The 108,755-nt window shown below is 39.5% G+C and overlaps 1 protein-coding gene across 2 annotated transcripts; it reads right to left on the reverse strand.

Moving 5' to 3' along the window:
* Positions 1-367: 367 nt before the first annotated feature.
* Positions 368-94,923, reverse strand: LOC127440439 (adenylate cyclase type 8-like). 2 transcript variants are annotated; one of them, XM_051697002.1, is made up of 18 exons: positions 93,256-94,923; positions 81,615-81,764; positions 78,750-78,880; positions 77,895-78,006; positions 69,425-69,552; positions 67,551-67,709; positions 63,286-63,556; positions 40,969-41,166; positions 39,262-39,362; positions 34,385-34,586; positions 33,647-33,736; positions 33,279-33,451; positions 32,414-32,495; positions 20,274-20,432; positions 15,316-15,462; positions 15,055-15,147; positions 14,387-14,501; positions 368-994 (listed from the first exon to the last, which is right to left on the reverse strand). In XM_051697002.1, the coding sequence occupies exons 1-18, from the start codon at positions 94,120-94,122 to the stop codon at positions 510-512; spliced, it is 3,663 nt and encodes a 1,220-aa protein (XP_051552962.1). In that variant the 5' UTR covers positions 94,123-94,923; the 3' UTR covers positions 368-509. The 2 variants fall into 2 exon arrangements, with proteins under 2 accessions (XP_051552962.1, XP_051552963.1); XM_051697003.1 differs by lacking the exon at positions 40,969-41,166.
* Between the last annotated feature and the right edge of the window lie 13,832 nt (positions 94,924-108,755).

The raw sequence follows: 108,755 nt of genomic DNA on the forward strand, positions 1-108,755 counted from the left end.
TAGATTGTCTGTCTTGAGCCATAATACTCTGTTTTCATCATCTGTTTTTATCTGAATAAAAAACTATGTCTAGGCGTTGAAGTTTGTTTCAATGTGGAAAGTCATCGCATTGATCGACTGGAGTTGTGTGGATTACTTTTATGCTGCCTAAATGCGACTTTTGGACCGTCAAAGTGCTGGCACCCGTTTACTTGCATTATAAGGTCCTGACAGAGCTCTATCTTTAGATAGACAGACAGATCTGGAATCAGTTGCATTGGATCATGAAAGTGCAACTCTCCAATCAAAACAGGATAGAGCATTCTGGAATAAATTTAGATCATACTATTCCAAGTCTGACTTTATAAAAGGAAGCCTTTATAAAAAAATTAAAACCCCTTTATTGTTTTTCAAATACAAAAGAAATACAAAAAGAAACACAGACAGCAAAAGTGACACTTAGTCAGCGGCAGCAGTCTGAAGTACAGCTCAGTCTTTTGGTTAAGGGTGCAGTCTGTTTTTCGAGTTCTCTAGGCCAGCTCGCTCTTATCTGTGACCTCGGCATGGCTGGTATCAGAACCGCCCGGCGCCAGCAGAGTCCTGCGGTTATAGTGCCCTTTCATGATGCTCGTGTTGTTATTTTCGTTAAGGATTTGTTTTTGTTTCTGGCGGTTGAGGGACTGAACCAGGCCAAGCACCACAGCGGCGAGCGAATACTGGCCGGTGAGTTTCCGCGGCTGCAGAATGAGCGGGTTAGGCTGCACGCGGCCTAGCAGGAAGTGCGTGCGGATCTTTCCTTCCTGTTCACTGATGCCCTTCACGTAGATCTCGCCTCGGTACTCAAAGGCAAAGCCGCGCTCGTTTAGGATGCCGTAGGTTTCCTCTGGTAGCTGGATCTTCCCGCTGACACCAGTACTGTCCATTCTGCTTGCCAGATTTACCGTCTTTCCCCAAATGTCATACTGCGGCTTTTTGGCACCAATGACACCAGCCACCACTGAGCCATGTGCCATACCTAAGAGAAGCAAATAGAGAGAGTGTACAGGATTAGCAAATCTCATTGGTCGAGTACTGGTACATTTCATACCCTTAAAGCTGAAGTGTGCAACTTTTTCAAAATTTAAATTAGTGTGGTCAGTCGATTCAATATTTAATCACAATTCAATGCATAATATTTCATAGTTAATCACGATTAATGTCAGATTTTGAAAGAATTTAAATTTGACTCTATAAATACTTCTTTTCCCGTCAAAATTGATTTATTTCCTTCTTAGAAAAGAAAAATGTATGTAAAAATAATGCAAAAATGCAAACATTTTCCAAGCAAAGCCTTCCAAAGTATAAAGATAGAAATGCACTAAAATAGCACCAATTTATTTAACATAAATAATTTCCCAAAGTCTAAGTGGGAGGTTAACTAATTGAAAGAGCTAGTCCCCATAGGTTGCATATTCATTGCAAGGCGCATTAAATCTCGCAAACTCTCATCCTCTACAACAGGGGTCCCCAAACTTTTTGCTGCCAGGGCAAGGTCACCCTGCTATGTTTTCAAGGGGGGCTGGAGTGAGCCTACGTTATTTTTTGTACGAGATTATTCTTCTGCTTTTATTACATGGATTAATTTTACAATTAAAATCCATTCACAGAACATGATTTTAATATTGTTAACTTTATTGTATGTATCCATTTCTTAGCAGCTTGCTTTAAGTTAGGCCTACTTTGTCATGTATACATGATATCTCTGTTCACTGATGTATGCATGTCAAGACATGAAGAAGAGGGGGGAAAGGTCCAGTCATTTCAACAGAACTTTCATTATGTTTTTCTATTGTAGGTTAACAAGAAAAAAAACATGTGAAATGTTACATTAAGGCCTATTTCATCTTACATCAGTGGATCCATCCACTGGCTTAAAGAACACTGATTAATCTCAGTGACGAGTCTTTTTAATCTGTTCACCAAAAAGGTTCGTTCAGATTAGTTCATTGATTCGTTCATTATACAGTTTTGCAAATTACGCTTTTGCGCCAGTAGATAGCACCAAATGGCCGTCTTTTACTCTTTGAACGAGGAAAAAGCAGAGTTATTCATGAACGGAAAAAGTCTAACGATTATTTATTAAAATTCGCGTCTCAACAATTCTACTAAGAGACTTCAGCACTGCAGAGTGTTTAAGAATCATAAGCGTTTCCCCACAAATTCCAACAAAGCATATCTATCATACTGTGAACTGCTGAGCATGACTTTTATCAAGCTATACATAAATAGACAATACTAGCCTAAAAAATAATTATGAGTTTCAATAAAGTCTGTATGCCATTGTATTAAATTGTTTATCACTCCATTTTATTCATAATTCATCCTGCCCATTTTCTTGTTGAACGAGATTGCCGAATTGAACAAACTCTTAGTTGTTCAGCAGATCCTCATTAATGATTGACTCATTCATGCATTACATTAGCGAACAAGTGTACCAGTATGGCAAGCACTTATAGCTTTTTATTCATTCGCAGGATATGAATTGTTGATATCAACATTTAAGTTTTCACTAGTTAAAATTCTAATTCTTGATATCAAGAATGTCATTTTCACTAGTGGAAATGTCAATCGTTTATATCAGTAATTACATTTCCACTAGTAAAAACATGAATTCTTGATATAAAAAATGACATCACTCACAGAAATCACATTCTTGAAATAAAAAAATTGATTTAATCTAGTAGAAACTGTAATTTTTTATATCTATAATTGAGTTTTCACTAGTAAAGTTTCACACCGATATGTCATTCACTCCTATTCAAAACGCAATTATTGATATAAAAAACTGGTTTCTTACTAATTGAAATTCCAATTTCACATATCAACAATTCTTTTCATACTAGTAAAAATAGAATTTTTCATATCAACAATTGATTCCAACTAATAAGAATCATTTTTGGTATCAGTAATTCGGTTTTCACTAGTGACAATTTTAATTTCTGATATCTGTAAAGTAAATGTTATATTAAGAAAGTCTTTTTAGATATTAATTACCCTCCAAATTATTGATATCCGAAATCCATTTCCAGATATCAGAAATCCCAACTGTAACATGCTGAAATACATTTACTGATCAAGAATTAGAATTTTAACTAGTGAAAATTATGGCAAGCCGAATTTACTTTTATTAATTTGAAGGATATGAATTGTTTATATCAACAATTCAATTTTCACTAGATAAAATGCTAATTCTTGAAGTCAGGAATGTAATTTTTACTAGTGGAAATGCCAATTGTTGATATCAATAATTACATTTCCAATAGTAAAAATGTGACTTCTTGATATCAACAGTGAAGTCATCACTCGTGGAAATACATTCTTGTGTGCCGTTTCCTCTGTCGTTTATAAACCACACTTTTATTTTTCATATCAACACCACAAGTTGTATATTATTTTTTTATTTAATAACATTGTATGATTTTATGTGTATCGAGATATGTCCATCTGCAGAGCTGCAGAGCCACAGCAGTTTCAGGACTGATGCAGTGTTAGTAGATTAGCGCCATCTACCATTTTGAGCATAATTTCTTACATTTGTTTCTTTTTTAGATTTAAAATGTGCTGTTTTTACATCGATTTCGATTTGATTACTATCTAAACATTTTTTTATGGTAGCCTTTTCAACACGTTTCAATAAGGTTCCCTGTGTTAACATTAGTTAATGCAGTAGGTTTCATGAATTAACAAAGAACATTTTTAAACAGCATTTATTAATCTGTTAATGTTAATGGATAAAACATTGTTCTTAAAACAACTTCTAATTTTGAAAATGTATTAGTAAATGTTGGAATTAACATTAACCAAGATTAACAAATGCTGTAAAAGTATTGCTCATTGTTTTTCAAGTCAACAAATGTAGTTGACTAATGTTAACAAATGAAACTTTATTGTAAAGTGTTACCCATTTGACTATATTATAAGTGATCATTTGATTTCCTTCCTGTTCATAAAGTTATAAAGACACAAAGAATGAATGGGCATTTAATGTCATATGCATTTAATCATATCGAATTCAAAATAAACATTCAATTACAAAGCCTAACAAAACGTACATTGCAAAAAAAAAAAAAGAAAAAAAAAAAGAAAAAAAAAGACATAAGAAATATACAAGAAATTTTAATAATAAATTTAACTAAAATGCTTATTTAAACAACAAAATCTTGAGTAACTCAAAACAAAAGCATTTTTTAAAAATACAACCCGAACGCTAATCGAACTGTTTCCAGAATAATATTCATTATGACAACCAATTTAAGCTTCTATAAGAAATACATGTATACAGATCCAGTAGTTATCAAATAAAGTTAGATTAATAAAGTAATTGTATACCAAAAATGCTAGATTTAATAAAACTTTACATAGACAACAACTTACCGTGCTCTCTGACATGATTGTTCTGTCATTAGCTTCACCCGTAACATCGGACTGCGAGCCTGAAACTGCTGTGACTTAAGGACGATTTATACTTCTGCGTCAAACCTACGGCTCTGCGTCTCAGCAGATAGATACTATTGTGTCTAATGTATCTGTGTGCTGTTGATAAATGTATGAAAACATGTTCCATCGCTTTGCATAAAATCGTAGGCTAAATGAATGTTTGGGTATTAGGAACAAGTAGGAGTAGATATAAAAATCTAACAAACATGTTACTATGTAGGTGAACTTGATTGAGCTCACCTGGTGTGTGCCTGTGTGTGTAAAGAAGTTGTGAAAATAATAGTTTTCACATTTTATTCTTACTTAAAATTTGAGAAAATAAATTGGCAAAATTATTATTTATTATTATGTATTATATTAATTATTATTATTATTATTAAATTATTATTTTATGCACTTTAGTTTAAAATGGAATGGACTAATTTAACAGCCAGGAATGTTCTTTTCAATAATAACACGGTGTTATCGGGTTTATCTATCTAGTTGCGGCATCTTGTGGACTTTGGAAACAACGTCAATAAAAAAAATCTGGTGACCTGAAAATTCGAATTTCGATCATATTTAAGATAAATATTAGAATTCAGTCTCTTAACCCCATTGACAGCACTAACAATTACCATGGCTATCTAACTAAAAATGATAGACCTCTCTCTCTCTCTCTCTCTCTCTCTCTCTCTGTCTCTATATACACACACACACACACACATACATACATATACAGCTCTGGAAAAAATTAAGAGACCACTCTAAAATTTTTGTTTTATTCTACAAACTACTGACAACATTTCTCCCAAATTCCAAAAAAAAAAATGACAGAAAATGACAACTGGCCAAAAAAAAAAAAAAAAGATGCAGTGTTTTCAGACCTTGAATAATGCAAAGAAAACAAGATCATATTCATTTATAAACAACACAATACTAATGTTTTGAGTTTAGAAAACAATATTTGGTAGAATAACCATGATTTTCAATCACAGCTTTCATACGTCTTGGCATGCTCTCCACCAGTCTTTCACATTGCTGTTGGGTGACTTTATGCCACTCCTGGTGCAAAAATTCAAGCATGAATTCAACAGACACTAGAATGGAATGGCTGCCATATATATAGAGATGCTGATTTAAGAAACATTTGGAGTGGTCTCTTAATTTTTTCCAGAGCTGTATGTGAGACTAAACTCCCAGTCAGCATATGATGTGGCTTGTGATCTCTTACGCGTCGACCATTAGAGACAACACCTCACAACAGCACCAGCTTTGTGCCCAGCAACAAGATTTTTCTGCATATGGCATGTGTAGTTTACAGTGAGTGGTAGTTCGGACAATATTTAATTAAAATTAAGCCAAATATGCACAGCGGTACCAACTGTTATTCTGGCTAAAAGGATTAAGGCAGTGCAGAAGACGGCACGGGTTGGCCAATCGGATGAAAGGGATGTTACAGTGCTGCCCAAATATGCAAATCTAATATTGTTTTTTTTTAATTTTTTTTTTTATTAAACATAAAAATAAAAACTTAAAAAAGAGCTGTTTTCACCCACATGGAATGTCTCCCTCCATTTTTTAACCTGCTACTACTGCCGCCAAAAGTGAATTAATGGGAAACCAGGTCTCATTAATATTCATAAACTCATTACCATAGCTATTCTTACCTGTTAAAGTTGTAGCTCTAGATATCGATAATAGTATTTTTACTAGTTAAAATCACATTTAAGATATCAGTAATTCAATTTTCACTAGTTGCAAAGGCTATTTTAGAAATTAAGGCAGTATTTGTTACTAGTAGGGCTCCCTTTACTTTACTTACTAGTAAAATGTTTATTGTTGATATCAACAATTGAATTTCAACTAGTGAAAATGGTAATTTTTGATATCAGTAAATGAATTTCAGCATGTTACATTTGGTATTTTTGATATCTGGAAATTAATTTCAGATATCAATAATTTGAAGTGTAATTAATAATATCTAAAAAGACTTTCTTACTAGTAACAATTACATTACAGATATCAGAAATTAAAATTGTTACTATTGAAAACCGAATTACTGATATCAAAATGAGCATTTTTATTAGTTGGAATTCAGTTGTTGATATCAAAAATGGGCATTTACACTAGTAGAATTACATTCTTGATATCAAAAAATATATTTTTACTAGTAAGAAAAGAATTGTTGATATGTTAAATTGGAATTTCAACTAGTAAGAAACCAATTTTTTTGAATAGGAATGTATGACATATCGGTGTGAAACTTTACTAGTGAAAACTCAATTATAGATATAAAAAATTATGGTTTTTACTAGTTGAAATCAAATTTTTTTATATCAAGAATGTGATTTCTGCGAGTAATGTCATTTTTTATATCAAGAATTCACGTTTTTACTAGTGGAAATATAATTACTGATATAAACGATTGCCATTTCCACTAGTAAAAATTACATTCTTGATATCAAGAATTAGCATTCTAACTAGTGAAAACTGAATTGTTGATATCAACAATTCATATCCTGTGAATGAATAAAAGTCAGTTCGGCTTGCAACAGTATCAGAGATCACTGTGAAATTCAACTAGTGAAAATGTAATTACAGATATCAAGAATTATGCTTTTTACTAGTTAAAATTTCAATTTTTGATATCAAGAATGTGATTTCTGCAAGTGATTATGTCATTTTTTATATCAAGAATTCATGTTTTTACTAGTGGAAATTTAATTATTGATATCAAGAATTAGAATTTTAACTAGTGAAAACTGAATTGTTGATATCAACAATTCATATCCTGCAAATGAAATAAAGCTAAAACGGCTTGCCATAGTACCAGTACATTCAGTTCTTTCATGAATGAGACATTGTATCTTCAGACTCAAACAACCGACTGGAACATCAGTAAAGGGGCGTTTTAGTTTAGCAGGTGAAACCAATGATATGCTCCTTCACAGCCTGCACTATGCTCTTGGCTCACGCTATAGTCAGTCTTAGAGGCAGGAAAAGCCCCCAAAGCTGTCTCGCGCTTCCAGTGCGGGTCTGCGGGCCGGTCAAAACGTGTGGCAGACATGGTTCCACGGGCTGGTCAAAACATTTCGGAGGGCCGTATACGGCCCGTGGGCCATAGTTTGGGAACCCCTGCTCTACAATATCAAACGGCCGGCAGACTGTGGCCATCTGCTTAGCTACAGCAATTGCGGAACCGCATTCACGATTTGCGCCAGGGTGTCAGTGACAGCACTGAGCACCGCTTTGAAATCCACATGAAAAAGGCTTGCAGACAACAGGCCCTATTTTAAGAGCGCTAAGTGCAGCACTGTGCAACATGTCATATGCACAAAGTCAGTTGGCATGGCCATTAAGTTTTGGTATTTTCAAAAAAATAATTTTTTTTGTTGGTAATTTTGGTATATGTGAAATTGCACGTGCAAAGCGCTAAGGGGCTGGGTCATGTGCAATTTAATTCTGAGGTTCTTCTCTGGTTATAACATAGTCTGAATCCTATTATAGATTCCATTCCCTGTCAAGCAACGTCGATATAAATGAAGACAGAATATGGATAAGAATTTGGTAGTGTAAATGGGCTGTATGTAATGCATTGGAATAATAGAAATATGGAGCATTTGTGTCATACGTTCTTTGGCGCAATAACTACGTCCTTGCTGTGAACTCTCTCCCGTTTTGTCTGTCATCGTTCCAGTGCTATGGTGTTTAGCCGTGAAATACTACAGAGTAAGTTTGTTTTCTTCTCCTGTCTCCGGACCGAAATGTATGTGTTCTCTATCAGCCTGCCTCACCTGCGGTCTTGATGGTGTTATGGGACGCTTAATGCTTTGCTGCTCTCCCATTGTTCATTGTTTTTAATGTATATTTGTTATATGTTTTTCTGTTGAATGTTTTCTGTTTAATTTATGTACAGCGTCCTTGAGCTTTGGAAAGGCGCTATACAAAATAAACCTATTATTTTTATTTTTATTATTATTATTAGTGGTTTACTGACACAAAAATCATGGTTTTAAAAGTGATTGATAGCTCTTTAATATCACCTGTTGGTGGAATTCTCAAACTGCAAATGCTGGAACTGATCTTAGACTTTGCACCAAGAATAGACGTTCTTCTCAAACGTCTAAACGCAATAACCTATTTCTCAGGAAAATAGCAAATTGGGCTTTGCGGCACTTCATTAACATACAATACACCCACAGACAGCGCAAACACTCCCACCCACGCCCAACTGCACTTTTCGCTGGCATGAAAATTGAGCTTAGAATTAGCGTTCTCACGAAAATTAAATAAGGTGTTTCACACTGTTGTAGCAGTGGTCACGAAAATAAACCCCAAAGTATTATTCTGCGTTTTCGTGATAGTTATGACTTGACATTAATTTTGTGGGAATTAAATTGTGCCTTACAGAGGCTGCAAACTACTTGATTTCTGTCAAAAGTCCCGTCTGGGCCTGTTTTGTACAACCAAAATAATTAAGAGGTATTTTCTCCATCTCTTGATCATTGACATGGAATCGCTGTGGTGTGTATCAGTGTAATGACTCCGGGCAGACACATCACAAAGGTTCCACCCCAATCCAACCAGTGTTTAGAACTCGCACGGAGCTGAATAAAATATCAGAATCTAATGTCAAATCGGTAAATGCGTTAATTGCGATTAAGAAAAATGTACGTGTTAAAGTTTTAAATTAATTGCATTCGTTAATGTGTTAATTTTGTCAGCTCTAGTTTAAATACATTCTCCTATGTCACCTTATTATGCAGAGACAACTATAAGTAAGCTGTTTGTTCCTTGAACGTTTCCTGCTAGTTGTGTGTTCCAAACAGGATAAATAACCCAGGGCATTTTGAAGGGAGAAAAATCATGATAGTCATGCTGTAAGAATGCTTCAAACTGAATTTCTGATAAAAAAATATTTAAGTGAATTCCGAAAGACCCGTATTTTTGAGCCCCAAACCTTTTAGCCTTTCAAAACTCTCACAGTGAACACAGTAAAGTCTTCGAAGTGCATAGGGATGATTACTTCTGAACAGGACACACCCTCGTTCAAAACAACAGTGGGAGGTGCTTCATACATAGTGACTTTAACATGATTACTGAGCTCTGCAAGTCATTTAATTTTACATTTAGTAATTTAGCAGATGCTTTTATCCAGAAGAAAATAGACAAGAAAAGTATTTTAATAATTAAAAAAAACATCCTTACCTTGTCCGCGGGTCGCTCAGACAGCTTCATTGAACGGCTTCATTGATTATAACCAAAGACTATTTAGCAGAGATGGGTCACTGCTATTTAAATGAATGGGAGAAACTAGAATGCCCAACGTTCAACGGATGTTGAAAGCAAGTCCCGCTTTACAGGTAAACGAGCCAATCACCTTTTAGATACAGACATCATCTGTCAATTAACTTGAGAACGCGCATGCACATTAGCTATACAATCTTTTTTTTTTTTTTAATAATCTGAGGAAAAGAAGCACAATTTATGATAACAGTTTTGTCAGATTGTACTGCTGATTTGAAATATGTTCAAATAGTAATCTTGACCAACTGTTTTGGGGATTTTAGTCTTTTCCCATTCAAGTAAGCGATCTATCTACAGGAGTCTGCAGTTGCATGTAAGTGGGTTTATTTCATTGTTTTACTTTGTTGTAGAGTGGTATTCATTGCTAGACTTGTGCTGTTTGTTTACTGTCTTGAACTCGCGTCGCTTAAAGGTGTGTTGTTGTGTGCTATATTGTTTTGACTTGTCCCAGGGTGTTCACTGCTAGATTTGAAGTTGGTTGTCCAGTGTGTGTAAAACTATCATTGTTTTTAGTGTCTATAAACAGTGCTTCACTTGTTTTAGAGTATTATTTATTGCTAAAGTGCAGCATAATTTATTTGTGGTTTTTACACGTGCTTATCACCTCGCGCGACCCTTCAGTTTCAGTTGACCATGTGACTATCTTTGTTGTGCTAAGTAGCATTAAGGTGTGTCCTGCTTTTTTCACTGAATGGCTTGTTAACATCGTGTATATATTTGACTTGAATACTGATGTGGAAGTGGCAGCAGAAGTGGTAGCCCTCGTGTGAAGCCCTCCTCGTGTGAAGACCTACTTGTGTAAAGACCAGAGAGTCTACCTGTGCGAGTCCACCGACAAGGAAACGACAAGGCGCCACTCACCATAGCACTTAAGTATCTTTTACTTTTATCTCTTGTCTTATTTTCCTTCTATATACTAACATGTCTACTTCACGATTAACACATGCCTTCAAGCACATCCCTGTTATCTGTTACAGACCATTTACACAATATCAATGCAAGACTAAACGCAACCCACACAACCTATGGCCACTTTGCACTTCAGCACCTGCTCCGTTCTCTTTCTCAGTGGGACTCTGGAACTACCAGTCAGCTGTGAACAAAGCTGACTTCATTCCAGCCTTTGCCACACAGTCCACCCTCAGCATCCTGGCACTAACAAAAACATGGATACATCCAGAGGATACAGCAACACCTGCTGCTCTCTCCAACAACTTCTCCTTCTCTCACACCCCTCGACACACCGGTAGGGGTGGGGGAACAGGTTTGCTCATTCATAACAATTGGACTTTTTCACCACACTCTTCACTATGTAACAGTACTAGTTTTGAATTCCATGCTATTACTACAATGCAACCCACAAAAATACATGTTGTTGACATCTATCGCCCTCCAGGTCAGCTGACAAACTTTCTTGAGGAGTTGGATGTCCTGCTGTCCTCCTTGCCGGAGGATGGTAAGCCACTTGTGGTTCTTGGTGATTTCAACATACACCATGACAAGCCCCAGGCCACTGAACTGAATACTCTTCTGGCCTCATTTGACTTGGAAAGACTACACAACACAGCAACTCACAGATCGGGCAGCCAGCTGGACCTCATTTTTACATGTAACTGTACCAACTAAAATATTCTTGTTACTCCTCTACATGTCTCTGATCACTTCTTTGTTCAATTCAACATGACTCTCCCATCTACATTAAAACAGACTCCACCTTTGGTTTCCTTTCGCCGTAACCTCCATTCTCTTTCACCCTCACACCTTTCCACTGCTGTCTCTGCCTCTCTTCCCACACTAAATGTATTTTCCATGCTTGATGTAAACACTGCCACAGACACACTAAGCTCTACTTTAACAACCTGTCTAGACAACATCTGTCCTATCTCCTCTAGGCCAGCACGTACTATACCACCCAGCCCCTGGCTGTCTGACGTCCTACATGAACATTGGACTGACCTAAGGGCAGCTGAGGGGAGATGGCAGAAATCTAAAGATCCAGCAGATCTAGGTAAATATCAGTCTCTGCTTGCAACTTTTTCAGATAACGTTAAATCTGCAAAAACCTCCTTTTACCAGAACAAGATCAACAGCACCACAGACATGCAGCTTGTTTAGAACATTCAACACACTTCTCTGCCCTCCCCCTCCACCACCTGACACATCACTGACAGCAGATGTCTTCGCCACATTTTTTACTAATAAGGTTACAACCATCAGCGATACATTCTCAGCACCACACCCTGTCAAACACCTGTCCCCTGTATGCAACTCTTCTGTCTCTATGTTCTCTCCTCTGACTGACACTGAGGTCTCTAAACACTCCTCCTCTCCAACCACCCCACCACCTGTTCCCTTGACACCATTCCTTCTCACCTTCTCTAGGCCATCTCTCCATCCATCCTACCTGCACTCACACACATAATTAACACATCTCTACTTACAGGCACTTTTCCCACTACATTTAAGCAGGCTCGAGTAACACTGCTGAAGAAACCCGCACTTAACCCCACACAAATAGAACACTACAGACCAGTGTCTCTCATCCCATTCATGGCAAAAACACTTGAAAGGGCAGTTTTCAATCAAATCTCTGCCTATCTCTCACATAACAAGCTGCTGGATGACAATCAGTCAGGCTTCAAAAGTGGACACTCCACCGAGACTGCCCTGCTGTCTGTCACTGAGTCGCTGAGACAGGCGAAAGCTGAATCGAGATCATCCGTCCTGATTCTGCTGGACCTTTCTGCAGCCTTTGACACAGTCAACCATCAGATCTTACTCTCTACCCTCTCCTCGCTGGGCATCACAGGAACTGTGCTTGACTGGTTTAATTCCTATCTCTCAGGTAGGTCCTTCAAGGTAGCCTGGAGAGGTGAGGTATCCAAGCCACATCAGCTACTTACTGGGGTACCTCAGGGATCAGTGCTTGGGCCACTTCTCTTCTCTATATACACAACATCACTGGGACCCATCATTCAGGCACATGGTTTCTTTTACCACTGCTATGCTGATGACATGCAACTCTACTTGTCTTTCCAGCCCAATGACACCACAGTGACTGATCGAATTTCAGCCTGCCTGGCAGACATCTCAGCCTGGATGAAGGAACACCACCTGCAACTCAACCCAGCCAAGACTGAACTCCTTGTCTTTCCAGCCAACCCTGCTGTTGAACACAACATCACTGTGCAGCTGGGTGTAACTACAGTAAAGCCTTCCAAAACGGTCAGAAATCTAGGGGTAACCATCGACAACAGACTCAATTTCACAGGCCACATCTCAAAGACCGCAAGATCATGTAGATTTACACTCTACAATATCAAGAAGATAAGACCCTTCCTCTCTGAACATGCCACACAACTGCTTGTCCATTCACTTGTCATAACTAGACTGGACTACTGTAACGCTGTCAATGCAGGCCTCCCTGCATGTGAAATTAGACCCCTGCAAATGATCCAGAATGCAGCAGCACGTCTGGTCTTTAATGAACCAAAGAGAGCTCATGTTACACCACTCCTTGTCTCTCTCCACTGGCTGCCAGTTGATGCACGTATCAAATTCAAGGCTCTGATGCTGGCATACAGAACAGTCACTGGGTCTGCTCCGGCATACCTAAAATCATTTATGCAGAGCCACGCGCCCACTAGAAGCCTGCGGTCGGCTAAGGAACATCGCCTTATTGTACCAACACAAAGAGGCACCAAAACACTTTCCCGGACTTTCAGCTTCATCATACCACGATGGTGGAATGACCTTCCCAACTCCATTTGTGAAGCTGACTCACTCTCTGTCTTCAAAAAATGACTAAAAACACATCTTTTCCATGAGTACTTAACCAGTCATTAATAATAATAATAAAAAAAATAATAAAAATAATAAAAAAAATCTTGTAGCACTTTAATCTGTTTTGAATACTATTCTGATGCTAGTGAAACTTTGTAGTATGGCACTTTTCATACCACTGTCTCCTTAAGATGATTCGCTTTTGTTTTTCCTCTTTTGTAAGTTGCTTTGGATAAAAGCGTCTGCCAAATGAATAAATGTAAATGTAAATGTAAGTAGATAGGAGCTGCACTTGTATGCTGCTTTTTTACATAGAAAATAGCTGCCCGAGAGCGTTCCAAATATGTCCGCCGAGTGACCTGACTTACCTAAAAAGACTTTGTTATAACAGGATTTCTCCGCTGAGGAAATAATTATGAGCATCTAAACTATGATACATCCTCATCCTCTCTCGCATAGATGCTCAGTATCAACAAACATCTGGACAAGTCACTTCAGGTAAACGTTTGATGTTATTTGAGGAAAATATGTTAACTCAGAGCCCTATTTAAATGATCCGTTAATGATACCGGAAGTGCTGCAGAAAAACTTGCATTCAAATTCCTTGTTATTGTTTACATGCTTGAAATGGTCTATAGAAATTGCTCTGTTTGCCCAACACAGCAACATTGAACCAGTGGCCTGAGTTTGGGGCGGGACTATCTGTTTTGTCGATCAATGGAAGACAGGGGGATTATTCGTGAAAACTGTTTGAAAACAATGTTTATTTTTGCAGTTCCATTTGGTTGCGCTAGTAGCACAGAAATTACACACTTCAGCTTTAAATTATTTACAAAAATTTTAATCATTTGACTCTTACCAATCCTAAGTTGGAAGTTGTTAAAAGAATGCTTGTTGATCTCCTGAATGCTCTCATTCAGAGCAATGGCGAAATCTGCCAGCGCACACAGATGTCCCCATTTATCCTCACATTGCTATGGTAACACACACACACACACACACACACACACACACACACACACATATAGAAAGATTAGTGGACAAAGAAACAAGTTTTCACTAAGGATAGAAATCATAAGATATTTATATATAGATATTTCGATTCACATTTCTCTTAATGATTCAGATTGCATCAAGAGATAGTTCACCCCAGAATGAAAACTCTATCCTCATTTACTCACCCTCACTTTCTTCCAAAGAAACTAAAAGGAGATGTTCGGCAGAATGTTAGCTGCAGTCACCATTCACTTTCATTGCATCTTTTTTTCTAAACAGTGAAAGTGAATGGTTACTGAGCCTATCAGTCCCTAACATCTCCTTTTGTGTTCCACAGAAAAAAGAAAGTCATACAGGTTTGGAACCACACGAGTAAATGGCGAGGTATTAAATTATTTTTTAAGAAGCGGTTCTCGATTCTCAACCTTAGATTTCATGCAGCAGACGTGGTTTATAGAAGATATCAAACAAGCCATCATAAAGCTAATCTGTTTTGCGAGTGTCCATGTAAATGTGTGTATGCTTTCATACTTGTTTCTCAGGTGACAGCCCTGACACCGCCATGTATGTGCTGCCAATGGTCTTTATCTTCTCAATGTCCTGAAATCGCTCCTCCCCCAGCAGCTGTAGAGAGAGAACCTTTTAAATATGAGAACTTACATATGTAACATTAAACACTCATAACATTAGCAGCCTCACAGACCCTGAGCAGGTTCTCTTCTGTCATGAATGTGTGTGTGTTCCAGTGGATCTTCAATATTAACTATCTGTGTGTGTTTGTAGCATTCTGACCTCATCAAAATCAGCGATGATCTCGTTGAGCAGCCGCAAACACTCCACGCCCTGATTATTCATCTCCGTCTGCGAGTAAAAATCAGCAAAGCCTGGAATGGAGGCGAACATCACTCCCACTGCATCATATGACTGAGAGTAGAGCTCCTATGGGCAGAGATCACACATCAGTATTAATGTTGATGCTGCTTTTTCCCATATAATGAAAGTGAATGTTGACTGAGGTTGTCAGCACCTAACATTCTGCTAAACATCTCCTTTTGTGTTCCAATAAAGAAAGAAAGTTATAGGGTTTGGAATGACATGAGGGTGTGTAAATGATGAATTTCCATTTTGGGTGGACTATTTCTCTCAACACATGTTCACACACTAACACAAGTTTAAAAACTTCAGTTCAACAACATAGTGCTTGATTAATTGTGAATCTGGGATTTCTTTGCTTTTGCTTTTGCTGTATGTGTTGAAGTATCAAAACCCTTCACTAGAGGGCTGTGTTGCTTTACAACTAACACGTACAGTATTTGTAAGTGGGAGGCCAAACTGTTGAGCAGAAACTCGGACATTAAAAAACACATCTGACTGATTCACACAAAGATTTGATGGTCATATACTGTACTGCACAAATATTTGACTGTTGACATACTGTATAATACCATTAAATGATACCAAAATAGATCAACACAAAATCAATGAAATTAGTTTTCATATTTACTCGAATTGATCTAAAAATACTTGAAAATGTCAATTATCCAATTAGCAATGGCTGTAATCTCCATAGACATGCAGGAGGTATAGGTTTTTCAATGGCTGATTCTTAAATTATTACATTTGGTCACCCTCAATCCTGGATATAGTCTTATATCCTTCCACTTTCAGAATAGGGCTATCAGTATACTTTGGAACTGACACAAGGGGGAGCAACTGCTTCTGTTTATAGGCCAAGCCAATGATCTTGAAAAACCAAATATTGTTCTGGCTTATGTATTTGGTCCTTCTAGTTCACATACACACACAATCACACATCACTCAAACACAGTATTGAACATATTTCACATGCACTCCATAATGTACCACTACATACAGTATATGCTATGCACATCTAACGCACTGCAACGGCATAAACTAACAAGTGAGTATATCTGAGCTGATGAAGTATTTTGTTGTTTTTTTGTCACTTTAATAGAGTGCAAAAGTGCCTGACCACTTCTGTTTAGCCATCTTGGTTATGGAACTATTTCTACTATTCATTTTTCCCATAGGGATTACATAAAACCCTACCTAAAAAGTTCTAAGCCATGAATTAAACCAACCAGCTTCATTTGAAACATAGATTTGAAGCACTAAAAATGTTGAAGACTGTGCACTTATTTCATGAGGGAATGAACTACAATCCTGTGAAACATTACAAATGATCTAAGCAAATTACAAATAATGGAAAAATATAAAACTATTGATTTAAAATTGTTGGTTGTAACTATAGAATCAATATATTTTAATTTTATTGCCAAATATTCAGATATAAGGTAGGCAAATATACATGTACTTTGAGAGTGTGGGAAGACAGACTTGGTTCTGTCATTCAAAATGTGTCAGGATGTTTTGTTGGCCGCAATTTTCTGATTAGTTGATATTTCCTCTTCAGGGTAGTGTAGATCTCCACCAGGAATTCTATTAAACAATTTAAAAAAAAAATAATAATAACGCAGAGATTAAAAAACCTCACAGTACGTCTGTCTTTAAAAGTTTTAAATTATTGTTAAAAATCAATTCGCCTGTGGAGAAAACAAATGAAATTTTTACTTCCACAACCCAACTGTTGTGCTCTATCTATAGGGAAAAAAAAGAAGCCTGGAGTCAGACTTTAACCCATGTCACCCTTTTGAGCTCCACAGCTTAATGTGCCAGTCTGCTAGAGAATGTGCACTAAACACTAAGTCACAGCTCTCTCACAATTGTGTTATTCACATAGGGAACTGTGGTGAATAAGCTGACAAATGTTAAAATAAAATTCCCTCAATACACCCTAAACATCCCTGTTGAAAAGTCCAGAATTGCTGGTCACTAGCATATTGTATGTTGTGTTTTGGATGCTGGTTCCCAGCATGGGATGCTAGTGTGTTGATAGCTTAACTAGCTTCACCTGAAAGATTGTGCTGTTTGACCAAGGAAGTCTTGTTGGTTAAACTAGTTAAGAAGCCTGGTAGGTACAAAATAACCAGCATAAACTAGCCTGGACCAGCATAGAAATTCATGCTGGTCTAAGCTGGTCTTTTTAGAAGGGATCCAGCATCTCACTGATGCATGATGTCGTCATTGTATGTTGTTACTGCTGATCGAATGTACATATTACAAGTGACTGCTGAGTTCAATTGTTCAAAAAAGGTATTAATATACTTAATAAGTGTTAGTCACTGAATCAAATTGCTGCAGTGCCCTTAAGAAGTGTCAGGTTTATGTGAGCTGTGTGTGTGTGTCTGAGAGAGATCATTTTCTTTCCTTAAAAACAGCAGAGTGACGTAAATTATGGCTCACACACTCAAGCAAAGACACACTCACACACACATTTAACGTCACCAGTTAAATCATGCCTCAATACTCCACCTGATTATAAATGAACAGGATAATTAAAGCAACTCAATACACCAACACACACACCCAAACACACACACACACACACACACACACACACACACACACACAAAATGGATGTGTTTCTTTTGTCTGTGAGTTACACAGGTCCATTATTTAGCCTCCCTATTGTGTGATTGACTGACAGCGGAACATTCCAGAAATAAACAAAGGAGTCACGTCAGGACTAGAGAGCACATAGACACACACACACACACACACACACAAACTGACTTGATTACAAAATGAAAGGATGAAGATGGAGAGAAACAGAAAAAGATACAGAGGAGAGAGAGAGAGAGAGAGAGAGAGAGAGAGAAGAAAAAGAGCCACAACTCAGCAGACTCGACATAGCTCACACACTGATGGGCACAGAAAAACCATGGCTGGCACTATATAAAAGTACATTGCAAGCACAACAAAATTAAAAGAGGATTGCATTTCCTGACAGATTACATAAAAAAACAAAGGTCTTTAAAAAGTGAAAAAAAGGTGGGGTGTTTTGTGTGTGTGTGTGTGTGTGTGTGTGTGTATTCTTAGTACAAAATATCTTTACCTGTCATCTTGTGTGGTACAGTGAGTAGCCAGCCTTGACTTCTTGTCTCTTTCTGTTAACTACATTATTTTCCACTAGAATTGTTTCTTGTCATTTGTTTAGTTTAGTCTTGTAACATGCTTTTAATTTAAATCGTTAATTTATGCCATTTTCTTAATCTATTTATGGGCAGTTGATGCATAACTTGTCTATGAGCTTTTTTTATATATTTGTATTTTACCTTATTCCATTAAAATGTTTAATTGGCTTTTGCCTAAACTGGATCATTTTAAATGATCCTGCAGTGTGACTTTTTAAAAGAACAAATATTCCATGAAGTCTCTCAATTAATATGAGGTCAGAAAAACATGCATGGATAATTATATTTATGAGTAATAATAAAAGAATTAGCAAAATGTTGTTTAAAACTGTGGCAACACTTTACAATAAGATTGTATATGTTTACATGAAAACACAATACCTTAAAGGAATAGTTCACCCCAAAATGAAAATTCTCTCATCATTTACTCACCCTCATGCCATCCCAGATGTGTATGACTTTCTTTCTTCTGTAGAAAACAAAGATTTTTAGAAGAATATCTCAGCGCTGTAGTTCCATATCAATGCAAGTGAATGGTGACCAAAACTTTTAAGCTCCAGAAAGCACATAAAGTCAGCATAAAAATAATCCATACGACTCCAGTGGTTAAATCCATGTCTACAGAAGCAATATGAAAGGTGTGGGTGAGAAACAGATAAATATTTAAGTCCCTTTTTACTATAAATCTCCACTTTCACATTTTTTTTTTTTTTTTTTAGTGATTTGCATTCTTTGAGCACCTACTGGGCAGGGAGGAGAATTTATAATAAAAAAAAGGACTTAAATATTGATCTGTTTCTCACCCACACCTATCATATCACTTCTGAAGACTTGAGTTATATGGATCACTTTAATGCTGTCTTTGTGCCCTTTTAGGAGCTTTAAATTTCTGGTCACCATTCACTTGCATTAAACTGAGATATTCTTCTAAAAATCGTAATTTGTGTTCAGCAGAAAAAAGAAAGTCATACATATCTGTGATGGCATGAGAGTGAGTAAATGATGAGAGAATTTTCATTTTTGGGTGAACTATCCCTTTAAAATGAACTAACAATGAACAACATTAACCAAGATTAATAAATTGCTACAAAAAACTATTGTTCGATGTTAGTTCAAGATACCTAAATTAAATGTGACCTGCTCCATCATTTTGTGTCACTTTTACCCAGAAACACATTTTGAGACTTGTCCAATCTTTCTTACAATATAATTATTATGTTTCTTAACCATTGTTGAGATATAATAAATTAAATGTTGGCTGATATATTCTAATTTATATGCCTTCCTTTTTACTGTAGTGCATTAAACTCAGATTGAGTCTCTGGGACAAAGTGACTCAAACTTATGGACCAGATCACAAATGTAACTGTAAAGTGTTACTAATAGCTACAGCTTTAGATTAAGTTTAGCCTGTCTCTTCACAGGACATGTCAACTTCCCAAAAGTATTTCATGTCAACTACCTATGTTAACTAACTTATTTTGCCTGTTGTTCATTGTCCGCAGCTAAGCTGCAACTGCTTTAGCATTACAAGCATGTTAATCATCATGCCAGTAAAGCACAATACAGCTGAAAACTGAGAAAGAAAATGGCTGATAGTCATTCTCTCCTCAATGTTCCTGCTGTCTCAGTGATAGCATGTTTTTCCTGACAGACTAAAGGAGTGAGACACACAGATCCATTCTGTCTCTCTACCTCATTGTCTCTGTCTTTCTCCAGGAAGTGGCGTGCGACGTGGCTGGGGAGAATGTTTCGGAGCATGTTCTCATTGTGTTCACGCAGTTCTCGCATCTCATTTATCTCCTCCTTCGCCTGTACACGCCATAGGAAGTCCAGACGAGCAGTATACTCCAGCTGAGAGAGACAGAGAATGATGCTAATCAGAAAACACAGCACAAAACAGACGATATAACATTAAAATAAATCAACAAAAGAAGCAAAAACACAGTGGGAATAATTAGTATTACAGCACTATAGATTTATTATAAAAGCATCACTCATCAAGTGACAGACTGATAAATCGGCAGTTATTTGGCCATATGGAGATTTTCGGAATGTGACGATAACTTGGCCGATTACAGAAACATTAGCTCTCCCTTATGCCAGTTGAAAAAATCCATCAACTGCTATTTCAGTAGATATTATACAATTTGTTTTGGAATACGTATAATAAAGTAAATATATAAAATATCCATTTAAAATGTTCAGCAAATATGTGGAGTATATTGCTATTGCTATAATTAAATTTCATTAGCTTACTGTAAATCACATTTACATATACTGGCACAAAAGACCATCGGCCACCCTGCTCTCTAGTTAAAAAAAAGAAAAAAACATATCAGTCAACCACTACTCCTCAGGATAATACAATCCTTGACAATGAGAGAAGACCATGTTATTCTCAATGTTTATCGCCACAAATACACCGAATATCATTAATTTGAGGAATGCTACAAAATTTATGGAGGCAGAGAGAGAAAAACTGAGATCTGCAAACAGAACTCCTAAAACCCAGAGGAGAGAAATCTTAGCTGGTTCATAATTCCCTGAACACTATTAAGTAATGCACATGGAAACCACCAATGCCATAACCAGTGCCTTATAAAACAAATATAAAACAAAAAATTACCCAAAATTAACAAACAAAGTAAAAACACATAATTAAACCAAAACAAAAGAAAAGGAAAGATCTGTAGAAGAGGAAAGAATTTGAATTGGTAAGCACTGGTAGTGAATCTAATTACAGAGAACTATTCTGCCCAAATACACACTCAGCAAACACAATTCAGCCACTGGAAAAGGAAGGCAAACAAAAATCCTAGCAACCAGAGGTGAAAAGCATCTGTAGGTGATCAGTGACAGGAAAGATGCACAGAGGTGCACTTAGGAAAAACCACAAACCAATATCTTATATATTTCTAAAAAATGCTTAGAATAAACTAAAAATACTAATAAATATACAATAATAATACTTACACACACACACACACACACACACACACACACACACACACACACACACACACACACACACTCACACAAATTTACTCATTGGCTGAACTTGATTCAACTGAGTTTGATGAGCAAGTGATTTCAATTTAAATACTTCAAGTAGAGGGAACTTAACTGAATCAAGTAATCCCAACAAAATTCGAAATTTTAGACATGTTAAAATAACTCAAATGAAACTCTTTTAGGGATACGCTAGCTAGTGGCAGTAAATGTTAGCAAGCTAAATACATGCTGGTGGGAAGCACTAATGAGTGCAACTTGGTCACTATCCACCTTTTTCACAGGCAGTGGCATTACCCATTATGCTTAGCGCGTTCTTCCAATACGGATGCAACAGACTTTCGTTTCGCAACTTATTCCCCTTACCAAGCACTATAATATCACTAACAACAGTAAAAAATGGAAGAACAGTCTGTTTACGTAATGTAAATCACTTTCTCACTAATGTCTGCGTATGGACATTAGGTTTCGACGGCAATCCCGAATAGATAAGTTCACAATCACACACACATTTGCATGGTAAAGTTACTTGGACTCTAGCACTTGCTGCACGCGCCCTGTATGTGTGTGTGTGAAAGACAGAGAGAGACACATATATAAGCACGCAGAGAGAGAGAGAGAATCCATGAATATGATGCACTAGATTTCATTGCGTTTCTTGTTGTACACTTCAATATGAAAACAGCCAAATCCCGGACATTTAGGGAATCTAGAAATTTATTAAGGTTCGAAAAATTGGACATGTCTGTGAAAAGAGGGGGTATGGTCATAATAGGATCCATTTAAAAACCTTCCTATTTATGGCATTATTTCTGCCTTAACAAGTGCCGCCTTCTCACGCACTCTGCCGAGAACAACTCTGTCTCTACCTCATTCTCATACACTCACAGCGCGACATGAGATATGAACCTCGTAAATGACGGATCTCATTTGGAATTATCTGTCAATGTTTTAAAAAATAGGCAAGTGACAGAGAATTAGTTTAATGCAACCTCTGCTTATTACATCTGGTTTGACTCGAAATGTTTCAGCATTGGCAGCTTTTGTGGGGGCTTATTGTTGTGACATTCATTTTACAGTAGTTTTTAAGCCACCTGTTATAACACCCTATAAAAGCGCATATTCATCCAGAGCCTCCGCTGCTCGCAATCACCAGTAACTTTAGTCTAGCTGATAACATCAACAAAGTGGAAGTGTGGAGCATCCGAGAGGAAGTCTCTTGCCGCAATGGCGCCGCCCATGGAGAAGTCAGGAAAAAGGTGGATATGCTATAGTTAGCACAGCAATTACTCAATGAATAAGCAATAGTGAAATCTGATTTTTGAATGAATCATTCTTTTGAGCCAAATATCTTGAACAGCTCAAACGCCACTCTTCACAATGATGGTAACCCCCATAATTACAACATAACGTTACTTTTTTTATCACAGCAAAACAAAACATTAAACACTCACAATTTTCCCCCTTTATATTCATCTTGCACAAAGACACATAAAATAACACTTAATTGTAACATTGAATCTCCCTGTCGAGTCCCATGCAAGGCATGCTGGGAACTAGAAATCTTCTGCCCAGTTTTAGTTAACACAACCAAAATATGTTGTTCCAATGCAAATGGATTAAAATCCCTTATATAAATTCAATAAATATCCTTAAAGGGGTCTTGACATGCCTTTTTTATTATTTTAATATGTTCCTTGGACCTTTCCTTTTGCCCGTGGCTCCTAGCGTAGCATAGGCCACCTACAAAAATTCTCCAGGCATCTCGATCCTGGGCCAGTTGCTCCAGCTGTCCCCAGGTGAGTCCCATTTTCTTGGTGTCCTCCTACAGATCACGGCGCCAGGTATTCTTTGGCCGGCCTCTTTTTCTTTTCCCTTGTGGATTCCAGAGAGCTTGCCTTGCTGTGCTGGATGCAGAGCTGCAGAGGGTGTGGCCAATCCATCCCCAGCGCTTTTGGAGGATCTCTTCATCTACAGGCTGCTGTACCATTCACTGCCACATGTTTTGGTTACTGATGGTGTTGGGATGTTTCAGAGGCAGGTGTTGATGAACGTCTGGATTCACTTCTTATTTTCTTACAGTGTGTAACAGTATAAAGGATGGGCAAGGAGGAGGCGGGAACCGGACAAAGCATCAAAGTAATATTTTAATGAAAACTTAAACAAAAAGACACAAAACACAAACATACACACGGCAGCTGCGTGTGGCTCTCTCTCGAACTGCCACATCTGGCTGCCTTTATCCTTCTCCTCGGCTGATTAGCTCTCCTCCTTGTCAAACAGAGGTTCTCCAGGTCTTGGCTCCATAGAGTAGCACAGGCTTCACAGTGGTGAAAAAAATCTTCATCTTGATGTTGGTGGTCAAATTCATGGAGCCCCAGACATTCTTCAGCTGATGGAAAGCTGACCATGCTTTGCATATCCCGACTCTTACGTTGGCATCTGTCCCACTCTGCTTGTCGATGATGCTGCCAAGCTCTCCACCTCTTCTAGTGCTTCATCTTCCAGCGTGAAGGGGGTTGCATCGGTTGCATTGACCTTTAGGACCTTACTCTTCCCTCTGTGGATGTTAAGTCCCAGGTGTGCTGAGTTTTCCGCTAAGGTGCCAGTCTTTTCCTGCATCTATTGCTGGGTGTGGGAGAGAAGGGCCAGGTCATTGGCAAAGTCGAGGACATCCAGCTGTGTCCAGAGGGTCCAATGGATGCCATTTCACTTTTGGGCTGTGGACGTCTTCATAATCCAGTCAATAGCCAGCAGGAACAGGAAAGGTGACAACAAGCATCCTTGCCTCACTCCTGTCCGCACTTGAAAGGCATTGGTGGGTTGTCGGCCATGGACCACTCTGCTGGTCATCCCTTATAAGTTCTCATCAACTTCCAGAGAGTCTGCCTGTCCACGCTGTCGAATAACTTCTCGTAGTCGATGAAGTTGACGTAAAGCAGTGAGTTCCACTCCAGCGACTACTCCAGGATGATGTGCAGCATTGCGATCTGGTCAATTCAGGATCTGTCCTTTCAGAAACCAGCCTGCTGGTCTCAGAGCTGGGGGTCAACAGCATCTTTCATCCTGTTCAGGAGGACTCAGTTGAAGATCTTACCCAGGATGGACAGAAGTGTTATCTCTCTGTAGTTGGAACAGGAGCTGAGATGATCCTTGGGGTTCACTTATAATACTAGTAAAGTTTTTTGTACAAAAAACAGACATATTTATAAAACAAGATTATTTTCCACCCTCATTCTGACTCCTTGTCAAAAACACTTGATTTTGGTGCTGCTTCTCCTTTAAGACTTGACTGTAAATGCCTACTGTTATGGTTGGCTCTCTGCTCTTGATTGACTTGCTCTCTCCTTGCCATCTCACTGCTACTGGGCAGGGCTATGGAAGGTAAAGTAGGTGCTGATGTGTTGTTGTGGAGCTGGTCAGATGCAAATGTCTCCCACAGATTGACATCACAATGTGGAGAAAGTAGAAAATGAGTCGATTTGGCATACTGGTTTCAACAAATGCTTTTTATGCAGTGAGGAGGAAGTTTGAATTCTGAAACTTACAGTATGGTTTTAAAGAACAATGACCTCTACAGTGTAAAATGATCATGGAAAATTTGGTTCCTTGTGTCTTTTCCCCTTTAATAAAAACGTACAAGATCAAAATATGTTGTGAACACGCAAGTCAGTTCCACATGTAACTTATGTTGGTAGTGCCACCTTCTCTATCAGTATCAACATTAAAGGGATAATTCACCCAAAAATGAAAACTGTCATCGTTTATTCACCCTCTTGTCATTCCAAACGTATGACTTTCTTTCTTAAGTGGAAGCATAATGTAAGTAGCTGGACAGCCTCAGTCATCATGCACTTTCATTGCATCTTTTTCCAAACAAGGGAAGTGAGTGGTGACTGAGACTAAACTCTGTTTATAACATCTCCATTTGTGAACAGAAGAAATAAAAACATACAGTATTGAAACTGCCATGTAATTGATGACAGAATTTTCATTTTTGGGTGAACTATCGCTTTAAATGTTTTGAGGTACAGTATGTGTGTTCAGGTATGATTTTTGTCCATTGTTACAGGTAGATTTGCTCCAGGCTTTAACTTGATGCCAATCCCAGCTGCCAGATGCCACCACCACTATACTTCAGTGCTATAGATGGGCCACAGATATTAATTGAATTTTCATTTTGGCTAAAAAGCTCTATCATGGTGAAAAATCCAGATGGTTCTTTTCGAGTAATGGCTTTTTTCTTTTTTTTTTTTTTTTTTTTTTTTTTTTGCCAGCCTCCCATACACTCCACAGAAGCAAAGCTTTTCATGTGGTTAACAGGTGCACCTTAACTCATTTCCAAGCTACTGAACTCTGGAGCTCCTTCAAAATAATCATTATCCTCTATGTGGCTTCTCTGATGGGTCTCCCACTTGTTTGCACACAGAGATTTTTCCGCAGTAACTGAGTAACCACAACTTCCTGGTAGTTTAACCAACAGAACCCATTTGGAAATTGTTTTGTACACTTGGATATTATGTCCTATAGATTTACTACATCATTAATAATCACTCAACAGGGATTGTCAAAGCAATAAAAAGATGTTACATCAAAATAATTAAGTTTCAGTACTTTGAAATGAAACTGCCTCAGAGTTTATAGAAAATGTTCTAAGACTCTTTCCTCCCTACCAAAATCTACCTTTACCTCCAATAATGGCTTAAATTTCTGTCTGTTTCATCTCTTTCATAGACTGTACTCCATAGGAAACCCATTGTGTCCCTTTTGCAGTACTTGTTGACTCTAACAGAAAGTGAGGTGTGCAGTGTTTAGGCTTCTGTCTAATATTTCAGTCAGTCTAAAACACTGGCTTACATCAGCTCTCTTCCAAACCAACAGCACTTACAAGATCTCCCCTAATTAAGCAGGAACACACGCTCATCTGCGTTCATTAATATCCAGCTTTAATTGAAACTGTTTCACAAAGGCGACCAGATTGAAAAATTAATTTACTAACAGTCAGGGCATGATGTAAGTGTTTGTGCTCATCTGTATAAGTGTGAAAATACATGTGTGTATGTGACTGTACTTATGTGTGAATCCTCAGATTGAATATGGAGTGAAAGATGATTTTATGAGAAGTAATTATGCAAGTGGGGCAGACAGGTGTGTGCAACTGTCCATCTGATTATTAAAAACACATCAACAAGACTAACCTCCATTAACCTCTCACAGAAACACACATGCACACTCAATTAAACTCATTCAAATCAAGTCAATTAAAGCAATGCCTATCAAGCAAATTACTCTTGACAAAGTAAACTACATAAAATGATTAGAAGAGGGTGTAAGATTTAGGCTTCTTGGGAGATGTGATTTTGGATCGCACCACCATCTGGAATGAATCTGGACTATTGCTGTCAGAACATCGATTTAGATGGTTGAGGTTTGGCTGGTAGAACAGCAGCTGTGGCACTAGGGGCTAAAATGAAAGCATTGTGTTTATACGTGACAAAGTGATGTGCCAAATCCTTTGGCGGTGATCTACTGGTTCTTAAGGCTGTCGGCTGATCACACAAAAGCTATATTCTCCTCCTGCCTCATCGCCTTGAGCACATATCCTTATGTAGCCTGGGGAGTGTCCACCTGTTAAGGGTGTGATTGGTAACCCGATTGAAGAATTTTTAAGCAGGCACCTGTAAGGGGAGCCTTCAGATTGGGATCTTCCTCACATGTTGAGAGTGCTGACAAACAGTGGCTCTTTGTGTGTGTGTGTATGCCAAGGAAGACAGAAATGCAAATGCAGGGGGCCTGGGTAGCTCAGTGGTAAAATACGCTGGCTATCATCCCTGGAGTTCGCTAGTTTGAATCCCAGGGCGTGCTGAGTGACTCCAGCCAGGTCTCCTAAGCAACCAAATTGGCCCAGTAGCTAGGGAGGGTAGAGTCACATGGGGTAACCTCCTCGTGGTCGCTATAATGTGGTTCGTTCTTGGTGGGGTGTGTGGTGAGTTGGGCGCTATGTCTCTGTGGCAACACGCTCAACATGCCACGTTATAAGATGCGCGGGTTGACGGTCTCAGATGCGGAGGCAACTGGGATTCGTCCTCCGCCACCCGGACTGAGGCGAATCACTACGCGACCACGAGGACTTAGAGCGCATTGGGAATTGGGCATTCCAAATTGAAAAAAAAAAAAAAAAAAAAGAGATGCAGTTGTAGATGCATATGGTTTGGTATGCTGCGATAGCTACCTGTGAAGGTTTGAGTTGATCTCTGTTCCTCTTGTGGTCTTTTTTTTCCCCCTAGCTAGCCAGTCCCTGTATGTGGGTGCTGTATGAGTTTAAGTTGGCTATGAACAGGACTGGTTAGCTAGGCTTTTAAGCTTTGCATGTGTGTCTTGCTCATAATTTCCCAGCCCTGTGTTGCTAGCCAGATTTAATTTTCTCTTGCTTCCCATTCATGTGCGCAATGAAGGTGTAAGGGGGCTTATATTTGCCATGTGATTTATTTTGTTTGATTTATTTGGGGGCTTTGTTTTTTTGCCTAGTTTGTTTTTCTTTGTTGTGTTGTACTTTTTTTCAGGGGTGCCACAGTGGCTCAGTGATTAGCACTGTCACCTCACAGCAAGAGGGTCCTGGGTTTGAGTCCTGGCTCAACTGGGCATTTCTGTGTGGAATTGCACGTTCTCCCTGTGTTCTCATGGGTTTCCTTCAGGTGCTCCGGTTTCCCCCACGAATCCAAAAACATGCAGGTTAAGTGAATTGAAGACTCTAAATTGCCATGCAGGTGTGTTAATAACTTTGTGATTAAATACAGTCCAGTTAGAGTTAACCAAAATGTGGATGCATTATTTCGGCAGACTGTGAGAGACGTCTTCCCAGGAATAGAGGTCCCTCAAGCCCTACGACAGCATTTGGGTATAAGATCACCGAAGTGGGTGGTGGTGGATTCTAATGAAATTGTCGCACTGCTTGGATGTTCACAAGCAGATTGTGGCAGCGGGGGCGTGGTCAAGCATCTCTCCGGAGAGAGAGAAAGCGGTAAGGGCGCTTACACCTGAGCTAAATTATGTCTAACACCTGTCTCTAATTTCAGTGAGCACGGGGAGAGCGGCATAAATAGAGCGACACAGCACTTAGTCGGAGAGAGAGACTGGACACGACAGAGCCGAGCCAGAGCAAGGATTTTTAGTAGTGAAAGTTTATTTGTGAAAGCAGTGCATGATAGTGTTTAGCTTAGTGCTTAAAGGAAAACTGTAAAGTGGTGTGGCAAAGAGGAAAAATAAAGCCTCACCTTAAGAAGGAAAACTGCTTCTCGCCTCATCTTTTACACAGATCTTTCCTCCTTGCAGAAGGCAGACCTGTTATTGGTCCCATTGTGAAAGCCTGGTGTGCGGGCTATGCTTTACGTCCCCAAGAGTTGACTGGTATGGACAGAGCTGTAAGAGAGCTGGCTAGGCAGTGGGATCAATTATGTGAGGAGGATGGCTGCCTTTATCGCTTGGCTTACACCCCTGACGGCCATAGAGAGATTCATCAGTTGTTATTACCCCAAAATCTTCAAAAGGAAGTGTTAAGTAGTCTACATGACAGTTATGGACAGCAAGGTGTGGACCGTACCGCGGAGTTGTGAAGCATCACTGTTATTGGCCAGGGATGTTGAGAGATGTGGAGCAGTGGTGTCGTGAGTGCCAACAGTGTATCCTTACTAAAGCTGTCAAACCAAAGATGAGGTCTTTCATGGGAATGCTACAGGCATCTCGCCCTCATGAAATTCTAGCCGTTGACTTCACAGTGCTGGAACCTGCAAGTGATGGAAGAGAGAATGTCTTGGTGCTCACTGATGTGTTCTCCAAGTTTCCCCAGGCTATTCCCACCCGGGATCAGGGGCAGATTGTAGCCAGGGGAGTGTCCACCTGTAGGGGGTGTGATTGGTTAAGTAACCCGACTGAAGGGTTTTTAAGCAGGCACCTGTAAGGGGGCCTTCAGATTGAGACCTTCCTCACATGTTGAGAGTGCTGACAAACAGCGTCTCTTTGTGTGTGAGTATGCCCAGGAAGACGGAGATGCAGATGCAGGTGTAGATGCGGATGGTTTGGTATGCCGCAATAACTACCTGTGAAGATTTAAGTTGATCACTGTTCCTTTTGTGCTCTTTGTAATTTCACTTGTTTAATTTTTCCCCTTTCAAAGGTAACCTGTGCAAGAAACCTGAGATGTGTTATGGAGTTATTGGCCAGCTTTTAATATCCTAAGGGAGCGAAAGTGTGTGTGTTTTTTTTATTTTATTATAAATTGTTTGCTCTCATACCATAAATTTTGCTTAGTAATAAATGTATTCATATTTTCATACAGATTGATTGCTTGCATTTTGTTGCTCTATTTCTAATAATAAATTGTGTACTTTTTATAACGTATGTTTTTTTTTTTGGCTTGCTGCTTAAGCCCATTAAAGGATGGTCTCTTTCACTTCTGATTGAGAGAGAGTGGCATTGTATTACACTTAGGTAACCCAAAGGAAAATTTTGCTGCTCAGAGGTTTCTGTATAATTGCTCAGGGACATTATCTGTTATCAGTTGTTTCCTTTAAGTCAGCTTTGTCTAAGACGATTCTCCTGAAAATCCACAGGAGGAATAGAAATAGACAAAAATGAGATTGAGTTGTTGACACTCTATAAAAGTAAAAAGCTATAAAAGTATTTGATGAGAAATGTTTGAGTTCACATTTGACTTTTAATTGCAGACTTTGGTATCTTACATTTACATTTACTCATTTAGCAGATGTTTTTATCCAAAGTGACTTACAAATAAGAACAATAGAAGCGATTCATCCAACAAAAGGGACAACAATATAATAAATGCTGTAATACAAGTCTCACATACAGTAGCTTAGAGCATTACACATAGCAAGGAAAGTTATTTTTTTTATTATTTTTTTTTTATAAAGAACATGAAGGTGGTGCGTTACTATGGATGGGTTAGGTTTTCATGTAAAATGTGTGTTTTTTGCTCTTTTTTGAAAGAGACTAAAGACAGCTGCTCGGATGGAATTAGGCAGGTCATTCCACCAGCAGGGAACAGTCAAGGTAAAGGTCCGGGACAGTGATTTTGTGCCTCTTTGAGTTGGCACCATGAGGCGCCATTTACCCGCAGAACACAGGCTTCTGGATGGCACATAAGTGTGAAGTTGTGAGTTTAAATAGTGGCGTGCAGAGCTAGTGGTTGTTCTGTAAGCAGGCATCAATGCCTTGAACTTAATGCAAGCAACCATTGGCAGCCAGTGTAATTTGAAGAAGAGAGGTGAGACATGCGCTCTCTTGGGCTCGTTAAAGACCACTCTCGCTGCCACATTCTGGATCAATTGCAGAGGTTTGATACATGCTGGATGGCCTGCCAGAAGAACATTGCAATAGTCCAGCCTGGATAGAACAAGAGCTTGGTCGAGGAGTTGTGTAGTATGCTCTGATAGGAAGGGCCTGATCTTCCTAATGCTGTGCAAGCAAATCTGCACGATCGGGCAGTCCTTGCGATGTGGTCTGTGACGTTCAACTGATCGTCAAACACAACTCCAAGATATCTGGCTGTCCTGGATGGTGTAATCGTTGATGAGTCTAGCTGAATGGTGAAGTTGTGATTAATTGCTGGGCATGCTGGTAGCATGAGCAGCACTGTCTTAGCAAGGTTGTTGTAGTTGGAAATCTTGGTAAATCTGAGCACAGTTTGTGACATTGTTGATATACAGTATCTTCTGAAACTCTAGAGGACACAAATGTGAGATTACTGTGTTCTTTATCTCAGGATTAATTCTGAGAATCTCTATCTGCACTTGTTTCAGTCTCATTGCTGCCTAGGAAAAACAATTAGGATATTAAAATGATCTCAAATTCTTTCATATGGGCAGATTGGCACCTGCAAATAAAAACCTAACAAATAATATTTTGACCCAAACCAAAACAAAAGACAAGAAAAGAAAAAACAAAACAAAAGCAAAAAACACAAAACAAAACTAACAAAAATGTCTAAAAAAACAAACAAAACAAACATAAACCAAACCAAAACAAACCAAACCAAACCAAACTAAAACAAAACAAAAAACATAACAAATGCAAAACACACACACAATTAAAAACCTAACAATAATGTCTCCAACAAAACCAAACAAAAACCAAACAACAAAAAACAAATGAATATGAAAATGAAACACTCAACATGGAGACTGACCAGGAATGACAGTGTTTTCTCATTCATTCATCCAACACAAACACAAACACATCAAGATGAACATAATGTAAATAAGAAATGATAAAATCACTGTCCAACACACACACACAGACACACGCCAAGCCACAATCTATAGGCCAAGCAGTGCCAGTGGCAACATCCGCCTAAATGACACACTGTTGCCATGGTTACGGGGGGAGGGGGTGGTAGCAGTGTGTTTATAGCTAGAAAGTGATTTAACAATAGAGACAACATAATGCACATGGCAAAAACCAAAGCAAAGCATTTCGGTCATAAATCCTTAAGCCTTTATCAGGGCAGTATCAACACCTACACAACCTCTGCACTAATTTCTCTCTCTCTCTCTTTTGTTCATGAGCACTCAGACCAGCTCATTCCCTGATCTACAGCATCAAAGACAACAATCAGCAGAGTGAACTTAAAAAGTTTTGTGCACACACAGAGAGCATCAGAGAGAGCAGGGCTTTTATATATTGACTTTGAGACCTTATGAAACAGCAAATAACTTGCCTCCGTTTCTTGGAAATGTGACATTATAAAATAGGAATTGAATGGCCCTGAACCCATGGCAGGTTTGTGTGCGTGTATGTGTGTGTGTTACCTGTTGGCCGTGGTAGAACACAGCTAAAAGGAACATCGCCATGAGAAGCAAAGATGTTTCCTTGGTTCCCAGGAAGCTTTTGCTGTAACCAGGGTAACGAGACAGAGTTGCATGAGCTTTGCAGAACGTTTATAGTGTTCAGAAAGCAGTTAGTTAAGACAAACATTTGTTAAAGACAAAGAGTTCTGATGATAAAATCAGATATAATTACCTTTTTTCAATCCCAAAGAGATGTATTATGGAGAGGTGTATTTATTTTTAAGAATGAGTAGTAAAAGATCTGTAAAGGGGAAGCGTGCAACTGACAGTTTAGCATTTGGTTCAGATTTGTGGTTTGCTTTTTCCCCAGATTTAGCTCTCATTAAAGTTTAGATTTTGTTCTCATTAGAGTTTGGGTGTAGTTTAAGGTTTTGGCTTAGTTATTTTTGAGAATTAAGGTCTGTTTCAGGGTTAAGATTTAGCTTTCATTAGGGGATTGGGGTTTGGTTCTGGTTTTGAGGTCTAGAAGTTCAGTTCTCGCTAAGGGTTTGGCTCTGGTTTAGGGTTTGATGGTTACTTCTTGTTAGAGTTAGAAATAAGGCTAAAACTTGTCAATGGTTGATTTGTTGTAGATTTGAGAACAGACAAAGGTTTGTGATGTCAATAGGAAAACTTGAACCCAGCTGAAAACCATGACTACTGTAATACCCTGGTGTTCAGAAAACTTAATGATACTGCTCTCATAGTTGGTCTGCATCTGATTATGAACGAGCCTGAGTAACAAAATATTGTTACAGTTTGGTGTATAATCTTTTTGATTGTTTTTTAATGACTTCTGATTTGTGAATAAGTGTGTCAATGGCACAGTGTGTATATGTGTACATACCTCTGGTTAAGTGTAAGTGTATCATAGCGAATGAATAATGGTGTGTAGAAGGCTTCTGTCAGCAATGCGTAGATGCCGATCATGATCAACAGAATCGCCAGCTTAAGAACTGAGTTCAGTCTCAGGAAAACCGCACAGGTCACCATTGCCAACACTCCCGTAAACACAAAATACTGTCAACAAACAGCCAAACAACAATAAACACCACATCAACAAGCCTCTTCACTTATTACTCAAAGTGCAGTGAATGAATTGATCATTAATTCTGTTTCTACAAAAGGCAGAACAGTTCTATAAATCCTTTTAACAGACTGAAACTGCCCAGAAGAAATGGATATGTTTGTGTTGGAGGGGGTGGATGAAAGGACCTCTGGATAGAAACAGATATCTCGGATTGAGGCAGATGCATTAAACGTCTGGTTCCTGAATGAGCCGGATTTATCGAAATCACACCAAAGCTACAATAAAAGAGAGAGAGAAAGAGAGAGAGAGAGAGAGAGAGAGAGAGAGAGAGAGAGGATGCACATGTTAGAGAATAGCATGCAGTGAATCTCCCAAATAAACACCAGCATCCAAACAGTTCAGATGCTTAGCTTTGGTTGCATGTGTCACTGTCATTTCTGATGTAATGTCAAATGTCAACTGCAACAATGCATTCTTTGGTCATATGTTTGTGTGTATTCTACAGTTCTGACTAATTCTGTGTTAAAAATGCAGTAGCAATACATATGGATGACAGGTAAGTGTTTGTTACATAAACTTTGCAACTATTGGTTGGTGTATGCTCTAGAACTCACAAATTATGGTTTGTTCTGCAGTTTAGCCAACTTTTTAACCATAGACTGGTGAGTGTTGTAGAACTTGTGACTAGAACTTGACTCTTTTTTTTGTCTGTATGGTAAGAGAGTGTCTAGAAAAGAACATAAATTCACTTTTCCACACAATTCATACTCCAGAATGGCTCTATAATTAGTTTAAATCAAGGTACAAATTGATTGTAGAATGTACAAATCGTGTATTTGTGGTGATATGTGTGCTAGGAATCTGCATCAATGACACAATAATGATAATTTGGGGAAGTAAAGTATGATAAATGTTTTGCTCACTATGTTGATCATGGCAGCCAGGAAGTTGATGAGAATGGAGAGGAAAATGACGACGTTCCGTGCGGCGTATGTTTCGTTCACCCAGCAACACGCTTTTCGCAAAACCAACGGCAAACACTTATAATCCTCTGCCATTGTCACGACAACAAGGCAACAGTGCAGCAAGATGAGGACGGAGAACTGTATCACCATAGTGACCATCCTACAAACATCAGTGAAAACAGATATTATATGATGCTTTCTTGCGAGTTTGTTTTTATATGGAGGAAAGTAATTAAATATTCAAGATTGGAGGGGACGTAATGTGAAAGTTTAAAACTTGGTCATTGAAAATCCCACATTGAACACTATTGTCAACCCAAATGTCTATGGTATGTATGGCCCTGTGTATGGGTGCTTCTTCAACTAGGGGTAATTTGTTTCTGAAAGTCTTGAACATTTCCAATACATCTCAAATTATGTGTTTACATTCTGTGATGGAAATGACAATGATGGAGATGACATGTCATTTTTTTTTTTTATAAAATGGGAGACTTCTTTGTCTTACTATAAGTCTAATTCCCTATCTGTCACTCACTCGACGTTGTGTCGATGTAGTGACATTAGGGGTCACTCTTGGGGGCCCCAAACACCTCTGCTTCTTGAAAAAAGGCCAATAGGAATTTGCATGCCACTCCCCCGGACATAAGGGTATAAAAGGAGCTGGTATGCAACCACTCATTCAGATTTTCTCTTCGGAGCCGAGCGGTTGCATTCAGTGCACTGAATTCAATTTCTCCCTACCGTTCACCTCAAACTGCTGGATTTACGGTGCATTTCAGCGGCTTCTCCCCCTCTGCACCCGTGGAGTGCAGAGAACGCCCCCGGGCACTTCGGCAGAATAAAACAAAAGAGTATATTCTAAAAGAATATATTTTCAATTCTAAAAGAGCAGCATACACGGAACGTCTTTTTAAAGATGTCTTTCCGTTTGTGTGTTATTCCTGGTTGCGGTCATTATCTCTCAGCTTCTGACGGCCACGATCGCTGTCTTACGTGTCTGGGCGCTGCCCACGCGGAGACATCGTTCGTGGATGGGTCTTGTCCTCATTGCGAGAACATGACCATGGCAATGTTGCAGTTATGCGATTCAGTTCACCAGGCACCCGCCCAGGTTCAGTGGTGTCCGCTTCACCTCGGTGAAAGGCGAGAATGCCGCTACCTTGCCTGCGGAGATCGCTACCCTTCTACGGAAAGGTGCGATAGAGTCTGTCCCTCCGGCCGAGATGAAGAAGGGGATTACAGCCCCTACTTCATCGTACCGAAGAAAGGCGGTGGGTTGCGGCCAATCTCGGACCTGCGAGTACTGAACCGGTCCTTGCACAGACTCCCGTTCAAGATGCTGACGCAAAAACGCATTTTAGCGAGCGTTCGGCATCAAGATTGGTTCGCGGTGGTAGACCTGAAGGATGCGTACTTCCACGTCTCAGTCTTACCTAGACACAGACCCTTCCTGTGGTTTGCTTTCGAGGGCCGGGCGTACCAGTACAAGGTCCTCCCCTTCGGCCTGTCCTTATCCCCTTGCATCTTCATGAAGGTCGCAAAGGCAGCCCTTGCCCCGCTAAGGGAAGTGGGCGTCCGCATCCTCAATTATCTCGATGACTGGCTAATCTTAGCTCACTCTCGGGATGTGTTGTGTGCGCACAGGGACCTGGTGCTCACGCACCTCAGCCGACTGGGGCTTCGGGTCAACTGGGAAAAGAGCAAGCTCTCCCTGGTTCAGAGCATCTCTTTTCTCAGCTTGGAGTTGGACTCAGTCTTGATGACAGCACACCTCATGAACGAGTGCGCACAGTCGGTATTGAACCGTCTGAAGGCGTTCAGACAGAAGACAGCATTTCCACTGAAACTTTTTCAGAGGCTCCTGGGGCATATGGCATCCTCAGCGGTGGCCACACCACTCGGGTTGATGCACAAAAGACTGCTTCAGCACTGGCTTCAGACTCAAGTCCCAAGATGGGCATGGTGCCGCGGGACACATCACGTGGTCGTCACGCTGATCTGTCACCACCTCTTCAGCCCTTGGACTGACCTTGCATTTCTACGGGCAGAGGTTCCCCTAGAGCAGGTCTCCAGGCGCGCCGTGGTTATGACGGACGCCTCCAAGACGGGCTGGGGTGCTATATACAATGGGCACACAGCCGCCAGCTCCTGGACTGGCCCGTGGCTGCGTTGGCACATCAACTGCCTCCAGTTTTTGGCAGTACTGCTCGCCCTGCGGAGGTGCCGGCCGTTGATCCAGGGCAAGCATGTGTTGGTCCGGATGGACAACACGGCGATGGTTGTTTCCCCCAGTGAGCCTACTTGTGCAGACCCTGTGCAAGGTCAGGGAGAATGAGGAGCAGGTCGTCCTAGTAGCACCCTACTGGCCCACCCAGACATGGTTCTCAGACCTCACGCTCCTTGCGACAGCCCCCCCCCCCCCGGTGAATTCCCCTGAGGAAGGACCTTCTTTCTCAGGGATGGGGCACCATATGGCACCCACGACCAGACCTCTGGAATCTCCACGTCTGGCCCTTGGACGGGACGCAGAAAACCTAAGTGGCTTACCACCCGCGGTGGTAGACACAATCACTCAGGCTAGGGCTCCCTCTACGTGGTGCCTGTATGCCGAGGGTATGGGACCTGCAGGTGTTCTCTGTCAGCAAATCGTGCCTGGAGTTCGGTCCGGGTTACTCTCATCTCATCTCATCTGATCCTGAGACCCCGACTGGGCTATGTGCCCAAGGTTCCCACGACCCCTTTTAGGGATCAGGTGGTGAACCTGCAAGCACTGCCCCAGGAGGAGGCAGACCCAGCCTTGCTGTTGCTGTGTCCAATGCATGCTTTACACATCTATTTGGATCGCACACAGAGCTTTAGAAGCTCCGAGCAGCTCTTTGTCTGCTTTGGTGGACAGCGGAAAGGAAGCTCTGTCTCCAAACAGAGGATCACCCACTGGGTCATTGACGCCATCGTGATGGCATATCACACTCAGGACGTGCTACCCCCTGTGGGGTTACGAGCCCACTCTACTAAGAGTGTAGTGGCCTCCTGGACCCTGACCAGTGGCGCCTCTTTGGAAGACATCTGCAGAGCAGCGTGCTAGGCAACACCCAACACCTTTGCGAGGTTCTACAATCTCCGGGTTGAGCCGGTTTCGTCCCGTGTATTGTCAGGTACGAGCAGGTAAGTTCTGGGACAGCTGGCTGGGTGTACCGCTTGCGCATAGTGCCTTTCCCCTCCCTTGAGGTGAAGACGTGCGCTTTTGACTCCCAGTCATGTTCACAAGCTGTGATCCCTGGATGACTTTCCTCCTTAGCCCTGTGGCAGACGAGTTTACGGAGAAACTCACTGCCGGCCCAGTATGTGGGCTAATAAGGCCCTGTACTGGGGTAGGTGCTCCACATGTGCTGGTTCCCTTTAGGTGACCCCATATGATATCTTCTGCTAAATCGTTTCCCTGTCGGTAAACTGCATCTTCCTTGGGCAGAGGTCCCTCTGCCCCCGGTCACTATGTTTGTAGAAACACCTCCCTCCTCGGGCAGGACCTACCATGCGACTTCTCCACATGACATACTTCCGACAAGACTCGGTAAGACCATGTGATGTATTTCCACTAAAAATACCCCCCCCCCCCCTTCTCTGGGCAGGGTGTGGTCTCCGCGAAGTGATGGCCCCCAGTCGGTTAACAAATTCCACTCTTTTTGGTGAGAAAAAAGAGGAAAAGAGGCCACGGCTGGGCTAGCCGGTCCCTATTTGTTGGGCAGTCAACTTGTTCCCGAAGGACCGTTTGACACTCATAAGAGCATTGGAGGAGGTTACGTGATGGCCTCGTGCGCTGGCTATGAGGCACACAGCGGTCTGCCCATCTCACACCGCCAGTCCACATACCACAGTTCAGCTAGTTGTGGTGTTTTGTATAGGGACCCATAGCATCACTACATCGACACAACATCGAGTGAGTGACAGATAGGGAATGTCCTGGTTACTTTCATAACCTCCAATCCCTGATGGAGGGAATGAGATGTTGTGTCCCTCTTGCCACAACACTGAACTACCCGCTGAAATGGCCGGGACCTTGTCTGGGCTCCTCAGCACAAAACCTGAATGAGTGGTTGCATACCAGCTCCTTTTAAACCCATATGTCCGGGGGAGTGGCATGCATATTCCACTCGCCAATTCCCATTGACCTTTTTTCAAAAAGCAGAGGTGCTTGGGGCTCCCAAGAGTGACCCCTAGTGTCACTAAATCGACACAACGTCTCGTTCCCTCCAACAGGGAATGGAGGTTATGAAAGTAACCAGGACGTTATATAGCGTACATTTTATGTACTGCATCGTTTGAAAATGATTGATTGGAGAACATTGTTTACAGAGATATTAAGTGATTTTTACCTTTATTTTTCTGTTTTCTGTGTCTTCACAATTCACGTTTCATATTTAATATTAGTGGTGAAATGTAGGGTTGTGATGGAAATAATGCCTTGGGGGTGTCTGTGAGACAATCATAAACAATTTTGTAAAAATGTATATAAATCATTTTCACATAATAAGTATAGTTAGGTTATAATTTTTTTAATAATTGTAGTAATTAATATTTTAATGACAGATTGTCATATTTTTAGTTTAGGTCTGGGACAAAACAATAAAATCTATACATGAAAAAGGTAGCAACAATAAATGATGAAGGCATGACTTCTATCTTTTAGTTTAACTAAAAATATCACCCCCTGGGACATAAAAGTGTCCAAAGTTGAAGAAAAACCCATATGTATGTGAGTGTAGTATGTATATGAATATACAGTATGTATGAGATTTCATATGATTATACAGTATGCATGTAAGTATATGTTTTACCTTGCCGAGGGCAGTAAGCTCTGTATTCCAGTTATGAAGAAGAGAACAATGAAGGCACACACGAGATTAGACTTAAACACCTCGTCTCTCATCTGGGAGTACTGCAGAGGAAACACACACACAGAGAAAAGTGAGGACAGAAGTTCTTTTTCACATGGCGTGATGGACATAACACACACACACACACACCACCATGAAAGCAATGCACATCACATTGGAGAGAGTAGGGTAGGGCCTTTCCTTACACTCACGCACTAACACACAAACTCCTGCGCTCTCTGGGTTTGTGAGAACATGTGTGATGTCAGGGCTGGAGGCAGGGCAAAGCAAAAAACTCAAGCACAGAGTAGCACAAAGTCAAAAGCCAAGTGAAGGGGCAAAGGTCAACTCAAATGAGCACATTTGAAGTGACAAAGAGGACAAATAAAATAATAAAAATCATTTTCACTGAGATGACAACATGCATGGTTAGTTGATCTTGAGTAATCTGAAGGCTGGTATGAGGGCAAATCCCAATTTCTCAAGATGAATTAATGTTCATATGGTCAACCAGGATGCAGTTCATCAGTGATGTGATTAGAATGAATCAATTTGGAGACCAATTCAATCAGGTGAATTCGCTGAGTCATTTTGCTAAGTGTTGATTTGAATTAAGACCCTCTCCCTCTCTCTCTCTTTGTCAGAACACGCTGATCGGATCAGAGCTAAAGAGCAAGAACCCATTTTTTCAGAACATTAATGAAGCTACAGTCTACCCTGCTGGAAAATCCGGCTAAAACTAGCTTCTGATGGTACTGTTTTTATGTAACTGGTTTTATGTGGTTTCTGGCTGGTCAAAGTTGGTCATTTATGGGCATAAGCTAGGTCAAGCTGTTCTAAATGGTGGATCTGTTGGACTTTCATCTGGTGGGACAGAGGTTGACCAAATAGACCATCTTGGAAAAAGTAGTTAGAGTTGGTAGACCACATCAGACCAGCTAAAACACCAAAAAACCCAATTTTTTGGCTGGTCCAAGTTGGTCCAGGCAGATCTAGATGACTGATCAGTTAGACTACCATCTGTTGAGCCTGAGGTCAACCAGGTAGACCATCTTGGCCAAGAGAGTTAGGGCTGGTAGACAAACCTTGTACCAGCTACCATGTTCCAAAAACAGCACTTTTTAGCTGGTCCAAGTTGGTCCAAGCTGATCTAGACAGTTGATCAGTTGGACTACTATTGATTGAGCCCAGGAAGACCATCTTGGCTGAGCTAGTTAGGGCTGGTAGATCACCTTGTACCAGCTACCATGTTCCAAAAACACCTATTTTTAGCTGGTCCAAGTTGGTCCAACCTGAACTAGATGGTTGATCAGATGGACTAAAATCAGTTGAGCCCAGTAGACCATCTTGGACAAGCTAGTTAGGGCTGGTAGACCACCTTGTACCAGATACCTGTATGACCTGTTTTTTCCAGCAGGGTATAGTATGTGAGAACATTTTAAGGCACTGTACGTGTATGTGTCACCTGCCTGTGTGTGTTTTTGAGGAAGTATTGATTGTTATTGCTGGCACATAGCTTCCTTTAGTTTACTCATGATAAAAACATTCTCTCCCCTCTCTTTTCCTGCACCTCCAAAACAAAAAACCAATAAAACAAAAGCAAGAGGGAATGAGAGGGTGAGAGACAGAGAGGTAGAACAGGATGGCTGGAAGAGGGGAGCAGGCTACCTTGTGCTCCAGCAGCGCTTCTCTAAAGGTGAGAGAGAAGGGCGAGATATGTTCTTGGCGGAGCTTGTCCCCGCTGCGCAGGGCGATGGCGCTCTGCATGCGAGCATTAATTTCCTGTGAGTCGGCGCGCACATGCAGGGCTTGAGCCAGGTGGTTGGGGAGCAGGTTAATGGAGTGACGTGTGAGCGCAGCCAGAGTCTACAGAGGAAAAGCACATGCAGCACCCGTGAGTCTGAGAGGGAGAGTGTGTGTAATTGTTTGTGTTGTCAGTGTGTGTGTGCGTATCTGTTCATCTAAGAGCTCCGCACATCATGAATGTAAGTCAAAAAATATTTGAAAATGGATTGCAAACACACATACAAAAACATGTGACACTTGCACATAACATGATTATTATTTGTACTGCAGATGCTATGAACTGAAAATAACAGCCTTTTCTTACTTTCTACAGCTCAGGCCATTTGTTTAGAGTAGATCATACGTTATTAAAGCACTGTGTTAATGGTTCTTGCCCTTTTCTGTTTATTCTGCCACCGCAATGTGAAGAACACAACAGAGAAGGCAATAGACAAGGCGAGACTTGAGATCTTGTCACCCGATATAATGAAAACCATCCCATGATTTACTCCATTAGAATGCACTTAGAATATCATGATTCTCTCAGATCTCCACTCACATCTCTCTTCTGGTCTGTTTTCTAATCGCTGTGGCTCACGAAACACTCACGTGAAACCAAGCTTCAATCGCAGATGCACTTTTCAGATGAGAAGCATATTTAGAGCTTATAAATCACAGAACACGTGATGAGCGTCATTACATTTGCTTTGGTGGCATGAAATTTAGCTTTGGCAGCCACCAAAACATTTCAAAGCAGGAAAAACCCTGAACTGTCAAAGTGATGGAAATGATCCTTTACCTTTATGAAACACTTTATGGCCAGATCTTAAAAAACTTTATTTGAATACCCCTGACTATTTTCATGTTCATTGATTGTAACACAGATCAAGGTTTGGGTATTGAAAAGAGGAGATGGGGAGCAGTAAGGCTTTTATTTTTCTGCCTTCCGCACACTGTATGCACTCTTTTCAGTGCTTTTCTTAGTTCACTCAGTGCAATTCAATAACACTCTCAATAAACATAACTTCTTGAAACCATAAACTCAGAAACACACAGAAGACACACCAACTTTGCACTCTCGTGCCATTCTCTCTCTGCCATCTCTGGCGAGTTTGGCTGCTTTTCAAGGTCTCTCACCTCCATCACTGTAACAAGAAACAGCTGTTAGAAATTACGCCAACCAGCTTGACGAGCCACACCACTCCCTCTCTCCCGCAAACAGACACACGACCACACCCCCATCCCCACAATGGGCAAGGAGGAGGCGGGAACCAGCTGAACAATCAACATACACTTTTAATGCATAAATTAACTTAAACAATGAACTTAAACAAACAAACACACACAGCGCGTCCACGTGTGTCTCTCTCTCTCATTCTGGCATCTCCGGCTCCCCTTTATCTCTCTGTCTCGCTGATTAATTGACTCATGAATGGTGTCTGTCAATTGACAAACAACTAAGCTAGAACTTTTTGGATTTTATTCCAAATTATAGATGTATAGCCACCAGAATCAACCAACCTGAGAGCAAAGCCCCCGTTTCAAGAGTGCTGTTCGGCAACATCATGCTGCCAAATAACATTACTTGGAAGAATGAAAGAAGACCCCCATGTTTGTGGGTCACCAGACACATTTCTTTAATGCTGAACACAGTAATGACCATATTTATCCCACACAGATGAACTGGAAGTAAAATGAAAGCACTGTTTCTCTGTCAGAGTATAAGATGCAATGTATTGCACTTGTATTTAACTGTGGAAATGTCCGAACAAGAGTAGAGGTCAAATGGCACAATTTTCTCATGAACGCATGATTAGGAGATGATATTGCATAAACCATGTCTGACACTCACATTTGATTTTGTTTTGACTGTTGAATGTATCTTTAAAGAGGACCTTCTATGAGGTCATCAGAGCCATGAGCGAGATCCCTGTGGTCACTGTGAACTGTGACTCATCTGTAGAAGGACAAGAAGTAAAGTATGTGAACTTAGCAGTAAGAATGCTCACAAATCCATGTATCATTCATTCTTTTCATATTCAATTAAGAATTCAAAATTGGAAAAACAAAAAACGACTTGTTATTTTATTAATCATTTACAAAACCAATATTAAAAAACAAATAACGACTTTCCGTACTTTCGATTTTATGCTCAAGTTAAAAATGGGAAATTGGAAAAATGGCCACAGGACACTGTGCATTTTGATAATTTGATTCCATTTAAAAAGAAACAAAAAGAGGTGAAAAATGAATTTGCCCATGTGAGTGGCCCTGAAACACCCCTTTTCTTCTGATCGGTCATCCTGCAGTGTCGTCTGTTTTTCCTCAAGGCCGTGAGACAAAATAACAGTTCACTGCTGGTAAATTGTTCAGATGAATTTGTCTCGGTTAATATGACTGAAATAATGAAAATAATAATAAATATACAAGACTATAGAGGCATAGACCAACACTGTACAGAAATAGGCTTACTTTTGTGAGAGCGAGTGAGCAAGCACTCACAGGGAGCTTGGGTGTGAGCGACTTTCTCATCATATGAAGTTAATGAATGCTCATCTCTCAAAAGCTCGACCAGTGAATCAGTGGTCGTACAGATGCTTCAAAGTTAAATTCAAGGACTTTCAAGGACTTTTCAAGCACTTTTTTATTTGTTTTCAAGGACTATGCTCCAGATGTCATTAAAACAAATTCTTTATTTGTTTTAAATAAAAATATTTTAACCATTCAGTTCATTTATTTTTATAAAACACTATGTATTATGAGTACAACATATCTCAATATGCATCATTAACTACATATTCTCACAGTAACAATTCTTGGTTCATTCATGATGAAACTGATGTGCAATTGTAGTGTGCTCCCTTAAAACGCACTTCGCTTTCCAACAAAAGTGAATAACTGGGTTCGTAAACAATAGTCCATATGACTCATGTGCTGTGTTTCATGTTTTCTAAAGTCACACAACAGATTTATGTGAGGAACTGACCCAAACTGCAAATGGGTCATTCTCAAAAAAATTTGACTTTCTAACTTACAAAATATTGAAATTTTCCATTTAGTTCAGTTTTTGCCAATAAACGCTGAGGGTATACATTTTGTAACATGTTGACATTAATTTTTATTCATAAAGGACAACTTGGCTGTTGTTCTTTCTTTTATTATTTAATTTTGTTTCACAAACAAAGCAAGTTAACACTAAGTTAATACTAACGAGGGTTATATGGGTTACAACACCACATTTTGAGGGTTCAATGGGGTACAACACCAAATATTTTTGTGTGAAAATATTAGTTAAAATGTGAATTAATAACTTCTTAACATGCTGGGAAAAATCTCTAAATGCATATTTAAGCAGCCTCTGAACTTAAACCTTAAAAATTATTTTCCACTACCACTTTTTGTATTTAAAAAAATGTTAAAACCAAAAGAAAAAAAAAAAAGGTTTTAACATCGATAACACCAATGCCATGAAACATTCTTTTTAAATGATTTAAATTATTAATAATAATTTGTTTTGCTTTTTTGCACACTTTTTCAGCCTTGCACTAATGCTTTTATTAAAAATAAGTACAAAATAAATACACAAATAAATTTACATGTCATAGAATTGGTGTACCAGATGAAAGGAGTGGTCGCTAAACAGTTCATTAGACGAGCAGTTCAGGTACGTCTCAGAGCACTGCTTTTTTCTTTTGTAAATATATTCACTGTCAAAGTGAATATACTTTTCTGCTGTGTCGATATTGTTTCTCCGGGTGTAAACCAGCGAGTCAAGGCGGGTTTATGTATTTTTCGGTAGAGTTAAATGCGGTTATAGCTTCTACCCTCTCCTGCATAACGTGGTGGTGTGGCAGATCGGCTGGTCTTATCACCACCCCGGCCACAGGAACAGTGCAGCTGGAGCGATTTAATGGACGAAGTTTCCACTGATCTGCCGCCCCTCTTTGAATCTGCCCCTTTGCCAGGGGACAGGGAAGAAGAAGAAGAGGATTACAACGATGATCGCCTTTGGAGGATGATGGCGAGGAGGGTGAATATGATGCTGCTCATTCTCGGCTGGGCAGCGCAATGGAGGTGTCCCTCTCTCCCGTCTAGGGAGAGCTGGACCTGGTTGAAATGTGTAGACGGGCGGCAGCCAAACTCTCCATCGACTGGCCGTCACAGCAGGCAAGCCAGGGTGCAGAGAGAGACCTGTATGATGGTAAATGGATGCCGTCTCGTGCTGCCCCGGTAAAATTTTTTATTCTTGCTGTCCCAGCGTGTCGCGGAGATAAATGTTTTTGGGACAAGCAGTTTTCTGTTAAAGGTTTCTCTAGGCTGGATGTGCACAGGATAGATGACCTAGGGATGTCCAGCCCCCCTCCGGTTGAGGCATCGGTGGCGATTCACCTCCACCCTGATCGTCGGGCGGCCTTTTCATCCACTCCCCCTTCATTGCCGGGATGGACGGAGAGATTGTCGGCCTCCATTTATCAGAAGACCTACCGATCCTCAGCCTTAGCCGTAAGGGCTCTTAATGCCACCTTGCACCTAACAGCATATCAGGCCGAGCTGATGGAGGAGACGGGGCGGCAAATTGACGCCGGGGCGCCAGATGCGGCGATGTGGGAGGAGATCTGTGTCATTGTGGATCTTAACCTGCGCATGTTAAAAGGAGCCATCCAGAACTGCAACCGCAACATGGGTCTCACTGTCGTGGCCGAACGGGCTCTTTGGCTGGGTTTGTTGGGTTTGTCTGAGAAAGCCCTTTTTAGGGCTATAGTTTCTATGATGCGGCACTGCTCGAAGTCACTGCTCGAGCTCCGCAGCCGTCACGTTCTGGGTTCCAAACCTATTTTAGAGGTGAGCAATCTGGATTCAGAACCCAGACCAGGCCACCCCCGCCCCAGCAGTCAGTGTAGGGAGGGGCACAGCCGAAACAGCCCCAGCTGAGAAGTAAGGCTTCTTTTGCGGCGGTGGCGGCGGATGCTAAACATCGCCCCTCTAACCCTCAGGGGAACAAGAAAAGGCAGGCGACTTAACCGGTTTTCTGGTTCGGGACATGGAGTGGGTGAACAGCACTTGTGGAGTCTCTGTTCCACTCCTTCCTCAAAAAGAGTGTTTGTTTCCCCCCTCCAGCCAAGAGGACTCAGCAGGGGAGCCGAAAACTACGTTTTGTGTTACACAGCTCTTACAAAAAGAGTTGAAGGAGAGTGTTGGCACCAGTTCCCCCAGTGCCTCTCAGTTTGCATTTCCCCTCACCACCCATGGGGTCAGAAATGAGAGGAGGACAGTTTGCACGAAAACATGAGTGTTACAAAAATAAAACGATTCTCTGTGCATTCAAGCAGTGGGGTATTTAGCAGAGATGGGCCACTTCTATTAAAATTAATGGGAGAAATTGGAATGCCCAATGGCAGTCAGCGGTCAACCCGCATTACAGGTAATAGCCAGTCACCTTTTAGATACAGAAATCACCTGTCAATCAGCTCGAGAACACACATGCACATTAGCTATACAAGACGGTATAACTGCGTTTTTAGCGTAATCTGAGATAAAGAATCAGATTTTTATAACAGTTGTGATGGAACGACATGCTTTTCCCATGGATCATCATCTCCTCGCGTGATGGGGCTTGCCTGATTCCAATGAAGAGCCTCATCAACGCTGCATTTAAACAAGAGCGTCTCCTCAGGAGACCGGTCTCTACCTACTGGCATCTTTACAGGTCCAGGAACAGAGCGTGGAGGGTCCGGTGCAAGTTAGAAGCATCACCGGACCCGCAATTTGGAACCCTGGCGCAAGTTGGAGCATGCATCATGACCTGGCCGACGGCCAGGATGCAGGGCCGCTATTCCCCTCAAGTGTCGAGGCCCAGGGAAGCCGGACTGCTCAAATGAAACCGCACAGTGTTTCAGATTTTACTGCTTATTTGAAATATGTTCTTTTATCGTATTCTTGACCAACCGTTTTGGAGATTTCGGTCTTTGCCCATTCAAGTAGATATGAGCTGTACTTTCATGCTGCTTGTTTACATAGAAAAATAGCTGCCAAAACTGCCCAAGAACATTCCAAAAACAGCCGCCGAGTGGACTGACTTACTATGAAAAAGGGACTTTGTTGAAAGGATCCAGAAATACGTCTGGGCCGTTCTAATTACTTTGTTTTTGTTTATATACTTGAAATGGTCTATATTATACATCAGTGGTGCAAATTCATTTTTCACCTCTTTTAGTTTCTTTTTAGATGGAAAATCAAATTATCAAAATGAACAGTGACCTGAATCCATGTATAATTCGTTCATTTCATATTCAATTAGGAATTCAAAATCGGAAAAACAAAAAACGACTTATTTCATTATTCATTTACAAAACCAATTTTAAAAAATAAATAATGACTTGTTTTTCGTAATTTCGATTTAATGCTCAAGTTAAAAATAGGAAATTGGAAAAATATCCATGGGACACTGTGCGTTTTGATATATACTAATATATAGCTTGAATATTTCATTCGCACATATGGGTGGACCTGAAACGCCCCTTTCTTCTGACTGGTCAACCTGCACCATTGTCTTCCTCAATTCTGTGAGACAGAATAAAAGTTCTCTGCTGTTTAATTGTTCAGATAAATTCTTCTCAGTTAATATTAAATTCTTTACCATTTATTCTACAAAACTCGCCACGTTTATTGCAGCTGAGCTATCTCTCTTCAAGTAGTCAGACACAGTGCCTACACACAACCATAAAATGTTCACTGAATGCAGACAGGGTTTTGTCTTCATGCGATTCAGCATTAAGAATTGATAAGAGCACACACACACACACACACACACACACACACACACACACTATTAAGGTGTTTATTAAGATTAATCCCTTGCTTTGTATGCCAAATGTCTTCTCACAGTTAGCCTATCCTTCTTCGTGCCACACAACTTGTTTTATTCATTTATAAGTGGTACCATGCTGCTGATCAGTTGGGCACTGGTGGTCCACACTGCACAGGAGAATTGGCTGGCATTCACAGTTAGGGTGACATATGTCACTTTAAAACCGGGGACAGTCCAAATTTTACAAGTCATGTGGCGTCACGGTGGACTTACAGTCGGTAAACCTTTTGTCCTAATAATTAGTCTAAGGCAACTATAGTTTGATTGCTTTAAATAAGCGTTTTAAATTGACATCAGTGATTCGTGCGTTTTTTTAAATGAGAAATCATCAAAAAGTAAGGAAAGAATCAGTTTATTGTCATTTTTATATACTGCAGTGCAATGAACAAAGCAAGATGCGGTTCAGGGAATATACAGACTTAACGCAGGGTGCATCCAAGACAGATGAGCATTCATGCCAGTGAATTATAACAGCTACAACAGTAAATAACAAATTATAAATAATAATAATAATAATAACAAATACATAGGAAGATATTATTACATTTAATATTTAATATAAGACAAAATTATTTACATGGTAGCGAAGAGTACTAATTTCAAGCTCTGATCATTCCGACATCCATGTTTTTGAATTGGATTAGGGGTCCTTTACCTACTCGGTCGTATACGCAGCAGTTTTGTGTGCCTTTTATTATCGCACAAATGTGAAGGCTATGTGTAAATGCTGACTTTAAATTCACTGGTCGAGCTTGTGAGAGACGAGCATTCATGAACTTCTTTTAGTGTAATTTCCATGATGAGCAAGTCCCTCACACCTAAGCTCCCAGACAGGGGTAAAGTTAGTTTTAGGTTCGATATTTTCTGGATATTCGCACACTTGGCTTGATGTAATGGTATATAAATAGAAATGGTATATAACTATAATATACAGATATAAAACACTGTACTCAGAACTGTCAGTTGGTGTGGCTGCAGAATTATGACTGAAAATGCTCCGATGCGCTTTCATTGCTTAGTGTACTTAAAGGGCCATCTGAAAATTCCACTCACTATTAAACACAGGTGGTGTCCAATCACTCATTCAGCTGATGTGCAAGTTAAACATAAAACATTAAAATGACACGTTTATATTACAAATGTTGTAGTAGGTTGCCAGTTATTAGACTGACATACTACAGATGAGATGTTTACAGTAAGTCCAATAATCAGTACAGTATTAGATTATTTTCGAGAAAAACAAACAAATAAACAAACTAAAATTATTTCACATTCCAAAGGTTGTAGTAAGTTCCCAGATAGATTGTGAGATTGTTACAGTAAATCCAATAATATGAGTACAGTATTAGGTTATTTGGAGATAAACATCATAAGAATTCCTGAAAATGTTTTTTTCACATTCCAAAGATTATAGTAACTTCCCAGTGTATAGACTGACTAATTCTAAAAAATCTCACCTGTATTAAGTCAAGTTTATCTAAGTTTATCTAAGTTTATTTACTACAACCTTTGGGATGTGAAAATAGACGGTCCCTTACGCACAATATCCCTTAGACGACTAGCCAACGAATATCAAACCTATAACTAACTTTACCCCGCAGTTAAACATATGCATATGTCTTTACAATATAGGCATGTGCTTCAATAGTCTTATGAATGTATGGTTATTTTCGTCATCTCATTTAAAACCATGCCTTTTTAAACCGGAGCATCATCAAAGACAGCAGGTTTATGTGTAGGGCTGCCTGATAAATCTGACTACTTGATGAGAGAGATAGCTCATCTGCAATAAACGTGGTGAGTTTTAGGGAATAAATGGTAAAGAATATAATATTAACTGAGACAAATTTATCTGAACAATTAAACAGCAGAGAACTTTTATTCTGTCTCACAGCATTGAGAAGATTATGGTGCAGGTTGACCAGTCAGAAGAAAGGGCCGTTTGAGGTCCACCCATATGTGCGAATCAAATATTCAAGCTATATATTAGTGAAATCAAATAATCAAAACACACAGTGTCCCGTGGCTATTTTTCCAATTTCCTATTTTTAACTGGAGCATAAAATCGAAAGTATGAAAAACAAGTCGTTATTTGTTTTTAATATTGGTTTTGTAAACGATTAATTAAATAAGTCATTTTTCGTTTTTCCGATTTTGGATTCTTAATTGAATATGAAAAGAACGAATGATACACAGATTCTCACACACACACTCATGCATCTATTGGGGCTGGGTTTTGCCAACCACCAATACTATTTGTATCGCAGTGTGTATCATACTGGTCTAAACTGGTCTTTGTCAATAGGGGAATCTTTCTGAAATCTTACATGGGCTTCTCATTCATTAAAACTTAACAGTTATGCATTAGTAGTCTTGGATTGCCACACTTATAACTATTGGCATAAAGTCTGGTCCACTTTGCAGATTAATCTGTCTAACTAGCCACTGAGACATGTAAAACTGCTTGAGACATGTAAAGACTGACTATGCCTAGGGTCATGAAGGTCACTGATGCACTACATTCCTTTAAATATTACTTTAAAGCAAGGGTCTACAACAGGGAGTCCGTGACCCTCAGGGGGTCCACGGTGGTACCGCAGGGGGTCCGCAAATTAATGTTGGATCCACCATTGGCACTTCTAATAACCACTTACATGCGAGCAATAGCTAGAGATAAGTGTATGAATTTTAATCCATCGACAGTTTCTCACACCTGCATGCCAAATCTTCCTCTCTGTTTTTAATCCTTGCTCATATTTGTACATCATGAGTATTTAGTTATGAACTGATTGGAACACTAAACACTATTGAAGTGTAACAAAACTGAGCTAGTCAGCAGAAGCGCGTAGCACGGACAAACCATTCACGCGCCCATGCTCATTACGAGACGCTCAAAGTGCGACCACACATCAGGCTCAGCAGTGCTGCAGTAGAGGGCAGGGGCGGACTGGCCATAGGGAGAACTGGGACTTTTCCCAATGGGCTGGCCACAAAATGGGGCCGAACAGCAGAACCCCCACCGCTCAACAACTTTTGGGCCAGTTTTAATTTAAAATCCATTGCCGATTTCTCTTCCCAGTCCGCCCATGGCAGAGGGTCACGTGAGTAAACACGTCTGCTGTGTGTTGGTCGTTGGAGGAGATGACAGCCTACAGTTTCTTTTATTATTAGTTGCGTTTTGCTTTCAGAACAATAGCCTACTTGCCTGGTGTAAATAAACAGCTACAGCTGAGATTATCAAGCTGGCAGACATGGTCCTTAACGTTCCACACACACAAGACGGTGACTCTCAAAACAACATAATTAAAGGTGTCCTCAGCCATTGTTTTCCTCATTGCAAAGTTTTACTCCTAATGAAATTTTAATTTTAAAATATATGTATAAAACTGATCACTCACATGAGATGAAGACTCCATATTAGTAACCTTATAAAACTGTTTTATTCTGCATGGACAGGGCCTGTCTGTTTGTCTGTCTGTCTATCTATCTGTCTGTCACTGTCAATGTCACTTCATGTCAGAAAAGTTGCAGACCCCTGCTGTACATTATTTAATGATTATTTCAATAGCTTTGCAATATAAACATCATAAAGTATGTACATACAATAATATAGTAGCCTATCATACACGTTTTTATAGGCATAAGATGCAACACTCAGTTTGATACAATATGCAACAGGGGTCCCGGCTCCATCTCTCTACCCACCAAGGGGTCCTTGGTCTGAAAATTGTTGAAGACTCCTGCTTTAAAGAATAGTCAAAGAGGATCATCTGGTGCCCAAAGGACTTTAGGGGCATCCAGGTGAGAAGAGTCCTCCTCCTTGATTTATGACTAACCTGTGACATCCCAAGACACAAACATTACGTGTCATAGATTAGCAATGTTGTGTCCCTAAATAACTTAATTTCTGTAGTAGCTCCATGTTTGAAATGCTTCTAGAAATATCTGAACCTCTCAGCCAGCTCTTGCCATTTGCACTGTGTGCAATAGAGTGGTGGTGGCATAGTGGGCTAAAGCACATAACTGGTAATCAGAAGGTTGCTGGTTCAATCCCCTCAGCCATCACTATTGTGTCCTTGAGCAAGGCACTTAACTCCAGGTTGCTCCAGGTGTATTGTCCCTGTAATAAGTGCACTGTAAGTCGTGTTGGATAAAAGCGTCTGCCAAATGTATAAATGTAAATGCAATAAGCATCAGATGGGCTATTGTCAGAATGGAATACTAGTACTTAATGCATAATTTGCAGTATACACTGTATACTTTGTATTATTTTAAAAAATAGTACATGAAACATTATGCAATGATAAATGTTTAAGCAATGTTGCACTATGTAATGATAAATGTTTAAGCTGTTGAATGCTACATTGTTTTTGCATGTTTAATTCAAAGTGGTGTCCAGTCTTAGATATATCAAACATTTGCATTTTTTCCCCCAATTATGTATAAAAATGTCTGAACTCTTAGTAGTCCAATCAAATAACAAACAACAACAGCTCACATTCAGTGTTATTTTCGTAAACTAAAAACTAAAATGAAACTACATGAAAACCTTTTCGTTAATCTAAATAAAAATAAAATCTAACATGGTAGGAAAAAACTGAAACTAAACTAAAATATTATTTCATAACTCCAGAACGAACTAAAATTAAATAAAAAAATGACCTAGAATTAATTTTAGTTTTAGTTTTTGATATACAGTATATTATAAAATTTGATAGATTTACAATCCTCCTTCATAAAAGATAAAATGCCACTAGATAGCCAGAGAAAATAAACAACGTTAAAATATTTAAATAATATCAGTAGTATTTTAGCTTTGGCAGCCATAAAATACTAAAATAAAAACTGAAAATAGAAAACATTAAAAAAAAAAAAAAAAAAAAAAAAACAGTCAAAAAGTGAAAACTAATGAATACAAAATTACACTGGAATGTCAAATTGAAAATAAAATAGAAATAAAAACTAAATTCAAAATTCAAAACTATAATAACCCTGCTCACAATAAGAACACTGTATTCTACAAAAATAGTACAAGTAGAATGGGTAATATGCTACTCTAAACATAGCCAAAATGTGTGAATGGTCTGTGGACATGTCTAAAGAGAGAATGAGTGTATGTGTGAACTCATGTGTGTAATCAGAATTGTATTAACTGATGTGGGCAAATCTGCAGGGATTAGGCTTGGTTAATCTGCTGTTAGCATTGGGATTTTTTTTTCGTAGAATAATCCCAGTTTCCCTCTTTCTTCTCCTGTAGTCCCCATCTATGTTACCACAGTGAGAATTCTTATATAAAACACAAACACACACATTTAACAAACAAAAGAAACAATATCTAAAATCTGATTCTGGCAGCAGACAAATCTAAAAAGGTCAGCAAAGGCATAACAGTTTGAGTTTGAATATCAGTCAAGCAGCAGCATTTTTGACTGAATCCAGTTGAAAATAGTTGTTGAAATGCTACAGTCGGCTTTAAATTCTGTATTCCTTTTTAGTTCTGCATTAATGCTATGAATGTACAAAGCCATAACATTAATGGTGCAAGGATGCTCTGATGTAAACAAAACTTAGCTAGTGATGCTGGTTGACCAGCATGGTCTTTCTAGTGATCCTCGTTGATCTGCTGATTAAAGGTTCTGTAAGCGATTTTTCTCATGGAAAAGTATGCAAAAAAATGTACCTACTCCCTTATAGATATTAATGAAAAACTAAGTGTCTTGAGATATCTCACCGGTCTCTGTGACAGCTGTAGACTTTGTAAACAGCAAACAAAAATGTGTCTGTGGACCACGGACATTGATGCTTTTCACCTGTCGATCATTTTGCTTGCTCTCATACTGTTGTGTATTTGAAGCGGATCACTGAGGCTATGATTCATGATTTATTTCTCATTCAACGGCTCAGTCACGGTGAAAGCTCCAGAACCCTAAATTCGCTTACAGCACCTTTAAGATAAATGAGAAACCTGGTGGGAACACTAGCACACCAGCAAGATAAAACTAGTAGGCAAGACAAAATATATGCTGGCGATCAGCAATGCTGGTTGTTTGAGGCAGGTGTAGTTGGAAGTCCTCCATTTTATTTTGGCAAGAAGGTATGACATTGGACTGGATACTGTGCTTTTCGGGGCAGGAAAGGTACCCTGTTGTTCCTTATATAGGTGGGGTTTAAGTTGCTTTTTTATAGGAGAGTTAAGTGCATGACTTTGAATGATAGGATGAAAGTATGGGACAAGGACACTGTAATGAAATAAGAAAGGTGCACTTCCTTTCAGCTGTACTGTATGTAATTTGGCTCTACTGTCATGAAGGAATTCCAATAGCCAAGGGCTGGTTATAGTGTATGTGTGTGGATCTGAGCTGTCCTAAAATGGGTCATTACTGAAATACACAGTTTTAGAACAGCTACCTAGAAAAAATATATGTAGAGATGACTGAGGCTCTAAAGTTCTCACAGATTTGAGATCTTTGGTTTGTTATGGATTTATTTATCATCTATGGAACACAGACATAATTTATGTCTTTTGACTGATCATTATTAAATGTGTTCTCTCTGAAATACAAAATACAAGGTCTCCCTTAAAGGGATAGTTCACTCATAAAGGAACATTGTCAAGTTGTTCCAGACATGTGTGACTTTCTTTCTTACGTGGAACACAAAAGATGTTAGACAGAATATTAACCTCAGTCACCATAAACTTTCACTGGATTTTTCCCATATAATGAAAGTGAATGGTGGCTGAGATCAAATATTCTACTTGACATCTCCTTTTGTGTTCCATTAAAGAAAGTAAGTCATGGAACAACATGAGGGTGAGTAAATGATGATAGTGACAGAGACAGAGACTCATATGGATTACTTCTATTCTGCCTTCATGTGCTTTTTGGAGCTTTAAAATGTTCGTCACTATTCACTTGCATTGTATGGACCGACAGAGCCGAGAAATTCTTCTAAAAATCTTTATTTGTGTTCTGCTGAAGAAAGAAAGTCATACACATCTGGGATGGCATGAGGGTGAGTAAATGATGAGAGAATTTTCATTTTTGGGTGAACTATTCCTTTAATAAACACTCTCAAGTTGCAGTCATTATGTATTGTGTATGTAAGGGTCTCCATAAAGTTTTGGACTACACACAAAACACAAGGACTAAATCCATTAACAGAACCACCTTTTTGGCAGAACACACACCCAAACACCCATCCACTCACTAAAACACACTCCCTAACACACACTCAGTGGCTGCAATGCGTCACTGAGGACAAAAGCTGAAGAGAGAGACAGAGAAGAGAGGGAGAGGATATGATATAAAGGAGAAGAAAAGAACAGCACATGAAATAGGAGAAGAGATAGAGAGAGAGGGAGGGATAAACGGAGCGTGAAGGAAAAAAGAATCCTGTTACTGCCTTACAGATATTCTTGTTGTCATGGAGACCAGCCCTATAATCTTAAATACACACATGAACATGTCAGCATACTTCTGTTTGAACACATCTAGAATAACTCAGACATGCACACACACACACACTCACACACAGATTTCTAATCAATCACAAAGCTTGCGCTCTCAGCTGATGTGTAATTGGCTGGTCATCCTGCCAGTCATACAGGGAGTGCTCTTTGATGTGTTAAGATGACTGCATGACAAAGGCAACAAAAGTGGCGCATTAATCAAAGACAACATTCCCTTATGTTAACCACGTTGCCATAGTAACAGCCTGGCAACTCGGCCCACACCAACAGATAATTCTGCATCATAAACAGCTGCACATGCCACAGAAACCTTCTAGAACGTTGTCTGTGCCATATGGCCCTAAGAACCATGAACTCTGTCATGTCTTTGTAGAGGTTTACAGGTTCTCTCGTTGAAGGAGGAAGCAGGAGCCAGATAAACAATTTAACATGAGTCTTTATTTCTCACACTTTTCAGTGTAACTCACACACTACCGACTTTTAAGCCCAAACGATCATGCACACAGTCCGCTTGTGTGTCACTCTCTCTCTCCCCTCCAGCGGTCTGGATTCCCTTTTTATCCCTCTCCAGCTCTCACTGTTACATAGAACAGCTGTTAGAGATAATTTCCCACAGGTGTCAATCCTTACCATTCTTCCTCTCCTGGCCTCACACTCCACAGATGTCGCTCGGCCATGTCCACATCACCACAGTCCTACAGCCCTTAAAAAACTTTTAGAATCCCAACAGCCCTGAGCACCCTACAGAACACTATAAATAAACAATGGAACACTCTCCTACAGCCTTGGAAACCTTCTAGAACACTGTCATATAGGCCTAAAGACCTTCTAGAACATTATTCAATCCTTACAGTCCTCAGAATCCATTGAAAAGTGTCCAGCACAAAGTTCCAGAGTTGTTTGTTCACTGCTTGTTATAACACTGTGAATTAAAATGTTAAATGTTGCATTGAATCATCTGAACATTTTAGGAAGGAAAACATTTCTTCTAAGACTTCTAAGGGCTGTAGGGCAGGAACAATGTTTTAAACAGTGCTGTTTTCGAAGCACATGATCAGATTGAACTTACACCCTGTATACACCGGACGCGAGCGGCGCATAGCGTCAAAACCAGTAGAACCCATTATAATCAGTGATGCTGTCTACACTGGAGGCGTCCCTTGTGATGCGTTCGTCATGCTGACAGTAAACGGGTGTCCCGTTTCATTTTGCACTGCACGCGCTGGCACAACTACTGCCAACTATACAAATAAACAGTTTCTTGTCGACGAGTCCAGTGTAGACAGCCTCAAGCCGTTGCATCAGCGGATGTGCCCAGTGTAGACAGGGTGTATGTGTGACATATTCTGCTTGTCTGTTTGTGAAAGACCTAAAATCTTAAACCAGATTGTACTTCATGTACAGAAGATCAGTTACATGTGCCCTCACAGACCAGATTACCATATACAGAACAACACATCTGATCACAACCATCCAGAACAAAAACATACGAACTGAAATCATGCAGAAATAACACAAGAGAAAATGGAGAGATGTGGAATTAAAGGAATATTCCAGGTTCAATACAAGTTAAGCTCAGTTAACAGAACTTGTAGCATAAATGTTGATTACCAGCAAAACATATTTCGACTTGTCCCTTCTTTAAAAAAAAAAAAAAGCAATAATCTGGGTAACAGTAAAGCATTTACAATGGAAGTGAATGGGGCCAAAATAAATACTTAAAATACTCACTGTTTCAAAAGTATAGCCACAAAATTTTAATAATATTTGTGTTAACATGATTTTAGTGTAATAAAATCATTTACTAACCTTTGTGTAAAGTTAGATCCAATTTTGCAACATCATTGCCATGATGACTTAATCCTGTAAACCCTAAAATCCCACAACGGCTGTAAAAATTATGATTTAAACAACTTTACAGCTCAAATACAAAAGTTCTAACAAAATAAACTTATAAGATTCACATTTCTGTCTTTAAACCCTTCAGAAATAGGCCCCCATTCACTTGCATTGTAAGTGCCTCAATGTAACTAATGATGAGTCAGTGAAGTTGGGATCCATGTGCAGCTTTATTAACAAAAAAAAAAACATAATAATACAGACAGTGGGTCAATCACCAGCAATAGTAGTATCCAAGGAAAATCAGAGAGATAGTCATAAAACAGGAAAGAGGTCAGGGCAGGCAGCAGGCAATCACAGGTAATATCCAGGTAAACAAAGCAGTAACAGTAGGCAGGCAGCAAAGGGTCAAAACTGGGTAAAGAGTCCAGGATCATACACAGGTTAGGCAATAAATACAGATAACGCTCAGAAATGTCAGCCAGGGCAAAACAAGACTTCGCAATGACAGAGAGTGAGAGTGAATCTTAAATAGCTGAGTAGATAGGCAACAGGTGAGGAGGTAATCAGTGCCTGGTACGGGGATTATGAGAAATGGAGTCTGGAGAGTAGAGTCAATACTCAGGTGATGGAGCCCTCTGGTGGTGAGCAGGAGGAACTACAGAGGCGGGATTCATGACAGAGCCCCCCCCTGCGAGCGGCTCCTGATGTGAGGCGGCAGGCGACGCCGGGGTCTCCCTCGAGGATGAGGGGTAGGTCTAAGTGGGTGAGTCCTATGAAACTCTGCAATGAGTGTGGGGTCGAGAATATCCTCAGAGTTAACCCAGGACCATTCCTCCGCACCGTACCCCTCCCAGTCGACAAGGTATTGCAGTGTCCTGCCCCAGTGCCTGGAATCCAAGAGATCTCGTACCTGATAGGTCTCCTCGCCATCCATGATGATGGGTGAAGGGCCCTGGTCCACTACCTCTCCCTCCTCCCCTCTTGGGCGAACAGTGGGCTTGAGCAATGAGACATGGAAAGTGGGAGAAATGCGATAAGTGGGAGACCAGGCAAGGCAAGGCGGTATGATACAGGAGTTATTTGTCTGAGTATCTTGAAAGGACCAACGTACCTGGGACTGAGCTTTTTGCAGGGTAGATGAAGTCTTAAATCATGGGTACAGAGCCAGACCCATTGACCGGGGTTGTATTCAGGATTGGGGTGACGATGACAATTGGCTTGTTCCTCTTGTCTCCTGACGCCCCGTTGAAGATGGACGTGTGCTTGATCCTAGGTGGCCTCGCTTCTGAGGAGCCAGTCATTGATGGCAGGAAGGTCTGTGGGCTCCCCTGACCAGGGAAATAAGGGAGGCTGAAAACCAAGAACACACTGGAAGGAAGTTAGACAAGTTGATGGTTTGCGGTGGGAATTCTGGGCATATTCAGCCCAAAGTAGATAGTGGCTCCAGTCAGATTGATTCTGATTGCAGTAGGTTCTGAGAAAGCAGGTCAATTCCTGATTCATGTGTTCAATTTGGCCATTGGATTGTGGATGGTACCCAGAAGTTAGGCTGACATTTATGTTCAGTTGATGGAAGAAAGCTGTCCATAAGCAGGAGGTGAACTGAGGCCCTCGGTCAGAAACTATGTCCTCAGGTAGACAATAGAATCTGAATATGTAGTTGCATATATGTTCAACAGTTTCAAAGGCAGTAGGTAACTTGCATAAAGCAATTAACCGGCAAGTCATAGAGAAGCGATCTACTACCTTGAGAATGATGGTGTGACCTTGAGAGAGAGGAAGATCCGTGACAAAATCTATGGCAATATGGGACCATGGACGTTGAGGTATGGGTAGAGGCTGCAATAACCCAGCTGGAAGTTGTTTAGATGATTTGTTGATGTTGCAAGTGGAACAGTTCTGGACATCATGAATGGTTACTGCCTGCAAGGTAGGCCACCAGAACTGGTTGCGTACCAACTGAAGAGTGGCGGTGATACCCGGATGACCAGAGCTGAGCGAGGAGTGGACCCCCTGGATAACCCTCTTATGTAATGGGAGTGGGACATAGGTTCTCTCAGTAGGGCAGTCGGGAGGCGGTGGATCGTTGGAATGAGCATCAGTTATCTCTGTCATGATGTCCCTTTGTACCGGAGCGATGATCATTGTGGGTGGTAAGATGGGTTCTTCGGTTGGAGCTTGAAGCGAGTATTCATATTGGCCTTGACGTTTTTAGAGCCGGGACGATATGTGACTGTGAAGTTGAAGCGTTTAAAGAATAGCACCCATCTTGCCTGTCTAGGGTTGAGTCTCTTGGCTGAACGCAAGTACTCTAGGTTCCAATGATCCGTCAAGACAAGGAAAGGATGTTTGGCTCCCTCCAACCAATGACGCCATTCATCGAATGCTGCTTTCATGGCTAATCATTCTCGATTCCCAACATCATATTTCTGTTCAGTGGAACAGAGTTTGCGTGAGTAAAAGGCACATAGGAAGAGTTTAGGAGGTGTACCGTACCGCTGGGAGAGGATGGCTCCGATACCAGTGTTAGAAGCATCTACTTCGACAATGAATGGGCGATCAGGGTTTGGATGGTGAAGGATGGGCGCAGTGGTGAAATGTACTTTAAAATCCTGGAAGTATTGGAGAGCAGCTGGAAACCACAAGAGCCGAGAGCTCTTCTTCTTAAGCAGTGACATCAGAGGCGCGGCCACAGTACTGAAACCTCTTATGAAGTGCCTGTAGAAATTGGCAAAAACCAGGAAATGTTGCAATTCCTTTATCATAGTAGGTTGTGGCCATTTCAAAACTGCTCTTACCTTGTTATCATCCATCGCCACACCCTCTGGGCTGATGACATAGCCTAGAAACAATACTGATGTTTGATGGAACTCACATTTCTCAGCCTTGGCATACAGTTGATGGGTGATGAGACATTGCAGAACAGCTCGGATGTGCTTGACATGCTCTTCGTAAGTGTTAGAGTAGATGAGGATGTCGTCAATATATAAACGATTACCCCTTGATTCAGCAAGTCTCAGAAGACATAATTGATGAAGGCCTGAAACACTGATGGACTATTGACCAATCCGAAAGGCATGACCTGGTATTCATAGTGCCCTGTGTTGGTTGAAAAAGCAGTCTTCCACTCGTCCCCCTCACGAATGCGGATGAGATTGTAGGCACTGTGAAGATAGAGTTTAGTGAAATACTTGGCAGAATGGAGTTGTTCTTTACAGTGATTTTCATTTAGACCATGATAATCTATACATGGGCAAATCCCTCCCTCCTGCTTACTCACAAAGAAGAATCCGGCTGATGCTGGTGAGGTTGAGGGTCTGATAAATCCCTTGTAAAGTTCCTCCTCAATGTATGACTTCATAGCCTCAGACTCAGGTTGGGACAATGGGAAAATCTGCCTCGTGGAGGTGAGGAACCAGGTAATAATTCTATGGCACAGTCACTGGAGTGGTGAGGAGGAAGTTGCAAGGCTTTGGTTTTGCTGAAGGCTTCAACTAAGTCAAAATACTCAGGAGGAAGATTGGGAACTGTAGTAGGTTCAACTCGAACAGCAGCGGCTCTAATAGTCCTGGGAGAGATGGGCTTTAGGCAAGTGGAAATGCAGGTGCTGGACCACTGCGTAACTTGCTGATCGCACCAAGATATCTGAGGGTTGTATCTTTGCAGCCAAGGTAGTCCTAAGATTACTGAGGACTGAGGCGATGGGATGATATATAGGCGAATAGTTTGTGTGCAATGCTCCAACTTGTATAATGATATCTTTGGTAGTGTGTTGAACAAGACCATCACCAAGAGGGCGTCTGTCTAATGCCGCCACTACCAAAAGAGAGTCACAGAGGTTAAGCGGAATATTATGGGCTTTGGTGAATTCCTCGATGAAGTTACCCGCTGCCCCAGAGTCCAGCATGGCTGTGGTAATGACAGACCTCCCTGAAAATGTTAATATCACAGGTAATTCAACACATGAAATAGAGCGGGTTAATGAACTACAGGAACTCACCATAGTGGGGTGATGCTGAGATGGTTGGGCTGGGCAGGAAATCCATAGGTGACCAGCTTGACCACAATACAGACACAGGTGCTGCTTAACACGACGACCTTTCTCCTCAGAGGTAAGGTAAGTGTGTCCAATGTGCATTTGTTCAGTTTCACTAGGGTTATATGAAGTGGTAGGGTGTGATACAAGAGTGTTGGAGGGTCTTCGTGCTCGGAGGAGGTTATCAGTGTGGATGGTCATCTCATTGAACTGATCCAAAGTCTTACCCTTGTCGTGACAAGCCACCTCAGATTGAAGCTCAAAGTTCAGTCCTCTCCAAAAAAACAGCTTCAAAGTATCCTCCACCCACATGGTTTGAACAGCGAGAGTATGGAAGTTGAGAGCGTATTCCACGGCGGGAACATTACCCTGATGAAGAGAAATCAGCTGATCTTCGGCGTCTTTGCCTCCCACTGGATGTTCAAAAAAAGCACAAAATCATTGGAGGAAGCAACTGAATGAAGGGAATGTTGGTCGGTCATTGTTCCACACCACTGTAACCCAGTCCAACGCCTTACCGGTAAGTAGAGAACATTCAAAGGAAATGCAGCTCTCATCAGTGGGGTACAGTGTGGGCTGCTGATTAACAAACAGTGAACATTGGAGCAGAAATCCCTTACATTTAACAGGTGACCCATCGAATTTCTCAGGAAAAGCAAGGCGTGGGTTAGCGGTGTGTGTGCTTGATGAGGCCGGGTGTGCCGCTGGGTTAGATAAAGGAGCTGAATGGTTTGGTGTGGGTACATGGAGGTTCTGCAGGGTTTTAACAAGCTCCTCTGTTAACAATGTCAGCCGGTCAAGCTGTTGGTGATGTATGGCCAGTACATTCGCTTGGGCTGAAACCTTGGTGGTTAGTTGCAGAAAAGCCACTGGATCGGTTTGTGGTGAAGTCTTCTGTAATGGTGAGTCAGCGGAGTTGGGATCCATGTGCAGCTTTATTAACAATAAACATAGTAATATAGACAGGCAGGGGTCAATCACCAGCAATAGTAGTATCCAAGGTAAATCAGAGAAATTCAAAACAGTCAAGAGGTCAGGGCAGGTGGTAGGCAATCACAGGTAATATCCAGGTAAACAAAGCAGTAACAGTAGGCAGGCAGCAAAGGGTCAAAACAGGGTAAACTGTCTAGGATCATACACAGGTTAGGCAGTAAATACAGATAACACTCAGAAATGTCAGGCAGGACAGAACAGAACAAGACTTCACAATGACAGAGAGTGAGAGTGAGTCTTAAATAGCTGAGTAGATAGGCAACAGGTGAGGAGGTATTCAGTGCCTGGTACGGGGATTATGGGAAATGTAGTCTCAATACTCAGGTGATGGAGCCCTCTGGTGGTGAGCGGGAGGAACTACAGAGGCGGGATTCGTGACAGTAAGCTTGATATTTGCTTTTTTAAAAGAAATGGACGAAAGAGTCTAAATACATTTTTGTGTTAATCAACATTATGACATAATGCTGCCGATTAAGCTTAACTTGAATTAAACCCTGAATATTCCTTTAAATCAGGAGATCACATTGAATGACAGGAGCAGTAAATGAACAGATACATATCCTCTATTTACTGTAAAGGGTAGTTCAGCCAAAGATAAAATTATGTCATTATTTACCCACCCTCATGTCGTTCCAAGCCCATATGACTTTCTTTCTTCAGTGCAACACAAAGGGAGATGTTAGGCAGAATGTTAGTTTCAGTCACCGTTTACATTCATTGTAAGGAAAAACATGCAGTGAAAGTGAATGGTGACTGAGACTAACATATGCATAACATCTACCTTTGTGTTCCACAGAAGAAATAAAGTCTTATGGGTTTGGACCAACATGAGGGTGAGTAAATGCTGACATAATTTTCATTTTTGGGTGAACTATCCCTTTAAGCTCCAGTTGCCTGCTGCATTGGATCACTGAGGGTGTGTTTATGTGTTGATTGTGCATATTTATGCGTGGTTGTCCACTTGTGTGTGTGATTGTGTGTTGCACTCACATTCTGTTTGCCTACTATGTTATGGAAGGGAAGTTCAGGGCTCCATGTTCCCTCTGTGAAGGAAGTGTTGGAGGTTCTGTGATCTGACTGGTTGGTGGAATCTTTCATGATGTCCTCAGGCAAGGTGAGCAGGCTCTCCTCTGGCTGTTTGATCAGAAAGGTCTCAATGTTGTGTCTGCGCAGGAAGTCGTTACGGTCCTTCCCATGACCCTCTTCCACCTCATAGTCGCCATTCAGACAGTCTAGCGCTGCTTTGGAGATGTGGATCCTCCTGAAAGAGTCGAAATAAACCACAGAGTCATCTCACACATTCAAAACATGGCACCTATATGACACTTTCAGATTCAGAATTAAAAACTTTATTAACTTCCACCACACACACAACATTCCTGCTAAGAAAACAGCAGCATGAAAACTTAACTGGTAAAACTCATCGACCTAAGAAATCTTGCTGTTTGAGCAAGTTAAGAAGTCTGAGCACAACAGCCTCTTGTGGTGAGGACCAGTCTCCGGAACATAACATAAAATCTCTTCCACACTTGCACACTGAGGGTTAAAGGCAGAGGTGTAAAGTAACGAATTACAAATACTCATGTTACTGTAATTAAGTAGTTTTTCCCAGGAATTATACTTTTTTAAGTAGTTTAAAAATGGTATACTTTTACTTGAGTATATTTTAAGTGCTGTAACTGTACTTTTAATGCGCTATTTTCCCACCGTCTGTGTTTGCTACTTCCCTGTCCTGATTTTATTTTTATCTATCAACATGATTGGCTAGGGAGAGTCTTGTGACTCCCATCAAATCAAATCAAACATAAAAAACTTGAACTGCAGCTGCAGATCCAGTGCCAACTGTTATGGCAACATGTTGATTATTGATGTGGAGGATGTCTCAAACACAGTTCAACACCTGAACATCACCGCCACACCTGAAAGGGCTTTTCGCAGTGAAAAAGCCAGCTGCATGATTGTGTCATGTGAGTTTAACTTGCTCAAGCCAGATATCAGCATTAATCCTGCCTCTAATTTGAAGAAACATATCGAGGTAAATTCCATATTTCTGCTTACTAGATTCTGTGTCTATAACGTAGCCTGTAATTTAACTATCTATCACTGAGATTATTGGGTTGATGTGAGAGATTAATGCAATGTTATCAATAGGGCTGCGCGATAAAAGAGTCTCAATGTTTATCTGAAAAAAAAATATTGATGATAAACTTCTGAGTAATTTTCTATATTTAGCCTATGTTATACATCTAGACCATGGGTGTTCATTACATCAATCGCAATAGCAAGACAACCAATGGTTGGTTGATCTAGATAAAATATAAAAGACTGACTTTTTATTTCCTGGCATCTGTAGCTGCATGATGTTTGATTGACAGGCGGCTAATTTTTGTGCGCTTTACATGCGCATGCTCCAATAGCACTAATGCGGGTACGTGCCTAAATGGTCAAATACACTTTATAATTCCACCAGTGCCCATCTTGATGAGGCATTAATGTAAATGCAGTCAGTTTGGCCTAAAGTGAACATAAAAAGTGGGACAAAAAGTGTATTTGTATCAAAATGTCAGACTTAAAGTGAACACGTTACCGTGTCGAAAAATGCTATTAATCAAACAACAATAACAAGGAAACGAGAAAGCCACTCACTAATTTTGGCTGAATAACTTGAGTAGCTTTAAAAGTATTAATGTATTAGAATAAAACAGTAACAGTAAATAATATTTTTTTATAATATTATTAGTTTTTTTTTTATAATACAAACCCCTGATTTAGAGAGTGTGTTAATTTGTATAATAAATTACCAGGAAAGAAGAGATGATGAATTATTTATAATAATGCTTAGCCTTTATCAAGTTTTTTCTAATGCCTGATAGAAAAGTATCAATCTTTGTAGAGCACTTCAGGCAGAACATTCCACCAGTCACAAACTTCAAAAATTGTGCATCATGCATTAGAATGAGAACACAACTATTTCTTGGCTTAAAAGATACAAGAACTAAATCAATGTCGAACATTGTATCTCAAAAGGAGTACAATGTGGCCCCCCATGTGCTACTTAAAGAAATAGTTCACTCAAAAATGAAAATACTCTTATAATTTACTCCCAGATGTGTAAGACTTGCCATCCCAGATATGTATGACTTTCTTTCTTCAGAACACAAATTAAGATTTTTAGAAGAATATTTCAGCTCTGTAGGTCCATACAATACAAGTGAATGGGTGCCAAATTTTGACACTCCAAAAAGCACATAAAGGCAGCACAAAAGTAATCCATATGACTCCAGTGGTTAAATCCAGTACTTCAGAAGTGATATGACAGGTGTGGGTGAGAAACAGATCAACATTTAAGTCAATTTTTGCTAGAAATTTTTCTCCTTGCCCAGTAGATGGCGATATGCATGAAGAATGTGAATCACCAAAAACAAAAGAAGAAGAAAGTGAAAGTTGAAGTGGAGATTGACTGAGCAGGGAGGAGAAGTTATAGTAAAAATTGACTTAAATATTTATCTGTTTCTCATATCTCTTCTGAAGACATGGATTTAACCACTGGAGTCACATGGATTAGGCTACTTTTATGCTGACTTATGTGATTTTTGGAGCTTCAAAATTTTGGCACCCATTCACTTGCATTGTATGGACCAAAAGAGCTGAGATATTCTTCTAAAAATCTTAATTTGTGTTCTGCTGAAGAAAGAAACTCATACACATCCGGGATGGTATAAGTGTGACTAAATAATGAGAGAATTTTCATTTTTGGGTGAATTATACCTTTAAAGCCCGATGTGGCCCCGTACCAAACAACTTGTCCCACCCCTGCTCTACCTCCTCTATTGTGCGGGACATGACGCGCCAAGTGACCCTGCTTTTTTAGTGTTTTTTTTTTTGTTTTGTTTTTTTTGCATTCCTTGCATTGTTCTGAAAATGTTTTATGTGCAACAATAACTCTCTCTGTTGGCATTAAGGGAAATTTATACCCTACACATAAACTGATTTTAATGTAATTGTTTCATACATTATGATATAAAATGGGGATCATTGTATTGAAAATAGCTTTTTCATCTTTTCATTCCTGTAATCATGTCGCCCTTTTATTTTTATTTTTTAATCAGATTCATGTAGTGTTTACAGTATCATCATATTTTAAAAGTTGTCAATCACAAACACCTATAAAATACCTATATTTTTTATTCTTTCTGGAAAACAGCCATAAAAGGGAATGTATATTACGGTATGTGTGCTACATTTTTAAATTGCAGCATACAGTTTTTATTATAAAGGGGCATAGCTTTTGCAACTCAGTACTCAATACTCACTACTCATGAGTACTTTTAAATGAGCTACTCTTTTACTCTTACTTGAGTAGTTTTTAGGACAGGTACATTTACTCTACTCAAATTACATTTTTTAAGAAGTAACAGTACTTTTACTTGAGTATTTTTTTTCAGTACTCTTTCCACCCCTGGTTAAAGGGATAGTTCACCCAAAAATCTAAATTCTCATAATTTACTCACACTTATGCAATTCCAGATGTGTATGACTTTATTTCATCTGCTGAACACAAATCAAGATTTTTAGAAGAATTTCTCAGCTCTTTTGGTCCATACAATGCAAGTGAAAGGGTGCCAAAATTTTGAAGCTCCAAAAATCACATAAGTCAGCATAAAAGTAATCCATAAGACTCCAGTGGTTAAATCAATATCTTCAGAAGCAATATGATAGGTGTGGGTGAGAAACAGATCACTTTCACATTCTTCTTCTTGTGTTTTTGGTGATTCACATTCTTCATGCATACCACCCCCTACTGGGCAGGGAGAAGAATTTCTAGCAAAAAAGGACTTAAATATTGATCTGTTTTTCACCCACACCTATCATATCACTTCTGAAAATATGGATTAAAACATTGGAGTCTTATGGATTACTTTTATGATGTTTTTATGTGGTTTTTGGAGCGTCAAAATGTTGGCACCCATTCACTTGCATTGTATGGACCTACAGGGCTGAATATATCTTCTAAAAATCATAGTTTGTGTTCTGCAGATGAAAGAAAGTCATACACATCTGGAACTGCATGAGGGTGAGTAAATGATGAGAGAATTTTCATTTTTGGGCGAACTATCCCTTTAAGCACTACAGTAATCGTGGCTGAGTGTGTCTGAGGGCAAACTGATAATCCCACTGTATTTTCCTCACTTTCATCTAATCATGTGTGTGTGTATGTGTGTGTGTGTGTGTGTGTGTGTGTGTGTGTATCTTACCCGGGTATTCCCCCTGACTCCAGTTTGTTGGCTATGTCAACATCCCAGGACCAGACATCAAACTGCCATTTCCGAAGGCCGAGAACTCCACATAGAACCGAGCCAGAGTGGATTCCAATACGCATGTCTATGTCATGCTTTGTACTTGAGCGCACATACCTAAACACGCACATAAAGAAAATCTGGATGAAGACAGACAAATGGACGATGGACGGACGGACGGACGGACGGACAGATAGATAGATAGATAGATAGATAGATAGAAGTGTAAGGCAGAAGTAAGTGTCTGTTTATAAAAAGCGTAATGGAGGTCACACTGTCGGTGCTGTGTGTGTGTGTTGAGTGGTAATGTGAGTGCTGTGATATCTGACAGTTAGTGCAGCGCTCACACAGACACACCTGCTCAACAAGAGCCTCTCATCTGCTATCTAGCCTCTATTAAGGGTCAACAGGACTGGTCTAATGGCCTCTCTCTCTTTCTCTCTCTCTCTCTCTCTCAAATTCAAATTCAGTTTCAGATTAGCTTTATTGGCATGACTGCATACAATGTACAATGTTGCCAAAGCATTCTGTAATACTAATAATAAAAATAAATAAATAAATAATAAAAACATGTATTACATACATAAAACAACATACAGTTAAGTGCACAAATTGTAATGAGAAGTAACTACAGAGAACAATGAGTAACAGTAATGTAAAGTTTGTGTTTCTAATGGTCTCATATTTACTGCACTCAGTGAGGAAGTGTAGTTCATCCTCTGTGACTCTCTCTCTCTCTCTCTCTCTCTCTCTCTCTCTCTCTCTCTCTCTCTCTCTCTATTTCTCTCTCTCTCAATTTTCCCATTTACATTTTAATTTGTAGTACTTTATTGTGTTTATATACAATATTGCAAAAGCATTAATACACAAAACGACAAGAAAATGAATAATAAAAGAACAGTATCAAATAACAATAAAAATATAAGATAAGGTGCCAAGTAATTAATAAAATAAAATAATAAAAATATACAGTATATTATGCAATATAAAATAAATATTACACAGGACATAATGAAATAAATACTTTGTCCCTTGATTAGGTTGATCAAGGCAGTTATTGGTTTCTGAGGGTGTGTAGCACAAAAATTAATTTTGCTGCAACAGATGAGTAATTTTCTTCCCCCAGTAACACCTGCGTTTGATCTGTTTCTGCTTAACTGAAAAACTGTGGCTTTTTCTATGGACAGTGATCACTCACTGAGCCTGTATTTGGTGAGGATCTGTCTCTGTTTTGTATCTAACTGTGCAGAGATATTCTGCCAAAATATACTTTCTGTTTAGGGCCTGATAACATGCCAATTTATTTTGGTTTTTACTTTCATTTCCCCAATGGTCCAAATATTAATTTTTGCTTACTTTCATGATTTGGTTTATTCTAATTTGGTTTTGTTCAGCAGTACTGGTCTCTCTCTCACTCACACGTTTACATTGCTAAGCACATACCATATACTTCAACTGTTTAAAATCTATACATGTGCTCCTGAGACAAGACCCTAATATCACACGTGTCTCCTCTGGAGTTTCAGAAGAGACCTAAACATTATGTCACAAACTGTGCTCAGATTTATCAGGATACCAAAGTCTGCAATTAAAAGTCAGAGATTTAAAAATGAACTCAAACATTTCTCATCCAATACCTCCAAGACCACATTACCTACACTATGATACCCCCATTCATTTACAAAAATAGTCTCATTTGTGTCTATTTGAGCAATAAAAACTCAAAGCAATACAGTGAAAAACTAAAATTGTGTCACATAACATACTTACTGAAATGCTGAATAATTATTTTAGTATTAACTGAGAGGTGTAATCATGAAAGGAAGGTTTACCTGATGGTTTTGATCATGCTGAGGCCCATCTCAACACAGCAGTGGGCGTGATCTGGTCTGGGCTCGGGGAGGCCAGAAACACAATAATAGCAATCCCCCAATATCTTGATCCTCAGACAATGATGCTCCTGAGAGGAGAGGAGAGGAGAGGAGAGGAGGGGAGAGAGTTCTGTTAATTCTATTTAGGTGAAATTGTCATTGAAAAATAAGGTTGTCTGAGATTATAAAATTTTAAAAAAGTTTAACACATTTATCAAGTTTGTAGAAATGTAATACTTGTGTACATTTTGATTTCATCCAAAAAACAATCTTCCAAAAATTGATTTAATGACTAAACAAAACCACTAAAAATGTCAAGAGGCATAACTATCAAGCAAAAGGAATTAAAATACTTTCCTTGCACTTTGAATACATGTGTACACAACTTAATCATTAATTTCCAAAAAGTTTAACATTTTAGTGGTAAAAATATCATGAATTTTGAGTCACAAATTTCAAGAAGTTAGAATTAAGAGTTTCTAACAAAATGTGCCTTTTCATAAAAATGTCAACCAATATTGTTTTCCTTTTTCTTTTTTTTACTTCACACACAGTGATGAAGGTCTAAAGAGGTTCTCTTTGTTTTATGTTTTTCTTGTCACATGACAACAAAATGGCTACCTGAATGTTGGTTACACCACCAACAGCAAGAAATAATAATAAAAGATTATTCAGCACTTCTCATGCCAACATTAAATTTTTAAAGAATTTTAGCTGGATGGTTACACTTTTTCTTTTTCTTTTTTTTTAACCCCCAGAATAAATATATAAAAAATGTTTAACATAGTAGAGGTATATTTAAGTAATTGTTTTGTGTGAATTGCATTTTTATGTATTTTTGAATAACTTAATAGATCCAGACCAAAAAAACAAAAAAACAAAAAATTGAGTGTCAAGACATTCATCCAAAAGTAAACATTTATTTACTTTTGTCAAGCATATGTGAACATGTACTATCAGGAAAAGACTTTGATTAAAGTTCATCCATTGTAAATGTACATTGCAGGTTAAAATATTGTATAGCATGTCACTAGTAACACCGAGGTCATGGGTTCGATTTCCCATGGAACACACATTCTAATATATATATATATATATATATATATATATTGAATGCATTGTCACTCTGAATTAAAGCACCTGCCAAATGCATAAATGTAAATGAATGCATGTGAGAGTGTTTATAATGGCAGCCTAATCAACCTGTGATTTCTACTGCAGTCATTATCTGTGTTCGTTACCTCTAAGCCAGTCAGTCTTTTGTGTAGAGCTCAGAGAGGTTGGAAATTATAAGTTCGGCACTCACTCATTCTGTCTCTCTGAGATCCATTACTCATGTCTACGGCAGTATTAACGTCTTTTCACAGCTCAGTAAACAGCTGTATGGAAACAAAGAGTCTTTCCGCCCATAGCCATCATTTGTCAATTGCAAAAAAAAAAAAAAACAAAAAAAAAAAAAAAAAAAAAAAAAACAAAAAAAAACACCACCTACAGCTCGATTAACTTTGGACTGACTCAAGATAACATGTATGAAGCACTAATGCTAATCACTGCAGGCTAACTGAATGCCTTTTACAAAATAACACCAAACTGAGGGCCAATTTAATGGTTATAAACGTACAGATGAACATACAATTTTACAATATGTGCTCCATAATCTAAACATCAATACAACAGCATATTATAAATAGACAACAACCCACAGTTATTCAATGAATTTTTTCTAGTGTCATGGAATATGCTTGCAGCTCGATTGAACCTTACAAAAAAGTACCATGACAATACCATGGTACAGATATGGAATCAGATCATACTTTGATATATACCATAGTACTGCATAAATACTGATGTCCTAGTCCAAGGTTCCTGTAGTTCAACAGGTAGAGCATGGCACTGGCAATGGCCAGATCATGGGTTTGATTCCTAGGAAACATATAGTACTGATAAATATATACTTTAAATGTACTGTATGTTACTTTGGGTAAATGTGTCTGCCAAATGCATATGTAAATATTACATGGTACTTTAATGAGTACCATGGTATTAACGCGGGACATGTCCAAAAAAACATGGTAACACCATTTGGTACTCTTTTGTCTGTGGAGGAGGAAAATGTTCCTTATATACACTATATTGCCAAAAGTATTCGCTCATCTGCCTTTAGACGCATATGAACTTAAGTGACATCCCATTCTTAATCCATAGGGTTTAATATGACGTCGGCCCACCCTCTACAGCTTCAACTCTTCTGGGAAGGCTTTCCACAAGGTTTAGGAGTGTGTTTATGGGAATTTTTGACCATTCTTCCAGAAGCGCATTTGTGAGGTCAGACACTGATTTTGGACGAGAAGGCCTGGCTCGCAGTCTTCGCTCTAATTCATCCCAAAGGTGCTCTATCGGGTTGAGGTCAGGACTCTGTGCAGGCCAGTCAAGTTTTTCCACACCAAACTCGCTCATCCATGTCTTTATGGACCTTACTTTGTGCACTGGTGCGCAGTCATGTTGGAACAGGAAGGGGCCATCCCCAAACTGTTCCCACAAAGTTGGGAGCATGGAATTGTCCAAAATCTCTTGGTATGCTGAAGCATTCAGAGTTCCTTTCACTGGAACTAAGGGGCCAAGCCCAGCTCCTGAAAAACAACCCCACACCATAATCCCCCTCCACCAAACTTCACAGTTGGCACAATGCAGTCAGACAAGTACCGTTCTCCTGGCAACCGCCAAACCCAGACTCGTCCATCAGATTGCCAGATGGAGAAGCGTGATTCGTCACTCCAGAGAACATGTCTCAACTGCTCTAGAGTCCAGTGGCGGCGTGCTTTACACCACTGCATCCGACGCTTTGCATTGCACTTGGTGATGTATGGCTTGGATGCAGCTGCTCGGCCATGGAAACCCATTCCATGAAGCTCTCTACGCACTGTTCTTGAGCTAATCTGAAGGCCACATGAACTTTGAATGTCTGTAGCGACTGACTCTGCAGAAAGTTGGCGACCTCTGCGCACTATGCGCCTCAGCATCCGCTGACCCCACTCTGTCATTTTACATGGCCTACCACTTCGTGGCTGAGTTGCTGTCATTCCCAATCACTTCCACTTTGTTATAATACCACTGACAGTTGACTGTGGAATATTTATTAGCGAGGAAATTTCACGACTGGACTTGTTGCACAGGTGGCATCCTATCACAGTACCACGCTGGAATTCACCGAGCTCCTGAGAGCGGCCCATTCTTTCACAAATGTTTGTAGAAGCAGTCTGCATGCCTAGGTGCTTCATTTTATACACCTGTGGCCATGGAAGTGATTGGAACACCTGAATTCAATTATTTGGATGGGTGAGCGAATACTTTTGGCAATATAGTGTATATATATATATATATATATATATATATATACTGTATATTCGTCACAGTATGTACATTTCCCATTAGACAGCATGTGTGCGCAGGAGAGAAACAGAACCAGAGAAAAGACAGACAGAAAGATAGTGAGACAAGATGTGAAAAATAATTCTAGTGTAAAACAGGAGTTTAAAGATTTGTCAGGATGTGGCAGGAGGATGCAAGTGATCAAAATAGGGTGACCAGATTCCTGCTTGTGGAAAACAGGACAGCCCCCTCCCAGCAAAAATGAAATCGATGTATCCTTACCTAGGCTCAGATCAATGCGAAGTAGAGGGTACATCCGCATCTGTAACTGTTGTCACCTTGTACTTTTCGCTGGCAGCAATTTTTCTCAGTGTGCACTAGTTCAAGAGTTTATTGTTAAATGGAGAGCAGTCCAGTCCAAAATTAAGACGAAAAGCATTGCCTTCATGACTGTTACACTGAGTCGAGGTTTATCCGGTGTCCATGCTGGGTTCATTAATAAGAACACATGCTACACAGATGCAGATGTCCCAGGCAGGCATAAAACAAACTCCACGACCTTGGCTAAGACTCCGAAGTTGATAGTCTTGCTCTCCAGCTCACGAAAAACATCTGTCCATCTCTCAGACACGGCCATCTTGTTCATGTTCTACTCAGTGATGCGACTAGTGACAATGTTTTTCACGCAAGCCCAGTCATCAAAAAGCATGGTTTCGTCAATCAAAGTGAGAGTGGGGATTGTGGAGTAGAAGTGTTCGAGGCTGCTCTGAATGTCTTTCTACTCTGGAGGTCTCTCAGTAGGGCCCACTCAAGTTTTTCTGTGTTCTCCAATGAGTGGCTCCAATTTTGGAGGTAATCCACCGATGCTGAATAAAAGTTTCTCACTGCACAAAAGAAATCATCCACTCGCATGTCACCAGCTTCAACCAGGGCATCCAACTGCTTTTTAATGTCAAAGGGTATGAATGATTCCTCCAGCCTGGCCTGCAAGACTTTTCTCAGGTCATGAATGTGCAAAGCCACTTCTGTGGCTGATATGTGGTCTTGCTCCACTATCTCCAGTGCACTTTTAAAAGTGGCTGTTTGCTTGAGTGCGAAGCCAATCCAAAGGCTAATGCAAGGCTTGCTGAAAATGTCTCTTAGAAACTTTGGCCATTTTTCTTGAAAAAGAAAGTATGCACGCAGACCATTGAAAACGTGTAGTATTCTTTCACGAGCTGGACCAAGAGAGAGGAAACGTGTGTTGCCATACTGCAGTTATTTCTGATAGTCCATCTGCACAAAAGTGAGTATGTTGCACATGACAAATTCAGATTTGGTGCGGGCAGAAGAAAATTTCGGATCATACAGTTTCTTGATCAATTTCACTGTGCAGTGACCCGACCGAAAACTATGGCCATGCACAACAGAATGATAAGCAAAAAGTCCTTCACTTGTGTGCACCTTGTCAGATTCTGAACTTTGCTTCACAAACAAATCGCTAACACTTGGTGTGGCACACTTGCTTTTAGCAGCATCCACATGTTTTTTTGAATGAACATGCTGCGCGATGTAGGTCGGCCTCCATGGGCGATGGAAAAACGAGCTCCACAAATCTCACACCTCACTTTACTAGGCTCTGTCTTTGACTCCTTTTTTAGAAATTAAAACTCTTTTAGAAGATCCTCATTAAATGTACATGCACGCTTCCTTGAAATTTTTCCAGCCGCAATTTCATCTGTGTGCTCTTTCAAACTGACTCTTCAATCAGTTCACTAACTGAACGTCTATTGATAGGGGATTGTTATTGGATAGTTTAATCCAATCATGTACTTTAAATAACATGGCATGATTTTATTGGTTTTATAGCCATATCCTTGGCTACCTTTGATTAGAATACTCACGTGACTGTGAAAGCCGCATAGGTGATAGAAAAAAAAATTTAGGAGAGGTGAAATAAGGGACAAAACACACATTTTTTCAGAATAAGTCGGGACACTAGAAAAAGTGCTTAAATACTGGACTGTCCTGGGAAAAATGGGATGTCTGGCCACCCTAGATCAAAACCATTTAAAAGTGACAGCTCAACTGCACAGTTAGCTGTTACAGCACTAACAGCACACATGTGACATCTCTGAGTAAACATTGCCATAGGGAGAGAAAATGAATACTGCTCATCATGTTAAATACTGCTGCAGAACTGTATACAGCACAGAGGGTGAGCTGCACAAGGCCTGCTCAAATCAGTGTGACTGCAAACTCACACAAGAACACATGGATATTCAAATTTGACATACTGATACAACCTTCTGTATGCACACATATGCCACATTAGAATATCAGCATTATGCATCAGTGAGCCACTTTTTGGTTGGTTAAACCCCAATGATTATTGTACTGACTCATGAATAAGATTACTGGAGAAGCACAGCTAAACCACAGAGACACGCTGCATGAGGAGAAGAGTTTAATATGTTTCATAATGCATTTATTGCCTCCCACCAACTGAAGAGCAGAAAAAAGCCATACATCTTTTAAATAATACAGACAGGGTTGATCTGCCATGTGTGTGTTTGTGTGTGTGTGCATGTACTTTGCTATAGTTTGCAGACAAAATTGACCCAAAAAATTAGCCAAATCTGACAAGAACCTCCATTTTGGAGACATCCGGAGACTTCATCAATTGGAAAATCCTGTAGATTCATAAATACAAGATATAATGTTCTTGAATTCTGCTCTTGAATTTGATTTCACAAATGCAAAGTTTTCCTTCAGGGTTAGGTGTAGGGTTTGGGTTAGTCTACAGTAATTATAATTATCTTTATCTAAAAGCAGTTGAAGTCTATAGCATATCTACACTTTGCTAAGTAAACATGTGTGTGTTTATTTAAGTAATGATACTCTGTCTTTCAAGGGCAGCCATCAAGATCTACACTAGCTGTTGACAGTTGAAAACTTGTGCAAACACACACATACAGTACACACAAATACACGGGTACTTGCGTCACAACCATTAACGGTGCCGACACAACATTCTATTTTATTTACATGGCTCTTTCATCAGCCATTTAGCACATCAGTGCACTGCAGGACATGAATGAGGGAAGCCCGCACACATATTTCAATCTCTATCTGGCCACAACTGATCTGGTCCTCTGGTGCCACTAAACATTCCAAGCCAAGAGACACTGGTACTGACTTTGGCACACAGAGATCACACTGCTCTTTGAGAATAAGGCTTTTTTCACACATCCAACATCTGCTATAAATGCAACAACAGGCTTGCAATGGGCTTTCAAACAGACAGCGTGTTTGCTGTATACAGAAAATAAAGTGATTCTGGGTTACCACACTATTTTCTTTGATAACGACCAGAAATTATAAAATGGTTATCAGGAGTGGGCCCGTGAAAACTATTAGAAACTTGAAAACTATTGTTAGGTTGTCTCTCACCAAAACCTAACATATGCCTGCTGAACTTTTGGAATATGATGCACGAGTCGCATGGACAGTTTTTATGATACATTTGGGTCTTTTTTAAGCTTTAAAGTGAATTGCTATAAATTGAAATTGGACTGAAAAGACGTACCAGTATATCCATTAAAACATCTATTTTTGTGTTCCGCATTAAAAAGAAAATTATACAGGTGAGGAACGATATTAGGGTGAGTAAATTAAGACAGAATTTTCATTTTTGCGTGAACTATTCATTTAAAAGTTTGTTTAATCATGGGCTAGAGGCATAGAAATTTACTACTTTAGAGAATACTGACATAGTGAAGATTTAATGACAGAAATGGCAAATTATCCAATATCTTGATTCATTTCTCTGACTCATTTTATGTCATGATTCATTAAAGGAATTTGCCGGGTTCAAAACAAGTTGAGCTCAATCGACAGCATTTGTGGCATAATGTTAATTACCATAAAAAATTGTTTTGACTCATCCCTCCTTTTCTTTAAAAAAAGCAAAAATCTTGGTTCCAACGAGGCACTTACAATGGAAGTGAACGGGCCAATTTTTGAACATTAAAATACTCACTTTTCAAAAGTATAGCCACATGATTTTAGTGTGATAAAATCACTTACAAACCTTTTCTGTGTAAAGTTATAGCCAATTTTACAACTTCATTACCATGACGATGTAATGTCAACAAACCCCAAAACCCTAAAATTACTGTAAAAATGACAATTTAAACAACTTTACAGCTCAAATAATGCAAAAGTTTTAACAGAAGATTTAATTCAAGTGCTTTTATAAAATTATAAGCTTCACATTTCCGTTTTTAAATCCTCCAAAAAATTGGCCACATTCACTTTCATTAATCCCATTCACTTCCATTGTAAGTGCCTCACTGTAACCTCGATTTTTGCTTCTTCCTTTTTTAAGAGGAGGAATGAGTCAAAATAAAATTTTGTGGTAATCAACATTATGTCACAAATGCTGTCAGTTGAGCTTAACTTGTATCGAACCCGGAACAATCCTTTAAACGTACTCTTGTCACCCTGCTATTCTAAGTAGGGCTGGGCACTTCTAGTAATTTTGTAGTTGAGAACATAAAAAAAAAAAAAAAAAAAGAGTAATCGATTGCTTGACATTTAGAATTTAAGTTCAAACCTTGAACCTGTTTTTCTTGAGCACTATTCATAGACCACATCTAGATAAAAAAAACAACAAAACAAAAAAAACATACATTTGCACTGACACATAAAACATTGCAAGTCTTCTGAAGCGATACAATCATTTTAAATTATGACAGAATTTTTCTTCTTGGGTGAACTATTTCTTTAACAGTGTCATGCATCCACAGCGCCAACCAATACAGTGAGTTGTAATGGAAAGATTTAGGTGAGAGAAGCAGCTCCATTTTTGCCCATGGCAGGCAAAGGCAGAAAATCAAATTGCAATATTCAAGTGAGGTTTTTTTGTCGAATATTTAAAGCTGAACCAGTACTCGATTAATCGATTACTTGTGCACATCCCTAATTCTAAGGACTGTTGCATGAGGTATTATGCTTTTAAACTATGCTGTGATTAAGTGTTTGTGTGTGTGTCCATGTGTGTGAGTTATAGGTCACTCACGTGTGCCAGTCGGTCAAAGCGTGCAAAGAGTTCGTTGAGCATTCGAACAAGTTCCTGAGCGGAGAGGGTGGTGGAAAGATTGGTGAAGCCCTTCACATCAGCAAATAGAATACTGTATAAAACACACAGACACAGCTAGAATATACAGTAGTATACAGTAATAAATATAGAGTATATAGTAAGTCAGTTGTTCGAATAAAATTATTTATAGACAGAAAATATACTGCAACATACAGAATCATAAAAACTCTCTGAGTAATTTTTTTGCCACTAATGCCAAATGGAACTGCAAAAATAAGGGTTGTTTTCAAACTGCTTTTCCCAATGCTTCCCCCGTCTGCCATTGGTCAGTAAAAAATATATTCCCGCCCCAAACTTTGAGTCAATTTAGCTGCATAAGGGTGGTCGAGATAAACAAACAGAGCAATGTTTTGATAGCACCACACAGCAACAGTGTTAACACTTTTCGACGAAATCAAACCACAGATGGCTTACTTATACTGTAGTTTTCCCTGCAATTTGTTTTTAAGTACATGTATTCTAAGTGTGATTATTTATACATATGTATCATAACAACGGATAGTTTAAGTCTTGGAAAATCTTTAAAAATCTTGGCCGTCAACTGCCATTTTTCAGCCAGTGAGAGCTCATTGGAGACTGTCACGGTGACCAACTGTGTCGCAAATGGGCTACATGCTTGAGTTATAATAGAGGTAACTCAGCCATAATGACGGGTGACTGAGACGTAATGGAGGATGACTGAGCTGCAGTAGTGGGTGACTGACTTGATTCTATTCAAATCATTTCTATTCAGTTCATCATGGCTGGTGACTGTATTGTAAAGGAGGAAGTTACCTAACGTTCTCATAGCGATGAATGTAGATACGATGAAACTGGTGTTGTAGGGTCTCGTCTTCTACATTGGTCATGTCGTTTATCATCTCCAGCACTACAAAGCGTGGCAGCACCGACAACACCAGGCGCTCCTAACACAGGTGCAGTATGGAAAAATTAGTTCATTAAACATGGGCTTAAAGCATTTGAATCAATGAATATGTAGACAAACCGTTTTCACTAAATTACAAAGGATACATTGAAATTTAATTATGAATGACAATAAAATTAATACAATTAGTTAACACTTACTAAGTTGTTGCCTTATTATTTAACTCCACACATAATATATGGCACAACTTCCTTTTTAGTCCATTTTAACCCAGTGTGAGTTTCCTTAAAGGTTCACTGGTCAATCAAATATCCTAGACATCTAGTGCACAGAGCCAAATATTTATGTAAACTGTGTAATCCACTATTTTAATCTAAATATGTTCTAATGGAATATCAATGCAATCTGAAATTCTAACAGATATAAATAAAATAAAAACTGAAAATGTATAATTTGTAATTCAGTACCATTTCAGAATAGGCTAAATTGGAATGCTTTCACAAAAAACAAAAAAAACAAAAAACAAAAAAAAACTGCAAGTGTATAAAAAGAATCATGTACGTAAGTATGTATGCTAATTTTACTTTGTGACACAGCATGGATAAAGAGCTTGTACTGCAAATATGAATTTAACAAACCAGACGATTGGTCTTGCCACTGGCTGAGCTGAATGCAAAAGAAAATGTGGATAGATGGACATACAAAAGAAGAGGAAATGGGTACACACGACACAAAACACACACACACACAAATACACACACACACACACACACACACACACACACACACACACACAAACACACACACACACACAGTGGTACCAGCATGGGCTACACTTGACTGACAAATAAAACCCACTTCAGCAAACACCCTAAGAGCCCTCAGAGAAAGAGACAGAGGGAGGAGGAGGAAGTATACAGAGAGAGAGCCTTGGAACATTTCTACACTAGTCTTCCTTCCCAATGAGATGCTGTTATCATCTTTAAATCAGTTACTTTCAACCACAGCTGCTCATTGCTGGGAAAGGGGTGTGATATAGTAACATGTGTGTGCGTGAGTGTGTGTGCACTTGCTTGTGCTTGCTTGTGCCCTGTGACACAGTTGTCTTTAGTTTTGTTTGTCCAGTGTTGTACAACCCTGTACCATGGTAGCCATAGTTTCTGCCAAAATACTATAGTTACTACTGTTACTCTAACTACTATAAAGCCATTAAAAATTAATATCTCAGTATTCACTATCTGTTTTTAAAGATAATGTAGCTAATGCAAAGTTGTATGAACAATAACAACATGTGAAATTAACACCGCCACTGGTGGGTAATTTATTTTTGATATTTTTAAAGAGCAATTCAGAAAACCTAACATAACAACTTTAGGCGAAGGCAAAAGCTGGTTCCAAAAAATAACAGTCAGTACGTTTACACAATACGTTTTTTTTTTATTTTTTACTACCCTTTTTCTCCCCAATTTGGAATGCCCAATTCCCAAAGTGCTCTAGGTCCTTGTGGTGGCGTAGTGACTCGCCTGAATCCGGGTGGTGGGGATGAATCTCAGTTACCTCCGCGTCTGAGACCGTCAATCCGCGCATCTTATCACGTGGCTTGTTGAGCGCGTTACCGTGGAGTCGTAGCGCGTGTGGAGGCTTCACGCTATTCTCTGCGGCATCCATGCACAACTCACCAAGTGCCCCACCGAGAGTGAAAACCACATTATAGCGACCACGAGGAGGTTACCCCATGTGACTCTACCCTCCCTAGCAACCGGGCCAATTTGGTTGCTTAGGAGACCTGGCTTGAGTCACTCAACACGCCCTGAATTTGAACTCGCTACTCTAGGGGTGCTAGTCAGCATTTTTACTTGCTGAGCTACCCAGGCCCCCCATTTACATGCACTTTTAAACGATTTCAGTCGGACTAAAACAATAATTCAATGTCATGTAAACGCTTTAGTCCGAGTGAAAACATCTGAAATAGGCGATCCGATTTTGCAAAGTCAGACTGACAGACCTAGATAATATCTTTGTATGCTCCGGAAGACAGAGGTGACGAGAGATGTGTATTACTGCCACTTCATCAAATGACATCCTTCCTTTAAATATTAAACTACACAGTGTCTCATGTCTACTTGAACAGACAGAAGAAGACTGTAGCTCGATTATAACTGCACATGTAAACATGTTAACTGTGAATAGAGAGTGGACTAAAGTGGACCAAAAAGAGATTCAATTCCACTTTAAAGGAAAGGAACAGTGTGAACGCAAAGTGAACCGGATTCTTTTTTGGTCCACTTAAAGAGGTCTTAGCATGTTTATTTAATTTCAAATACAGTATATAGTGAGTTTTTTATATGCACTATTTAAACTGCTAAAAACCAAATTGCTGTTAAAAAAAAGTGAATGAAATGGATGACAAAATTAGACTTTTTTTCACTTTATGAGGACCTTTTTTTCTAACCATTTAAAACATAAAGTTCTTTAATAGAAATTCTTATGATTGAGAATTTATTACCTCCTACACTTAGAATTAAATAAACATCAACTCATTTTATGCCATATTATGTATAACTAGGGTTATAATAGAATATTAATAACTATATCAGCAATTACAAATAAAAGACTTTGACCTTACACATTTTTAATTTCTGGGGTATTTTTGTCACTTTTGGTGGCGTTTTTGCCCCAAGCGCCCCTTAATTTCTGACCCTAACATGTACACACAGCACCATTACGCATTAGGTCTCTGACACTTTAAACTTTGTAAACACATATGCACTGACCTGTCGCTGGTTTTCAGTCTCCAGGCGGAGGCGTGCCTCGATGCACCTGCGTGTCTCCAGAAAGGCCTGTCGCTGGGCGCGGTCTGACAGGTAGCTGATAAACATCCCTGCAGTGTTTATACATAAGAACAGCAGCACCTGAGCTAACAGCTGAAGAAAGAGAAACAGAAAAACATAAAGATAGTGATACAGAAGGAAACACAGTTGCTACACAGTTCAGACAGTTAGTACAAAAATGCATCCATTTATCAGCTCACACTTGAATAAAAATATGTGGAATCTTACATCAGTAACTCAGACATATAAGCAAATACAATAGCATTTCCTAACCTGGTCCTGACCCCCATAAAGGGTTTGCTAGAAATCTCTATAGTGAGCCTAGGCTTCTCAATTTAAGAAATAAAAATAAAAATAATAATAATAATAATTAACATATCACGTTAACACATTTAATTGTAAACAAAATAAGAGGCTTTGTGGGTTTTGCAATTTGTGTGGATGAGACTTGTAAACAGATTAAAAAAGAGGTAGATTTCTGTGGTGTACATTTAAAATGCGAGTCTCATGTGGAAAAAGGTTGGGAAACACTAAAATACAGCATTAGCACTTAAGTGAAAAATACTAGCTGTAGTTTAAATGTAATAATATAGCCTGAGAGACATAAGCTACTGTAAATGTCATCTTTTCTCTTTCACACACAAACATTAATGCACTTTAACAAGCAATTAATAAATGTCAACCATAGACTGTGGCTAGACTGCAATATTCTACAGTTAAGAATCACATTATTATTTCAGGAACAATCATTTAAAATCTTTAGCTAAGAGATCCTTAAATACTTTGACTTTTATGTTTCCTTTTCAGGTCAAGTTATCTGAAGGTGTAGTGTGTAATTTTTTGTCCATGTTTAATTACTTTTTCGAATCCCAGCTTTCAGTAATATGCAAAGACTGATAAGTAAACCATTCTTGGTTTGATTCCCCTGAAAAGTATAAATACTTGCTCTGTGGTGCTATGGCTCAGCCAGTGGCATGTACTGGAGGCGGGACTATCTGTTTGCCAACCAATGGAAGACGGTGAGTTTACCTTTAATTACAGTTTCCCTTCTTTTCTAAAATCGTACTACAGTAAATTTATTAATATTAACTTCACACAAGGCTGACAAATCATTCTGAATCAGTAAATCTAACAAGTGTAAACTTATGTGAAGTTGTCAGACTTATGACTCGTTAACTAGGATGGTAAGAGCTTTCCAAAACTACAAGATTCAAACTGATGGCTTTTACATAATTTCGAGGAGTCAGGGTGCAAAGGTTTTTCTCAGTCTATAAGGAAACTAAGTCATATTAACAAGGTACCAGACTGCTGTAATGAGCGCTTCGACAGAAAAACCAGTCAGTGGATTTGTCTGTAATTTGCGTCAAATTGAATCTTTGCAGGATTTTAAGAGCTTTACTTGAGACACGTAAGCCCTGTTTGGATGGTACTAGTTGTCCCTGAGGACGTTGTGACTTAAAACCCGAATCAATCATGTCTGTGTTTTTCTCACACAACCTTGGTAAAAATTATGGAGAAAATTACCTACTGTTTTTTGGCTAACTCTAGGGAAATCCCAGACAACCCATGTAAATATATGTAACTCAAATGTTGTTTAGAAACTCTCGTGCAAGAAGTGCTTTAGAAGCAGGTAAATGGGACATGCTTCAGCACAACTGTGTGTTATCAATTTCAGACCTGTCTCAAAAAATACTGTATTCACTCTTTTGTATATCAGACAAATGGTCCCTACCTGCCTAACTGGGTCAGAATAAGCTGCAATATAGGCCAAACTTCATACCAGTGACCAAACTCTGCAAGACTAGACAAAATGCAACAGACATAGGGGCACCAAAAGAGGCAAACCATCCCTCTATTTGTCTATAAATGTCTTTCTTTCTGTGTCTGTGTCAGGTTTTGCTGTTTCCATTACTGTATGTTACCACAATAGTAGCTAGACCTGAAAAATGTAACTTTTTGTCTCAACAAGGAAAACAGCTTCATAAAGGGACTGTTTATGGTAAGCATTTGTGTTAGTTGAATTAAGAACAACAGTCAATGGGTGGTCCCAGAAAAACAAAAATGTTTGTATCTTTCTGTCTGTCCAGAGTAAAGGAGCCAATGAAGCCTACACACACACACACACACACACACACTACACACAATAAGGTGCATACATATATTTAGACATGGACACAAACACTTATAGTTTACTGCAACTGGAACATATTCTGTCATATATCTCAGGAGAATCAAACAGCTTGTGTATTCTCCAGAGAATATGATGTAACCACCTGCAATCATTAACACTAAAACAATCAACACTCATACATACGTGCACAAATTAACATGTTCAGACATGTAGCTGAACCTATTGCTAAAAAGAAAAAAAGAAAAAAAAACTGTGTGTGTGTATGCGTATATGCGTTCTTCACCTTGAAAACATGCCTCCTGAGAATCCACATTTTATGACTGATTAACAAGCCCCCCCACCATATACAGCTTCTTTTTTTCTACCACAGGGGCATTAAAGTGCAGCCATTTCAGACAGAGCAAAGTTAGGCTAATTATGACAGTTCATTCAACACCCACACCCACACACACACACACATATCGATCATAAACAATCACTAAAATATAAGATATTTATATAATACTTAACCTAAGCATACTTAAATATGGGATAATTGTTGTCATTTGTAATTGTAATTAAAAACACACACAATATACGTAACACCACAGTGTGCATGTACAGTTCATGCATAATATACAATAACACACACTCAGAGGTCAGTGATGTGGAGAGTTTTAATAGGAAAGCTCATTAATTCAGGCTTCCCCTTTCCAGTCACTGACCTTAAAATACATTATCTCACATCACATACATCCCTCTGCCCATATGAAGTCATGAACAGACTGATGAAGATGAGTCTTTATAAGTATGTTTTTTCTTAGAATATCCCTCTGAGCTATAGGACAAAATAATAGATGGTCAATTATTCTTTCTAGCTTTACACAAATAATTCACCCAAAGGTCCCTAGGCAGGGGTGCCATTAGGATTTTTGGGCATCCTGACAACTTTGCATTTTGGGCCCCCTATCTTATCGCAACCCTTACAGCATTTTTTTCCCCATTAAAAGTTATCAGTATTAATAAATGTGAACATAAGCTTGATTGCACATTCAATAAGAGACACTAAAAAACAAACTTGAGTTTGAAATGTTCATTAAAATAGCTTAATATATATATATCCTAGTACATTGTACTTATATGTATGTGTTTGTGTGGGTAGAGTTGTTAAGACACTTCACATTTTATCACCAAACATGGAAATTGCCCATATTTCATATTACATTCTCATCCAAATGTGTCTTCAGTCTTCAGCATTAAATAAAAGATATATAAACTATTTAAACATTTAAATGACTTAAATGATTTAAATTATCATTAGTTAATTTTCCTTGAAAAAAAAAAAAAAAAAGTAGTTTTATAAAGAATAAGCCTCTAGATTTCACCTCTTTACATAAGGGAGGTGAAGTTACATATGCATTCTAGGGTTAAGTCATCTCTTACTGTATCTAAAGGCAAGAAAACTGATATTTCTTTCCCCGTTAGAATAAAACAGATTTTATACAGTAAAAAAAAAATAAAAAAAAAATGATAGCTTGGCCCATAATTCAAAGAGGTCCAAGCTTTAAATCCCTTGATTTTACTTTTTTTATTTGTAAGAATTAACAAAGGTTTGACCATGGCTCATCCTTATTGAATAGGTCAATGTAACAGTAGCATAAACATTTAAAATCTTTATTAAAATTGCCTTTGTAGAAGTAGACTTCTCCTTCCCCTTTTATATTTTTAATGTGAAACTGTAACATTTATGTCAAATCACACCTGTTACTACAGTTGGTGTTGCTACAGTAATGGCACACATTACATTTTCTCATCTTGTCCTCATCAGCGCTGTTTAGAATGTCAGGGCTGTCTTGCCTTATGAGAAGTTTAACATTCTGCATAGTGCTTCAAAGTAGAAAATTATCAATTTTATTTAGGTTTTGGGGTCTATGCCACACTCTGCCCGATCCAGTCGAGCCTGATTTACAAGCACGCCATGTGCTGTAAAGATGGGGAGCATATTTAGCGCTTAAAAACGCTTTTGGGATAAACCACTGAACGTCTTAAGGGGGATACCAGTCATCTCACACATGGCGCCCCTGTCCCTAGGCCATCTTAAGTGGATGTATGAAATCGGTTCCACTAAAGGGAAGTTCAAACACATGTCCTAGCAGAGTAACCACAGGTGAGGTTCATCATGTTCCACTAAAGTTTGAAAACCAGAAAGTGTCAGTTTGTGTACATACACACCAATACGGTGATAACTACCCAAAATCATCTTATTCCAAAAATCAGACAATGTGTAGATTGGATAAGTTGGTAAGAAAGCTGGTAACGGTGTTTACATGCATAGCATAATCTGGGTAATAGGCAAAATCTGTTTTTTTTGCTTAAATGGTTTATGACCCCACCCTAATAAAGGAGCACTATTTGTGTAAACGGTGAATGTAAATGCGCTAAATGTTTTGCTTGAAAGGTGTTCTTGCTATTTTTCATTAAAATTAAAGCCACTTGGTTTGATATTTTCCATTTAATGCAATGATATCTATTCATTTTAATTGCGGCATCCTGGGAATGAAATACACTCACAAGGATAGTAAAACCTGAAATCACCTACATTGTGAGGAACGGCCAAAGGTTTCCATAAGAGAAATGGCTTAATAAACATCCTAAATAATGTCTTAATGGAAGTCTATAAATAAAGAAAGGTTTCAGTGGGGTTAGGGGATAGAAAATATAATTAGCTCAGTATAAAATCTGTAAAAGTCAAAGGAAATCCCCATCATGATAGAAAAACAAATGTGTGTGTGTGTGTGTGTGTGTATGTGTGTGTGTGTGTGTGTGTGTGTGTGTGTCCATCAGGTAAAACCAGCAAGATAATTAACAACACTAAACAAAATAACATAACTTATTGACAGCCAAATTAATATTGCACATTCAAACACATTGCACTTTATAACTACAGTCTTCAACACTATAATTATCTGAGCAGTGATATACATCAGCAAGTAGCAATGACCAGGTCGTCTTTAGTGCTTGACTCCCACAGATGGCAGCAAGTGAAAGCCTCTGTTTAAAATAAAAATAAAATGGCATCAAAGCCCCTAGTCAAGCAGATCTGATTAAAGCATTTTTAGCAACACTGTGCTCCAGCCAGACAGTATTCCCCACACCAAGGAGCTGAACTGAGATTTAATTAACACTCCATTTAATTACTGGGGTTGATTACAGTTGTACAATGCTGCCTCTGAGATTTGCAGGAGATGGGCTGGTGTCCTGATAATTCAGCTGAGGAGCAGAAATTTTATAATGCCCATCTGATAAACTTTGAAATTGAAATTTGACATTTAAGGTTTTTTAAAGTGAAGTACAATGGGCCAATAACAGCCAGTCTCCATGGAGCATTTTTAGTGCTGAATTCTACTGAACAGTGCATTGTGGGAATAGCTGTGTTTTCGTCACTGTTTGCTCTGACCTCTCAGCAGCTCTGAGATTAAACTCCACAACCTTTTCTTCAGACAGCAAAGACCTTAAAGTGCTACAGCATCACTGTGCCTTTAACTGCTTCCCTATAGCACTTTTAAATATTTAACTCCCAGGACTTTTCACTGATTCAGTCAGTCCAAATACCAAAAACAAAACAAAACAAAACCGAAAATTCAAAACATTTAAAGGACTTGTCATTTAAGTTTCTCTTAGCCCATAATTGCCATAATAGCAGTGCTTCCAGATCTTGAAAGAGTAACAAGAGACCTGGTCTGGAAAAACAAGCCCAAAATAAGCAACTTACTTCACCAAAACAAGTGAAAATAAGCTACACCAATTTTTTTTTATAGGATTATGGTCTTAATTTCATTGGTCAGCATAGAAAGCATAACACTAATAGGATAGACAGTATATAAAATAATGTTGCACACTGAATCATTGAGACAGGAGAAACAAACTACAGCTATAAACATTATGAACAAAATGTGGAATAGTGGTGTCTCGTCAAACTCTGCCCGTTTGGACTAAACGTCACGTTATACAGACAGACTATATTTTGTTAAACTGGTTGTTTTTTTTTTACCCACAGAGAGCATGCACATGTTCTTCTGGAGTTAATAAAGTCTTGAATCAGCTTTATACTGCTTTAATAACTGATTAGGATAAAAACAAAAGGGAGCACACACTCTCTTTACAGAGACACACATTGCTCTTTACAGGGTTCCCACTGTAATGGAAAACCTTGAAAATATCAGGGAATATAAAAGGTCTATAATAAATATATGATTTGGAGACAATGGAGAAATAACTTTTACCTCTATGATTTTCCTTTTATATGTCCCTGTTGTCATTATTGTGGTGATTAAGGAAATGAACTGGGATGCCCTGTCACTCACAGGTTTCAGATGAAAAGCATGTATAACACGCATATTCACGAGAGTGCGGAATTCGGATGACTCTCCACTAGCTGTGTTCAGCCTGACCTCACAATAAAATCAGAAAGGGTAGGTTGACTTTTCTTTTGCAAAAACTGGTATGTGTTACTGGTCCTGCTCAACCTGCTCCAAGAGGGATTTGAACCAGCATCAGCTGGCATAGTAGGCAGGTGCTCTAACAAGGAGGCCAAAGCCTCAGTCGCTAGTGCACCTCTTGAAGCCAGGGGATTGAGGTTTATACATACCGCACAGCTATCACCTACCAGCTGGCTCCCATTACATATGCTTACTGAAATTTAAAACACTGCCCCCAGTGGCCAAAGCGGTGTTGTAGGGCATATAGGCACGTGTGAGCTCCATTTATGTCCAGGAGAGGTCGCCAAAAGCTAGTTGGGAAGCGAGTTCCTTTCAGCTGTACTTGATGTAATACAGTGTAGAGGAATGCATATTTTTTGGACTCCACCCACCAACCCAAACCCAAATCTAAACCTAACCATTAGTGGAGTAAAAATGAAATGTTAGTGGGAAAAGTGCAACCTCCGAATCATGCTCGTCACTTATTAAGCGAATGTAATTACTTTCTGGTTTCAACATGGATACAAACCAGGGTCTCTCACGCTGCTGTCATGCCATGTTGCTGGTCGAGCCACGTGGGAAGATAAACACACCGAAACCGATGCAAAAATGTCTGGTGGGAAATGTCGCATGTCAGTAAGTCAGCATACTGTCGCTGATTTTATGGTAATGGAAAATTCGGGAACAGAATGCCAATTTCCTGTGTGATCATGCTGGTGTGTTTGACACCACTGAAGTAGAACACGGTTAAAACAGTAGATGGTGTTATTTGGAAGCTCAAGCTGCTATTAGTGGAGGGCAGCATTTTTTTGTGCTCTGTGAGCCCAAACACCAGCAAACACAAAAACGTGACTGCACTCTGGAAACAAGTCCAAAAAAAACAAAAAAACAAAAACGCAACCCACAACTACCCATATTTATAAGCGACTTAATGAAAAGTCCAAAGTCGCTTATAATCAGCAGACATGGCAACACTGCACAGCAGTAAATCTCGGGGTATCTTAAGAAGACACTGGGCTTTTTAGAGATATCAAATGTTTGGGAGTTTGGCCATGACAACATCCTCTCCTTGGTCTATAGAGATTATGACCTTTCAATTCAGCACATCATATCAAATATGAATAATAAAAACACATTTATTATCATAAGATTTTTATGCACCAAACTATATAACTAACAATATATTGACATTTAAAAAAGCAAAATTGTAAAAGGTTTTTTTTTCTGCCAGGTCTCAGGAAGTTATAAAGGCATCATAACATCATGATAATCAGATGACAACATAATAGCATGTAATGTAAAACAATGACATTTTTATAATGACAGAAATGGGCTGCTTATAAAAATAAAAAAAAAATTACATTTAAATATCAGATCCCACTTTAAATATATCTTATAAAAAATATATTTCAGTATTTTCAAAGATCTCTTTTTTATTGTAGTGGGCATGAATGGATTGTAATGATGATAGAGAGATAAACAGTACCTCAAATGCCTGTTGTATTATATTTGATACATGCATTTCAATGTGATTTTTCTATAAAGCAATGGAAGAAATTTCATTTTCATGAAGTTGTTACAATTCAGCAAATACTCATTTTTGAAGTATCAGTAGCAACATAAACATTACTGTAACTTTTACTTTATTACTTTATCAAAATCAACAAAGATTTTATAGAAAAAAGACATGTGCATCACAGTATGAAGGCAAATATTTTGGAAATAATATTGAAAGGTCTTCTACTTCCAGAAGAAATCTAGTACATTCCAAACAATAGGTTTTTCAGCAAAGTATCAATCATGTTGACGATGTAGAGGCTTTAGAAAATCATGTATCAAATATGATACATGCTGCTTTTTGGGGTTAATTTGATGCAAATTAAAATGTGGATGTGTGGAATAGAAGTCCGTTCAATATGTTGTTCACAGCCCATGTTTTTTAGAGTTGTTTCTCTAAAAGAAATATGTGAATAGACATATTCAGTTTTTCATAAGATAATTGTAGACTGGACTTCAGAATACACACATGTCCTGACTTATTTATCAATTTAATAGAGATCTCAGTACAATTTTAAACTCATTGTTAGCAGTAGCTGATCATTTTTGAAGGTTTTGATTACATGACAGGGCCATCTACAGTGTCAGTGATCAAATACTAGATTGACAAATACATTATTAATTACTCAGACGTGAAAACATTTAATCGACCGAGCAGCACACTGTTATTGATCCAGGTGCATGTGTGAAAATCACCATGACCAATAGGGTTTATAAATGTATTTGTGGGTCAGGTTTTGCCTACTTTGGGAACAAATGTCCCAAAAGCATAGTAAACCCAGAAATCACTTACATTGGGACCAGCCAAAGGTCTTTAAGGAAAACTGTTACTAAATAATGTCTTAATAAAAGTAACACTAAAAAATGCTAAAAGGTTTCTGTGAGGATAAGTTTAAGGGAAACAACAGAAGTCAATGGAAAGTCCCCACAATAACAGAAAAAAACTGGGGTTTTTTGGAGTCTGGAGGCCCCAGCTCATTTTACACGTACACATTCACATACACCTAAAAGTTTTTAAAAGTAACACAGGGTGAAATTTATATGCTTTGTCTACCTTTTCGAATTCCTTATAAGTATAACTGGCCATTTTTCCTTGTCACTGTTACCTTAAGCTTTCTCACTGGGGAGCTTGAAACGCACCACTTTTCTATTTTCTGTAAAGCTGCTTTGGAACAGCATGTATTATAAAAAGTGCTAGACAAATTATTTCTGATTCTACTCACTATACTGCACACGAGAATTTCAAGAGAGCTGCTCTGCGCAGCCAGCAAGCACACTGATCTGGTGGAGTTTGTGAAGTGTTGTGTGTAAGCTTGTGTGGCTCATAAATGATTGATACGGACCCTGCAAGAGTTTCCATAAACCCAGAGGGAGTGAGAGAAAGCAGCATGCTGATGTCCATCTTTCATGTAAGCCACTATAGGCAAACTACACAGCACTAAACACTAAAACAGGTGTGTGTTCAAGACTGAGGGTGTGTGTGTGTGTGTGTGTGTGTGTGTGTGTGTGTGTGTGTGTGTGTGTGTGTGTGTGTGTGTGTGTGAGTGTGTCCTACAGGATAAGGGAAAGAGAGAAGGGAGACGAAGCAATGCTGGCAGACAAGTGTGTGAGTCAGAGAGCCCTTCTCCATTTCTGCCTCCCACGCTTGCATTTTTACAGTCTACCTCACAGCATCTTGGACCACTGCTTGTACACACACACACACAAACAAACTCTCTTGGGTCTGCTAGAGGCATGAGGTATCCTTTGCTTGGCTGAGTTTGGGAGTATTGGCCTTAGTCTGAATGTAGATATCTTGATTTGCCCTAAATCTATGTGTGAAAGAAAGAATGTAACTACATATTCAGGATTGGGAGACCAAATGTAATACACATGTCCTCCTCAAAGTCTCAGGTTACACTCTTTTCTCTCAGTATCTCTGTCTGTCTCTCTGCTGTGATAACAGTGAATAATCTTTGCACCCTATAATTAAAACACTTGGCTTCCTGTGTGCCTGCTTGTTTGTGTACAGCATGTGTGCTTGTTTGTGTGTACAGCCTGTCTGCTCAAGTGTGTGTGTGCATGAGATCATCACAAATTGTTGGTAGTGTCACTATGTATTAAGATGTACAATCTGTGACATGCTCACATGTGCAGTGTGTGACTACAAGAATAGAATCACCTAGTGTTTGACACAGACAGAAAGAGCAGCTTTGCTGACCTGAAAACCAAGTAATTTAATGCAAGAGACCCCACTTCAAAATATGTTATTATTATTATAAGCCCCTTAATGCTTTGAGATAACTCCCTACATAGTTCACTGCGACTGTGATAGTTCAACTGCTTCTGAAGAAGCCCTCATTGCCAATAACTAAAGACCAATCTCAAAATTATCTTTCCTCTCTAAAATAATAGAGAAAGCAGTAGTTAAGCAACTGCATGAGGTAGTAAAGGATAACAATATTTCTGAGACATTTCAGTCAGGTTTTAGAGATAATCACAGTACAGAAACTGCCCTTCTTAGGGTTATCAATGACTCATTGATGGCGGAAGATGCTGGAGAGTGCTCCATTTAAGTGTTGCTTGGTTTAACTGCAGCATTTGACACAGCTGATCATTCAGTTTTAACTGATCCACTGAAGAGATGGGTGGGAATATCTGGGTGGCTTTAGACTGGTTTGCTTTCTATTTGTCAAATAGGAAATTTGTAGTGTCTATAGGAGATGAGATGTCCTCCTCTTTAGCAGTAAATTGTGGTGTTCTGCAAGGATCCCTGTTAGGGCCAATTTTGTTTTCTTTATATATGTTATTGCTTGGTTCTGTGATTTGAAAACACAACATACATTTTCATTGCTTTGCAGATGACCTACAGTTGTATTTGTCATTGAATCTCAATGATCTGACTCATTTAAGTGTTCTTAAAGCTTGTATAGCAGATATAAAAAACTTAAGATGATACTGAAATTGGTAACAGTCTGCAGCGCTCTAATACAGTGTGTCTGCTTTGCCGCATTCTCCAGCATGCTCGAGCTCTTATTGACCTTTGATGACCTCTAAGAAATTTGGACCGCGCAAACTGACAACCATCGATATCAGACAGAACGCCGCATGCAGCCCTCGACTAACGACCTAAAAATGTCACTTTCAGCACCACACGGGGTGGACAGCGACAAGTGCGCCCTGGCATAAAGGCTTGATGGAATGTCTCGAGCTACGAAAACAACAAGGGAATGGTTTACACGCACACATTCTCATAATTTGCATAATGATGATGATATTTAAGTGCCAATACGAGAATAATGTGTGGCTAAGGCCTAAGTGTGCCTAATGCGTGCGCGTGTATGCGTGTTGTTTCTATCTGTCACCGCGCGCTTAGACTGATACCTTGCTGATGACAGCAATCTTGCTCGCGCCAGAACATCGAAGTGAGTAATGGAGCGCGAGGACCGTCTGATCTCACCTGATTCGTGGAAATATGATTTCGAGGGGGCACCAGCAGCTGGAGCGCGATGTGCAGAGCAGAGGTCAGCAGTCCCGCCACTATGGCCCAGGTGAGAGGCAGCGGCAGCATGCTGTAGGTGGCAAAGAGCGTGAAGAGCACGTACCCTATCCCATCACCGAGCAAGCCGTACCCCAGTCCCGTCGCGAGGATCTGCGTGGCCAAAGCGACCCAGGTCACCGCGCCGCTGTATTGCAGGTAACCGTGCGAGCTTGTGTCCTTGCGCACCACCACGAGCGCGCAGATGACCACCTCGATGCCCGTGAAAAACCCGAGAAGCATCCCTTTGATCGGGTCCATCGGTGTGGAGGCCAGAGTCAGGTGTAGCACGAGCAGGGTCAGCTTGGTCACCACGTCCAGAATGTTCATGACCACCACGGACTTCCGTCGCTGGCCCAGAAAGTAGCGCTGGTACAGGCGCTCGAGATCCCTGGACTTGAAGGCGTAACGCAGGGTGGGGAAGATCACCCCGCGGTACGTGTAGCCCCAGCTCAAGAAGAAGTCGGAGTTGCTGGGCGCGCAGTCGATCTGCAGGAAACCCAGGTCGCTGCTCGAGCGCTCGGGGAAGACTTTTGTGCCACCGTTGTTGTGCCGGTCGCTCACCGAGGTCCTGCCGGCGGAGTGTTTGCGCGAGCCCTGCTCGTGAGGCTCGTCCGGTGAGACGGGCTTCGGGCTGTGTTCATGAATGAAGCGTTGCTCGGTGATGTGTCGCACGGCATTCTGCCACAGCAAACGCTTGGGTCGGTTCCCGCTGTTGTTAGTGGGGGTTTTGTTGATGGTGTACAGCTCCTCGCTCGCGCTGGAACACCGCACCTCAGATAATTCCATTGTTTCCACACCCGCTGTTCTATTTAACTATACTAGTTCCAAAATAAAAAAAAATAAAATAAAAAAAAAGAGACAGCTATGTGCAGGTGTGTGTAAGGAGGGCTAGCCAAACGTGTTTGGCCAGGAGGGTGAGGTCTGGACTCCACGGAGTGTGGTGGACGCACCGGTGACTTGTCCCACGGCAGCAGCTGTTCATCATCACGCGCTCAGCACGCAGGGAGAAACGCTTCCTTTGACCACATCATACGTCTAGTCCTCCGCGAACGTCAGAGCGCTTTGGTCGCGCTTGCTCTTGCCATTTGGCTGCGGCTCAAGATGTGCAGCGCTACAGCATGGCATGCGCCCGCTCGCGTGCTGAAAAACAGCGCATCTTACCGCGCAGCGATGCGCGCATGTATCTCCAAGCAGCAGTGTCTGACGAATGCCTAAAATGTCAGTTTCCCGTTTTCAGCAGCAGGTCTTTGTGTGTCTCTCTATCGCAACCAGGGTGGACACACAAGAATTTGGAAGAGTCTTTCCCACAACGCCATTCTGTAGAGCCGAGATGGATCGAGCCCCGTGGATCTTCTCAAGAACTGACTCCAGGAATGCTTGTAATCTTCGTCAGGGGTGAGGTTTAGGGCTGGAGGGGGTGTCGCGAAGACCCTCCTCTTCCTCGGTTTTGGAGCTCAGTGATAGCTGAACGCAGATCAGGTCACGAAGGATAAATAGGCTGTAGGAGTGCTGAATCGCACGAGTAATGTCAAATAAAACAAACAAGGCTCGTGGCGTCAGTCGGAGGCGTGATATCGCGGGCTTCTGTGTTATTATAGAACCATTAAGTGCATCCGCTCATCTGGTGGAAATGCTATTTACACTGAGAGAGAGAGAGAGAGAGAGAGAGAGAGAGAGAGAGAGAGAAGTGTGTGAGTGTGTGAGAGAGGGTTTGGGTGGTTTACGAGGACATTTTTTTAGGTTACAAACTGGTAGGCCTAATTACAAGGATATTATGCTATAGATGTGGTTTATTAGGACATTTCTAGTGTCCTCATAATTCAAATTGCTTAAAAAACATACTAAACGATGTTTTTTTTAAAAATGTAAAAATGCTGAAAGTTTTTTGTAGTTCGTACAGTATAAAAATCATAATGTCTATGGAGAGTCCTCATAAGGATAGCCACACCAACATGTGTGTGTGTGTGTGTGTGTGTGACAGAGTCTTCCCGACGTCATGAGCTTTTTTTTCTGCGCACAGCAGAGGAGCGCGCGAAAAAGAATGGACGGACCGTAGGGGGGAGAGAGAGCATCGGTCGGACCATTATTTAGGCTATCCTAATGTGCTTTTATAGCTTTTATTTTTTATTATTTCTTATTATTTCTAACTTAATATATTTATTTTAACCGATGCCAATGATCAAAACTAAAGCCATTTGAATCGTTATTAGGCTAATATTTTATTATTGGCTACTAGACCTCATTATTAGGCAATGCTGAATTATTAAAATAAAAAACTTTATTTAATATCAAACTCTAATATTATTCAAGTAGCAGTTTATAGCAAAACGCTTTTAGAATTTGTATCTAATTTATCAAATATATAGCAACATATCATACTTAGCTGGACAATGACTCACCGGATATTCGTCTTTTTAAAAATATTTTACAGACCCCGACTGCGGCTGATCAAAACGGACCGACTGCGCACCGTGAGTGACTCATCGCGTCACCCGCTCGCGCTGCCGGCTCTTTATTTAACGGGTGTGGGTTTCCAGCGTGCGAGAGGTGCTCAAATCTCCTATTTGCAGGGGTTTCTATCTGCGTGGCACACTCACTCACTCACTTTATCTTGTGCCTTGGCTTTCTGTTTCTTTTGAAAAAGTAAGGTTAATTGAAACTGTTGGAGGCAGCACAGTGCACGCAGCAAGCTCACGAGCTGCTCCAATGGTGCGTTCAAGTCATGTCGGAATGATCATGTTTAGGAGTTGAGAGCACATGTCACGAATGCCAACACAAAGTCGTAATTACAAGTTTTAAACTCGGGATTTTCTTTAAAGGAACAGTTCACCCCCCCAAATGAAAATCCTCTCATGATTTACTTTTACCTTTATGTCATCCCAGATGTGTATGACTTTCCCTCTTCAGCAGAACCGAAGTGAAGTTTTTTTATAAGCCCATTTCAGCTCAGTTTGTCCATACAGTGCATGTAAATGGGTGCCGTCCATCAGGCTGCTGGCTGTTTGACGGTCCAAAAGGCTTATTTAGGCAGCATAAAAGTAATCCACACGACTCCAGTCAATCAATTAATGTCTTCTGAAGCAAACTGATAGGGTTGTGCAAAAAATAAATAGTTAATTAAAACTTTATTAATTTAAAAAAAATCGCTTCCTACCATCAGTGACGTAAGCACAATGGCGCGTTCATGGGAGAAGTCAGAAGCTCGTGCTTTGTACACAACAGAAGAATGAATGTCATGCGAGATTTAGTTCATTTCAAACATCAGTACAGCACTGGGCAGAAGCAATTACTTTTTAATTATCGAATTGTTTCTTAAACCAACCTATCTGTTTGCTACAGAAGAAATTAATTAATCGACTGGAGTCATTTGAATTACTTTTATGCTGTCTAAACATGCCTTTTGGACAGTCAAATAGCCAGCAGCCTGATGGCACCCATTTACATTATATGGACAAACTGAGCTGAAATGGGCTTATAAAATACTTAATTTCGGTTCTGCTGAATAAGTAAAGTCATACACATCTGAGATGGCTTAAAGGAAAGTAAATCATGAGAAAATTTTCATTTTCGGATGATTTTTAGTTTGTATGTATTTTTTTATACTGTTAATGAAGAATAACAATAAAGTTTGCCAGAAAAAAAGACTAATTTTAGCTGGTTTATGAAGTGACAGGCTTGTGAAATAAAACTAGCCTACATTTCCCATCATTATATGTAGCTGCATGAGAAAGCTAAAATAAATAGTAGGGCTGGGAAATTTAACGTGTTCATTTCTGCGATTAATATTTTTTAACACATTAAAAAATTAACTTACGCAATTAATGCAGAATCCGTTTTTTTTTTTTTTACTTCCTGAAACTTCTTGCGATAGCGGAAGTGTGCACCAAGTTGTTCTTGGTAGGCTACTCAGCCTTACAGGCTCCGATTAGGGTGGGGACAGGGTTAGGGCATCTGCTGCCTGCCAGGAACAAACCTAGGCACATCTGTACAATGGGAAAAACTTCACTAATGTTTTTCTTTCTGTGGCTAAAAGTGGCATACAGTATATACCTATTCAGGAGGTATATGCTCAACTCGACAGCACATCCTAGCACAGAAACTGATTGTGTGGAGCAGTGCGTGCTTGTTGAATATGCACGGCAAATATCCCGGGCATAATAAACACAGGAGTAGATTTACTGTACAGACAATGAAGACTTCCCCCACAAGCGGTGAACCAAGCGTGCAAGAGATACGGGCAAGCTCCCCTATCTCTCCCCGCATCACCTGTAAATGCTCACTCACTTTCATCGAACCAGTGTAAAAAGCGAAAGGTCTCGAGTGAGACCCAGCGTGTTAGAGACTGAGAAGGATGTGGCCGTTAAGCAAGCTGCAACCAGTCACTTGTAGAGACTGAAACGGCAGCCATAGAAAATAGTAGTTTTGAGATTTAAAACTTCAGGAAATTAAACTTCAGCATTCGATATGTTTTATATCTGTATGTGTTATGTCTAATAATCATTGGCAATGTACACTTAAAGGAATAGTTCAACCAAAAATGAAAATTCTCATAATTTACTAACCCTCATGCCAGATGTGTATGACTGTATTTCTTCAGCAGAACACAAATGAAGATTTTTAGAAGAAGATTTGAGCTCTTCAAGTTCATACAATGCAAGTGAATGGGTGCCAGCTTTTTGAAGCTCCAAAAAGTACAAATAGCCATCACAAAAATAATCCATACGATTCCAGTGGTCAAATTAATGTTTTCTGAAGCGAAACGCTGGGTGTGTGTAAGAAATAGATCAATATTTAAAACTTTTTTTACTAAAAAATGTTTGCTTCAGGCCAGCTTGAGGTTTGTACATTGACGAGGGTGGAGTTCAAACTGCCTCTCATGTGACGTAAGCGTGAAGGCCTCCTCTGCATAGATATTCATCCATTGATCCCTTATTAGCAGCTGTTTCTATGGACCACAACACTATTTCCACACAAAGCAGCTAATGCAGCAGTCTGAGCAAGGAGCTCGGTCTGAGGCATCTCCTCCACTCACTCACTTGCATTCAAACAGCTCTCCTTGTTGACCGTTCCGAGATGGCACCGCAGTTGATGTATCCAGACCAGACGAATGAGGCATCTATGTATGATCATCCATGCTCCTCTGTTGTAAGCAACACTGTGCTTCCATTTTTTTCCGTACTTCATGCGCCAGTTCTTGCGTGATTTCTTACAACCCCAATTCCGAAAAAAAGTTGGGACAGTATGAAAAATGCTAATAAAAACAAAAAGGAGTGATTTGTAAATTATATTCACTCTTTGCTATAATGAAAGTACTACAACTAAACATTAAATGATGTTGTACCTTGTGAATTTAATTGTTTTTTTTGTTTTTTTTAAAACGTACAAAAATTTCAAATCAGATGATTTCAACACACTCCAAAAAAGTTGAGACAGTCGAGTGTTTACCACTATGAAACATCCATTATGCAGGTCTTCAGCTGCACAATGGTACGTGGTCTTCGTTGCCATATTGTGCGCTTCATAATGCACCACATATTCTCAACCAGAGACGGTCAGGACTGCAGGCAGACCAATCTAGCACCCGTACTCTCTGCTTATTCGGCCAGTATGTGTTTTTAAGTTGTTTTTGAAAAGACGGTGCTGGATGGCAGTATATGCTGCTCCAAATGTTTTACATATCTGTCTGCATTAATGGTGCCCTCACAGATGTGCGAGTTACCCATGCCATGGACACTGGCTTTTAGACCTGACGCTGATAACAGCTTGGATGGTCCTTTTCCTCTTTGGCCCGGATAACACGATGGCTGTGTTTTTCAAAAACTATTTGAAATGTGGACTCATCGGACCAAAAAACACAGTTCCACTGTTTTACTTTCCATCTAAGATGAGACCGAGCCCAGAGAAGTCGGCAGCACTTCTGGACTTTTTGTTTTCATTAGCATTTTTCAAACTGTCCCAACATTTTTGGAATTGGGGCTGTATACTTACCAAGCGTTTAGCTTCAGAAGACATTAATTAGACCACTGGAATCATATGGATTATTTTTATGATGGCTATAAGTGCTTTTTGCAGCTTCAAAAAGTTGGCACCCATTCACTTGCATTGTATGGAGCTGCAGAGCTGAAACATTCTTCTAAAAATCATAATTTGTGTTCTGCTGAAGAAAGACAGTCATACACATCTGGAATGGCACAAGGATAAGTAAATTATGAGAGAATTTTCATTTTTGGGTGAACTAATCCTTTAAGTTTCTCTCGCCAATAAGGTTTGACATTAATTGAATATGTCCATTTGATCCTATTATTAAAAAAAGTCCACTGGAATATGTCAGAAGATTTTGCCCAAATTGTAGTTACAACATGTCCAATGATTTTATGCCATGTACATACAGGTGCATCTCAAAAAATTAGAATGTCGTGGAAAAGTTCATTTATTTCAGTAATTCAACTCAAATTGTGAAACTCGTGTATTAAATAAATTCAGTGCACACAGACTGAAGTAGTTTAAGTCTTTGGTTCTTTTAATTGTGATGATTTTGGCTCACATTTAACAAAAACCCACCAATTCACTATCTCAAAAAATTATAATATATCATAAGACCAATAAAAAAAACATTTTTAGTGAATTGTTGGCCTTCTGGAAAGTATGTTCATTTACTGTATATGTACTCAATACTTGGTAGGGGCTCCTTTTGCTTTAATTACTGCCTCAATTCGGCGTGGCATGGAGGTGATCAGTTTGTGGCACTGCCGAGGTGGTATGGAAGCCCAGGTTTCTTTGACAGTGGCCTTCAGCTCATCTGCATTTTTTGGTCTCTTGTTTCTCATTTTCCTCTTGACAATACCCAATAGATTCTCTGTGGGGTTCAGGTCTGGTGAGTTTGCTGGCCAGTCAAGCACACCAACACCATGGTCATTTAACCAACTTTTGGTGCTTTTGGCAGTGTGGGCAGGTGCCAAATCCTGCTGGAAAATGAAATCAGCATCTTTAAAAAGCTGGTCAGCAGAAGGAAGCATGAAGTGCTCCAAAATTTCTTGGTAAACAGGTGCAGTGACTTTGGTTTTCAAAAAACACAATGGACCAACGCCAGCAGATGACATTGCACCCCAAATCATCACAGACTGTGGAAACTTAACACTGGACTTCAAGCAACTTGGGCTATGAGCTTCTCCACCCTTCCTCCAGACTCTAGGACCTTGGTTTCCAAATGAAATACAAAACTTGCTCTCATCTGAAAAGAGGACTTTGGAACACTAGGCAACAGTCCAGTTCTTCTTCTCCTTAGCCCAGGTAAGACGCCTCTGACGTTGTCTGTGGTTCAGGAGTGGCTTAACAAGAGGAATACGACAACTGTAGCCAAATTCATTGACATGTCTGTGTGTGGTGGCTCTTGATGCCTTGACCCCAGCCTCAGTCCATTCCTTGTGAAGTTCACCCAAATTCTTGAATCGATTTTGCTTGACAATCCTCATAAGGCTGCGGTTCTCTCGGTTGGTTGTGCATCTTTTTCTTCCACACTTTTTCCTTCCACTCAACTTTCTGTTAACATGCTTGGATACAGCACTCTGTGAACAGCCAGCTTCTTTGGCAATGAATGTTTGTGGCTTACCCTCCTTGTGAAGGGTGTCAATGATTGTCTTCTGGACAACTGTCAGATCAGCAGTCTTCCCCATGATTGTGTAGCCTAGTGAACCAAACTGAGAGACCATTTTGAAGGCTCAGGAAACCTTTGCAGGTGTTTTGAGTTGATTAGCTGATTGGCATGTCACCATATTCTAATTTTTTGAGATAGTGAATTGGTGGGTTTTTGTTAAATGTGAGCCAAAATCATCACAATTAAAAGAACCAAAGACTTAAACTACTTCAGTCTGTGTGCATTGAATTTATTTAATACACGAGTTTCACAATTTGAGTAGAATTACTGAAATAAATGAACTTTTCCATGACATTCTAATTTATTGAGATGCACCTGTATACTTGTATCAAAGATTAATACCTGTACAAATTTGTAGAATTAACTCTATTTGCAAATAGAAGTGTTGCAAACACTTGTCGCTGAATAAACCATCTAATGAGTCTTATTTTCAATGTTATTTTCAAGTTATATTCTTCATTAACAGTACAAAAAATGTATACAAACTAAACTGCACAGTCAAAAGCCTCAAGTAAAACTAAATTATTAGCAAGAATAATTTGCTTTTGCCATGATTATTTAATTGACGCGCCCCAAACTTGGAAAGAAGAAGTTCAATGTAAATCTAGAGTTTCCATCTTGTAATCACAGTGGCGCTCATGTGCGCTCAAATCGTAAAATATGATAATTCTGGCATGACTATGCTGCCTTCATGTGCTATTGGAATTATCCTACTTCATACTTCTGAAGTGGTAATTACAAGTATGTTGTGTTCGTGCTTTGTTGTCGGAAAGAATAGGAAACATGGACAACGCCAGGTTCATTCATACATATTTCTTGAGGAACTTTTATTTTGACATCATAATACATATCACTCAGTTAGCTTGCTGACAATAATGGAATTTTTGTCAAATACAAGCTACAGTATTTTCACTGTGTAAAAATGTACAACATGCATAGAATGGTTGCTGATATACATCAATGAATATGACGGAAATGGCACGTGCTAACAATTAGATATATTTAGAGAAATTAACAAAACCTGTCCTTCACTACAGAAACTGTACTCTCCTCTGCCATGTTGAAAGTTTAGGACTCCTCCATCTCGGAAACTTGGGTATCAAAATTATCTCCCGAGTTTTCCAGTTGTAATTCTGACTTGAGGGGTCGTTCAAGTACAACGTCCGAGTGGGAAACTCGAATTTACGATAATTCCGAATGCACGTGAAGGCAGCATTGAACACACACTCCCAAATACCTTGACTTGTTAAAGCAGTGTGTGATATGTCTCTAGCTTTCTTTGTTAAGGAGGAAGCGGGAGCCGGGTAAATCCTTACCGTTCTTTCTCTCCCGGACTCGCTCTCCACAGACGTCACTCAGCCACGCCCCCATCACCACACAGTGGTTCTCAAAGTGTGGGGCGCTCTCTAGGGTGCAGAGTTATTAAGTAATATAAGGGGGTGCAGAAGTCAGCCCTATTCTCAAATCTTGTTCACTTTCACACATTAAACAAAAATAGTGATAATACATGCAAGAATAATGCATGTATTGCATTTTAAACTTTCGCCTGGCATAGCAGCCTGTCCTGCATGCGCAGCTTTCAACAGCCCAAAGCATTTATACTGGATGTGGTGTCAGGTGCACTCACAACTGCGCATATATATTTTGATCTTCTCCTGTGCGTGCCAGATTCTAATGGGTGAAGAATTGAATTAAAACTTACATTTTGGTCTGTTCCTCACACAACACCATCGTATGACTTCAGAAATATTAGGCTCGAGTGTTATGTACAACTTTTATGATGCTTTTATGTGCTTTTGGAGCTTGGAAAGCCACAATCATGGTGTTAAAGTTTTTCTTGTTTCAAAAGGGGGGCATGACCAAAAAAAAAAAAAATGTAAGATTGAGTGTTGAGTGTTAAATTAAAGGAATGGTTCACAAAAAAATTAGATTCTATCTTCACACTTCCCCTCATGCCGTTCCAATCCCATATGAATTTATTTTCACATGGAACACAAAAGAAGATGATTTGAAGAATGTACACACTGCTCTTTATCATTTAATGACTACGTTTACATACACCTAAGAAAACGTTTTATTCCAGGGGTTTTGCAGAAAGCAGTGTTCTGAAATGCCATTCAACATTTCTGGGAGTACAGTGGGAAGAGCACATAGACTATAAACTACACCCATTTATTCACACCAATATAAAATATCGACTTTCCCCAACGTTTGCGTATATGAGCTTGTACATTGGGGTAATCCCAGAGTTTAGGGAAACCCCACAATTGCAGTGCAATTCCACTGCAGGTTACCATTGAAAATTAAGGAAACAAACACAGCAACAACTCTGGAATATCAGGAAATAAAGCGAAGCAACAGAGAATAAAATTGCGAAGTCTTCCTCATATGTCATGTTTGTTATTTACACAATTGTCGCAGGTAAATTACGTTATAGTGGAGAAAGCTGCTTACTGACCAAGTCACATGTATAGGGAAGTAAAGAGAACACCACTTATACAGTGCATGTAAAAGGGAACGCCACCTTTTTTGCAATGAGCCGCTTTCCTGCAATAAGCCACTTTCTGGTGTTCATGTAAACATCACTGTTTAAGATATATGTGTATGTACATTGCACTGGAGACATACACTCACAGAGCTGACATTGAAGGCCTACTTCCAGCAGATGAGGATACTGTTGAAAAGATTTATTGTTAAGGACTCTATGCAGCAAATAATGAGTCATATACAAGGCAGGAGGGGCAACATACACACGTCTGAGGATGTGTTGATGTACGTATATGTCAGTGTCGCCATGCATTCAAATATGATTAGTGATTTGTGTTGTCTGGGGAGCAGGAGGGCAGAATTTTCAGAAAGAGTGATGTAAGCGGCTGATTATACTGCTAAAATATACAGTATGACCATAAACGGGTGAAGACATGAATTAACAGAGACTGCCATCAGAGCATGTGTTTCTATTTTAGCAATTGATACCTTTAAGTCAACACAAACCAGCAACACATTTTGGAATACAACATATTTCAAAGTTAAAATGAGACATTCAGTGAGATAAAAATAAATAAATGCAGGGCTGGACTTAATTTTAACCAATCGGGAATTGATTAATGATCATGAAAAGTGTGTGTTTTATACATGAATGTCTTCATGTGACATGGTTGGAGGGGTTGACACATGCTTAGCTATTGGTAAACACTATTTTCACTACCTTCTCTCTTGGTGACGTAAGCCAAGAAGAGAAGATGTTGTACCTCAAAATAGGTCGCAGAATAAGAAGGCTATCAAAAACATTAATATTTCCAAGTCTTTTGATCTTTTTTCCTTTGATGATTGATTTATTTTTAAATATTTTTTAGTACCCCTGACCTTCATTTTTTCTTTCTTTCCTTTCTATCCTCTATGTTTTATTGTAATGGGTATTTACTTTGTTTATATGATGTTCATTATATATACGTATATATAAAAGATACGTGTCAAGTCTTATGAAGGCATACAATCACTTTGTATGCTGAACAGGCTGAAATGTAAGTAGTTTTCGCATTCAATTCAAATAAAAGCATTGATAAACTCATTTAAACAGAGGAAACATTAAATATGGTGACACGTCAGTAATAAAAACAAACCTCATTGGTGTTATGATGTTTGACATGCAAGAACAAATTCTGACAGTAAAGTAAATGATGACAGAATCTTCATTTTTGGGTGAACTATTCCTTTAAAAAATAACATGCATGGATGAATAGTTAATAATAAGAGAAACATGCAAAAACTAAGTACATAGGGTCAAATTTTATTTCATTTTGTCTTTCAGGCTCTGTTTCTACCTAAAAATTACTTTAGTTAATGTGAATAGTCAGCTTGATAAAGTTATTTTTAAGCAAAAACACATGAGCAAGAGTGCAGTTGTACTGAATATTAATACTTGTTGATACAGCACAATTGTGATATTGCTTTTATACAACATTTCTAAAAACAAGAAGTTGTTTATATTGAGTGACAAATGGTATGGCCAGTTATTTTGTTATTTGTGCTTTGCTAATGAACAGTTCCAAACAAAGCCAAAATGTCTGTCCATTTTGGCATTCATAGTGCCTGTGTTTGGCTTCCAATTAAAGTCTGACATTTGAGATGATCCCATTGAGGCACAGGAGTCATATCTCTCTCTGTGTGTCTGTCTGTCTCAGTTTAGTTTAATGTAAATCAAATACAATACAATTTTTCCCTTTTATTGTCATTTGTTTTTGTCTCATGGTAGAAACTTTCTATTGCCTTTAATTGTTTTTAACTAATGATATTTTCTATCCCCTAACCCTACTCCTTCCCATGACCTTTTGCATTACATGTTCATTTATATATTATTTTAGATATAGATATTAGTCATTTACCATTGGCTGCTCTCCACAATTTAGACAAGCACAAACCCAACCACCCAAACACATACACCCATTCTTTTCAAATTCACTTGACACATCCGTGTGTGTTAAATGATCTCGATTGCAGCAATTATTGGCAGAGATCACGGCTAAATACTAAGAAAAACATTACTGATTGACTCAGCACTCTCTCTGTCTGTCGCTCCCTCTCCCTTCATCAGGCTGTTTGTAAATAAGTGAGTGAAAAGGTAATGGAATTAAAGAAAAAGGGAGGCTGAAAGACAAGGTGTCAGTTAAACGAGAAGTGTCTAATTTCTGCATCATCAAATTCAATTGAAAATAAATAACTGTCCTCAAACAAATTTCCAGAACATTCCCCCATCTGCCATTGGCCAGACAAAGAGACAGTCCCACCCCACAATGTTGCTATGTTGGGATGGTCAGAATGCTTATATAGTTAGCAGTGTTTTCATGGCTCTCTGCAATACTCGATTCTGGTTGATCAATGATGCCATCTAGTGGTCTGATATTTCTGAGTAACAACCGCACATCAATATATCAGACTGCTCAGTCTCGCAAATTTGGGTATTGCAAATTTAAAAGTCATCTTTCCTGCTTCTCGGATCACTGTGCGATTTCTACAACACTGTTATCCCTGATGTTGTTTTAACCCAAATAAATGAAGTACAATAAACATAAATCCTTACAAATTACCTCCATTACGTAAGTATTTTGAATTAGGTGGATGGTTTTAATGATTTCTCTTATTCTACTGGAATTTTAATACATTCTCATTTAATCAATTTGGTTACTTAAGTTGAATTTGCCAAATCAACTCAAAAACTTTTGTTGAATTAACTTATATTGGTGTCAGTTAACTCTGCATCATTTGTTTGGAAAATGTTAATTAAAATCATTGTTACATATCACTTTGTTTTCTTTTTTAAGAAGGGACTAAATGTGTTTTGATATGAAAGAAGTACTGTATATACAGGTGCATCTCAATAAATTAGAATGTCGTGGAAAAGTTCATTTATTTCAGTAATTCAACTCAAATTGTGAAACTCGTGTATTAAATAAATTCAATGCACACAGACTGAAGTAGTTTAAGTCTTTGGTTCTTTTAATTGTGATGATTTGGCTCACATTTAACAAAAACCCACCAATTCACTACCTCAAAAAATTAGAATACATCATAAGACCAATAAAAAAAACATTTTTAGTGAATTGTTGGCCTTCTGGAAAGTATGTTCATTTACTGTATATGTACTCAATACTTGGTAGGGGCTCCTTTTGCTTTAATTACTGCCTCAATTCGGCGTGGCATGGAGGTGATCAGTTTGTGGCACTGCTGAGGTGGTATGGAAGCCCAGGTTTCTTTGACAGTGGCCTTCAGCTCATCTGCATTTTTTGGTCTCTTGTTTCTCATTTTCCTCTTGACAATACCCCATAGATTCTCTATGGGGTTCAGGTCTGGTGAGTTTGCTGGCCAGTCAAGCACACCAACACCATGGTCATTTAACCAACTTTTGGTGCTTTTGGCAGTGTGGGTAGGTGCCAAATCCTGCTGGAAAATGAAATCAGCATCTTTAAAAAGCTGGTCAGCAGAAGGAAGCATGAAGTGCTCCAAAATTTCTTGGAAAACGGGTGCAGTGACTTCGGTTTTCAAAAAACACAATGGACCAACATCAGCAGATGACATTGCACCCCAAATCATCACAGGCTGTGGAAACTTAACACTGGACTTCAAGCAACTTGGGCTATGAGCTTCTCCACCCTTCCTCCAGACTCTAGGACCTTGGTTTCCAAATGAAATACAAAACTTGCTCTCATCTGAAAAGAGGACTTTGGACCACTGGGCAACAGTCCAGTTCTTCTTCTCCTTAGCCCAGGTAAGACACCTCTGACGTTGTCTGTGGTTCAGGAGTGGCTTAACAAGAGGAATACGACAACTGTAGCCAAATTCCTTGATACGTCTGTGTGTGGTGGCTCTTGATGCCTTGACCCCAGCCTCAGTCCATTCCTTGTGAAGTTCACCCAAATTCTTGAATCGATTTTGCTTGACAATCCTCATAAGGCTGCGGTTCTCTCGGTTGGTTGTGCATCTTTTTCTTCCACACTTTTTCCTTCCACTCAACTTTCTGTTAACATGCTTGGATACAGCACTCTGTGAACAGCCAGCTTCTTTGGCAATGAATGTTTGTGGCTTACCCTCCTTGTGAAGGGTGTCAATGATTGTCTTCTGGACAACTGTCAGGTCAGCAGTCTTCCCCATGATTGTGTAGCCTAGTGAACCAAACTGAGAGACCATTTTGAAGGCTCAGGAAACCTTTGCAGGTGTTTTGAGTTGATTAGCTGATTGGCATGTCACCATATTCTAATTTTTTGAGATAGTGAATTGGTGGGTTTTTGTTAAATGTGAGCCAAAATCATCACAATTAAAAGAACCAAAGACTTAAACTACTTCAGTCTGTGTGCATTGAATTTATTTAATACACGAGTTTCACAATTTGAGTTGAATTACTGAAATAAATGAACTTTTCCACGACATTCTAATTTATTGAGATGCACCTGTATAGTCAAATTCAAGCAAATTCAAAATCTGCACCTAATCTCGATTAACAATGAAAAATCATGTGATTTATCTTGATGAAATATTTTAATTTCCTAACAGTACTAATTTTAACATAAAAAACAACAGCACAAATCTGATCGAAAAACATACACCAAGACACACCCGGTCACACACTCAAAGCTGAAAGAACAGTGATGTGAGCATCTTCACTAAAATAGCCATTGAAAAGACAGAGAAAACACATTAGCACTTCTGCAGAAAAAGCATTACCATGCGCGCACAAACACACACACACACACACACACACTCACACACACAGTGTCTCTGCTTAGGGTGTTTTGGCTCAGATAAGCATAAAGGACATTTTTTATTCAGCAGACACATTTGCGTAATTATAGAATGTCTGCCTGGAAAGACCAGGTGTGTGTGCATGCACGTTAGGTGCTTAATTTGTGTTTATCATGGTTGTGGTGTTTAAAATTAAATGCCTGGTCATAGTTTAATTCACTCTCCTTAATGCCATTGTGTCTCTTCCATTAAACACACACAAACCCACAAAGCAGCTTAGCTCTGGCCGGAAAATCCTCATAAATTTGCGTGTCAGTAAAGAGCTTCCTGTCTCTACCCCATAAATGACAGGACATCAGGAGGTAGTAGAGAAAAGCTGTAAAAGTACATTCACACCTATGGGTGCAGTTGGTTGAAAGAATATAAATTAAAAGGGGGGAAAAAAACAGAATCTGTGAAAGTGGTTGGAAGGAGTAAATTTATTTGTTATGTACTTATAATGTATGTCAATTTTTTTTATCTCCCCCCC

The sequence above is a fragment of the Myxocyprinus asiaticus genome, chromosome 5 (genome assembly GCF_019703515.2).
Source record: "Myxocyprinus asiaticus isolate MX2 ecotype Aquarium Trade chromosome 5, UBuf_Myxa_2, whole genome shotgun sequence".
NCBI lineage: Eukaryota > Metazoa > Chordata > Actinopteri > Cypriniformes > Catostomidae > Myxocyprinus > Myxocyprinus asiaticus.

Coding starts and splice junctions, on each gene's coding strand:
- LOC127440439 (XM_051697002.1), bottom strand. CDS start 94,122: ATGGAATTATCTGAGGTGCGGTGTTCCAGCGCGAGCGAGGAGCTGTAC. Junction 34,587..39,261: donor AGCTTACTGCCCTCGGCAAG/GTAAAACATATA, acceptor TGATGTTTGTAG/GATGGTCACTATGGTGATAC. Junction 20,433..32,413: donor TGTTCTACCACGGCCAACAG/GTAACACACACA, acceptor TGTCTCTCTCAG/CTGGAGTATACTGCTCGTCT.